Here is a 144,179-nt window from a genome sequence, read left to right on the forward strand (position 1 = left end):
TACGACGTCAAGTTTTTCAGTAGTGTTCCATCTAAAATACTTTTTTCCATTATTTACAGTAAAATAATTGTTGAGCTGCAACATTGGCGCATACCAAACTTGGAAAGCTTTTTTGACCATAAGTTGTATGAATGTTATTATACTAATTGTTCCTCCAAAAAAATTGCATTCAAACATTGTAGGTCGAATCCCCACTCACCATGCATAGGGATAGTAATTAGACGTGTTAGGTGATTTAGGTCTTGCAACACGTACTACTATTTTTAAACGTTGTTTACAGCGTTCTGCATGCAGAATTTGGCTAACTCTGAATTGAAAACACAAACTAGTTAATTTTATTTGTCCTTAAATTTTATTCGGATTTTTCCTTTTGGTCCCAATACTGAATGTAAAATTAATTCTTTAATTTTTTTATCTGTTCATTATTTACGTTTGTTTATGCTCTAAAGTATTTCATTATTGGTCAAGTTCATTACGCGATACCTTGCATTACAGATGAATTTATAAAGGAGATCTATGACGTCGTGGAAGTTGGTCCATGATAACAATTATTTAAATATATTGCGATGAGTGTACCAATCACGAGAGAAAGAACATCGTGTTTCTACACATTGGATTAATTCAATGGGACCGTGTAGAGATTGACGGTATGAATGGGAAGGGAAGGTTTGTGATTCGGGATATAGAATTAAATGAATGGTGGATTGGCACAATTTTTGACGCAATTTTAATATAGATGATAGTAATATTGACAGTACACAATTATTGTCACAAAGCTAAGAAAGATATAAGTTTTATAGTTTTCCTTGTTTTAGTTTTATGTAGTAGTATTTTATGTAAATTTTGTTTGCTGTGTTAGGTGATAGGGGTGTTGTGTTTGTTTCATTTGCGATTTTAGTTGAAATATTTATTTTATTTTGTAAGTAAATCATAAAATTGATAAGGTAGTGTTATAACTACACTCGAAATTATAACAACAATGCGAAGGGTATAATGAAGTCGTCAAAAAGGTTGTTCTAAAGTAATTAAAATACGACCTGTACGTTCTTACGGAAAAATTTCGGGAATATAATGTTAAGGACGGGAGAGATTCATATACTTTTTTGCACAAGTTATTTTTATTGAGTAAATGACATTATGGTACGAAAATTAACACATCTTCGGTATCTATTCGATATTAGAATAGGTAGGACTGAATTATGAATACTTTACGGCATGAGCCACAGAATAAAAAATACCATCTTTGAGGGGGCAAGCCAGCACTTGCAAAATCTAACTGTGAAACGGGAATGATACACGTTATCCCGTGCCACCCCCCCCCCCCCCCGGGAATCCTACAGATATTTACAGATTGTAGGATAGAATACGTTACCATAGATTAGTGATGGTAAGGTGTTCCACACTAGAATAGGTAAGGCTTATACCTAGTATAATTTAGGATTCCCGGGACTTTAATATCATTTGAAAATGAAAAATTAATTTATAAAAATTCTTATCGCAAAACATGCTAAACAAGTCGGGATTCTAGTAAATAATACGATACCGAGGGTAATATATTTTCAGTATCTTGTCCAATAGTAGAATAAGTAGGGCTGTAGTACATAATACGATACTGAAAGTAAAAGTTAATTTTAAAAAGAAACATATATTTGTGTAATACAGGCGTGTGAAATTTCCGCGCCAAAACCCCTCATATTCCCACACTCGACCCGTAAGAACATAAGGGTGAAAAATGACGGCAGCGCTGACATTACGCCATCAATATTGTTATGGTATTGCGTTGTAGATATCTGTGTTTGAGTTATTTTTGGATTGATAAATATTATTTTTGCTTAGTAGGCCTGAAAGATGTAATAAAAGTTTTAAATTTTTAATTTACCATAAATAAAATTATATGTCCGTTTTGTTGACCATTCTCTGATCTTTTTTTTTTTTTCAGTGTATTGCTGGACTTCACGTGGTTTCATCTGAACGTGAACCAAACAACTCGCGTTGAGAACTTCGCATACACATTTATTTGTTTTCATGTCCACGTTCATAAATATGTCACGTCTTTAGGTAGAAGTAGAGTGGCGATACAAAAACGAACAAATATGACATATTAAATATTACTACAAAACCTGATAGATTCGTTACACAAATACTATTCTAGGTGAGTATAACAGAACTATGTGTTCTTGATTACGACTTATAAATATAACTTATTTTGTACTCACAGTAATGTCATATAGGGTAATATGTATTTCCATTTAAGGAAGACAATGAATATTTAAGCATTTTTACTACCACAGAAAACTTAAAACTAAAAATCTACATCATTAATTTTTTTTGTGAAAAATTTAATATTTTTTTTAAGACAGAAATAGAACTTTATCCGAAAGTTAAAAAAAAAAATATTTATATTTCGGATTTTGGAACTCACCCTTTAACTTCACAATAGGCCTAATTACTAACCGCAGATGAGATTTGCTATTATGTCTTCAACTTTCCTCCAAGTAGCAAATTGCAGATATTTGACCAAAACACTTGAAGAAAAAAAGTAACAAAAATATATGGTCCAATTTTAAAAGTTATTTCCTAGGAGTAAACGTTATAAAAGTTTTTGAATTATTGGGAAGAATATAATAATATATTTCCAGCAGCATTTTCTTGTTTAATGAATTAAATGCCCAGTGCAAGGAACCACCCCCGTTTTTCTTTTTCGTGTATATTTTGTTCATTACCACGCAAAGTTTTATTCTCCAGGGTGGCTTGAAATTTGATAATACGATTTGAGTTTTCCATTCCTTTTTTAATAAAATCTTTTTCCCCCATTAGGTAACCTCATTTTCTCTTTCAGTGAATCGAGGTCTGAGAGAAGTGCCCAGTTTTTAAAAGTTGGTATTTGATCGCATCTCTTTTTCTTCTTCTTTGCATTACACTTAGAAAAGAAAGTTAATATTAAAACACTGCTCTTCAATTCATTCTTTCTTTATAATCTTGCCTGTTTGACTTGAGTAAGAGCCTGAAAGAACGTTTTGTGAGAGACTTTATTCCCTCCAATACCTTCAGCATACTTATTATAAACTTGTGACAGAGTTGTGTCAGTACATTAAATTAAACTATATGTACTAAGTACACAGGTTAAAACAAATAGTTTTTAAAAAATTTATTTCGTATGTATTAAAATATCAAGAAAAAACGGTTTTGTGGCTTTTCATGACATTTGTAACAAATGTAGCCCATATAATAGATAAGTACACACCCTATAAATATTTGTGAGATTACGTCCCATAGATGGTGAAATTGGAGTAAGTTTAGATTTTAAAAAAATATCTCGCAAGATACCTCTCATTTTGATAAGTTACAAAATTACCAAAGGCATCACTTTTATCTAAGAATACAATACGTTATTTGTTATGAGTTTAATCAATGTTATTTAAGCATACTGATGAATGACGTTTTTATTATAAAAGCATAAACGTCAAATACAATTATTGTGTTCTTGTAAAATCTTTCTTTCTTAGAATTACTTACGAAATTCATGATAATCTTTTTGCTATTGAGCATATTTATCATCTTGGTTTAAGTTTGAAATTACCTATTTTCTACAATTACGGTCTTATTTTGTTTTTTGATTTGAATGTTAATGCTGTCATTTAGCAAGTATACTTGACGATCATATGCGAACCAACGCTAACGAAGTAGCAGGCACGCCTATTTTTATGAAAAAGCTTATATGAAATATATTTTCTTGTATGCCATTCTATACGTCATCATAAATGCATACACATACGCTCAGTGGATATTTTATTGACTAAATTTAAAAATACTTAGGCCTACTGACAGTTAAGTAGTACAAATAATAACAATACCTAAATGTTATTGTTACTCTATTTTCAAGTATAAGTATTAAAATTAATGTGATCTTCAGCATGAATAACTTTCAAGAATTGATTCAAAAGGCTGTGATTATCTGATATATTTTTCTAATTGAAAAAAAGAAGTAATCTAGACTATACTTAAGTTAAGGCTCAGTTTACGTTAACTTGTGCAGTCGAGAACAGAGATAACCATCAGAGGTTGACTTATAATGTTCAGATTGGCTGTGGAACACTAACGCTAACACTATCAAGTTGGAGAATTCCGCCAACAGACTGAAAAAAGAAAAGAAGAAATGAGCTAATAAATGGCTACAAAACAGTCAGATAGTATACTTTTGTGGTAGAAGTAATCAAACTTCATACTAATAATGAAATGATATATAATTTATAACAGTTTTAAGTGATGGCCTAGCCGTGTCGAGGGAAGAGAGGGGCTGATGTAGAGACATGCCCCCCCCCCCTCTCTCTCTCTCTTTACCACCTTCCCCCTTCTACCTTCCCCACACCGTGGGAATAATTTATTCTTAAGTTTTGTAGTCACCTTATAAAGTACGTGTTTTTTCAATTGGTTCTTACCAGATTATAGGTTTACGTAAAATAGAACTTCATATAATATTAAGTGCTTATTAGATCCTTTTGCCAGACAAGGAAAGTATATCGTCTCCCTATTCTAAAAAAAAAAAAAAAAAATCCTGGTTACACTCTTGGTTCTGTGCATGTTGCACAAATAGCTTGAGGTAAGACATCTGCATTCCTATTCATTAATGTGTAAATATTAAATTTTGAAGTTAAAAATTAAGAGACGTGGTGTGTGATATATTTTCCATGTGGTTAACAAAAGAAAAAAAAGGAGAACAATACATTCCCCCAGTAAAAACAGTATTTTTTTTTTGTTATAATGAAGTTCAACGCTGATTTCTTGCAGATGAGTTGACATCATAATAATTATTGCGTAACAGTACTCACTTAATAATGGCATTTTTACGATTCTTCCTAGCGAGTTTGCTTCCACGCTATTAAAAAGTACTAAACAATCAGCCTTTATTCAGTTACGAACTGTTTTGCTATCCACTTGCTAATCAGTTGACATCAATATCAGAACACACGCCGTCTCCATAGCAGTGGTTATCAAAGCGTGCGCCCTGTAAAAAAAAAAAAGCCTCGAGTTGACTATTAGGATGTATCAGTGAGGCGTTAATTACTATAGCATAATTTTTCAGAAATGTGTGTATATACATGGCGCACCTACAGTTATTCGTATGATCCTAATGCCACCCCGGCCTAAGAACATTGCAAAAGTTGGAGGCAAGTTAACCTTCTCACGAGTGCAGGGTCTTCGAAAGCCGCGTGTTCCTTCCTGGTCGCCGCATTGTCTCGCGCCGCGCGGGAGAGAAAGCGACGGGGCAAAGACACGGGGGAACACGTCGCCGGTGCGTGCAGAATGTTGACGGATGCGTCCTCGGGAGGGCCGCTAGGGAGACCGTGTAGTTCGTCGACCCCTGCAGGACCCGCCGACGCGCCCTGTGAGATATACGCGGCCCGCGGGGGCGGAAGGGGCTGAGGAATGGTCTGTGAAGGGAGTGTTGGAGTGGTGAGGGGTGGAGGGGAGGAGGTGTTCACCATCCATCACGGCGCGACTGCTCGTTACCGAGCGCCGGGGCTTGACCGCTTTCCGCGGCGACGTCACGCGCTGTCGTTATTCCTCAATTGATTTATCGCCCGGCGCGAACGGGCTGCCGCGGCGCTTGTCAGGTTCACGACGTTCCCCGGGTTCGAGTCCCGGGTAACGCACGAGCGTCGCAGATTGGTTCCAAGTCAATGAAACGACCAGAACTGACAATGACGACTAGGCTCGTTGCGCGGGGGGCAGCTACTGGAATAAAGCTCCGCCCTCTCCCCCCTTCTGTAGTACCTGTTCCCAACAGCAGTAACAGTACTAGGTAAAAGTTGTTCTGCATTCGAGTATGTTATGTGTACAATTAATTACGAAATTGTTGAGCTTATTTTGTCCCAGCTCGAGATCTCTTCCCGATATCAGCTCCTGAGTAATTTTTTTCCCCCTGATTTTCTGGTAATAATAAAATCAATTTAAAAATCGTATGGAATACTGAGTAGCAGTGTCAGTGACGCACACGTGGCACAATGATGTTAGGGTTTGATGCCCTAAATCAGAGCAGTCTACCACTACACTGTCTGGCCTGAGCCTGCTTCTAACTCTCTCCCTCTACTCTCGAAGGTAGCTCCTCCCTCTCTCCCCCTCTCCCCCCTCTCCCCCCTCTCCCACATTCCTTTATCCTCCAGGCCTGCACGCCGCGCCGACACTATACTGAGTAAATGGAAACATGCTAAATGGTGATGAGCACTTTGTGGTACCTACCCTCTGCACCTGGTAGGTAACAAAAACTCAACACCCTACTGGTTTTATTGCAATAAAATTTTTACAAAAAACTCCAACACAATACCAAAAGTACGCGCATGAACCCAGCCCGAGTGATAAGAAAAATAATATAAAAAGTACATCCTTAAAGCAGAGCAAACACGTTACGTTGCCGAAATGGGCATTTTATGGAATCAAAAACAATTTTAATCATAATAGCTCTGTTTTATTTGACGCAATATTTTACGAAACGTCTTGGTTTTCATACAAACATTAATTAAAATATAGAGTCTAAAATCTTTCATTGTAACCCGCAAACATTGGTTACTAGAAAAAGCGCAAAAGGTTATAGCACTAAAATATTTTTTTAAAATATTTTTTATCTAAAATTTAATTTTATCAAAAATATATAATTACGTAACAATATTTGTATAAACATCGTATAAAATGATTATTCATAAACTGCCAGCAGTTACTAAAAGATATCAAAATATATTGCTGCATTTATATTAAAAGATATAATTAACAAAATTACTATTAAAAATTATGCCAATTTAAATATACTAAAAAAGTTCATCTACCAAAGTCCTATTCAAAGCGCTGGGGAGTGAGCAAATATTTCGATATAAAATCAATACTCGTACTTCTTGAAATATGAACTTGAAAAAGAAAATATATCTTGCAAACCAAGTTTATGTTCGCCCGCTGAGGTGCACGCAATACTGCCACGGAGATTCTGTCACACCACAAAGTCACGTGGCAAAACATTATAATTTATCCAGACCAACACCATCTACAATCAGATCAGCTGTACTCACAGTTTATCTCGTCGCTGCAGCACAAACACTCGTAGCTAATCTGAAACAAGGCATTAAAATTTCTTCGTGTCTTTTAATAAATGGGTACTTAAAATAAGAAAGGTCGTAAGTGCCACTTTGCTCAATATCGTGATTTTTAGCTAGAATGGTTCTATGGGTCATACTCGATTATCCATGAACAGCGCTATGTGCCAGCACCACCCGAAGGAGTATGAAAAACTGCTACAAGATGGCAGGAGTGTTAAGTATATAAGTGCCACTTTCATTTTCCATGAAAGGGCATATGTGCCTCTACAAAACTGCTGTTCTCTCGTTTTTTGATAAATTGAAAGTGTTTTATCTTGTTATAACCTATGTTTTATGCAACATATTTACATAATGTAATTTAGATAATGGCGGACGTCAGTGGCAATGCAGAGAAACCACGACAAAATAAGGTCACATTCAAGGAAAAACAAAATATGATGAAAATTAGAGGACTAGCATATAAAACCTACAAAAATATTGACATGTGTGCCAAGTTTTCATTACAACAGGTAAGAGATTTACTACACTTATTCACATTATATTTACGTACAGTATTTATATTAAACAACGACATGTCGTACTATTAATATCTAGCAACATCAGGGTAACATTATCTCTACATGGTAAATAGTCATTTTAATGGTGTATGCCACAGAATATTATTAGTAGAAAAATATGTCACACAAACTGGTACATATACAGAGTTTTAATTAAATAATTCATTCGCACTGCTTACTACCGAGTGGGGTGATGCAACAGTAACACGTTGCAGTCGGATTTTGCAGGACGTGGGTTCAAATATACAATCCTAATTTTAATTTTCCATTATAGCCTAAAATAATTTGCAGGTAAATGCTAGAATAATTAATAAATTACTTAACATAGGCGATGGTAAAGTCCCCCCCCCCCGAACTCTTCCTAGTTAATCACTTGTCTGAAGGAGAACTTAGGTCAGCTCTTAACAATCTCTGTTCTTGTATGCCGTTGAGGGTTATCATGAGGCAAATGTGGAGAAGCATAATGGATGAAGGGTGGGAGTAGTGGGAGATCCCCGAGAAAACTCTCTGGCTTGTAAAAACATCCGGGAACTATTCACAGATGTTAAAATCTGGGTGACTCCTGGCAAGTATTGAACTTGGTTTGCCTTGGTGGAAGTTGAGTGCTCTAACCACTCGACCACTGCAACCCCCACAAATACAGTAGTTGTTTGCAACCATCTCTAATGACCTTTCTGTCAGTGAGACACAAATCCTAATGTAAAAATTACTACTTACCATTTAAATAGGTATTCCTGCGTAGTAGTTCTATACACAGATGCTTAGGGAAGAATGATACCCAATCTTACCCTAAAACACTTATGAAGTAATATCTCACAGTCTTACATTGTTGTCTCATTTCGTTGCAAACTGAAGTGCCGAGAACTTACTGCCTAACACAAGAAAATGCTCTTTCAAAAATTCTACAAGCAGGATTACGCAGCTCAAGGAACATACATCATGGATCTAATTCATGTTACACCAGTTAATCGTCGCCGTCACGGATCGTATGACAACCCTACTTCAAGTCGTCGCCAGGGAACAGTTTGGTACACTGTAGCAAATGGTAAAGGTGATCTGGTAAATGTTTGTAAAGCAACATTTGCAGGAATTTTTGCACTTGGTTTTAAGCGACTGCAAATACTTATTGACAAAAAGAAGTCCGCAGATATTATGTTTTCTGACAATCGTACAAGACATTACCCTGGAAAGTTTTCAGATGAAGATCAATCTATTATCAGGGACCACATGAACACATTTCCTCGTGTAAACAGCCATTATAGTAGAGCTCGGTCCAGTAATGAGTATTTAAGTCCTGACCTAAATGTTGCCAGAATGCATTCACATTACAAAATGATGTACCCGCAGTCAACTGTAAGTTATATGTGTTATCGGAAAGTTTTCATCAAAGATTTCCCTCATATATAATAACGGAGACCTAGGAAAGATACCTGTAAAGTGTGTGATCGCTTGAACATTGAGGTGAAAGGTGGTGGTACCCCAGAATCTATACGGGCCAAAACAACACAGAAGCTTCACCACAGGAAAGCAGAGAAAGCACAGACACTTTTAAAGAGCGATATATCTTCATCACAGCTGCCTGACAGTAATACATGCTGCATTTCAATAAATTTAGAGTAGGTTATATTTGTGCCCACACTAACCCATGCCGAAATGTTTTATCGCCGTCAGTTGTCTTGCTACAACTTCGGCATATCTGTAGGTGACACCAACGATTCCTTCATGTGTATGTGGGCTGAAACAATTTCAGGGAGGGGAGGCAACAAGATTGCTTAATGTATTTTAAAAGTTTTAAATAACAGCAATGTCACAAACAAAAAAAGACTTATAGTTTGGAGTGACAACTGCGTGGGACAAAATAAGAACTGTATGATAGTATTTCTGTTACTTTTTCTGGTGGCTGTTGGACTATTTGAGCATATCGAGCAGTGATTTCTTGTTAGTGGGCACAGATTTCTCCCATGTGATTCGAATTTTGCTATCATTGAAAGGAGAAAGCGAGTCACTAAAGCCATTATTCCAAGTGATCTACACCAAATAGTGTGAGATGCTAGAGTAAAAAAACCATTTCACGTAGTTCCCATGAATCATTATGACTTTCTTGACTTTCAGATAACAGCTGACAGTGTAATATATACAAATAATCTAAACATTTCTAGAGCTGTCTCATCACCTATGATTCTGCTGACTTAAGTACTGTTGGTATAAAAGACTCTCATTCCGATTTGGAAACATGCAGGAAGATCAAGATATTAAGGAAAGGGAAAACTGTGTTGGACATAGTAATGCAACTTTAGAAGCAACTTTTAAAAAACTTAGCATTACAGAAGGAAAAAAGAATGATTTGAGAGCCATGATCCCATTTTTAGAAAAAGAAGAGCATAGAGCTTCCTACAAGAATCTGTGTGGTGACTAGTAATAAAAAGTAATATGTTTGTTTTAACCAAACCACAAAAAATGCTTACTTAAAATATATATTAATATAATACAACATAGACATTATTATAAGATAGTGAAGCATTTTTCATACTTAATAGCATTTGTACATACGTCTTTAAAAAAAAATGCAAGTGGCACATAGCACCCTTTCATGGTTTTTATTATAAGGACATATATCTTTTCACAATTTGTCAATTACTTTATTTTATTTCTTCTTTGCAGTGATTATTTCCAAGTTGCATTTACGATTTTTCTGTTTACAGTTGCACTTAAAAACAGAGAAATTATTATTAAAGCATGTGTTCATAAAAACATAATATGTGTGTAGTTTTTTCATTATAACTCTGTTCCACATTTTTGGCACTTATGACCTTTCTTATTTTAAGTATCCAAATATGTCTGGCCTGTCCCCGAAAGCCGAGGCTCATCGTATGAAATTCAAAGTCTCGTGAAAAGTTCTGCACCGCGTCCGGGCATGACCTGTACACTCCAACAGGCGGCGAACTCCGAATGTCTCGTCACTTCGCAACACACACCGGCCAACGTCTTTTTTACAGGGCAGCCAACTGACACTTCGTATTGCAAACTGTCGCGTAAACTCTCTACAGGAGGAAACTGATTCCGCACTCCCGCGCAACTCCCCAGCGATACAATTGAATTAAAAACAAGTAGTAATTAAATAGGCTAAGATAAATAACTTTTAATTGAATAACTAAACAAACAATTTAAATATAAAAAACATTTATATATTTAAAAATATATTTTCAAAAAATGATTAAACAAAGACAAACACTTTTTTTATATAAAAAACAAGTTTCAAAAGGCAGATTCTTATTTTGGCCAGAGACTTGGCCACAACTTAATAATAAAATATTGGGAGATATTGAATTGTTATTTTTCTATTAGGCTTTTGATCCACTATTTTATAGTAATACAGCGTCTGATTGTGCTGAGGTCACTCTGTCGTGTAACACGATGTAGGTGACAGTGAGCTGAGATATTACTAGAGGTACGAAAATTTTGCTGAATCATTTGGTCGGACGCAAGAAAAAGACGAGAAAAAAGTTAGCTTTTTATTACATTCGACTATAGCACTAAACAATATCTGAGTATGCTGATAAAGCTAGGCAAGACAAAGCTTTAACTTAATATTCTAAGGTATCTTTAAAAAATTGTTGGAACAAAAATGAAAACTACTTAATTTTCGAAACAAAAAATAGTTTAAGGGGATATTTTAACTTACAAAACGTTATACATTGTGGTTACGTCATGACTAGAGACCCGTGAAATTCGCGGGTTCATTTCGTGTTATGCTAAAATTCAAATAATTATACCTTAGTGCTGCTTCTGTCATTGGTTCTCTGTTAATCTGGAGGACTGAGGGCCAATTAGAGACCCTCACCCATAGAAGTGTCGAATCACAGGCCACCCAGTCGAGACGACTCACAAGTCAGCAGCCAATTAACAGTTGGCATTTGCCCGAGTGTGTAGAGGATATATGAGTCTATCCTGGAGGTCATTGAACCCGCGAATTTCACGGGTCTCTAGTCATGACCTAACCCACTCTGCCACTGAGACAACCACAGAGAATTACTCGGCCGTTTCCTAGGCATTTTTATTCGTAAATATAATGAAATTAATATGTAATAAGTAGGCACTCAAATCACAACGCAAACTCAATCAATTTATTTTTTTTCTAGCAAAGAAGTTAAATATAAAGATAACCTATCGAAAGCACCAAAGCAATTTCGTTAAGTTTTTAATGTCCAAATCACAAAACGAAATCAGTAAATCCGCATATCTTAGCGTAGTAAATTTAATGTTAGTTTGTATTCGTAAATATAAGACTGACGATCATAATTCTGTCACTGAGGTAAAAATACTAATAGCGCCATCTATTGGTTCATTTCTGTACTACGCCGTGATGATCGTGTCACTGAAGTAAACATCCCAAAACTTCGGTGAGTGCTTTTTAAAAAGCAATGAAGCACTATATTTTGATTTTTCTACGTACTGTACTAAGATGAGCAGAATCCTAAAACTTTAAATTAAAGATTTTTTTCCCTTGAACCGATTTAGATGATATTATGTTTATATGTTGCCCCAAGCTACGCTCAAGTTACCTGTGAAAACCCCACGAAAATTCGTAAAGTAGTATTGGAGATTAGTGTGTTCAATAAGACAAACAGACAAAGATTTTTTTAAAAAAATAGTCTTATTGAACTCTGTTAAACCCCCTACATCACCCGCAATCAGATTTTGGCAAGTTTTTTGAATGCACAAACACGACGGTTCTACAGTTCTGTTATGGTGTGAATTTTGCAGCACGTATCTTGAACACCTGCTTGCAAGCACAGCAGGGACCGGCGCATGGCGAGCGGTCAAACGGTTAGTTGCACGCGAAGTCGTATGTTCGGGAGTCACTGGAAGGCGAGCGTTTGGGGCGCGATGGGAAGTGACTCGTGCGTGGCGGGGCACGGAGCGTGTACGGACGCGTCGCCCACGCGGCCTGGACGCCGTCTCGCGCCCCCCGTGACAAATGGAGGGCCGCTGCTTGACGGGCCGGGCGCCGCTCCTGACAGCCAATTACCTGGTGGAGACGGTGCGTCCAAGCCTGGGACTCCCTCCCGGCGCGATGCCCCCCTCCAACCCGATCAGAGATCGCAGCCGTCACCGCGTCCGTCATCTCTCCCGATGAAGCGGTGACACCGCCCCATCAATAACTCCCGACGTTAAACGGCTCGGAGTTTCCCCGACTTGTTTTGATGGGGATCAAAATGCATCGCTCATCCTTTAACTTATCGATCCGGGCCTTCACAGCGGTGTGCCAGATAAATGGATTCACGAATTAATTTCTATTTTTCGAATTGCTCTTCGGTACACTAAAGACTTTTGCCAGTTACGCAGAGCGGCTTTCCGATCATGAAAAACGACGTGTAGGGCAAACGCCGTGCTCCCAATGCGTCTCGTCACGAACGAAGATAATTAGTAGGGGTGGAGAATTTTTTCGCGATTAAATCTCCAACGGTTACTTCCTTGTAATTGTTGGTCGTCTGCAAGAGAACAACGTTGCGCTGTGTGTCGGGGGCCATAGCAGTAGCCGTGCATCTGAAAGAAACTTAACCAATAACGAAAAAAACCGACGATGCTACAGCGTTTTGACAAAGAAATATCCCGTGATAAAGTACAAGCTGCTAGTTGTCAGAGGCGTATATTTCTGGGAACCGAATGTGAAATCAAAATCATGTAAGCTGGAACGGTATCCGAATTTCGGTCCTTCTTGGTACGAGTCCGACATGTAACGTCTCTCGGTGTCATTGATTGTATTTTTCAGTATACTTACAACAACCAGCGGTTTGCTCTGCTAAGACATATATATTGTACACCCGAGGCATATGAAAAGAGAACTAAGGTCTCGTAAATATATGGTTTTACGCCGCACAGCTATACAGATGGTTTAAGCGATGGCAGCTCCAAGAGCATAGTGGGCTCCGAATCGGCGCACCTAATCGGTGCTCATAAATTATATATCTCATGGGGCCTCATGTTAAAATCATACCGCAAAACAAAAGCCCAAAATGTCAGCTTTTGTGGCCACGGAGAAATAGAAGGAAAGGAGATGCTGATTAATTCCCATGCAGACAGGTTTTCCCAACAGACGTCTGTAATTAGTTTCGTTCCCGTAAGTTTCGTTTCGTCGGGAACTAGTTCCTAACCTCAACACCACTTCCGTTCTTACGTATACCCAAGTGTCGTTGCAACGAAATGGCAAAACTTTCGCTGACTTTCCTTCAGGAGATCTAGAGCGTGTGGAGCAGAGAAGGACTACTTCGGGCCGACTCATGCACCATTCACGGACCCAGGTCTCGGTGCTATAGTGAAAAGTAGGGGGGGGGGGGGGGTCGCTGCATTGGATTGCACTTCATTAACAGAGCAGACTCCGTCGAGTGCGAGCGACGGTTCTCAAAGAAGAATATACCAGTTGCACACTTTCCCAGCTGCCACTTGCAAAGCGTCACAAAATATTTTTTATCAACACAGACAACCAAATTAAGTTATTTGCAAGGTCTGTGACAGAAGTATACGTAGACTATTGATACTATATTTCATAACTGTTAAATTTTAGACAAGTTATATTAGACAGACTATATTATAGTCGTAAATGCCGAACATTTTCAAGATCGAGATTTCTAAAAAAGTTTTTTATTTACTTTGAGTTTTTTAAGCGGTGTGCATAAAAATAATTAACAATTCGTCGCCTGTTCTATGTCCATTGAAGTCGGAACTGAGATAGAAGCATTTGAAAGTTCAAACAACTATGAATATCATGACATAGAACAAAAAAAATATTGGTCTTAAATTAAGAACAAACATTGTTATGTGCGTAGACGTGTGTGGATATAGTACAAATGAATACTAATATTAATTTCGTGTCCATAGCATAAAAAACCTAAAAAGTGGACATAGAACACTCCAATACTCAGGCGGCGAATTATCGCTTAAAGTTCTCTCTCAGCCTTCCGAATTATTTTAGAGTACAGTTCCTTACCTTTATTTGATATGTTTAAGGGAAAAAACAATATATTATAGAAACAAAATTGGGTATTATTAGGGAATATTATTCAATTTTTTTTGTGAACACATGTTCGAGTAGACTAAAAATAATATTGAAGAACTTAAGAAATTATGGTTTGTAGTTTTACATTATAGTATGTCTTTCGTTCTGTTACAAGACTATTTATTATTGCCGTATCCAACAAAAAATAAACCAACTTAATTTTACGTAAAGAAGATTATTTAAAAAAAAAGTGTGCTATGACTGAATGACATTTTCATTACTAAAGCAACGTTCAGTTTTGCTTAAAAAGTAATAAGATACTGTGAATACAAAACTTACAGGATCATGTCATAAATTTAGGTATGTAGGCTTTATAAACACAGATAATTCCTGTAGTGATAACATTTTCCTCGCAAGCTTTTGTTTGCGTAGAACCCTAACATTTCTCATTAGTGCTAACCATATATTATCTTGTTAAATTATAGAAATATTTTTTGTGAGTGCAGTATCATATCGCATTAGAAAACAAGATACGTTTTGTTTATGTTCACTCAACATTATTTTATCTTCGTTTGAATTTATTTTAAAATTCAGTAACCTCATTTGAGTCGGAAGGATATAAATAATTTTATTCACCGTAAGTGTTGTTATAAAACCTTTTTCTCTTTCATAGGCTTACAATTTTTTTGACAATTTTTTTAAATTTAAGTAAATTAATTTTATTATTAATTTATCACTTAAATTAAATTTGAAGGAACGAAGAAATATCTTAGTCGAAGGCCTAAATCATGATGCAAGTTAAACAATGCTGTATGCCATTTTGTTACAGTAGAATGATTAACCGTAAGGAAGCGAATACCTTAAGTTTTATAGCTATTCGCTCGCGACTGAATTTCTATTTGTACAGTCACTCAGTGTACCTAGTACCTAAGTTGACCCTTTGTTCCAATCACTTTCCTTGCCTCGCAATTGAGATCGCTGCATTTTGGGAAATCTTAAATTCACGCATCTTGAGTTACTCGTAGAAGCAGAGCGAGTGGCGAATTAACGAGTCAGTGTGACTTCGTTTGTAAGTTTGTTCTCAACAAGCGAATTCGCAGATGAGTAGCTAGCAAACCCGCTCAATATAAATGAACCTTTACGCCGAAAACGTTTCCTTCCCTTTAACTAAGAAATGTACCAGTCTTATGTTCTGTGTAACCAGCTCTATTTCCTACCACCACTATTGCCGTGCTCTGTTGTGCGAGGTTTAAATAACGCGACAGTCACTGCAGAATTTTGAACTAATTAGAAGTGGAATGATTACAGGTTTGCTGAAAACGCAAAACATGTTCCCGACCTGACAGTATTTTAGAATAGAAAAAAAATATATGCTTGTTCGTTTCACGGATGCGACAAACCAAAACAAAAAGTCTACAAAGAAATCAACATTTAAAGACTTTGCAAAACTGGACGCTCGATAGCAAAATTTATATTATTATGCTACCTTATAATTTTTTGAGTACGAAAAACCATCCGTGTAAATGTTTCTTACGTGTAGTTCAATTTATTACATCGGTATAAAATATAAAATTTACGCCAATGACTTTATAACATCACCGCTCAAAGAAAATAGGTTTCCATTGGTCAAAAGTAACACTCCTGGACAAAAAAAAATCCTTTTTGGCAGAGCCTACAAGCGTAAGTAGATTTTAAAGTACCTAATTTTCTTCTGGAAATGTTTTGGAAACTTCTATAAACTCCTGGAAAATTTTAAGAACTGAATGTACATAACAACCTATATGTTAGCCAACATGCAATAACGATCTATTTAACATTTTGTTATATTCCATAATAATAATTCGATAACATTTTTATATTATTTTGAAATTTTTTAACTAATGCATCCAGCATTGAATGTCAACAATTTCTAAGGTAGTTACTATTAAGGTAGTTATGCAATTATTTTTGTCATTCAAACACAATTTTTTCCTCTTGCACTACTGATACATGTTAGTATAATTTTTTTTGACAAAGTTTTAAGGTAATATTAAGATGGTTTGTAACAAATTCTGACGAATTTGATACTAAGGAAGTTATATTTTTTTTTAAATTTTAAATACCTGTTTTACGGTAACAGTTTCATTAAAATTGCTTGAGCCTTAAGATTCAGATAAAGTTTAGGAGTTTTACAAAAAATGATAATTAATTTGCTCTATTAAAAAAGTAATGAATTTTTTGTCTTTCTACGCTAGTTATTTCCACCCTTTACAGTAATAATTTGTTAAAATAAAATTTATTTCAGATAAATTAATTCAACAATATTTAAAAAGTAAAAAAAAATCAACATTAATTCAATAGAGTACATGGTAGGGAATTTTTTTTTATTTTCTTATTTCAAGTCCAGGTTTTTTCAACCCCTTGCAGTAATGGTATGTGTTATCAAAAATTGTTTCAAACAATAGTTTTAGATAAAAATTCTAATATTTAGAAACAATTTGAACGAATTTAATGGTGCACCTACGTAGGGAGTTATGGATATTTTTTTTTGTCATTCAACCCTTGTTTATTCCACCCCTTGCGTAATGGTTGGTGGTATAAGAAATTTTTTAATACTAATGTTACAGATAATAATGTTAGATTTAACAATAAAACAGAACGGATTTAATAGTGTTCATGATACAAATATTATAAATTTTTTTTGAAAATTTTACCCCTTTATTATTGAAACCATTTGCAAAAATTGTTTTCGAGAGAAGTTTCAGATAAAACTGATAATATTTACAAACAGTTTGAACGGATTTGATAGTGTACCTACTAAGGAAGTAACAACTTTTTTTTTATTCTACCACTTATTTTTTAACCCCTTGTAGCAGTTACTTGTCTAATCAAAATTATTTTAGACAAAAGTTTTCGTGACTAATCATAAGAAAAATTTTTAACTAATTGTTGGCGTGCCTACGAATGGCTTATGATTTTTTTGTTCTACACCTCTTGTTTACTCCACGCCTTGCAGTAATGGTTCGTCGTATAAAAATTTGTTTCAGACGAAAGTTGTTCGTAATAATTTAAGGTTCTGCAATAAAAAAGAGCTGACTTAATAGTGTAAATGGTACGTAAATTATGATTTTGTTAAAATTCTACCCCTTTATTATTTTAATGTCCTGCAACAATGGTTCATGTTATCAAAAATTGTTTTAGACAAAAAATTCAGATAAAATTTTATGTTATTAATACATAAATTGTACGAATTAGATGTTGTACCTACGATGAAATATATGATTTTATTTGTCCTCCAACCGTTGTTTTTTTTCAACCCCTTGCAGTTATGGATTGTCTTATCAAAAACTTCTTCAGACAAAGAATTTTGTCTGTACTCCTACAAGTTATAATACTTTTAAACGGATGTGATAGTTTCCATATCATTGCAGTTACAGCGATTTTTCTGTTTTTCAAAAAACCATCCTCATTTCTACCCCTTTGGTTGCATATTGCCCATTAACAAACTTGACTGAGATTTTCCACTACTAGATTTTATATATCAGTTTGGAAGTGATTTGTGAATAATTGCGGCAGTTATCGGGTTCACAAAATTGTAACAATTGTGACAAATATGTGTATATATATACACACATACATACATACAAACTGACATAATTTTGAGTTGACTATAGTTTTTGGATCTATGGACCATATAAAGATTTTTTTTTGTTATCGCATCCTGGTAACGGCAAACGTAAAATATATCATGCACGCAGTGGTGGATTAATCAGAACACCATTCCAATACATAATTAAATAAGCGTTTCTCTTTTTACTAATGGTCAAGTTTTGGGGCTAGTTCATTCTCACTTTTTAGAATTTATTTTTCTCTCTACACTAAATTGGTCTTTTAATTTGTGTAGGATATTTTTAATTTGAGGGCCTACTCCAAACATTTAAAATAAAAGTATAAATAAATATATTTTTTTACATATGAGTTTATTGATGTGTTGTTTTATTCCTTATTAATTTTTTAGTGTAACATCATGACGTGAATGTTATGATTAAAATTATTCGTTTTTAGACTCTTTAATCTGATGCATTTAAATTAAATAGCCTACTGACATTTGGAAATACGAAGCTTATGACCAGTACAGGAAATATTTTATTTTAATCTATGGCGAGGAATCCTTAGTATACGATTCACCCTTGCACTGGTCTGGGTTTTTTTTTTATTGGGCTGTAATAACCTTGTACTGGCTACAAACATGTTTGACTTACTGTAAATGCATTTAGTTGCTAGAGTATTCCAGCTTTAGCTGTAACATCAAATAAATGAATTTTCACAAATGGCTTTAATAAAAATATTTAAACATATTTACACCTAACAAGCAATATGTAACAGTATGATTATTTAATTACAATATGGAAATGTTTGATACATTTTACAACTTGAATCTAAGAACGTGGCAGATTTATTTGAATCGTTATCATCCCACTTGCCTTATCTTTAAATGTAAACACGCGTTTCAGGAACACGACTACGTGAGTCAAGCAGCATCTGTTCGCGACTACATGTGTTCTGCCGCTGGCCAGTAGCCCGGACAACTTCTTCATCCTCCCCTCCAGCTGTCCGGGTTGAACCGGTTTGCACTTACAACTTCCAGACCGAGTGGGAACGAGATTCGCAAGAGCGCTTGCAACCATTCACGGACGAAACCTACGATACGCCTTGAATACAAATTTAGGGTTCTTAAGTTGTTGAGTATGGATAATGCCTTTTTGTGATTAGGTGATACATGAGTCCCTCCCAAATGGCATTTTATACTGCCAATTCTCAGGATAAAATTAATGGGTGGGTAGCTGCCACACGCGTTAGGAGTGTAACTTACTTGAACGGTAAAACGCAAAATATTCCTCAGTTTTCTTGTACGAAAAAAAAAAAAAAAAAAAAAAAAACTAAAAAATTAAGTACGCAATGGAAGTTCACTCAACAATTGGACAGCTGTTTCAAACATGGTGACGGAAAGATGGCAATAAGTCTTACAGTTATGGCCGTAACGCGGCATGCCTCAACGTTGGGCAACCCATAATACAATAAATATTTAGTGTCTCTGATCACGAAAGCACATGTTTTTAGATGTTTCTGCGGTTTTCTGGGCTCGGTTGGTCACCTCGCTTCAGGATCAGTGGTTCTTCGTCGACGTTAACGCTGCAAAGGTAAATATTTAAACTGGTTCAAAATCCCAGATTCCTTTCGCACCGTACCCTCACTCGACTCCGTTTGAAACGACCGTGACAGGTTCGGTAGTGCGGTGGATATTTATTCGTTATTTCCCCGACGTGTCGGCCCACGGGGCTGTTGAAATAGTTCCAAGATATACTACTGAACGGAAGGGGGGAGTAGTATATATATTATGGTTTGGGTCCTCGGACTGCTGACTGTGATTTACGGGCGAGCGTGTGTGTGTGTACTCTCCCCTCCAGGACAGCTGCCACCGGAGGCTAGCACCGACCCCCCTCCCACTCCCCTTCACCCCTGTCCTGATTAGCGCGGCGGTGTTTTGTCGGCGAGGGGCGGCGCATCAAAGGGAGGGGATAGCCACCCCCTGCACCCCGTGACAGCGCTGCAGCCCGCATGCCGCGCGCCGACTGCCGTGTGAAGCTGCGGGTGTGTCGTTGACTTGCCGACAGTGGCTGGGTTCACGTCCTATGTCGTCTCTCCGGCAGGCCAAGTGAAGCATCGGGCGTGTGCACGTGCGTTTGTAAATATGTGAAAACATTACGTAGGCCCATTTAGTTTTGAATGTACAGCATGTAAAATTAATAATTTGACAGTACTTTGATATAAAAATAAATATATAACTACCTTTAAAATTTAAATATTTTGAAAATTGTTTCATAATTCTTTCCTTGTACTCGTCACTCTTGCACCACACATTACTTTGATAACACAAAACCGGATACCTTCGAACATCATCAATAATTTGGTAATTTGTTTTACGTCTATGTTATATATTATTACAACAATGTGCAGTCAACTAGAGAGTACTAAATGATGGCAGTGTCGAATTCACACAGAGCGACTGATAAAATGTAGGTAGATTGTGAGTTTGCTGAGACCGAAAACTCTACGTGAAAGTGTTGCTTCCTCTCGCTGTGAAATCTTCCCAGGGACTGACAAGGGCCACGGCCGAGTGAAGGAAGCTCCTGACCATGGCCCGCACAAGGGTCGAGGGCCCGAGACCAGCTCCGTTTATTTTGAAATTTTCAACTACTATAATTTTTTATAAACCAAAAAGTAATAATATTTTTATCCAATGCAATTTTGGAAGATTTTACACACCTATAGCTAATTTTATTTTTCTTTAACTATATTAAATGTTATCTTAGTGTGTGAAATAAAAATATAAATACTTGCTGTGATTATTTTACAGTAAAACAAATTTTATGAAAAAAAAACCTAACTTGTTTGGACTTATAAAATAGTAACCATAATTATATACCCTGTATTTTCAGGTTAATTAACATTCAAAAATGAGTGTAGGTAAGAAATAACCATGCAATTATCACGTAGCGCGTGGCTGTAAAATTGAGTGTATATGGGGGGGGGGGGGGGGCGTCTCCGATCCTAGGTCCAGGGCCCGTAATCGAATGTGGGGGTCATGCTCCTAACACGGTTCTGACGCGTCACGGTCACGCGGATTCAGTTCCGTTGCACAAGTCGTTTGCCGGCCCTACCCGGCATGGACACGTGTGGCCAGACCTTAAATGTATCAATCAGAATCAGGGAGGGGAATTTATGCCCAAAATTTTCCATTATTGCACATTATAACGTAACATTCAGTAAACGTGCATGACATTATATGTCGTAGTAGGTTTCTTCTGTATAATAGTCAAAACTAATTATAAAGAAATTTCTTTTCGACGTGACGTCTAATAGATCGATGAACGCCGACTGCACGCACGAAAAAGTGTCCCGTTACGCACATAGTCCCGTTACGCACATAGTCCCGTTACGATGTGTCCCGTTACGCTCATTGTACGCTTGCGCCGCATCTATCTCTCTTCCACTCGATTGGAACAACCATCGATTTGACTTTTTCGAGGCACATTAAACTTGAAACACTCCCATTCGTTTCCTACTTTTCCCATCATCGTCCTATCCTTAACAGAATAACACAGATTGGAAGAAGTTAAATAGCAAACATGTATAAAAGTTATAGTTAAAATATTCTCTTAGTTAAAGTAATAATGAGTGCAAATAAAAGTAAATTTATCAATTAAATTGTAGATATCATTTCACTCCTTTGTATCCATACAAAATAGTGATAATTCAATAAAAATTATACAATTTTATTCATAAAAGTATGCAATCATTTCATCAATGTTTTGTTATGACGTTGTCACGTTAAACTATCGTCCGTAAACCGACTTTACAGACAACCAATTTTGTTTGTATGATTTTTTTTCTTTTGTATGATTCATGTTGGAGAAATTATTATATCAATTTGCCGTATATATGTAGTGTTCCTTAAATTGTAATTTCAGAAGTGCTTACAGCATCTGACCGTCACCAATTCGTTCGAGTTTGCGTATAGTCCAGGAAGCTGGCATTGTATCCGATCGCACACCTGGCTGTAACTCGGGAAGCAGGGAGGATCTCACGTAGCAGGGGGAAACAGGAGCGAAGACGAAAGAAGGCGAACTGAGAGTCCAACAAGAAGAAGCTCTTCCAGGCGATAAGCAGCCACACTTAGGGCCGAAGTGAAGGAGAATTGTTATACTCCTGCCCTCTTGACAAAGGAATGTTAGCAGCCTGATATCAACTGGAATATTACTTAACTTTCACGCTCTGTTAGAGAGAACAATGAAAAACTTTTCAAGGCTTCACCATAGTTTAAACCTTGGGTGAAGATAGGTATTTTTATTATTATTTTTGTTCCATAAACTGTATTTTTGTTTTTTTGTAAATGGAACAGAAATATTGAAATTTGTAAATTTGTACACTTACAAGAAAACAACTGTATCAATATAAAACAGTTTTCGCAGTTATACGCGGGCACTTATGCTTTGTGTTGTTCCAGTACCTCCAATAGTTAAAGTTATTTGTAAACCGTTTCCTGGATAGCTTTCCAATATTAACTGCGCATATAATAACCGTAATAAAAAAATGAATATTCGATTATCTTTTCCATGGTTTAGAAAAATTATGACTTGAATAAAACATCAATTAAAATATAAAATTATGCCCCAATTTTCGTAAGAAATAATAGAAAAATATTTAATATAGCTATGCAAAAAAAACCATAGCCATGTGTTGTACAAAGGTACAATATCTTTCTTATATTCTTATAAACTATTTATTGGCAACTGGCCTTCAAATTAATTTTTTGTAAAAGTACAGCAATTTTTGAAATAAAACTTTTTTGGCGCGATGGGAGTAATATTTCAAGTCCGAACTTTAAGGCAACATTTTCGTGGAACATAAAAAAAAAGTATTTTTAAAGTTGCTATTATATTTTTAATGGTTATTCAAGTTTAAAAAATGTATTCCAGGATAGTTTCACTGCCACAAAGAATACTTCTTTGGCACACCAATACGCTTAGTAGCCTACATCCCCGGTGGTCTCGAAAGTTGATATATGCGAGTGCCTGTTGCCACACGTGGGTCCGCCATCTTGACTTCTGCTCGTGGCTATAGCAGTTTATGCATGCATGCGCAATGGACTTTCAACCTATTAATGTGTAATGCGCGCTTTATTTCATTGCATTTCTGGCGCATACTAAAATTTTACCCTCAACGCGTCTAAACAAGTATAATCTCAAAAACGCAGGCAATAATTTCCGGTCTAGGGGAAAATATCACATGTTCAGCGTTGAGAAATTTACATGCGTCGCGTTTTGTACTCCTGTTGATCTTATATTCCTGAGAAATCATTAGTAGGTTTAAGAGAATTATATTTAAGTTTTAAAAAGGGAAATATTTACATTGTATCCCTAAAATTATAATTTTCGTATATTTATTGCACTCAGCTTTATTTTAAAGAATTCTGCGTTAAATTTCGTGTCTGAGATTCGTATTATAAGTTTATTTGCAACATGAAAAACATAAGAACACATGAATTTGCTCGTTACCGAGGTTATATGTTTATACATCGCTGGCAAGTACTAAAAGATTCTCGCTTACACAATTTATTTTTAAAGGATATAGTCCATATTTGCATTGGAGTGATGTCGAGAAACCTTTCGAACTTAGGATTGCAACGGGATTCGAAGTCGGGATGTCCTCCGCAAAGTCTAAAACCACGCCATGTCGTTCTGTTGGAATGGTAAGAATGGCATCTAATACAAAAGGTTTTTAAATGACACAAAATTTTTCCCTTGATTCCATAATTTTTACGTCGTAAACTTACCATTATCGGTTTTACTTATCTAGTTCAAATCATCATTGAATGTTGTATGTTACTATAGCTGAAATTTTTAGATAAGTTGATAGTTGAAATTGAGGCAGCATGTCAGAAGAATGTGGACAGACGACCCTTTAGGTCTTCTTATCGACGTCACAGCTCGAAACAAGTTTGCCGAGCGAAACTTGTTTTGACACGTAATCTGTTCTTTTTTTATCGTATTCCCGTGTTCTTTGTTATCACAAAAAAAAGTTATAAAATAAAGGGAGTTCTCAAAGTTGCAACATACAACTCCTCGATACCATCTGCAAAATAAAGTATTTTGTCATTGAAACTTGGGAGATGTTTTCTTCCCCTACAACAATCACGCATTCTTATTTTAAAAGTTAAAATTATTACTGTGTGTGAAAAGTGAAGAAAATCCTTTGTGTTTGACAGTGGCACCTTATAGTTTCTAGAAACACTTAAAAATTAAGCATTGCAGAAAAAATGTATGACTGTACAAAAAGATAACATGTCATGTGAAAGATTAAGAGACCGGTGACAGTTGAACTATATTTTTGACTAGCTGATGTACTAGTGCTTCTCTTCGGAAGTCTGCAGGCAAAAAACTCTCGCACTTCTAGTTAAATATAAAATTTAACTGACAATACACTAACCCACTCCCGGTTCAAACCCTTGGGAGTTGATTTCCAATAAAATAAATTATTAGTAAATGTCCATTCAGCTTAAAGGCCCCACACACGTTCCGGAAATTCTCAGAGTTAAAACTACGCACACGGTAAAAATTGTCTGTACTTTATAAAAGATTCCTTTGTAAACCAGTTGCCAATAAATATTTTGAAATAATAAAAGAAAGACATTTTAACTTTGTACAACACATGTCTATGGTTATGTTTGTATACGATTTTTTTTTTCCTTCGGGGGTTTATAAAAGATCGTGTCTACGTTCCGCAGCTGCCGAATGATTTTCCAGAGTTTACATACAGACGTGTTAACCGAAATGTGGGAAGAATCGGACTTAAAGGTTGGACGTGTGCCGTATAACTAAAGGCGCACATATTGAACATTTTTGTAAGAAAACCTACACGTTAGTTAATCTTCGATTCGACTTATGATCTGTTGCAAATAGCCTAAATGAAACTGGGACATTATTCTACGGGGGAAACTCGAGGCGGGCGCGTGACGCGGGCCATAAAGGTGCCATTATCTGGCCTCGCCGCTGTTTGCCCTGCTCCGCCCCGGCTCGCAGCGCTCCACGCCCCGCGCTATCTCTGCTCGCGCACACCGCAGCCACCCGCCTCGCCACCTCCGAGTACTGCCGCGCTCTCCGCGGTCGCTGTTCTGCCGGGTTCGCATTTAAACTAACTTCTACTTTAAAAAAACGCCGTTGTCGTTGAATGAACTAAAGATGAGTCCGCAATAGAAAAAAAAGTTCATTTTCCTCCCATTCACCCCACTTCTCTCCCTTACACACGACCGTCTCTATGCGGAATCATGGCGGTCAATCTTGTGTTGTTATTTTTTTTTTTCAATTGTGCACCCAGCTTAAGGCCCGTTCTACAATGCCACGGAAACTGAAACAATCGCGTCTGCTGCTTCCACAATGCACGACGGACACGTAAAAAAATGGCACCCGATGAGATGACATTTCAAGGTTACGAAATAATAATTTAATTTTAAAAATATCATTCTTCGAGAATTTGCATGTGTTAGAAATTTAAAGGACGAAGAAATAATTACCTCCCTCCCCCCTTTTTAGATATTCTTAAACGTGAAACAAATTGTAACATATTTAGAAATATAAACAAACATGGCTACCACCACATCCAAATACTCGGCTTTTATTGGTCGCATGGAGCAACGTAAACGGAAAAAACTCAGCATTGCCGAGCTAATCCGTAAGAGCCCTTCTCCGTCTGCGTACCATCGGAGAAACTCTGTTCCGTTTACTTTTATCCGTCTCCGTTTACGTGATCCGTATCCGTTTCCGTGTCATTGCAGAACGGACCTAAGAAAACGCCATATTGCGAGGGTTGGCAATTTCCAAGATTTCAGAGTATAGCCTATTTTAGTAACGATAGCCTGGACGTGTGAAAACTTACCTTCCTTGAAATAGAGAAAAATTCTAAAATCGTTATCTAAATAATATTTATGTAACACTTATAAACTAACATATAAGTACCTTTTATTTTGCAACAAGGAAAGAATGAGTGCCTGGTCGCCACGCGCGTTCGAAGCGAAACTTCGCACTTCAATGATTCACTTGAACTATAAAAACTAAAGAATTGAGTACACACTGGAGGTTCATAATGAATTATCACAGCTATAACGGGCATGTCGATGTAAAGCTTGCAAAGAGTCATAACTGTCTAGCTACCTACTCTTCCAATCTCCGCCATCTGTATCACACCATTCCTCAAAGTTGCACTTTTAGTTGTGCTGTGAAGAGTCATTGCCTCGTCTGTGACCCTACCGATTATCAAGATGTTCCATTTCCAAGACATTCACGAACATGGAATATTTGGTCGTCTGACTCAGAGTTAGTGAATGTTAATTTTCTCTCGCGTGATCCTTAAACCACGTCCACGAATCCCCCCCCCTAGTCGAGCTTCGTGAAATCCCGCCTGTGGTTTCGCCGAACACGACGGCGGCGCGCCCTTTTTCGCGATTATCTTATCGTACTGTCGGATTATTCGCACATGCGGTTCAAGTTTGCAGTCAGATTAAAGGCAGGATGGAGGAAAGTCTGAAGGTACACAACAAAAACGAAAAACTAAACACAGCGCAGAATGCGTCACAAGCGGGGTTATCTTTTGCCGGCTTTGGGAGAGCTCCTACGTACGAGTAGGGGCTGGTATTTTTCGCAAAATATCTGAACGTACATTAGACTGCAATATTGTATGCCTGCGCCAGCAGTTTCTTCTTTGTAACTGGCGGATGTCTGCGAGAGAATCCATTGCCTTATTTGACCGAAGCCATTCTAGGACATTTTTTGCTTCCGCGCTGAATGACTGTGATTGGTGTCAATTACGAAACACGTGCGATGCTACAGTGTTTTAACTCCAGGTTATCTCGAAATCTTTTCTTGCCCCAACGTACGAGTAAGTTTTATTATCTGGAAGGCATTAAGTGGGGGGAGTGTAGTGTCTAGCGGCCACCCTTTACGATATTATCCCCAGCTGCCAAACCACGGGACAGCATTTTAATTTTAATGTCTTTATTCACTAAGTAAATAAATTTAATTGCTTTTAATTAAACGTGTTAAAAACATATTGTCAGAGTTCTATAAACCATAACTCAGTCGTAACTCCCCGAACTAGCGGCCAGAAAGAAAACTTATTTTCAAGACGGATGCATTAGAATCTCGGCTTTAAAATCGGTTTTTAAGTCTGTTTTTACTCTCAGAACAATTTCCAAAAAATAAAAGAAAAATTTGTAAATTTGAAAACGTAATTTTTAGTGTTGAAATTGTAGTCGGATTAATGTATTACAAGTAGGATATTTTATAATCCGACTGGCATGGTCAGGTAAGGAAAATCTTATCAAAAACTTTGCAGGTTTATTACCAGGTGTAATATTTTTGTACTTTCCTTTGCTCCAGCCCAAGATCATGCACGCAGACATAAGTCCCTCAGTTTGAAGCCTGCAAAGGAATTTTCCTACATGTCCTGAAAAGTTTCCCCTCGCATTCTTACGAAACTTAGATGTATACCTGAAAGCGTAACCTTTAAAAAAAAAAAAAGGAGAGAGACGATGTCTGGCGAAGTGAAATATTACATGCGAGATTTCACGCCGCTGAGGCTGAAAGAAATATAATCGGAGACGATATAAATCCGGAATCTGTTTCCGAGACGGTTTCGATATTTTATTCATCGGCACCGTTTAAAGCACGCGGATACAAGGAAGAGAACATGAAGCAAACACACTCCTCGGGGAAGAGGGGGGAGGGGAGTTGGTTTCGAAGAGAGAGGGCAGAGAACACGAAGTGCTCGGCTGGAATGCGAATGGGGCGGCCCTCATTCGACATGCAGCCGGGGCGCCGGGCGATACCGATTGATGAAAACCCGGAGGAGAAGCAGGAGACGAAGGAAGGAGAAGGAGACGTCGAACTCGGGAACTCCAGATATGGTGGGTCGACCCTCAGCGGACCCTGAGAGGTCGCCGCGACGTATCGCCGGAGAGGAGGACCTCGCATTCCCGACCACGTCGTGTCGCCACCGCGGCTTTCCCACGCGCCGGCTCGACCCCGGGCGGCGTGTTTCACGCCCGCCACTGCGACGTGAAACACCTCCCAGTCACCTCTCGCGACTGGGACACCTCACCAACTAGCGGGAAAAACAGGCGAGAATCCAAGTGCGTTTGTCTTTTTTGCTGCTTCAGTCATGTATAGAGACCAGCAAAATTCGCGGATTCATTTCGTGATATGCTACAATTCAAATAATTATACCACCTTAGCGCTGCTTCTACCACTGGTTTCACTGTTAATCTGGATAAATGAGGGCCAATTAGAGACCCTCGCTCAAAGAAGTGTCGAATCACAGACACTCGGTCGAGACGACTCACAAGTCAGCAGCCAATGAACAGGTGGCATTTGCCCGAGTGTGTAGAGTGTAGTAGAGTCTATCCTGGAGGTCATGGAACCCGCGAATTTTTTCGGTCTCTAGTAATTTGTCCACAGTTTATTTGAAGGACTCTCTGAGTCAATTTAAAAAAAAAACCTTCAACAAAGAAAGTATCGAATCACGAGCATCCCAGTTAACAGGTGTCACGAGGCAGTAGCCTCGTAATTTGCCCGAGCATAATAGAGTATCATAGGGTCTATCCTATAGGTAGAGACCTGTAAAATTCGCGATTTCAAATCCCTAAAGTATAGACTCCATGATCCTCTATGCACTCGTGCAAATTACATCTGCTGATTGGTTACCGACTCGTAACACCTGTTGACTAGAATGATCGTGATTCGCTAATTCTTCTGTTAAAGATTTTCCATTAGCCCAGAGTCCTTCAGATAAACTGTGGCCCAATCACTGAAGCAAAATAATGTCAAAAGTATTTTGACTCTATCCTATCACGAAATTAATCCGCGAATTTTACAGGTCTCTACCTATAGGTGATTGAAATCGGGAATTTACCGTTCTACTCACGACTCCGCTGTAATTTTGTTTTGTAAACGGAACAGATATATTTATGTAAAATTACAGATATTTGTAAATTTGAACATTTACGTGAAAACAACTGTATCATTACAAAAAAAAAGTGTTCGCTGTAATATTGGGAACGGATTCTTACCCAGGCGTTTATACTTTGTGTTATTTATGAACCTTCAATATTAACAGTTTATATGGGTTTTCGCCACCGAAATTTGGTTTTTAAAACAGGCATTTTCCGTACGTACTGGATCAGATTTTTGGCCATTAAGGTGTGTGTAGTGATCACAGGAAACGCCACGGTGATAACAGCAGTGACGTACCTATGCTTACCAAGGCAGGATGATTCTGCAGTGGTTTACCTTCAGCTAGATGAAGGTGAAAATTACATCATAAACAACACCCAGTCCCGAACACACGGAGAAGGTTTAAAAAATCCCTTCCTAGGCGAGAAATCTAAACCGGGCCTCTTGGCCCACCACCTAGACTCGCTAGCCGCTAGACCAAGTGGGTGGACCGCGAGAAAAAATAAATTGGATAAATTATTTTGACAATTGTGCCATGACACTTTTTATAAGGAAGCCTGCCATTATTTGCGTAATAGCAACGAATTAGCGCCGGGGAAGTACATTGGACTTGAAATCGGAAGGGCTAAGTTCAAAACACGGTTCATACATGCAGATGTAGCCCCTGGGGTTTTCAAATTAAAACAATACACTCTGAAAGGGCCAAAATTACCAACAAATTCAAACTATGTCTAGAGGTTGTAAAAGTAAAAGCATCAAACCTAGTGGCTGGGCAGAAAATCTTTTCATTAATATAGATTCCCCCAAAATCACATAGTTTAAGTCGGGCCCAGAAAAATAACGAGTATTTAAAACGAAAACGGTAATACAAATAAGTTGCGCGCAAAGGATTATTAAGCAGCAGGCCTACACATACGAGAAAAGCAAAATAAAAAAATACAGGTCTTAATCTTGTGTTGGTACGATATTTACTAAATCAAAAAAGATACATGACGTCATATAAAAGGAACATTCATTGTTTTCCAAACAAAACCATGTCAACATTATTAAATTTCGTTCAGTTTAAAATGCTTATTGGTAAGTATCGTGTGAGACTCCAATTAAATTGCAATTTTGTCGATCAAACCAATGATAACCAACCCTACGAAATACTCTCAACATTTTTTGCGTTTTGAGATTACGGTCATGAGCGTACATCGCCACGTTTTGTCATCAAGCACAGACCACCAGTGCGACAGATTACAGAGTGCCCATAAAAGAATGTTCCATTTTCAATATTATATTATAACAGATTTATTTAGAAAATTGACAACAAAGCATACATCAAATTAAAGTAAGCTATCCTGGTTTTTCTTACAAATGTTCAATATGTGAACCTTTAGTTATACGGCATACATCTAATCTAAAGTCCAAATCTTCCCACACTTTGGTTAACACGTCCGGAGTAATGGGAGCAATGGTCTCTTCAGTTCTGTGTCTCAACTCTGGCGGATCATTAGGTAGCGGCGGAACATAAACACGATCTTTTATAAAGCCCCAAAGGAAAAAAAAAATCGCATATCTTTGTCACGTGAACGTGGAGGCCAGCGAAAAAACAGCTCTGTCGTCTCGACGATTACAACCAATCCAACGGTCAGGGACTTCGACCTTCAACCACTCTCGAACAAACGAAACGCTCGCTGAACTGAAATTACAGATTCACTCTTAACCAATTGCAGAACGCAAAAAGTTTTACGCACAGGAGTCGCCGTTTTGCGTGAGTGGCGCTACAAGCGGGAAAACAACAAAGCAGTACCTATACTCGCGCACGCGCGTATCTGAAACTGTTTAAGTTACCCTTTAATTGTGACCTTGGACCAAAATTCTACAACGCCCACAGTTGATACTATTAAAATTTATAGCTGGGACATTCTTTTATGGACATAGTGTATAAATTCCACGAGTTAATGTTTGTACTCCAGCCCATGATGCATGGTACAAACGATTTCATTTTTCAAACGGCACATCACAAGCGCTTTTAAAAATTGATGATTAACTTCTTTTTTTTTTTTCATTCCACTGCGCGCACCTTGTTTGCACTCGCAGAGCGGAGAGGATCAGGCTACGCCATTACTCCCGAACTAGCAAATTAAGCCCGACCCGGCCTGTGATCAGACAATAGCAGGCGCTGCCGCCCCGCGAAGCAGTTTAATCAAGTTAATTGCCCGCCACTCTTTAATTATATTCGCCGGGCAGGTAGTGCAAACAAAAACCCGTCTCGCGTCCCTCTCTCTCTTTGTCCGCGGTGCGCGAGCCGGCGCTGTGCGCCTCCCTTCGCGCTGCGCCCGTCCCTTCGCGCCTAGGTGCGCCGGGAAAACGCGCAAGAATTCTTTTAGAGCCACTGCGGACGCACCACTCCACCACATACACCACACAGTAAACTAATAACTTACAAACTAGCCCACTTGACTAGTATACACCCTATTGCTAGAGACATGCAAAATTCGCAGATTCATTTCGTGATAGACTAGCATCAAAACTACTATACCTTCAAACCGCTTCTGCGATTGGCCCACATTTTATCCGGGGAACAGTGAGCCAATGGGAAACACTAAACCAAGAAAGTGCCGAATTACGGACAGCCTAGTTGAGACGTCTCACGCGTCAGTAGCCAATGGACAGGTGTCATTTCCGCGAGTATTTAAAGGACTGTGGAGTCTATCCTAGAGGTCACTGAATCCGCGAATTTTGCAGGTCTCTACCTATTGCATAGTGTAACGTATAGGTAGAGACCTGAAAAATTCACGGGTTCATTTCGTGTTATCCTAAAATTCAAATAATTGTACCTTAGTGCTGCTTCTGCCATTGGTTCACTGTTAATCCGGAGGACTGAGGGCCAATTAGAGACCCTCACTCATAGAAGTGTCGAATCACAGGCCACCCAGTCGAGACGACTCACAAGTCAACAGCCAATAAACAGTTGGCATTTTCCAGAGTGTAGAGGATATTGGAGTCCATCCTGGAGGTCATTGAACCCGCGAATTTTTCCGGTCTCTACGTATAGGTAGGGACCGGAAAAATTCGCGGGTTCAATGACCTGTAGAATGAAATCCATAGTTATATGTACACTTTGTCAAATGTCACCCATTCATTGGCTGCTATCTTGTAAGGTGTCCCAACGTAGCAGCCTGTGATTCGATACAGCTTTGGTTGAGTGTTTCTCATTGGCCCAGAGTCAACCAGGTGAGTTGTGAGCCAATAGCAGAGGCAGCACTGAGGTATAACTATTTGTATTTTAGCCTATCGCGAAATGAATTCTCGAATTTTCAGTCTCTACGTATAGGTATTAATCAAGTGCATACTCTATATTTAAGTTACTGATTTGTGACTTCTTTCCTTAGACTGAAGGCCGGATGGGCAGTGAGTGCAGCCACCCATCACCAGAGGCGCCTCCGACCACCTGGTTATAACATCCAAGTGCCCAATTCCCACGTGCCCCCAACTCTCTATCCGGACCATCCTCTGTATCATAAGCATGTCTGTGCCCGGGTTTATTCCATGTGGTTACGCAGGTTTAACCGGGTCCCGACTTAAACGTAGAGCTTATCCAGGTTCCTGATAGCGGAGTCAGTCATGGCTTTCAGTCGCCGCCGTGGCTGGCCAATCCCTGAACAGAGCACACGGTGCATGCGACCCTTCCCTGCCTGGCTAATACGACTAGGCCTATAGGCTTCGGCCTGAGGTGCACCTTGGTCCCTCCCTAAGCCGGATGCTCCTACAAAATAAAGTTATATCTAACTAGGTTAGGGGAAAAAAATTACCAGGCATCAATTGTAACTCGTCGTAGATATAATGGCCGCAATAAGGCACTCCGATAAGTCGGGTACATCATGGACGTGACCACCTCACAGTAGTTTGTGACTGGCCACAAAGGCCTGGATCCAGGATCTATTTGTATTGTTTCAAAGTAATTATTTTTATATTTTCAATTTTTTTTAAATTTATAATTATTTAGGTGCATTATGAAAAAATGATGAGAGTGATTATTTACTATAACTCGGCTAAGATAACAATGTATCTCGAAATAATGCGGTCGCGCGCGAGAGAGACAGAGTAAGTAGCTGACCTGGCCAATCGGTGACGAGCAGCAGGTGACGAGCCGGCTATCGCCAAGTACAGTCAGCGATGCGTGACAAGTGAACACGTCAGTTCATCCGGCGTGGTTAACGTGTGAGTTCGCGAATTGGAACGTAAGGTTGCTGCTTGCGTTATCAACTATCGAGTGGAATATATGCATTAATAAAGTTATACAATAATGGCATCATCTAGGATAACGCGTCCGACTATTCATAGTCAAGCACGTGAAATTATAGGAAATGTTATTTCATATTTTGATGCAGAGAAGCTTGCTGGAAAACACGCACATCCCATCGAAAATGCTACAAAACGAGCTGCAGCTGCGACTGGAAAATCTGTGGGAACAATATGCAAAATACGTAAGGAAATAAGCATATCAAAACTAACAGATACACGAGTATGTACACCGGTCAAACAACGGAAGACAAGCCGTAAAAAAATTGTTCTGGATGATTTTGATTTGTGTGTTGTTCGACGTACAGTTCAAAACTTTTATGCCTATCGAAAGGAAGTACCAACATTGAAGAAATTACTGTATGTATTGCGGAAAGAAATCGATTTTTCTGGAAGTAGAGAAAAGTTGTGGAAAATATTAAAACAGATTGGCTTCCGATTTAAGAAATGCAAAGACAAGAGACTAGTATTGATGGAAAGGACAGATATTGTCGCTTGGAGGGGAAGGTATTTGTGACGAATGAGGGAAAATGACAGTTTAGGTGAGAATAAATTACCAGTTGTATATGTTGATGAAACATGGATACATGCAGCATACACTGTGAGCAAATGCTGGCAAGATCCAGATACGCAGGGTGTACTTAAGAACGACAGAGCAGCACACAGATGGATTATTGTGCACGCTGGTTCGGTTTCGGGTTTTGTTCCTGGCGCATTCTTCATCTTCAAATCCAAATGTAAAAGCGGAGATTATCACGATGAGATGAATTATGATAACTTTTCCAAGTGGGTACTTGAACGGCTTATACCTAATCTTCCCACACTTTGCATTGTTGTAATGGATAATGCATCCTACCATTCAGTGCAGATTAATAAAGCCCCGACTGTGGCATTGCGCAAGGCGCAAATTCAAGAGTGGCTGAATAGCAACAACATTGCTTATGAAGAAGACATGACAAAGTCAGAATTACTTAACATCGTCAAGTGCCAACGCCCGTCTCCGAAATATCGTGTGGACGACATCCTTGAAAGAGATGGTCACGAAGTAGTCAGGTTGCCACCGTATCATTGTAATTTAAATGCAATTGATAGGGACCGGAAAAATTCGCGGGTTCAATGACCTGCAGGATGAACTTCATAGTTCTACATACACTCGGTCAAATGTCACCCACTCATTGGCTGCCGTATTGTGAGACGTCCCAACGTAGCAGCCTGTGATTCGGTAAAGCTTTGGTTGCGTGTTTCTAATTGGCCCAGAGTCATCCAGGTGAGTTGTGAGCCAATAGCAGAGGCAGCACTGAGGTATAACTATTTGTATTTTAGCCTATCGCGAAATGAATTCGCGAATTTTTCCGGTCTCTAGCAATTGAATATGTCTGGAACATTGTGAAATCTCGTGTGTCGGACAAAAACGTTTCACAAAAAGCCGACCATATACAAATGTTGACAGAAGAAGCCATTAACAGCATTTGTGAAAACGACTGGACGGCAGCTGTGTCACACGTTAAACGAGAAGAAGAGGAGTACTGGAAAAACGACCACTGCATTGAAGAGGAAATGGAAAAATTTATAATACGTCTAAACGGTGACAGTGAAAGTGAAAGCGATGTTTGTGAAGATACTGACAGTTCCAGTGATGACAGTGGTGGAAGATCCTCGGATGGAGCACTTTAAGGCTTCGAGTGTCTGAACTAGGCAGTTGTAAGTACAAGTGTATTAATTAAACATCTTTGTTGTGCTATGAGTGCGTTAGATGTAATTGGTAGGCCAGATGCCATTCCATTTGTATTTATATGTTCAACAAACAGCAATTGTCTACTTGTTATGTTTGTGGACCAGTTGCTGTTTGCATGTAACCTGAAGGTACCTATATTCTAATTCTGCGGATGTGTATGCTATAACAAACGTATTTCACTTGAATATGTAGGAAATAGGTGGAACGAAACGTGAAATCAGCTAATATAGTGGCTGTGTTATTGACGTAGGTCCACAACAGTTTTCACTGAGTGTACCGCTCCCGCCTGTAGTGTGTTACTCAGGGAGGGGACTGGAAGAGGTGTCACGACACTTCCCCTCACGGGATACATTGTTAGCTTGGGGGCGTTATATTCGTGTGCACCATGAAACGATATTTTTTCGCATGACGGAAAAAAGGCTACATACAAAAAAAGCTTAATACAAATAAAAATAATATATATGCTTTTAAATCATATACTTTTTAGGTTAATGTACACAGGTCCATATAGTAAAAACCATTTATCTATTGTGAATATTAGTGATAGAAATTGTGTTTATAAACTTTTCCATATGTATTTTAAAGTGTATTTATATAAATGAGTGCAAGTTTCCAAATGTATAATTAATTTGCATTATAAATGATGAATGTGTACAATTTTTTCATAAATAATAAAATTAATACATTAGACTAAACATTCATCATATATATATGTCATTATTAAAAAATTTTATCTATTATTTTACTAAATTAAGTAAAGAATCTCATACATGTGTTCATATTAATATTGAATACTTAGTATTTATTTTTAAAAAATATATACAGAATTATATTATTTGATATCTATTAATTATTTGCATGCAGAATTAAAGTTTGGTTTTTATTACGTCAAGTAAGTGTAACTTCACGCGCGTAGAAAAGTAAAAACACTATTTTTTTTTTTTTTAAATTTTTGTTTATTGTAAACAATTTTTTAAAGAATTAATATTCATTTTTTACCACATACCACACATTCTGTTTACTTACTGACCACTAGACAGAACTTAATGACATAATAATAATTTTTATACAAAATTTTATCTAAACGCGTGTTTTTCACGCCTCTCGGATAAGTTTCAAAAATATCTGACCCTCGAAAAAAAAAGAAGAGAAATATGCGAACAATCAGGGTCGACCTCAGGGACCAATCACAGCTTTTAGGACGGTCTCGCACGCCGTGTTTTGTTTTTTTCATCCCGTGTCACGTCTTTACTTTTATTTTAGGGATTTTTTGCTTTAAATTTATTTCGATAGGGCTCTTGCGTTTTGTGTTTCGTCTCAAATTCATTTAACTTTTCTTTGAAACATAGTATGTGATATAATAGTGATAAATTGGCACACAAGTGTTTATATATATGATAATTGCGTGACCTTTTTACAGATTAGTAAAAATCCGATGAGAAATTTGTTTTTGTGACCTAACAACGAATGCAAGAGTGCTAGTGGAATAAAATTACACGAAGAAGACATCAAATAAAAGTAACGACCAGAAAATTGAAAAAAATAAATAAAATATAAACCAATTCCGCGCGTGTGGCCGAGCCTTAAGCAATCCGATCAGGTAAGCTTAAGCAAACCTATACTTACCTGCAAACGGCGCCTTTCCAAACAATCCTCCGTGTGACCAACTGACAGAGTGATTCTCTGGTTCTTGTAGAAACGTCACTTGTGCATGCTCCTGCCTTGAATCACGCCCGGAGGCAGAATTATCCCAGCACAGAGCGGAGTACGCGCCATTTTCTCTTTCGTCAGGGACTCCCGAATGGGCTTCGTTGATAGGCTAATTGTTCCGGGCGGACGCGGACGGTGTTGTGAGTTCACACGCCTCCCCCCACCCTCCCCTCCGTATTCCTTCTCCGCCACTTTTAGGCAACAGTTCGCGAACAATCCCAGTCGCCAGGACGAGAAATGTGAAAATGAGTGCCTGGTGAGATCACTGCGAGACTGGGAACACACGTACACAGTAAAAAAAAAAAATACTCATACGTTTTGCAAAAAAAAAAATAATAATTTTGTGAAATTGTTTCCCTTTTATTTTTGGCAAAATATGGTACAAGTTATAGTTTTGTTTTCTTCTGTTATTTCGCAAAGCGTTCTAGTGCACTCAGCTCCGCATTTAATTATATATCGCTATGACAATAACTGATACTCGAAGTATCTTAACAATTAAGTAGTATAAAAAAACTATTTAAAAAAACTCTTTTAAAATTTACCCATAAATTACCACTTTTCAAACCCTGAGGGATATAATTTTTAATGATATGTTGCCTAAGTGTTGATACAGTATCTGTACCAAATCCTTATTGAGCAACAAACATCCAATCTTTCAGATAGATAAATTAGTAGAATACGATTAGTAATTCCAGTAATTCAGTAGTATATTCGTAATGGAGCTAAAAAAAAAAACACATCTCACAAACTTTCACAATTATATCTATGAATTCGGCAAGTCCGTGCTTATTATAAGTTGATAATCTGCAGCTTTCTTTAGACAAAGCATTAGTTGTATACGGTCCATGGAAATGTATAGTAAAATTTACATTGTCACGATTGTAGACTCACAAGGAATTAAATTAAGTAAATGATTTCCAAATAATTTATTTGCAACCAAGCAAATAGTAACGGATGAACACTAAGCTGTCGTTCGGAGAGTATCCGGGTGTGAATCCGAATCCGGATTTCCGTCATCCGCAATTTCCGCTTCCGGCGTTACGACCCAGCTTCCTGGGCACACACAACCTCCGGTGTGCAGAGCTACAGAAGAAATCATGCAATTTTAAAACTGCTAGAGATATCCGAGTGGGGTCTGTTTACGGAAATCATTTAATATTACTCAGGGCGGATGAGTAGTTCTGTTTCTGAAAATGTTTTAAATGTATTTTTAGAAATGTGAAAATGGCTGAAAGGCGTGTTTTCAGAATAATTTTTAGGAATGAAAAAAAAAAAACGGATCAGATTCTTGAAATCTCTAAAGGAACTTGCGTTGCATCTTTACCTTTATTTCTCCGCCATATGTTATATTGACCCTAAAATCCGATGGTTGCCCTATGCACGACGAGATGACTGTGCACCAGTTCAGAGGAGATAACGGAGCTAGAAGCACCAGCGAGCGTCGTACTTATCATATATATCATCGGTAGAGTCCCGGAAATTTCGCGGATTCCTCTGGCCTCAGGATAGAATTCAAAGTTATAGGTGTGCTCGACCCATGTTTACTTTCCCATTGGTTGATTTCTTAGCGAGAACATTTTTATCCTTGTTATTTGGCACTACCTGATTCGCTTACTTCTCTCCTAGCTGGGCATTGTTGGCTCACGGTCGTAGAGGGGCGTGTCCAGATAACTGCGGTCCAATCATGAACACAGTGCGACAAAGTGGAGGTTTGCATTCTAGCTTGCGATTAAATGAATGCGCGAAAATTCCGTGGCTCTAATTATCGGATGTAGCCCTGACTAGGAGGGCCCTTCAGAACTTAAGAACTGGGTGCTTTGTGTTGGCTTTCACCCGTGTTTCGGTAGGCAATGGTGAACATTCGCCCGATCGCCTGGTCAGGCACCACGTCACAGCGATGCCGCGGTTCCCGGACCGAGGCGATCCGGGTTCGATTGCCGGATGGATGGAATCCGGAGTTTTTCGTAAGTCGTAAACGTATCGGACGCGGTCTTGAGCCGGTGGGTTTTTCTCGGCGTGCTTCCGTTTCCCTCCGCCAGATCATTCCGCCACTACTCCGTCCACATCACTTCATCCTACGTCATCTCCAATTACCTCACTATCGTCGAGAAGTTAAGGGGGGTTAGGCCTTGCCATCTTACATTTTAAAATATTTTGATACCGCTTGGAATTAAGCTTCCATGATAATTATTTTTGTGTTGACATGGCATAGGACTTAGCTTTGGCTACTTGTTGAAGTAAACACTTGAAAATTTGTGTTATTATCATGATAGTTAAAGTCACCAGTGTGAAATAATAGTTGTTTCCTCGCGGCGCTTAGTAAATATGAGGTTGCAACAAGGTACAGAAGGCCTGGGAGATATGGTTTGTGTCTTGACATGCCAAAACTTGGGATAACTAGTTAAAATTTGGAATTATAGCAAAAAGATGAAAAAATCCAAGATGTCGGGTTCTAAATCCCCTTAAGCCTTCTTTAGGTTACTCATATGTTCAAAATAGTTCCTTTCGAAAAGGTACCAAGTCCATATTTGTAGTAAAAAATGGTTTATAGGTATACGGAACAAGTATCAAAGATTAATGTGCAAACCGAGAGCTTGAAAATATCTTTGCTTTACAAAGTTTTTTTTTTTTCAATTTTCATTTTTTTTAATAACGTGTCTTTTTATAGTTCCAAACAATTGGCCATTGCTGTCACATGACTGGTGACTTTGTGTCCATCTCTAAAGACCACGTCAACGAGACATTGAACCAAAGTTAAAAGATTAATTAGTTTCACTGTGAAACAAGGAAGGTTTTTTTTTTTACGGTGTGCTGCAAGGCGCAGCCCCGCGCGCGGAAACAATGTCGCGCACAGAGCGAGGCGAAGCGCGCGACAATGGCGGGTTAATAACAGTTCCGGGGGCCGGCTAATTCCGCGCTCCGGCCGTCTGGTTTAATATCGCTCCCGGAGTCCCGGAGTCCCGGAGTGCCGGAGTGCCAGAGTCGCTCCGGGCAGAGCAACACGCGCCGGCCGCCGCCGTGATGCGCGGACACGCCCCCTTCCCCTTCCCAACCCTAGACTGCTTCGCCAACGCCCGACTCCCGCCACTAAGGAAAAGGAAACGACGCAGGTGCACTCTTCGTTTGAAGTTACGGAAACTGTTCCTCAGCATAGCGGGACGTTGTCGGGAACCTTTCGGATTTCGCCCACTCGAAACTTTCATTCCCGCAATATTATATCGAAGAGCCTAAAAGTTCACTAATACAGGGTGAGTCAGAACTCGACAGCGCAAACTTCGGCTGCAGGTTCATTACGAGAAAATTGAGTTGAAAACATAATCGTACGAATCACAGTTCAAAGAGCTTTCCAATGCTGGTAAACAGCTTCGAAATTGGAACCGAGCAGCATTTTTGTTCTTATTAAGAGAGCAAGTAACTGAGATAGAACTTCGAGATTATGGATGTTTAGTTAAACAGGTCCATACATTCTAAAAACTTAACGCTTTCGTTAAATGATTTATGTACAAAAATTGAGGATAGCAATAACTCAGGACAAAAAATATAGAAAACTAGCTAATGCCCGGCATGCGTTGCAATGCCTCTTCATAATTTTTTTGTAATTTTTTTTTAAAGTTTGTACAAACATACGAAGCATCATGTCTATGTCGTGTGTCGCATAAAGCTCCTTGTATGTTCTCGTAAATGCCTCTAGGAGTGTTGTTGAGTCGGTTAATACTGCACCATTCTCATTCGCTATCGAGCTGATGTGTGTTTTGGTTCTCATTTTTCACTCCCGCACGAGGGAGTTGTTGCTAATCCGTTCTTGTTGGAGCGCTCTCTGCGTGTTGTTGAAGCCGAGTCGACTTTCCATGTTAGCTCGGTGGTGGGCCATTATTTTGTCTTTCAGTCGACAGGATTTCTCCCTCACGTTGGTATCCAGCACCGATTGTGCGCTTAATTCTCTTAGTGCCCTTTCTTTCAAATAGAGAATGGAGTCATGTTCCTGTCTATATATTGCGATGTGGTACTTAAATAGTTTAGCGACGCCTGGTTGGACGCAACTTTTACAACTACCTGCTACGTCCGGGTACCTTTGCTGCTGTCTCAACCATTGTGGCCAGTGCCTACGAAGATCATCGTCCACTTCTGTTTCCCCTAGCAATCATGTCTGCAATCTTCAATAATTTCTTCCTGAAGTTGGCGATACTTTCGGGGCTGCCACTGTGCATACTACCATGGCATGATCTGAAACAGCCACCGGTATCACATCATAGGTTCTAGCATTGTTACGCTGCGTTCGTGACAAACAAAACCCATCCAAAAATGAACTAGATGCGTATGCGTGAAATGTGTAATGTCTTCTACCTCTATGGCTGTAACAAGCTGTTGCAGTGCAGTGTTAATAGGATAGTGGCCACATACGTTATCGATGGGTTTAATACAATTAACACAATTGAAATCCTCACCCAGAATGAGAACCGTGCCAACATTTGAGTATAAAAGGAATAATTTCCATCTTAAATAATTCCTGCCGCTCCAATCTGTGTTGGGTACCTGTCGGAGCGTACACATTGATGCACTGTCCGATAACGCTTCGTCCGGACGCACTTGAAGGGTTTAGTGCTACGAGCTTGCCAGCGATTATTCTTCCAGAAGTATGTTCCCTGATGTGTGTGAGCTTTAAATGTTTATTTGTGACAATAATAGATCCTCTATAATGGGTGCCGATGTTGGGGTAGATATTGTTTTGATCAAAATATGGTAACTGAGATATGGCACACTCTTCTAGAAACAGTATACATATAAATATGGTTTGGATTGTACAATGCCATATAGTGCATGGACTTCGTATGAAGCTTCAATTGCGCAGATGTTAACAGTCACAATCGTTAGAACTTTGGTCATCCACAATGGCCTCGCTATGATATGCTATTCCACCACTTCCGCACTGACTCCTTGCGCTGTTATTGGCTTCTTTGCACTGCTCTATCACCAGTTTGGCGATTTGAAGTGAATGTTCACGTTGTGAACGCGGGCTGTCTGGTATGGTGTTTTCACGTCCTGTTGGGCTGCGACTAGCATGGCGGTTTTTATTGTCCTTGCGCTCGCTGGAATGACTGTCTCTATCACCTGTATTTTTCCGTGTGTTATTCTTGTTTGCGCGTGTCTGTTGGGAGCATTCGGACATTTCTTCATCCTCTAAGTCGGTGTGTTTGTCTGGTTGTGGTTCAGGGGCAGCCATTTCCTGTCGTGTTTGTCCAGGGGGGGGGGTGGTGGTGGTGTTGAGTTCGCGGCCATCAAATTGTTACTGGTGGCCGTCTTATGGGTTCTTTCCATCCTATCGTCCAAAGTCGGTGTTTGTACCTGCGTATTTAGTGACACGCCAGACGTGGCGGGCCTGTCTCGCGTGACTGCTCTGTGCACCCCTGCAGTGTCTGCGCCCACGTGCGCGGCACAGTGGCGCAGGACGGCACGGTGGCGGTCCACCTGCGAACAGTTGCTGCGCGCGTCTGTGTCTGGCCGGCGCAGACCACAAAGCCTCGGTGACCGTCGATTGTCAGCAGTGAAGGGATATATGTTTGTCGAGTTCCATTTCCATTGTCTTGGCTTTGAACTTTATGTAAACCCTCCACATTTCTTTTCGTTAACGAGTGCATTTTCCCGTATGGCGTAAGGGAGTATACAATCTGTTCACCAGCTGCTTCAAACGGACTGTCGACCACGCGGACAGTTTTCAAGTTGTCCAGAGCTATTTAGATGTCTACACTTATAGAATCACCGTTAGCTGTACGGATCCGGGACGTCACGCCGGCAGCTCTGATGATTCGTTCATAGTGCGGCATTGACGTTAACTTCATGACGCCCGTTCACCTGGACAGCAATCATCATGAAGGCCGGGTGTATCGTCCAGACAGCGGAGCAGATCCACAGCGACTGGCTTGGTGAGACACTTCACTCGGAGTGTGTTGATACGCGACGTTGGTTCGCGCGTTTCTACGGCGTTACGTTGAATAACCGTGACGCTACGTGTATGGCCCGCGACACTTAACCCGCTCTCGCACTCACTTTACGAGCAACAACGCACTAGACCCGTCGCGTATCACACTACCGCTCATTGCGCGAGCTCGGGGCGGACTCTTCCCCGCGTTCGTAACAGTATAGTAGTTTACTAAAGAAATTGTTGGTTTTGATCAAACTCAAGTCAGTTATGTAAATAATCACTTTCTTAGCGATAAAACATTTCTGTTGATAAATTCTAAACCTAGAATAGCAAGAAAATCTACACTGTAATTTGTTATTGTAAATTAAACAGGTTTACTCTTGCAGATATTTGTTAATTTGTACATTTACATGAAAATAACTGTACAACTAGAAAATAGCGTCTGGGTTCGGATTCTTACCCGGGTATTTTTGTTTTACCTTGTCCAAGTACCTCCAATGGGCAAAGTTAATTGTAAAACGTTCCCTGAATAGCTTTCCAGGATTAAATTCGTTTGTCTATAAATACGGTTAAACAAATTAAAGTCAAATTGTTGAATATTCGATTATATTTTCAAAGTATTAAAAATATCACACTTGAATGAAACATTAATTAAAATATATAAATTATTCGCCAGTTTTCGTAATAAATAATCAGTATTATCTTGAAGAACGTATTTCATATATGCAAAAATAACCACAGAATTGTTTTGCACAATGTTACAGTATTTATTGTAGTATTAAAAAACTATTACTTGGCAACTGGTTTCCAAAGCAATCTTCTGTAAAAGTACAGAATTTTTTTTTCTTCTGTGTAAGTGGATTCCCCCCCCCCCTGGTAATGTGTTATTAAACACAGTTCCAGGGTGCGGGCACAACAATTTAAACGGAAAAGCCTTTTTAGTTTGAAATCACGGTGGCTGCTGCTGACCGCCGAGAGGACATTGTTTACGACTCCTTGATCCCACGCGGCGGGCTGCGCCGTCTCTCCGGAAGACTTTACCCGCGGCGCAATTAGCCGCTCCGGTTTTAATGGGGAGGGGGGGGAGTGTGCTTAGGGGCCTGGCAGTCATCCCCCCCCCCCCCCATTCCACCGAGGCGCTAAAGGTCGTAGCCACGGGGGCAGCTACTCTGCTTGGTATGCATTGCCGCCGGCCCCCATTCGACCGCGCCCCGCGATTGCCGACAGTCTAATTGGCCCCGGGGCGAGGCAATGGGGGCGGTAATCGCGACCTTCCAGAAGCCCCCGCGACAACCTCCCCGACGCTCGCCGCCGACTGGATTGCCGCGTGCCCTGTTTGCTGGAAGCCCATGCCATTCCGCCGCACACTTCGCAGTCCAGCACGCGCCCGGTAGATGGTCTGCTGTTGATTGGCCGCCGCCAAAGCCGGACGCCAGCTCTCTCTCTCTCTCTCTCTCTCTCTCTCTCTCTCTCTGTGTGTGTGTGTGACTTGAACATTTTCGGAACGTGAGCACTCAAGGCCTAAATGCTAGCCATTGGCTATGAGTAGGGGCATGCATGTTTCGCGAATAAATCGGAACGCATATTAGACTGCAACAAGGTATGTCCGCACCAGCGGTTTCTTCCTTGTGATAGGCGGCCGTCTGCGAGAGAAGTCGTGGCCTTATTTTACCAAGCCACTCAGGACGCGTTTGCTTCCGCACTGAATTACTGTGATTGGTGTTTTAACAATCGACATGTTCCTGAAAGGAACTTGCCCAATCACGAAACACAGACGATGATACAGTGTTTAAACTTTCAGCTGGTCTCGGAATCTTTTCGCGAAATATGCATGGCCCTAGCTATGAGGCATTCTAGAACAGGTAAGTTCAACGTTAGTCTAATAGTTACTTGGGTCAGGAGAGCTTTTCAGACTGCAATAAGAAGAGGCAGGTATTTTGCGTGAATAAATCTGATCGCACCATAGACTGCGATGACGTATTTACGCGCTAGCGATTGTTCTATTGAAATTGGTGGCCGTATGCTAGAGAAGCAATTTCTAGGGACTGGAAGAATTCACGGTTTCAATTACCTCTAGGATAGACTCCACGATTCTCTAAGTAGGTACTTGTGCAAATTACAACTTCTGATTGGCTACTAATCCGTGACACTCTGTCCGTGAGTAGGCAAACTCCTTTAAGTTGTATATCTTTTAAAATTCCTAGACCGAGCATTTGAATACTCATAGAAAAATGCACTGTAAGACTTAGATAATAAATGTATTTATATCTGATTACTGTGTTTTGGATCACTAAATTAGCTACAATTTTTTAAGTTTATTCAGCACAGAATTTTTCTTTTCTTGAGAATATATTTTATCTTCGAAAACTCACTTCATTGGACTCTAATAAAAAGTATAAGAAATGAACATAATTACGTGATAAAATAATACACACGAAAATACATGTGTTTGTACTACAAAAAAAAGAGCAAAATAATTCTACATTACATCAATAATTAATCTATATATAAAAGAAAGTCGTGTTAGTTACACTATTTATAACTCAAGAACGGCTGAACCGATTTGGCTGAAAATTTGTAGGAAGGTAGCTTATAACCAGGAGACGGACATAGGATACATTTTATCCTGTTCCCGGGGAAAAATAAATATTGTTAAAAAAACTAAAAAACACGCCTTATATAGAAAACCAAACTAAACAATAGAAAATCAAGAAAGTATATTGTTCACAATAATCATAACCCACTCTCACTTTTCAATTAATTAAATGTCACTTTTCATTTAAATAAATGTCACAATAGTTAGTAGACTTTGTTTATATCGCGCCAAAGACAAACAGAAAGAAAAGAGTTCGCACATGAGCGAAATGGTTTTATTTACAATGTGCGAACTCTTTTCTTTCAGTTTGTTTTTGGCGCGATATAAACTAAGCCTACTTAAATATTGTGAAATTATATAAATTGACGAAAATCTTATTTTGCAAATTTAATAATGGAATAATCTTATCAAATTAGTGAATTGTCATCGGTATTCGATAAATCTACAAAGTTTGAATGAAATCTGGCCGTTTAAAGTGGGTCAAAATCGCACCCAAAGGAGTCGGTTACAAACATAAAAACAAACAAACATACGGTGAAGCTAATATAAAGCGTGTAAAAAAAGTGGTATAACAAAACGCAACTGAAAGCAAAACGAAAAATTTATCAGTCAAAATATCAGTCTAGCCGTTCATTTGTTCAAAATGGTATAGCAAAACGCAACTGACATGGAATAACAAAAGACAACTGACAGCTAAACGTAATGTTATCTATGGTTAAGTATGGTTGAAAATTTGACAATTAAAAAAACACAACTGACAGCTCAACGTAATGTTGTGTATGGTTAAGTATGGTTGAAAATTTGACAGTGTAAAATTTTAAAGTTGACCTGTTGATGTGTTTTTTTCGACTTTCTATTGGCTTATCGTGCCGATATTATCATTAACAATACCATGCCGCGACCAAGACGATCAAATCTTTCCCGACAAGGCCGTAATGCAACTAGGATTCGAAACATTGTGAATGAAAGGACTGAGGAAGAACAAGAAATTGCTCGTGGAGAGTGCCGCGTTAGTATGGCTCGACTTCATTCTCAATCACAAGAGCAAAGCGAGGCAGCCCGTGAAACGGCTCGGTTGGCAATGCGAAATTGTAGAGCAAACCTCAGAGATCAACAACTAGATAATTTTCGACGCACAATAAATTTATCCATAAACCAACCAAAACTGTGCAACGGAACGCGTTTGGTGGTAAGTAAATTGATGAACCATGTGATTTACGCGAAGATACTCAAAGGAAAATTTGAAGGTGAGGAAGTTCTCATTCCGAGGATTCCGATGATCCCAACCGATATGCCGTTTGAGTTTAAATGACTTCAATTTTCGATCCGTCTAGCATTTGCCATGACCATTAACAAATCACAAGGCCAATCCTTGAAAGTTTGTGGTCTGAATCTAGAAAATCCATTTTTCTCCGATGGTCAATTATATGTTGCATGTTCACGGGTCGGAAGACCATCTGCGTTATTTGTTCTTGCGCCTGATAATAAACAAAAAATGTCGTCTATCACAAGTTATACTTCTTTGGCATCATTAAAAAATTGGTTGTCTGTAAAGTCGGTTTACGGACGATAGTTTAACGTGACGTCATAACAAAACATTGATGAAATGATTGATCCAGAAGAAAAGGAAATATCATATTCGGCCTGAGACTGAGCCGTAATAGGTTTTTGCAACCAAACCATTTAGGCATTAAAAATATTATATTCTTTGAGGAATAATTTTTTTTTAATTTTTCTATCTTTTGCATGATAAAATCTACCTCTGCATACTTTTATGAATAAAATTGAATCATTTTTATTGAATTATCACTATTTTGTATGGATACAAAGGAGTGAAATGAAATGTGCAATTGAATTAATAAATTTACTTTTATTTGCATTCATTAATTCAAATATATTTATTACTTTTGAAATGTTGCGTGTGCCATATTTATTTTTACAAGTACAAAAAAAATTTCGCTGCTGCCTGTTTTCAAACCGACAACCTTTAGTTTAAGAGTTAGGTACGCTAACCACACGCCCACGAGGCCATACTAAGGTAATGTAGTTTCAAATGTTATATATATATATATATAAACTTTGTTCACGGTAGGGGTATAATATTAACACGATTTTATAACAAATACGCATCCCAAATACACCAAACTTATTTATAATGTGATACAATATTTTTTAAAACGTGCAAAAGATCCCGGGTGTAATTTGAATTATTATGTGTAACTGTAAAACACCATTGTTGGTTCAAAACGTATTTGAATTTTCAACATTACTTTTAAATAACCGTACCGATTGTGCTGAAAATCGATGGACAATCGTTAAATTACATAATATTAATAATTCAAACGACGAAAATATAATTGAAAAGTCAAATCGATGGTTGTTCCAATCGAGTGGAAGAGAGATGCCACGCATGCGTACAATGAGCATGAAGAGAGATTCCACGCATGCGTACAATGAACGAACAGAACACATCCGTAGTGGGACATCCGTAGTGGGACACTTTTTCGTGCGTGCAGCCGGCGTTCATAGATTTATTAGACGTTGTCACGTCAAAAATAGTTTTTAATTGCATGCAAAAATATTGCGTGGAGTCCCTCCGCGTGGAAGAAGTGAAACTTCGTAATGTGGAAATGAAAATAGCAAGGGGTAGAAATTGATTTTTAGTGAAATCATATTGTATCAAATCATACTAAAAAAAAATAAAGGAAATAAATTTGTAACTATTCATAGATTGATCTTCAGAGAGAGAGAGACACCTATTGAATGTCTATAAAACTAACTAATTTATGAGAGCAGTTTTTCATGAAATAAATCATGAAATCATTCAACGATAAAGCTGTTTATTTAATTAAGCGGCGAGACCTCGTGGACATAGAGAAATGACACACACTCACTATATATGTGTCTATGAAACATGATTTTTTTCTGCAATTTAAATTGTAATATACAAAAACGGTATTGAAAATTGAAACAAATATGGCGACACTACAAACTGTCAAGATCTTTATTTTTTTCTTACTCTCTCCTTAGTTCCTTACAATAGCAAAACGTAACGTAATGGCTTGAAAGCTATTGCTCGGCAGACATAGAGGAATGACACTAACAGTTTGTATATCTATGACACACATTACATAAAATTAAGATATATTTTTTAACCCGTTTAAAATTTTTTTTTAGATAAAAGATAGCATATGTCCATCCCCAGGATATAATCCATCTCCTTGCCAAATTTAATTACGATCCGTTCAGCCGTTCAGCCGGGAAAAGGTAACAAACAAACAGACAAACAGACAGACTGACAGACAGACAGAGTTACTTTCGCATTTATAATATTAGTAAGGATACCTATAGAAATCGCCAAGCCATTAGAAATGTATTTTTATTTTACACTAGAACGCTAGTAGAGCTTCCCGACACGAGATGGCATTGCAATCGCCTCGTCAAGCTGGTGGCGCCGTTGTGCTGTGAGCAGAGGAAGTAGTCATCTATTCACAATTCAGTCGTTTCATTTTTGTCTTAAAAATTACTTTTGCTGGTTTCAATAATGATCTTGGAGAAAAGAAACCATGTCCCCTTGGGACATATATGTTTTCCATTTTGATATTTATTTTATACTTACAACTGGAACCCAGCAATCACTAATGTGGCTTGTGTCCTGCTAATTTCGGTTTGCTGGTTTTTTAACCCATCATTAATATAACAGAACTTAACTATGAACTTGGCAATTAAAATTTTGTATATTTGTTTGTATAAGTATATTTATATTAAATACTTCAACTCCGACACATCAGGCCATAGTATTACCTGACCGATAGACCGTTTCTCACTGAGAATATATAAAATCGAGCTCTCAGGTCATGACGTGTTTGCTCTTGGTATTGCGTGTATCTGTCGACGTTAGACATCGAGAATAATTCTTAGAGGCATGTATTATTTGCTAACAAAAAATCTGATTGCTCGTTAGACTGAATGCATTAAGGCATGCCTGCGTTAGGGATTGTTCCCTTGTAATTGGAGGCCGTCTGCAAGAGAGGTGATCCCCCTATTTTGCCGGGCCGTTGACGCGTACGTTTCATTTCGCACTGGAGAGCTATGATTGGTGTGCCGACAGTAGACATGTACCTGAAATAAACCAAATAGACTACGAAACAGACAATGACAAATTTTGAACGCACGTCTGGCCTAAAAAAATATTTTAGCGAAAAATATATGGTCCTAACATTTCTGTACCTGGGCACCAAATGAGCCTAAATCAATATAGTTATTGCTGATTATGTCTTAAGGTTTTTTTTCGTGTTGAACCATAACATTTAAACTCATTCAAAAACTTCTGTAAATAATTTAACTAAAGTTATAAGAGGCTAAGTCCAAAGTTTTAGTTGACCCAGATAAACGTAAGTACCTGTGGTTGCCCCCATTTGAAATAAATTATAAGTAACTTCTTTCTGGTCAAGCACATATGGAGGTCAATGGAAAACTCACTCCAATCTCTTGCAAAGTAGCCTAAAAGTGATTTAGGCTTGTTCGGGTCTGAGGTGCAGAACTAACAGCTGGATTGTCGAAGCGCAAAACGTGCAACGTTGCCTTTACTGAAACGTCAGCCTCCGGGGAAGAGCAGGGCAAGAGCACAGAGTGCTGCCGGGCTCCGTCAGAGATCTCGTCTTAAATAACCTAGAACGTCTGCGGATCTAACCGAATGTATCATCTGTCTAGAAAGTTTCCCCGAAGAGAATTCTTCTGAACTTAGCGCTGGAGTTAATTTCCATTTCTGCGAATTTCTCCACGAAGCTTTTTTTTTTTCTTCCCCCTCATTCACTCTTAACCCCCAGACATCTTGGACGTCTGCTGCAGAAATGGAAGGAAGTTCAACGCTAAGAGATTTTTTTGGGGAGAAGGGGGTGGACGAGACGAGGAAAGGAAGTAACGAAGTTTGAACCGCGAGAAGCTAATTTTCGCCAAGTAGCTGTCAGTAGTCCCGACGTCTTCAGAGAGACGCGCGGGCATCTGAGGATAGACTTCCTTGCATCCCCCGCGAACGCAGAACCACGTCTTAGGGTGCTTGCTGATTTTCCGGGACAGTTATTGTGAAGCATACTCACAATTAAATATATATCAACATATAGTCATGATTTTGCTATAGCAAATTAAAAAAAAAACTCTATGTTATTAGACCAATTTCACGATGGGTATTCTGCACATGTCATGAGGGTTGCAAGTTCGTATAAGAATTCCAAAAACGTCTATATTTGTGAGCACCAAGTTTATGTTACCAGGTGGTTCAGAGCCCACAAAAATCTTCCACCGCCATGGACATCTTTGCAATAGCGTGTGACGTAGGACCACCTCTTTTTCTCCCACTGGAGACGTATCTGCCACAAACGCACAGGAATGAGCGACACTACCATTGTCTACAACATCGCCGATTTACTTTTAGTTCCATCAGATTCAAACACTTCTATTAGAAGAAATGTTGCTTGTAACTGGTGGCAGAATGTTTGGTGGATATTTGTTTTCCCCAATGGAATGACACTGGCTACCTGCATATATTTTTAGTGAAAAGATCCTTTAGTGTTTAAGTTAATATTAACTTTAATTTTTACTGTGGTTTCGTATACAATTTTGATACAACACAAGTATATAATGTTATTTAAGCACTAACTCCGGTATTAGTAGAAAAATGTATTATTTTTAGTAATGGTTAACAAACTAATTTTTGACACAAGTTTTAGCTAGTTTCAGATGATTTTGTAACCACATTTAGTTTACTTCCAGTTCAGGAATTGGCATCACTGGACAGTTTTCTGGAGGGCCAGGCAGGCAGCTGACAACTGCTAGCTCAGACATCTGACAACTGCTAGTTCATCCAGATGCGTTGAAGAGTTCCCACTGTAGGCTAGTCCTCACGACTACATAGTGAAGGTTTGTTTTATAATGGGTGGTTTGACATGAACATCAGCATAGACTATTACTTACTGTGAGAAATGTCATCAATGAAAGATTTTTAAAAATTTAATAAGTAAACTTAAATAATAATTCGGGGGAAGAAACGTGTCACGAGACATAAAAGTATGTGTACAATATGTTCGGAAAATGCGGGGCATAAATTAAATGGGCGATAGAAAATGTGAAAACACGATACTAATATTACAGAACATTTTTATCGGAAGTGAAAAGCCCGCAAATTTGCAGGGGAAAACAGTAGTCTGCGAATTTGAATTTCGCGCGGAACTAGGCGCCACTGCATTGGCTTGAGAGAACGCGCTATCGGAACGCAGTGATTTCTAGGGCAATATTACAAGACGTTCGGGTAAGGTAACTAATAAGCACTGCCTATCCACTGGGATACAACTGTGATCCAACCAGCGAGCCGAATCCCAGTAAGAAAACAAATCAGAACCGTTATCATAAACGGCGCCCTGCGCTGGGCTATGGAAACTTGTTCCAACGCATTCTAGCGGACGTTTCACAACCATCTATACAATTGTCCCGGCAAAAATAGTAGAGACAGCAGTACAATGACACAAAAATAGAACAGCTTTTCTTATTCTTTCAAGTACTTTTTAAGTTGCGATGGCCATTAAAGTGTACAGAATGTATTCCAGGATAGTTTCGCTATCATAAATATTCATTTGGCATACTAACACGCTTGGTATCCCCCCCTCTCCACGAATGGTTACGAAAATGATCATATACGAGTTAGTGACGGCAGACGCGAGTCCGCCACCTGGACGATATCAACGAAAGAATGAGCTCTCGGAATTTGTGCAACAGGTCGGCAAAGGATCGAACACCAAAATCCGTTACTTAAGAATGAGGGACTGTCCGAACCATATCGTGCACTAGGAATAAGGTTAGGGAACAGGTGCAACATATTCAACACCTAAAACCTAATTTCTATGTCTTGGAATACTGGCCTTAAACGCATCGCCGAGCACAAACGTCTTAGAGTCAGTTAAGCGCACTAGCAAACAGCAGTCTGCTGCATATATAGCCTACGTTGAATGGTTGGTTGCGGTACATTTACACGTTTGTCTCGGCGCTACCAGCGTTGACGCAGATACGGTGCTGCGATTACATAATTTACTTACAACAACGGCACGGCAGACTTAACGTTTGCGGGGGATGACTGATATGAAAATTGTATACGGGGAGGTAAACTGAAAAGTAGCTAAACATGTGCACAACAGAAGTGTGTCGAATAGAAAGATCTTTACACGTCTTAACCAGTGAAACTGCGAGTTGGATACCATACGAAGCACACTGTACGCCAGACTGCTGGCTGCTATAGAGAGAGAGGAAAAAAAAATCTGTACTTTCACAAAATATTTTTTGTAAACCAGTTGCCACAGAATTGATTTGTAATACTACAAGTGTTTCCAAGGATCACTGTTTGACGTGTCTTCAGGGCCGTTCTATAAACCTTGCTCTTGTGTCGGTCGCAATACCTCGGCTCAAGAGCGTTGACTAGTACGGCATAGTCTTCCTCCTCTGGAACTAGTATGATCTGAAGCAGCTCGAGCGGAGACAGGACAAGTTCTGTAACCTTCTTTTCCTCGCCCCAGCCTTTCACTTCAGCAACTGCCTCGAACTGTCACATGTAGACAGCCCACGACGATTGCCCATCAAAGGTGAGTGGCTTGCATCTTGGATGGCCATTTGCAGCGCCTTCCACCTTTTTTTTCCGCCCCGCAAGAACTCCGTTTTGTAGCAGATGTAGCTTCTTTGATCATTCGTTATGGCTGTTACTCGCTGTTCGGTAGCCTGCTCGAGTTGACCTAACTGCTGCACAATCAGTTTTTCCATCTTCTGCTAGATGTTGCTCCTGTTGGCCAGATGCGGTTCCAAACAATGCTAAAATATTCTGCTTTAAATTTCGTGTCCGATTTTTGTATCATAAGTTTATTTGCAACATGACCAACATGAGAACACATGAGTTTACTCTTACCTATGTTAGATGTTTACACAGCACCGGCGAGTACTGAAAGACACGATCACATTTTTTATACTGATATTGTTTTATGTTTTTAACACAATTACAGCGAGGTTAATTATTTAAAATAAATTTTTTCGTGATCCAGAAATGTTATTTTTCAAATTAACAAAAGGAATGCGTTTACAATCGTAACATTAATATTCTTATATTATGCTTATATATATTCTTATATTATTGTGTATTCTTATATTATTTATGTTATACTCGAGAAAAGTGTTATTAATATAATTGTTTTTAGTTTTGATAAACAAAAAGTTCAAAATTGGATTATGATTCAATCATAGACGAATAACGAAAGGAAATAGTGGATAGTTTCCAGAAACTGTCTTCTGCTTGCACACGAAATATGTAAACAAAACTTTTAGGACACTTTGACCACATTTGATGCAATCCAAGTACAACACAGAGAACGGATCTTAATCACAGCCTTATTAACTAAAAATAATCATATGCTAAATTCATACTTAAAAAGGAAGGTAGTAATGAATAGTAGGTATACAATTATACCGAAAACTCCCAATAACATGATTTTAAAACAAGTTGTGTCGACTACCAACGCCATTAGTTCGCAAGCCACCACGAGCTTCACTAATGGGCCACACTGAGGAAAATAATAGCAGGCTTTCAGGCTAACTTTCATGGAGCTAACTATATGACCGAGGTGTAAGATAAAGTTAAAACAATATCTAAACCATGCCGTTATCAGTTTATAGCGTTTATATCTGTTCTAAAGTTTTAATCAGTCTTGTAAGCTAAACAAGTCGTAGTTGTGCGAATACAAAATGCTAATGCTAAAAGTTCGTTTAAAAGCTTGAAAGGAACTCGCTAGGAATAATTATTAATAATGATAATTCCATCATGCATTTAGTATTGTTAGATACAGATGTTAAAACTTCAGAAAAACATTAAAATTAAACTTTTTTGACCAAAAAATGGTTTATCTGTTCACATTACATTTTTTTTTGTAAATGAACATTAATATTTATGTAAAATTACAGATGTTAGTAAAATTGTACATGTACATGAAAGCAACTGTATCACTACAAAAAAGTGTTCTCAGTATCACTGCATAGCCTACAGATTATTATCCGGACATTTATGCTTTATATTGTCCCAGTACCTCCAATAGTTAAAGTTATTTGTAAACCGTTCCCTGAGTAGCTTTCCAGTATAAACTGCACACGTTAATATACATAAAAAACAAAATAATATCTAATTATTGAAAGTTCAATTATGTTTTCTATTGTTTAAAAATTTTTGCTTGAATAAAACATCAATTAAAATATTTCAATTTGCGCCAATTTTCGTAAGAAATACTCAGTATTATTTTTAAAAAATCTTACTTCATATATGCAAAATAAATATAGCCATTTGTTGGCCGAAGTTGCAATTATCTTTCTTGTTAGAATTACAAAATCTCTCTTGGAAACTAGATTCGAAAGATATTATTTGTAAAACTGCCGAAACTTTTATATTATCAACATTGCAGAGATTCCACGAACTGCTTGCCTCCGCGAATGAAGGCGAGTGAAGACTTCACCCCATTGTAACCAGCACCCGCTAACCCCTGCCACCCCCGAGCAGGGGGTTGATGAGGTGCGGCGGCGGGGGTTGTGAGCGAGGCGCTAATTTAACGGCGCGGTCGCGCGCCCGCATGCAAACGAACCTTAATGTGTTTGTTAGTCTGCTTAGGGAGAGGGGGGAGGGGCAGGGATGAGCGCAGATAACCACCCCGCTTAACCACGTTGCTGTCGGACGATCTCTGCACGTTACACACGCGGCCGTCAAAAGAAACCAAGGCAACCGGAGGCAAAATAAAAAATGTGTTTGGCTCGCTACCCATTAGTTTAAGAACAACTTTTTAAATTTTTAATTTTTGAATATCTTAAGACATGAATTTTTATAACGGAAACCTTCTCTATATCTATCTCGACTCGCGTGCTACCACAGAAAATAGGAACTGACATAAAATAGCCTACTTACTGGTAATCATCCGATACTACTCAAGCGACATATTTAATTGCCATGGATACGCAGAAGTCATCAACAATGAAAAAGCCCGATGCCATGCAGAAGGATAAAGTGTCACCAATAAAATGACGAAATTTCATCAAAAAATAATTAAATTCTGCTTTGAGAGTTGGTTTTATCGAAATATCACCTTGACAGAGACATTCCCCTTGGTTCGAAGGTCAAGTGTGCAAAGTTTCAACTCAATTGGATGAACGATGAGTGAGCGCATAGAATACGAACAAACAAACAAACATTGATCACACTAATATTATAAATGTTAAAGTTTGTATGGATGGATGTTTGTTACTCAATCACGCCAGAACGGCTGAACGGATCTGTATGAAATTTAGCCTACAGCGAGCTCATAACCTGGATTAACACGTAGACCACATATTAATATGAAATTCCATCCCTAAGGGAGTGAAAAAGTGATAATTTCATTTTATTAGAGAAAAAATCATAGGTCATAGACATACAAATAGTGAGTGAGTGTCATTTCTCTATATCTGCCACACGATCATGCACATAGCAAGGTCTGGCAAATTCATATTTTTCTCCTTGGTGTGACCAGCCCGCTTAGTGGAGCTCGCAGCGGCTAGCAAAATAAAGGTGCTAATAACAGTTTTGTTCTTAACTTCGTCAATAGATAGAGTTGCCTAGAATTTTAAACGCACCATCGTTTGATTTCTTTAATTTTCGGTTGTTTGTGCTGTATGCGTTCCTATACCATTCATTCGATTGCGATGATATTTTGGTGAGTTGTTATGAGCATGCCCGTGAAGGTTTCAGAGACGGTATAACTATTTTGCAATAGTTTGAGCACGAATCGTTTCAAAAAATGTGTATTTCATGTTATAAGCGGCACTTCGTCTGTTTTTGTTGTATAAGTGCGCACGCATGACACAATTTATTTAAATATAAAAGAGAGACAGAGATAGTGATATATATAAATATATATATAGTGAGATAGAGAGACAGAGAGATAAGTTGAGATAAAGCGAGGTATAGAGAATGAAATGGTTTAGATAAATATATATGTATAGAGCTATATAGAGATTTATATATAGAAGAGAGACAGGTAGTGGGAGGTATATATGTATATATAAAGAGATAAATATAGAGAGATACATAGATATATATTATATAGATGTAGATAGAGATAAATATATATTTAGAGAGATGGATATATGATTTGTATATGTGTAACTACTTTAAACATATTACAAAACAAAACTGAATGAGGCATTGCAATGCATGCCGAGCATTAGCTAGATAATGGAATCTTTTCAATATTAGTAATCTCTTATTTTTTTTAGCTTTTTTCTATAGTGCTTTATAGATTATAGATTATATACAGACCACCAATTTTTATATGTATACAGGTAAATAATTTTACACTGGCATAACAACGTCTGTCGGGATCTGAAAATGATATAAATTATTTTGCACACTTGACATTTAAATTAAGAAGACAATTACTAACTACATGTGATTTCGAAAAAGGTCCCCTTCACCCTGTTTTCAGCCCGGGCAACGCGGGGTACTGCAGCTAGTTTTTATATATTACTTAAGGTTTATTTATTTATATATATATATATATATATATATATATACACACACACACACAAACAGATTTTGGCCTGACACTGCATTTTTAGGTCGTTTATTTTTGGCATTTGGGGTTAAGGGACAGTATTAAAATTTTAAATACTAGGTAACTATATTAGTAATAGAATTTTGACCTTTGTCTTAAGGCTCGGTCTCACACGCCGTGTTAATTTTCTCTTCTACGTCATCACTTTTATTTAAGGGCTTTTTCTAAAATTTTAACACGATACTTCCCTTGAATGTTGTTCCGCCACAAATATTTTTACTGATACTAAGTATCATCAATTGCGCGACTTCTTACAGACATTATGGTACAGCTCACGAAATTGAGGGCATATCTCGTAGCACAAACGATATTGCTCTAAATTCTATAATGCATATGCTTTAATAGTGAATCACAGGATTAACATATATTCTAAATTCAAAGATCGCGAAAATTATATCATTAAAGTATCATTAAAGTACAAAGATAAATAATGGACAAAAAAAATAATGTGTAAGTAGAGACCGAAAAAATTCGCGTATATATTTCACGATAGGTTAAAATTCAAATACATATATCTCAATTTTCATCACTGTTCACCTATACGACTGTGAGCCGATGAGAACCCCTCAACCAAAGAAGTATCGAATAGCAGGTTAACCAGTAGAGACGTCTCACAAGTCAGCTACCAATGAACTGGCATTGTTAGCCCGAGTATACAGAGGACTGTGTAGTCTGTAATGAATGGCACTTAACCGACGAATTTCGCCAGTCTCTATGTAAAAATTTTACATTCATGCACATATTTATTTGGGATACGAGTTCAGGAACCCCGCAACTAAAACATGACCCCTCGGTGTTCAATACCACCGAGGAACCTTCAAATCGTAGACATGTTGGAGAGGGAGGACAATTTCGGTCGTGATTGTATACAGGAAGATATCGATATAGTCTACAACTTCGCGCACGTACACTGTTATAAATTACAGTAAATTTACGGATTTTTCGACGAAGAATGCAGCTAAAAAAAAAGAGTGGGCCTACTTCGTAATTTGAAAGAACCTGTTCTTCGAAGAAACTACGATGAATTACAATTGTATTCAGGATAAATAGACACGTGAAATGAAAAACAAAAACGTGTTATAGATGTAGCCTTAACAAGTTTTCGAATGTTCTTGTGGATTCATGTTCAAAAAAAGTAACCTAAGTACTCGAAGATTAACGAAGATATCCGTAAATTCACGAAGATCCTGGGATGATTTGTAACCAGTATTATTCGTAAATTTAAGGTGAAAACTTGTAACAGAGAACTCATCGTAGAGTTTCATGATTTTCTTTGCGCTAACTGCTAATGAATGGTTAAGGCTACTGCCGCTGTCCTCACGAGCAAGCATTGCAATGGTAGAGAGAATGTTAAGTATTGTGCAAACAATTTAAGACACTAAACTAAAGGTAGTAATTAATATACTAACCTTAAGAAGCCCAACTTGTAAATGCTGAGCCGTAGCACGTTACCCAAACCTTCAACATCAACCTACCCTGATGATTCATAGAGGATTCGAAACCAATAAACTTCACTCAGAGACTCCGAGAGAAAAATAAAAATAAATAAATAAACGTGAGCCGTTCACTCAGAAATTAAATTAACTGCGTTCTTTGAAATTAAAAAAAAAAAGCAGCTTCAATTTCCATACACTTTGCGTACGCTTTTGACGAGCAACATGTTTCATGTCGAGAGAGAGTTTATTATTATTATTATAATTATTTCATGTTATCGTGGTTCGTGGTACCGCGGCCGGGACGTCTGCATTAACATAGACGCGAAGCGAAGGCAGGGCTCGTCGTAATTCATCGATCGCTCCGAAGCAGAACATGTCCCGCGCATTTCCCCCAGCTTCCGACGTTGTGTTCGATTTGTTTACACGCTTCGAACCCTCCCCCCACCTCCCCTTTAACCTGCACGTAACAAGCCCTCGCGTCCGATGTTAAAACAAAACGCCGATGGTTGAGGAAGGAAGGGGTGGAGGGGGGGTGGAAGAGAAGAGGGCGAAGAAAGGAAATGCAGGCAGGCATCCCCAGCTGTACGAGGCGGATGATTTGTATTCGTTAATATTCGCCTCGCATAATGAGGCGGCTCTCGTGGCAGAGGGGAGGGGGGGGGGGGAAGCGATGTGCAGCTGTCAACGCAGAGTGATCTCGTGCCGGGTGATGGATCGTCAGCGGTCCCGCCAGGGATCACGCACCGCCTCTCAGCGGCGTATTCCCAGCGAGGGCCGTCGGCGCTCGCGGCGCATCCACGTTCGTCTCAATACCCGTGAGATCAGGCACCGAAGAATCCATCGGGCAGCAGAAGCAGACTTGAAACACACGTCTGCATCTGCTTCGCGTTCATGATTGGACTGTGCTGCTCTTGAAGCACGCTTTACGACCCTAAGGGCGGTGTTCCTTGACGTCCCGGTAAGTTACTGAATAAGCACTGCCTTGGGATGCAACCGTAACCTTTCTCGCGGGCAGTATTCCAAAACGTCTCCAAAACCAAATCCAGATAAGGAAACAAAAAATGGTAACTGTTTTAATAAATGGTGCCATGCGCAAGGAAGGCTAGAAACCGTTTCCAACCATTCTAGCGGACGTTTCGCATCCATCGATACAATTGTTACGGCAAAAATCCTAATATAGTAACACCGTCGCACAAAAGTGAAACCGGCATTCTAATTTTCTCAAGTACTGTTAAAGATGCGATTATTTCTTGTCATGATCATTAAAGTGTACAAAATGTATTCTAGGATAGGATAGCTGACATAAAGTTTCATTTGACACAACAACGTGCTTGATACGTCCCCTCGAAGTTCACGAAAGTGACTATATACCTATGAGTTAATCGCGCCAGACGCTAGTCCGCAATCTGGACAAAATCACTGAAAAAGAGAGCGCTGCGCATGCGCGGAAGTTTGGGTAACAGATAGGTCACGGATATGATACCAAAATCCGTTCCCTAAAAATAAGAGACTGGTAGTGTCCTATCTCAGGGTTTTTGAGCGGTTGTGTGCACTTGGAATACGGTTAGGGAAAACTGTAACTTATTCAACACCTAAGCCCTTATTTTTGTGTCTTGGAATACCAGCCTAAGAAAATATAAGGATAAGAAGTGGCTACTTAATCATGTGCAGCCTAAGGATATGGCATGGTAATCGACCAATGAGCACTTTAAAAATACTAGAACGTACATAGGAAATTTGAGTCTAACCTGGAGTGAAAAAATTTCCGTGAAATACTAGTGGCTAAAATTATTTCATATTTGTGTCCATAGTAGTGACATCTGTATTTTTCTGGAATTATTTTATCGTTTGTTAGACTTCGACGCACTGTGGTAATGTGTCACACAATATGTTTTATTTTTGTTCTGGACTTGAAAAATTCGCGCGTTTAATGACTCTTCCGCTAGACTTCGCAGTCCTACGTACTGGTTCAATATTTAGTCACATAAACTGGGATCACTATTACAGAAAAAACGTGTTCGAATTCTAGACTATCATATTTCAATTCAACAGGCCCCAAAGAGGTCAATCTTTCAAAATATTATTACGGTTTTAAAAACAAAAATCTTTTTAATTGATTTTTAAAAAAGGGTTTAAACTTGCTCATATGTGTGTGTGTGTGTGTGTATAAGATACAGTTTTACTGTCAAGATTTACCTGAGGAAGTAAAACCAAATAAAATTAGTGTGTTCCCGTCAACGTCTAAAAGTAATGTATTAAGAGGTCACTAACTTTCTCGTTGCAAGTTTATTGAAACATTCCGTTCCCAGGTTAATTTATTAAATAGAAGAGAACCATATCGGTAAGGTTTATTTAGGAGAACTTGTTTTACAATATTAGTGTTAAAACAAATTTTTAAGGTATAAATCATCAGAAGGTTTTAATTTCTCGTTTTTAGGGGGTTTTGTGAAGAAACAAAACATAATTAACAATTGGCTCTTAAAACGACGCCATACTTCCTTACTTCATCGCGATGACAATACGCACCGTCAGTTCCATTGTCACAGATCGAGTTCGAAAGTGATCGCCGATACCTGCGGCACTGCGCACGCAAGCCATTAGGGACAAGAAGCGCTTGGTGGAAGCGCGTTGGTCAACCTTGTGGTCATCGTCGCCAGTACACAGTCGCACAGGACTTCCGCTGTAAGTACCCGCCTACCTGGGCACACATACAGCATGCAGAGCTTCAGAAAAAAAAACACGCTATTTGAAAATATCGCTCAATATATCCGATTGGTGTCTGTTTACGAAATGCACTGTGGGTGGATTAATAGTTCTGCTTACGTATTTAGTATTTTTAATTAGATCTTTAGGAGACGGCAAGGGCTGAAACGCGTTTTTTTTTCTTCAGAAATTTTTTTTAGACATGAATCGCCCGGTAAAGATTCTTGAAAGCACCCAAGAACCTTACCGTACACCTTTATCTTCATTTCTCCGCCAAATAATGTTATGGTTACCTCTAAAATTTCATAGTTGTCCTATGTACGACGATAAGACTGAGCGCCAATTGACAGCCTTGCGCTTAGAGATACAGTGCTAGAAACACCAGGGGTGTATTTGTGTTAGTGAGGCGGGATGATAAGTGCGACGGTCGCTGGTGCTTCTAACGCGGTATCGCCTCTAAGCGCAAGGCTCTGAACTGTCGCGCAGTTTTCTCGACGTGCGTAGGATTTGAGCAGTAACCATAAAATTATACGTCGGAGAAATGAATATAAAGATGTAGTGCAATACCCTTGGGAGCTTTCACGAATCAGTATCCGATGATCCACGTTAAAAAATTATTCTGAAAACTCGCAATGTAGTTCTTTTCACTCTCCTAAATATATTCAGCTTAGAAACGAAATACGGAAACATAAATACTCATTCGCCCCCTAACGCATTCTTAAATTCTTTTCGTAAACAGACACAAACGGGATATCTTGAGTAGTTTTCTATTCCCGTTGTTTCTTCTGAAACTCGGATCTCTGTATGTGTGCCCGGGCAGGCGGAGTTCTTATGGCTCTGTATCACGTGCCGAGTTGGCTATTTTTTTTTGTTGTTACAAAAAATTTTGTAAAATCCCAGGGAGTTACCATTTCTGCATGATTACATGCTGTGTGTGTGAAACCGTTTTTATTTTCAGTTAATTGTTGCGACATACTGGTCATACTGCCAAAAATTGACCGAAGTGTAGTGTTTACATTGTGTAAACAGTTTTAAATAACTATTTTTTTTTTATGAAAATGATTGTTTTTAATGACTGAGAATATAACTCATACTTACTAAACATAGTCTGACGTTATCAAGCACCATTACCGCAAGGTTTTTGGCCGAATAATATGACGATGGTGAGGTTAAAACGTGACTTCAACTACGTCACAGCACGCCCTCTACTGTCAACTCCTAACTCCATGGATTTTCCCGAAAATATATCGCGATTACTTTCTTGTACGTATTCGTTGTTGGGTCACCAGATACTTAGATATTAAATGTAAATCTTGAACTGTTTACGAACACTTGCGAGAATATTTTTACGCTGTTCTGTCGTTTTTATTAAATGTCTGTTGGGAAAAGGTGGTGGCAAAACACAAAATGCAAGAGCTATCGTTATAAATTTACAGGAAAAGCCCTCACATAACACTAACGAAAAAAAAAATGAAATAACCGACCAGACGTATGAGAAAGAAGAGCCTTAAACCTGAAAAAACTACACGTATCCGCTTCCTCCCTTTGTCTACCCCATTCGTTCCTTCGCTCTCTCTCTCTCTCTCTCTCTCGTTCTCTCGTTCTCTCTTCCGAGGCCTTGCATCGACACGGTAACGAGCGAACGTGAGGTTGAATGCGAGATGCCTCGATGGGAAACATGACTTGTAATCAATTAAAAAAATGAAGGAGAAAAAATTCATCGACATGGAAAGTAGCCGGGAGGAATTATGGGCGTGCCGGCGAGGGTAGGGGAGCGGAGACCTATTAGACCGTGGGTTATCGTGATCCTTCATTTCCCGGGAAACGCTCTTGTTACCCGCATGGTTGCGATTAAATATAAATTTTTTTTTTATCCCGTTCGTCTGAATATTCACGGTGGAGTGAGTGGTCTAGCACACGTCGCTAAACTCCAGGCTCGGATCTGACCTCGATCTCGGCGCACGCGCTCCGGCACTTGCTACGAAAATAACCGTCAGTATCGAGTGCCAACCCTAACCTCAAAACTCTCATCAACCCGGGATGCCTACCCAATTGTAGCTGCTTCGCGCTTAGGTGGACATTTTTGGAAGTAATTCTTGTGATCTACTTTCTGTATCATCCCGCCACATGCATTAATTAGCGCTGTGATGAGCCTGGTGACCTGTAGGCGTGCATCTAGCAAGGCAAAGATATGGAGTTGTTGAAAAAAATTGTAATAGCATGCTTACTTGATTCTATTATATTACAAATAAACGAAAAATAAATCTTATTTACGCAGACAAGTGTGTAGATCACTTGGGAAGAGGACAGGGGGACCACTCTGAAATGTTAAACCCCTCCCTGTGGAGGCGTCAAAATTGTGAAACAGGGATGATTTAATACAGTTTAATAAAGTTTTCTCTAATTTTTTAGCCTAGATAAAAATATGCAGGAAGTAAGGCGGCCTGACTCTGAGTGTGTGGCCTCAATGCAAAGGGAGTAAAAGTGGGCCTTCTGAGGTCCCAACTGAGTCCTGCTCTGTCAGCCCGTATTGCAACCTTAGATACTTATTGATGATAAAAAAAATTGTAATTCACTTTTATTAATATTAATTATTAATATCAATTTATGAAATATTACGAGTATATGCATTTCGACTGCGAATTTAATAGTGAATTCCTTGGTGTTAAATATTTCAGTAGTACTTTTTTCTTTTCTTTTGACTGTATTCGCTTTTCAATATGTTGTGTATTATTGGATATCCTCGTCTACAATTATATTTTCATTTTAATTTTTTCTCTGATTTAGTTTCTATATTTATGTCTTTATATTTGTATTTTTTTATGCTTGTATAGTGCTAGCCTAAATTGTACTTTGTTGGTGGGCGCTTAGAAAATTAAAATAAATAAATAAGAATAAAAAGTAATAAAAACGCCAACACTAATTTTTAATATGTGCTTTCCAGTGAATTAGTCATGGCTGCACCAACACCCCTGGTCAGTATTGTGGGTAACCGTCTGTATTGACCCGGCTGTCGACGACACACGAGCTCTATAATCGCGTGGTCGCTAAGGGCGACACTTGCTCGCGTATAGCATGCCTTACAGCCTCTACACTGTTAAAAGTTACTGTAAATTTACGGACTTTTCCTCGAAGAATAAGCGAAGAGTTCTTCGTCATTTCAGATAACTGTTTTCTTCGTAGAAACTACGCCGTACTTCAACTACCGAGAGCTGTTCGGCATTAACAAGGTGAACGCAAACGTGTAAGAAATAAGTTTTTTTTTGTATGAGTCTTAAAAAGTTTTGGAATTTTTTCTTATAAAACAAAATTATTCTTGTGGGTTCGTATTCAAAGTATATGAACTTTTTACCCGTAAATTGGCGAATTCGTTTATGATGATCCTTGGATAATTTGTAACCTTTGTTCTTCGTAAATTTAAGGTGAACACTTTTAACAGTGTACTACTAGGCACCGAACTGCAGGGCAGGCTTCTCATCGGTAACGCACATCGATGGGACTTTAAGCATCAGTGACCCTATAATTGCAACCTAAAATATACAATACCGACTGTGTTGGGAATTTTTCATACCTAAAAAAATACGTGAAAACACCCGGTTTAGCCTTCACGTTAAATACTAAACCTCAAACGTAACTTTTATAGACAAGTGCAATTACTCTTAAATGCTATTCGTAATCAGACAATATAAAAAAATCTTTAATTGTTTGTTTACAAGCCATTTAACCTATATCTAAGGTGTCTGGTTACGAGAATAACATTTGCGAGCCATTGCAGTTGTCTATACAAGCCTTATTCCATGTTTTCGTCTTTGACGTGTATTTTTTGGACAGTGAAAAAAGAGTGTTTTCACGGACGTTTTTTGGTATGAAAAATTTTATACACAGTACTGTAAATGCACCGTAAGTATTTCTTTGTACATGGAACAGAAATGTTCATTTTAAATTTCAGATAGTTGTAAATGTGTACATTTACCTGAAAATAAACGTATCACTACAAAAAGTATTCGCAGTAATACTGGTTTTGTATTCATTACCAGGGAATTTATGCTTTGTGTTGTCCCATTACCTCAAAAGGTCAAAGTAATTTGTAAACCGTTCTCTGAATAGCTTTCTAGTTTTAACTGTGTACATCAATAAGCATTATAAAGTAAAATAACAAATTGCCGAATATTTGATTATCTTCTCCATGGTTTAAAACAATTATGCTTGGATGAAACATAAAATAAAATTTAAGATTATGCGCCAAATTTTTGTAATATGTTCTCAGTATTATGTAACTTGAAAAAAAAATTATTTCATATATGCAAAAATAACCATATTACAAAGCTTCAATATCCTTCTGGTAGTGCTACAAACAACTTCTTGGCAACTGGTTTCCGGGGAATTATTTTGTAAAAAGTACAGGATTTTTTTTTTGACGTGACAACGTCTAATAAATCGATGAACGCCGGCTGCACGCACGAAAAAGGATGACTCATTGTCCCGTTTCGCTTTGTCCCGTTACGCTCATTGTACGCTTGCGCCGCATATATTTCTCTTCCACTCGATTGGAACAACCATCGATTTGACTTTTTCGAGGCACATTAAGAGGCCACTCCAGTGTTTCAGGGGCACTATGCAACCCGCGTTAACCTCATAAGATTCAATGCTATTTTCATTTTGCTTATAACTTATTAACTAATATAGATTTAGAAATGATGCTTGCTTGATATGTAAGACAACGATGCTCTTAGCAAAGCCCCTTTCTTAAAAAACGTGCATAAATTATGGTTTTATACTAATCTTTACTAATATCTATAAGTGTATTGTCATGGTTTGAACCATAATCTATGCACATTTTTGAAGAAAGGGGCTTTGATAAGAGCATTGTTGTCTTACATATCATGCAAGCATCATTTCTAAATCTATATTAGTTAATAAGTTATAAGCAAAATGAAAATAGCATTGAATCTTATGAGGTTAACGCGGGTTGCGTAGTGCCCCTGAAACACTGGAGTGGCCTCTTAAACTTGAAACACTCCCATTCGTTTCCTCCTTTTCTATCATCGTCCTATCCTTAACAGAATAACACAGATTAGAAGAAGTTAAATAGCAAACATGTATAAAAGTTATAGTTAAAATAAAATCTTCGTTAAAGTAATAAACATATTTGAATTAATGAGTGCAAATAAAAGCAAATTTATCAATTAAATTGTAGATTTCATTTCACTCCTTCTTTGTATCCATTCAAAATAGTGATAATTCAATAAAAATGATTCAATTTTATTCATAAAAGTATGCAATCATTTCATCAATGTTTTGTTACGACGTTGTCACGTTAAACTATCGTCCGTAAACCGACTTTACAGACAACCAATTTTTTTTTTGTGTGTGTTGTAAGGGAATGTTCCACCATAAGACCGTAGAGTGAAGGCTTGAAGTGTCGACGCTAGGACCACGCCGGCTCGGGGAAGAGTCAGTCTCGCCCGGCCTAGCGGACGCCTCAAGCCCCGGCTGGGCGCTCCGCGGGGATGTGACACGGCGCATGCGCAGTTACCCGGCCGAGGGCTGATCGCCGCGGCTGCAGCAGCATTTCGCCCCGAGCCCACGCCGTCGACCAAACAAGATAGTGATTGTGTGGGGACGGGGCGGGGGAGGGTAGAGACCATTTAATTAGTGTGTGTAAGAACCTCTCAATTCTTTTGTTTTTCCCCCGGCTCGACAACAATACCACCGTTTAATTATTCCTCTCTTTCTCCGTCTCTCGCTCACTTGCTCTACACTGTTCTTTTTTTGTTTTTTTTTATTCGTCTGTTTCGTTTATTGACCTCCACGCACCCGTGTACCCGGCCGTCCGCAGTTTCCCGCGCAATTAAAGACATCCCAGGATCAAAAGGCAAACATTGCCAGGAGGGGAAAAGGGGGGGAAAAAAAAGAAGGGGTGTGGTGGGGAGATAGCCGTTTTATGTGTTTATTGAAGGGCAACCATCCTTTTACGTGCTTTCCTTTTACCTCACTCGCGATTTCCATGTTTACAATAGTGCTGAGGGTCGAAATCATGGTTGTAAAAAAGGGGAAGTAGAGGGGGAGTAGTTACGTGCACGTCGACGGGCCGCTTTGATTGGTCGGTCGCCAGGGGCGTCGCGCGCTGCCGAGTGGGCCTTGGACGAAGGAGTGGGGCGGTGGTTGTGGTGTAAGGGGGGGGGGTTTAGTGGGGAAAAGGGGGGAGAGTTTGTTCGTGCGTTAGTTCCCCCTTCCACTATCCAACCAATACTCCACCACCACACCTCTTCCCCTGCACGAATGTACGGAAGAGAAACGCAACAGCGAAAAGCGTTTTCGGTACACCCGTCTTTGAAACACCACTCCGGCAAACAAAAGAATGTATCTGCTGTACGCGAGTCCTTTATTATTATTTTTTTTGTGTTGTCGGATAAGGAGGGCGGGCAGGCTAGCAACCGTGTACTCGACGGTAAGAGTGGGGTTGGAAGGGGTGGAAGGGGGGTAGGAGGCGTGCTCGAATCCGACGGCGGAAGTGACGCAGGCGGACTTTTCACGTCCCGCGTAGCAGTTTAACGACGCAGTTCCGGCCTGCCCCTGCCCTGCGCTGTGCTCCCATTGGCTCCCGGCGAACTGCGGGCTTTGTTGTGTTGTGTGTAATGGTGGCCCGTCGCCCAGGAAGGACCGTTTAAAAAAAAAAAAAAAAGAAGAAAGAAAATAAAAAAATAAAAAAAATGAAACCAAACAGGCAGGCGTGTTTGTAATCGCGGGTTCAGCATCTCACCTGCCAGCAGGGTCAGCCCGGGTGCTGCCTGCCGTAACTACCTCGTGAAGTTATCGTACCAGCCGACTGGAATTTTCGTGTGGTATACCACAGTAAAAGAACACTGGGGTCATTGCATTAAAAATAAACTAATAAAATTTTTTATCACTTATTGTAATCCATTCCGAGTAGACTCCACTGCTGGTCAAAAAAAATTATAACCCCTAGAGAAATAAAGGTTTAAAAAAAACTGTCCTTCCATTAAATATACGGAGGTCTTGACAAATTAAATTTTTACTTAATTTTATTCTGTAATTTGAAGGAAGCGAAAATTCTTATTTTACACTATCATAACAAGAAAAAGGCTACACGATTATATTTACATATTGCCCAAGGAAATACAGAGTAACCTGCTCCGGGTATGCTGATGTCTGTCCTCCACTGCTTCCTCAGGTCAGACAACAGGCAAGTGCTGTGGTGGTTCCTTACTGCAGGGCCTTAGGTCTTGGACGGTTTCTTCCCTTGCAACCCTGCATCAGGCCTGTCGCGCCTCCAAGGTGTTAGGCCGGTAATAATTAAAGATCGTTCGGCATACCACAAAACATTTTTCACGGCAGTGATCTGGAGTTCGTGGATCAGCAAATCAGCCTCTCTTTTTGCAACGCGACGCACTTGTGTCTTCGATTTGCAAGCGTGTGGTGTCACCAACGACTGTTCACGAATGTCGTGGTCTTAGCTATCGCCACCTCCGTGTCTTTGGAGCGGGTTTCTGATCTAAATTTGACTTCACCGAGGTTACCAATCGATAAGAAAAAAAAACGCATAAATGCTAATCCAGGAAGTTTGTTTAATACACCGTTACGTCAGTAAGAAATTAGTTTAAAACTTTATTTTTTAAAAAAAATATTATGTCCAAATTATAATGTGACATGGTTGTTCGTTTTAATTTTGACTCCAATTATTAAATAATGGCAACAAACTCCTAACCTCCTTAACAAGTTATCATTTTTAAAAAAACATATTTCATAAATAGATCAAGACATGAAAAATGTTTTTAAAACTAGCACATGTATGAAGTATAAAGTTAAAATTTATAAATATAACTGCACACAAGTTTACACACAAAGTTTAGTTTAAATACAAGAGGTAAAATTATGTAGCCTACATGGAAAAATGTGAAAATCATATTTCTTTCGCCTCCTAGAAGCGTACAACAGACTTAGAGCACCTACTGACAAAGCGTATGGTTCTGATGGTGGGTGAGAAATTATAACAATAAAGTGATTCCAAAAAAAAATTCTTCGCTGTATTTAAAATATTTAATTTTCATTCTTTCATATTATATTTGTCATAATATCGTATGTTAAGAAATTTCTTAACTTATTTCTAAAGGCAGGCATTTTTCGCGAATAGATCTGAACACTTATTAGACTGCAACAAGGTATACCCACACCAGAGGTTTCTTCCTTGTGATAGGCAGCCGTCTGCGAGAGAAGTAGTTGCCTTATTTGACCGAGCCATTCAAGACGCGTTAATTCCACACTGAATCACAGTGATTGGTGTTGTTACAATCGATATGTACCTGGGAGAAACTCACCCAATCACGAAACATAGACGATGTTATAGTGTTTTAACTTACATCTAGTCTCGAAATTTTTGCGCGAAATTTGCATGCCCCTACTTATTTCATACGCTCTTTAAATGTAATTCTACTGTTGTAACTCATATTTCGTGTTACTATTTTGTAGAGTAATACAGAATCATTTTACTCGTGTTCAGTTTCAAGTAATGTAATTTTCAGTGACGAGCACTGCATTAAAGGCGCGACAGTAAAGGTCAAATATCATAATTATCTCTGGCTGAGAAGAACCCTCGTGTTATCCTGAGAAAATAAATAAATAAAGATTGGCTGTATGTACCTACGCAGGAGCCAGATATTCGCACGCTATCGCGCGATGGTCGACGTACCCTTGCGCGACGCGCGACAATGCGATTACTATCGCGCGACGCGAGTTTAGTTGGGTGGGGGGAAGCGGGTGGAAGGGGTGTTGGGAAGGGGGGGAGAGCGACGCAGTAACACGCACGTAATACCCCTCCTCCAGCTGCAGTTCCCCCCCCCCCCCCACCTCCTTGGCCGCACTGCGACGACGTCATGTCCGGCCCGCGGACGGATCCAAAATGGCTGGCGGGACGCCAGCGGGATAATGAGGGCGGCTAATTACCGCGGTAAGTTTTTCGGTGGCCCCTGTTCCAGAGAAGTGCATGGTTGTTGGGTTGGTTTGGGAGGGGAGGGAGGAGCGTGCGGGAGTTTAGACGGAGGGAGGTGGGGAAACAGTCTGCCCGGCGGCCGTGCACGTGATTAAGTGGCGAGCCTGATCTCCGGGACCTGCAATAATTGAAAGTATCCCGTCCCCCCTCCGCCCCTCCCACCAGCTCCGCGGGTGGTCCGGGGCGAGGCGGCCACGCGACGGCGCCCGGGGCCGCTCCATAGACTAATTATGATGTAGAGAGATTCTCGTCTCCTGCGCATGGCTCCGGCATTGGCTCACGATTACAAAGATGGATCTGTCGATACGGGCTCTCTCGCCCAGCGTTTCATCTGCCGGTCGCACGAACACTCCCAAATATGAAGACGACGGCAATAGTTGACAACATTTTGTTGTCAAGGTTGTGGAGAAGTATTTCGTATTAAATACAAATCTAACTACAAAGATCACAAATCGAATTTTACAATAAGCCAAAGTGAGTAACACTATAATTGCAGAACCCTTTTCGCCTTGACACTTATTTTCTGCGTTATAACTTCACCATTCCCAAAATATAATCCTGCCTGCAGTCTGCAGTAGGCCTACTGGTCAAAAATCAGCTCAAGTGAGCAATGATGCTTGGAGCGGGAACGCGTAGCCACGGTGCTGCCATCTATGGCAGATAGTACGAATCAAAGTTCTGAAAACCAAAGAAAAACTTAATAGTATTAACTGTTTATTTAATTTTAACAAGACGGGCAGTATTTAAATAAAATTCCTTGAAAATCATGTACAAAGCTTGGATTTAGAATATTTTTACGCTTTTATCGGACACGTTTCATTATATAGTTTAAATTTCATGTCTATAAATTGAATGATTCGATAGTCGTCGTAGCTGCTCCAGCAGCGAATTCTAGCGTCGGGTGCGGAAACTGCGTGTGATTATCGATGATAAATATAGTTTAAAATACAATTTTGCGTATATTTATCACGCTCGGCATTATTTTAAAGAATTCTATGTAACAATTTCGTGTCCGAAGTTTGCGTTATTAGTGTTTTTGCAACATGAGAACTCATGAATTTGCTCGTTGCCTATGTTAAATGTTACATATCTCTGGTGAGTACTGAAAGATTCCCTCGCATTTTTCCACCGCTATAAAATTATAGTTAGTAAAATTATGTTGAGAAAGTTTGAGACAAATCATAATGTGTAGGGACTGGAAAAATTAGCAGTTTTAATGACCTCTAGTTTAGACGGCAGGATACTTTGCATTCTCGGGAAAACGTCATATGTTTATTGGCTGCTGGATTGTGAGACGTCTCAACTGGGTAACTGGTGATTAATTGATTTAGTGTCTCTAATTGTCCTAGAGTCCTCCAGATTAACAGTGAATTAAAAGCCGAAGCAACACAAAGGTATAATTACTTGAATCTTAACATATCTCCAAATATATCCGCGAAATTGTCCTGTCTATAATAATGTGCAAAGAGCGCATACGTGATTAGTAGGGACCGGAAGAATTCGTGGATTCGTTTCGCGATAGGGTAAAATTAAAATACATTTGCATTTAAGTTTCTTTTGCTATTGCCTCGTTGTTCATCTGGGCGACTCTGGGCCAGTGAGAACCTCTCAAATAAAGAAGTATCGAATCATGGAAAACCAGTTGAGGCATCTTACAAGTCAGCAGTCACTGAACTTGCGTGATTTGCCTGAGTATACAGAGGACTGTGTAGTCTAACCTGAAGGTCATTGAACCCCCGTATTTATTCCAGTCCCTAGTGACAAGTAGAGGAAGGTAAAATTTGCGGGTTTAATGACCTCTATTACCCTCTGCTTTTCAAAAGCAAACCCACGTGTTCATTGGGTGCTAACTTGTGATAAGTCTCGACTGGATAGCTTGTGATTCGATGCTTTTACCTTGATGGTCTCTCATTGGTAGAGACCTGCAAAATTCGCGGTTTCGATGGCCTTCAGGATAGACTGCACATACCCCTGTACACTCGGGCAAATAACGCAAGTTCATTGGCTGCCGACTTGTAAGTCGTCTCAGCTGGTTTGTCTGTGATTCGATCCTTCTTTGGTTGAGGGTTTATAACTGGTTGAGATTCGTCCAGATGAACAGTAAGCCAATAGCAAAATTATCTAAGAGGTATATGTGTTTGAATTATAGCCTATCACCGAATGAATCCGCGAATTTTGCAGGTATCTACTCATTGGTCCAGAGTACTAAAACATTTACAGGATGTTCATAAAAAAAGTTCCAGTTTAAAAGGTATATTATAACAGTTTAATTTAGACTATTTAAAACAAATCATAACATCAAATTGAACGTAAAATAAACTAGTTTTCCTTACAAATGTCCAATATGTTCACCTTAGTTGTACGGCCCACTTCCAACTTAAAGTGCAATTCTTCCTGCATTTTGGTTAGCACGTCCGGAATAATGGAAGTAATAGCCTCTTCAATTCTGTGACTCAACTCTGGAAAGTCATTAAATGGCGGCGGAACGTATACGCGTTCTTTTATATAGCCCCCAAATGAAAAAAAAAAATCACATTGTTTTAATATGTCAGGTGAACGAGGAGGCCAGCGAAAAGGAGCTCAGTCGTCGCGACCATTTCAACCAATCCAACGGTCAGGGACTTCGACATTCAACTACTCTCGTAAAAAGAGATACCAATTGGGAGGGCTGAAATTACTGATTTATTCTTAGAAAATTGCAGAACACATAACGCTTTTCGCTCAGGAGTCGCCATTTTGCGTAGCGGCGCTGCAAGAGAAAACAACAAGCAGTATTCGCGCATGCACTTATCTAAAACTGTTTGAGTTACTCTTTAATTGTGACCATGAACTATAACTTTACAACACTTACAGTTGTTACTATTAAAATTAAAAAAAAAAACATTGTAGCATCGTTTGTGTTTAGTGATTAATTTTTTTTTTTTTCAAGTACATGTCTTCTGTCAGCACACCAATCATAATAATTCAGCGGGAGCTAACGTGTGCTAGAGTGATTCGGTCTAATAAGGCAGTGTCTTCTCTTGCAGTCGGCCGCCAATTGCAAGGAAGGAACCTGTGCCGCAGGTATATCATGTTGCAGTCTAATCGACGTTCAATTATTTTTCCACGCGAAATTTTCCTGCGCAAGTTTATCGTCCTTCAGGGTGTGTCAAGGAAACACATGAGCCTTACAGGGAGTATCAAAATGTATGATACTTTGCATCCAGGTCTGTTCATAAATTTAATAATACCGTGAATTTGGCAGATGTATACATATTAGCTTACATTGAAGAAAGAAATTTGTTTGTAGCAAAAAATATATTTTTATTTTTATTGTTGAATAAATGTAGTCATTTGATTCATACAAACGTAATGGTTTCTTCGGCTTAATTGAACATGTTGTTAGATGTTTATCTTACACATAAGATTTATTTTCATCGAGTAAATATTTGGTTCGCCTTGCAAAAAAATAATAATAGTTTAAATCGAAGAGAAATTTCTAAAGAAACAGCAAAGCCGTTTTTAGACTTTCGACTTTTTGTTCATAAAGAGCGATTATTAACGTGTCCCAGCTTTATGTTTGCAGATGTATGGCTTACGTACGTATTACGTTATTCTCGTTATTCTCGTTATGCTCGTTATGCCCGTTATGCCCTCCAAGAATGTGACTGAAAGTAAGCTACTAAAATATCGGGCTCCAGCGGGGAACTGAACCCACGACCGCTGTTGTGTTAGCGCGTTAGCTGGCGCATCGAAAATGCCTACATTTTTTTTTACGCTCGGCGGAGTGATTTAGACTAAATAAATGAACTGAATTACAAAACCCATGTCTATGCGTAAAAAAAGTTAGAAAACATATTTTTCTTTGTTATAAACCAGGTCTCCAAGTATTTGAGAAGTTATTTTATCTATAAATATAACAATAATGGAATTTTTTATTTAACTTAGAGTTAAAAATGTATTTAAAAATTTTATGATAACTAATTTTTATTTTTATTTTTTAGTTCTAGGTTTTTAGTACTAACACGTACGATCACCTCCGAGTCCTACAGTTCCTCGATGGCAAAACGTCTGGCGCGGCGTATCTGGAACTTAATCTTTACAAGCGATACCGCACCATTTCTCCTCGCCACGACTCGCTACTAGACAGCTTCTGTAGCACAATATTTAGTTTACAAAAAGTGTTCATGCGTGAAATGCATTGTCAGTTCTTTGCCAATTAAATAACGTTTAGAGAAATTATTTTTAAAGTGAATCTTCTTTGGACGCGATGAGAGTAAAATTTCAAGGCCTAGTTTAAACGCAACGTTTTCTGACGCGAAAAGGACATAGGATAGATATAAAGAAAGCACTATTCTATATACTCGTACGTAGCTGGGCTCGTTTTAGTTTTCCTCTTTGTGTGATGATTCGTCCCCTACCCAAATAAAGACTATAGAACAGAGAGATATAGATGGACGAAGGAATAACACAGAGAGTGTGTGCATTCGCTTGTTTCACAAAATAAATATAGATATCCTATACAGTCAGCTGTGAATGCCTTGAATTTTATATTTGCTTCCAGCGCGCTCGCGTTCCTCCTTGTTCAACCAGCAGCGTAGAGAGCACTTTTGAGACAGTTCATGCATTACCCGCACAGATAGCGCTACTTGTTATTAATATCATATTTCGTTTAGAGTTTTGGCGTGTTCCAAATTGAATTGTTCGAAGAAATAGTAACACGCACAGTTTTTCTTTATAGTGTGAGTATTTCAACAGAGGGTAATATTTATTGTTAATTAATCATTACTCAAAAATCTTCTTTCTCTCTCACACATTCTGCCGTTTTACCCCGTACGATATACTTACGAGTCGAGCTTTGAATTGCCAAACAAGTTTCATTTCTATCGCATATACTGAGTTACACCGGCTCTTTTTTATTCAATAAATATTATTGTATGCATTCTATATAAAAGAATCTTCGTGGGGAGAATATGCAATATTATATTACTTCACGCCCATACGGTAAAGAGGTGAACGCGACTGATGGGGCGAGACCCTCACATCCAGACTCATTAATTGAACACAGAGCCGACACCCGAACGTTAATTAACGAGAGTCAGGCGGGCGTGTTATAATATTAACTCTGGGCCACTGGCAAAAATAACAAAATAAAACGCACCACTGTTTGATGCTGAGCATTTTTACGGAAATCGCAAAAAACAAATTTAAAACAATTCTGTGAAATTGATAATTAAGTATTCTTCAGGGGCCTCTGTGAAACTCCGATAATTTACTATCACACATAGTTGATTTTACTATAAATTTATAGACGTAAATTGTAAAATGCACCTCTAATAAACAAAGCGTTATTTGTATTCCAGATAGGTGCAGATATTCGTATTAACCGCGCTGTATTTCCATTTTTAAATGGTGTTCCGTTGTAAACGGAATAATCATGCACTCGAAAGAAGAACAATGTTATCGCTAATCAAGTTTATTTTAAGTATTATTTACTATACCACGATGACTCTTTGTGAGTTTTGAGTCACAAGGAAGTACATTCATTACCCGTAAATTTACACATAATCCTTGTATAATATGTAAGAAGTCTTCGTTATTAAATTTAAGCTGAAAAATATACCTAATAGGCATTGACAAAGTTTCTGTTAGTTTCGCATAATTTTATGTGAGTTACCAAACTTTCTAACACTTTGGCTTGTGATAATTGAAATACTTAAAAATTTAAAAAAAAAAAAACTTTTTCCTTGTTAAATCTTGTGCATCAAGAGGCCACTCCAGTGTTTCAGGGGCACTACGCAACCCGCGTTAACCTCATAAGATTCAATGCTATTTTCATTTTGCTTATAACTTATTAACTAATATAGATTTCGAAATGATGCTTGCTTGATATGTAAGACAACGATGCTCTTATCAAAGCCCCTTTCTTCAAAAACGTGCATAAATTATGGTTCAAACCTAGACAATACACTAATGCATATTAGTAAAGATTAGTATAAAACCCTCGCTTGCTGTTTCTCCCTTGTTATCGGCGGCCGTCTGCGAGAGAAGTCGTTGCCTTATTTTACCGAGCTACTCAGAGCGCATTTGGTTCCGCAATGAGTAGAGACCTGTAAAATTCGCGGATTCATTTCGCGATAGGATAGAGTCCAAATACTTTTGACATTATTTTGCTTCAGTGATTGGGCCACAGTTTATCTGAAGGACTCCGGGCCAATGAAAAATCTTTAACAGAAGAATTAGCGAATCACGATCATTTTAGTCAACAGGTGTTACGAGTCGGTAACCAATCAGCAGATGTAATTTGGACGAGTGCATAGAGGATCATGGAGTCTATCCTTTAGGGATTTGAAATCGCGAATTTTACAGGTATCTAGCAATGAGTTACTGTGATAGGTGTTGTAAAAATCGACACGTACCTGAAAGAAACTCACCCAATCACGAAACACAGACGATGCTACAGTGCTTTAACTTTCATCTCGTCTCGGAATCTTTTCGCGAAATATGCATGCCCCTATATATAAACATAGATACTAACCAGTAGGTAATATTTTGATCTAATTCTATTTTCAAAATAGCCTAACTACAGTTAAAACTGTTGATAAAAATATAAAAAAAGGCCGCCATATTGTTACTTAAAAATAAGAAATGGGTAGAGACCTGCAAAATTCGCGGTTTCAATGGCCTTCAGGATAGACTGCACATACCCCTGTACACTCGGGCAAATAACGCAAGTTCATTGGCTGCCGACTTGTAAGTCGTCTCAGCTGGTTTGTCTCTGATTCGATCCTTCTTTGGTTGAGGGTTTATAACCGGTTAAGATTCGTCCAGATGAACAGTAAGCCAATGGCAAAATTATCTAAGAGGTATATGTGTTTGAATTCTAGCCTATCACCGAATGAATCCGCGAATTTTGCAGGTCTCTAGAAATGGGGTGAAGAACGGCTTCACGTGTGACGGCTAATGTCCTGATTCTGTGGTCGGGCCAGGCCTGGTGAAGCGGCGACAGGAGCCGGTTGCGAGCTACGAGCTCGCTGCGACAAACTCCTTTGTCAGCCACTCTCTCCCCCCCTTACTTCGGGCGCGACCCGTGGAGCTGAGATGAGTTGCCGCGCGGAGACGCGCCGCCCCAGGTATACCAACCCCGCATTCCTCCCGGCGCGGCGCGCGGAATCACTCAACTTCCCACCGACTGTCTGTCCGTCCGTCTCATTATGCGTTTCTATAAATATGGAAATGGGGCGTCGGCAGAGCCGGGATTACACGTCCTGCCTCCGTGACAGCAACGCAACAAAAATCGGGACCGAAACCCTCCACGCCCCTCTTCACCCCTCTTCCAACCCGCGCGGTACACACGCTTCACGGACGCAACTGGGCGGTACAGTCGGGTCGGACACGAACAACAGGCGGAGCTGCTATTGTACTTATTGTCAGAAACACACCCGGGATCCTATTCTGTGTAATGTGGTTCTAACTTGTAATAGCTCTAAGTTGTGATATTTTTAAGTGCTGTGTTTATAAGTTATGATAAATTTAAGACATTAATCTTTTAGTTATCGATTTTTTTTAAGATATTATATTGGCCATGTGTAACGTTATCTTAAGTTTCGGCATTTATAGGTCGTGTTTTTCCAAGTTATGGTCGCTCTAGCTTAATAAAGTTCTAAATTCTGTGAATTTTTTTTTGTTGGAATTATAAGTTATGGATGCTCTAAGTTGTTGTTCTACGCGTGTATTCTGCACAATAACTGACAAACGCAGGTCTAGCAGACATTTATGAACCATTGTTATAATCTGTTAAAAGGCACCCTTAGCAAGTGGTGAATTTGATGCGGTCTACAATAGTTGGCGTGTTTTTTTTTTTCCTTTCAATTTTCGGCCATGTGTCTCAGCGACAAAAAAACATAACTTCTTTGACCATTCATTTAGAGTGGCAAACAATATATTTAATACAATCTGTGAAGCTCATTTCTCGCAGTGAGTATTCATGACGATCATCGTGCTGAAAATACTTGATTTTGACGTTCTCCTTTTGCTCAAAATGTAACTTACACAATTTTAATTTGGCATGCGGGTTCACAAATAGAATGATTTTTAAAATGTTATTTATTTTCTCTTCTGTGTGTGGGTGTCAAAAATCAAAGAAAAAAGAAGAAACATATTTATTAGATTATAATAAAATATTCATTACATTACTATTTTACTAATTAAAAATCGTTTCGGGTAAAATATCTGCACATTGCATGAAAAAGTAAAAATAAATCTATGCGAAATATTATTTAGAACGGAAATGCACGTATATGGTTTATAAAATTTTGGTCTGTTTTTTTTTCCATCATCACTCAACAACATTTGTAAGGATTTTAATGAAACTTTTTTATTTGTGTGGTATTTCACAAACTTAAACACTAGACTGTACATTATTACGAAATTTTCAACCCTATATGGGTGAAAGGAAGTCAATATTGTTTAAAGAAACTACACATCTACAAAGTAAATCAAATGGAAGTTTATATATGTATTAGTTTTAAGTTGTAAACAAACCAAAACAAAAAAATTATTTTAATTACTCTACCCCTGAATGGTGTGAAGGATTTTTTTTCCTATATGAAGAAAAGTGTATATCTTCCAATCTACAAGAGCTTGAGGTACAAAATTTAACATAATTAACATTTAAAAAATATAGTGTGTGTGATAATTTTTTTTCAAAGTTTTGAAATTCGACTGCCAAGAGGATGTAAAGGGTGTAGGTTCGGATTATAGTAAAATACATACTTATAAAGCAAATAAAAACAGAGGTATGAATCTAAGTTAAAACAAATATTTATATACACAGTCCCAGATAAAGTTTCGTTGATCAATTTGCCAAAATTCGACTGCTAAGGAGTTTAAATTAGGGTAGTTAGGCTAAATAGTAAATATATTGTCTCCGAAGTTAATTAAGTGGATTGTAATAAACTGAGCGAAACTAACATTGTGAAGGTCATTGATAGCTCGTTAGACTGCAATTAGGTATGCCTGGGCTGGCGATTGTTCCCTTGTAATTGGCGGCCGTCTGCGAGAGAATCCATTACTCATTTTGACCAGGCCATTTAGGACACATTTGTTTCCTCTGACAGTAGTAGACATGTACCTGAAATAAACCCAGCCAACCAAGAAACACAAGCAGTGGTATACAGTTTTAACACACAGTTGGTATGGAAAAATTTCCACGAAAGTGCATGACCCTAAAAGTAGTTAACTGAATGAGAATGGAAAAATCTGAGCATAAATAACCTAGTTTCAGAAAGAGTAATTTAGGATGTTTTTATTTTATTTTATGTCTGTAATGGGGTAAGTTTGGTTTCACAATAAAACTATCATATCTCTGAAGATAATAAAGCTGATTTTAAGATATTGGGTTTGAATAGAAAACACACCTAAACGACCATCTTATCAACTCTTCTCAAATTTTCACCCTTAAGGAGGGAAACATAGCCTAAGTCTAGTTCTATAACAAAAAGCAATGAGCATATCAAGCAGGATGTATTAATTTGAAGAAAATTAACATACGCAAGACTAAAGTAAAGTAATTTAATTTTCATTTTTTGATAATCGTTTTCTGCATGGATTAAAAGTTGAAAATGAGATATTTATAATTTTGCTATAAAATATCATATATCTGAAGAAAACGATGCTTATTTCAAATTGTTGGGAACAAACAAAGAATATACTAAAATTACCTTTCATTAATTCCTCTCCCCTAAAAATATGGAAATGGAGTGAGTTTAATATCACAAAGATAAGTGATATCACCGAATCTACTGACAAGGAAGGAAAGTAATTGAACATGCATTAAAAGTATAAATTTATTAATGTATAGTGAATATTTTAAATTTTGTTTTTTAAATTTCGTTGTCTTAGTGCGTTAAAAGGGCGAATGCTTGGTTTTATAGTAAAACAAAATAATACCTCTAAAGCTAAACAAGTAGAAGTTAAATTTTCTATTACGAATAATAAACATACAAAAAATTCAAGTTTTCAATTTCCCGAAGTTTCACTTTTAAGATATCTAAAGAGGTTTATTTTAATTATATGAAGAAAGGTTCTTATATCAGAACTCAGCAAAGTGAGAGGTATGAAATAATGGACATGCTCATCATAAATAAATAATTACTTATTTTAATTTTAAGAAAGTTTTATTTTCTTATAATGAGGTGAAAATGTTTGTGTTTGGTTTTATACAAACTATGCATTTATCGGTATCCATTAAAGTAGGAGTTGGCAAAAAATTTCGTTATAATAGCCTAAAAATTAGAAACAATTGAAAATTATCACATATGTTTCTGGCAATGTTACGATATATGTATGAACAAAGCCGTTGGTGATAAGCCAGTATAACTGTAAAATAGTTAAAAATAATACTGTAACAATAAGGTGTGAGTTATTAGGTATATTCTGGGAAAAATAAATCATATTAAACAATAAAGATACTTACTTAGCATATTTGCTTCATATTTAATATAATATAGAGTTTATTACTAACAAATTTAATTCAGCACATTCAAGGTAATTTAAATCATAACTTCAAAACATTTAACTTTAAATTTTATTTCCGTGCCCACTTAACTTTCCAATCAATTAAATGTAAACAATTTTTAACGCCGCCAAAAACATTGAAAACAACTTACTATTGGCTGCAAATGCGTGATATAATAGCACTTGAAAATAGGAGTGTCCTGATTATCGCATGTAGTAAAGTGTTAATAATCTTTAAATGTTGATTGTCTCTGAATCTTAGACCAAAGAAAACTTTAGTAATAAATATACTTAATGTAAATACACAATAAATTTAATTAAAAATATATATTTTTTTGTTTACTTTAATATAAAAATATTACTTATTGATTATTGGTGAATGTTCGTGTTAATATTATTGTGCTGACTCACATAGCATATTATTTTTTTATTATTTAGCAACGCACATACTTAAAAAAATCAAACAATACACTAGTAAGTCAGTTATGCTATCTGCAAATCGTGATGATTTCAGGACTATCAAACTATTTCTGAATTATTAGTAGCCTATATGTTTTACGTGGATTCTATTAATGATAATTAAAAACTGCAGATTTGAGCATTACCTTTCTTTGATATTCCTTAAATGTAGTGCTCCATTATGTAATTCGTAATGGTAAATCTTTATTTATTTCGGGTACTGTCCGGCAGAATTTATCGATAATTAGCAGGTCCATTTTATAGAAAGGAATCGATTCCCATAACAACAACAATCTGCTTTTGCTACTCCCAAATCCAAAACTCATTCATTTGTATTCCACAATCATTTCCGCAACCCGCAACCGTCATTGAACAGTAACTTACCGCACACCAGGGATGGAGACTTTGTCGCGGCGACAGCCATGTCGCGTGTCGCGGTCGCGACTCGTAACGGCAAATGAACTAATACCACAGAGAACAGACTGCGTCTAATATTTGAACACATCGAGTGGAAGACGAGCAAAGCCATGAGTAGGTGTGCTACTTGCCTCAATTTGAGACTCATGAATGGTGACTATGTGATTTTATCTTCGGAAAAAAAGTGTTACATAGGCTATAGCTCAGTTCACACCACACTCCTCGAGAAGTCTCCTAGGTATCCAGTTGAAAGAACCGAGGCTTATTTTTGTGTGGAAACACATTCAGTAAAAACGTGTGTTCAGAATACTTAACTGAAGAATATTGCTTTTGATAGGCGGGCCACGAAGGCAGTAGAGTTGTAGAGTAGAGTTGAATCACATATATATCTGCTTCACGTTGATGATTGGACTACAGCTCTATTGACACGCATTTTACGACTATGAGCCTGTTTCAAATAGAGACAGGAAAACTTCGGGATTTCATTTCACGATAGGCTAAAATTCAAATACATATACCTTTAAAACTGCTTTTGTTATTGCCTCACTATTCATCTGGACGACTCTGAGCCAATAAGAACAACTCAACCAAGTAAGTATCGAATCACAAGCAAACCAGTTAAGGCGTCTCACAATTCAGCAGCCAATGAATTGGATTTTTTTTTACCCGCGTGTACAGACGACTGTTTAGTCTATCCTGATGGTCACTGTACCCGCGAATTTTTCCATTACCTAGTTGTAAACAACGAGAAGAAGTGGTTACTAAATCACGACAAACCCGCCAAAGTATGCTATTTTAGTATTGACCCAGGAGAGCTCTGAAATTTCTTGATTACGTATAGGCGATTTAAGTCTAGCATGTGAGTGAAATTAATCCGCGAAATAATCGTGGCTCTGCTATAAGTAAGTTGTCGGTTTTTAGAGACCGACCAAGGCACGCAGTTTGTCAACGCGCGAATCGCACGAATCGGATTTATTTAATGTATATATTACGCACACTGCATTCGGAGCATCGGGGATTTGAGAGTGGGTGCATCATTCTCCGTGTGCAATAAATGTACCAGTACGCAAGTATCACCCTCTCTACGATTCCCATTTGTAAGGGCAGGCATTTTCCCTAGAAAAGTCTGAACGCCCATTAGACTGCAATACGATATGCCTGCGCCAGCGATTTCTTCCTTGTAATTGGCGGCTGTCTGCGAGGCCAGCCTTCACCATATTTGACCGAGCCACTCAGAATGCATTTGCTTCTGCAATTGACTTATTGTTAGAGACCGGAAATATTCGCGAATTCATTTCGCGATAGGCTAAAATACCAATAGTTATACCTCAATGCTGCCTCTGCTAATGGTTCACAACTCACCTGGATGTCTCTGGGCAAATGAGAAACGCCTGACCAATGCTTTATCGAATCACAGGCTGCTACGTTGGGACGTCTCACAAGACAGCAACCGATGAGTGGGTGACATTTGACCGAGTGTACGTAGAACTATGGAGTTCATCCTGTAGGTCATTGAACGCGCGAATTTTTCCGGTCTCTACTTATTGTTAGAGACCCGTGAATTTCGCGGATTCAATGACCTACAGGATAGACTCCAATATCCTCTACACACTCGGGCAAATACCAACTGTTCGTTGGCTGTTGACTTGTGAGTCGTCTCGACTGGGTGGCCTGTGATTCGACATATCTACGAGTGAGGGTCTCTAATTGGCCCTCAGTCCTCCAGATTAACAGAGAACCAATGACAGAAGCAGCACTAAGGTATAATTATTTGAATTTTAGCATAACACGAAATGAATCCGCGAAATTCACGGGTCTCTACTTATTGTTATTGGTTTTCAACAGTAGACATATACTTGGAAGAAACTCTCCCAATCACGAAACAGCAGACAGAGGCTCTCATCGGCTAGTGTGGAATACTTTTCGCGGAAAAGTGCATGCCTCTAAACCGCTTGGCGTTGCCGACCACGGATACGTGAGCGCAGCCTTGTTTGATGTGACGCAGAGAGTTCCTAAGTAAGATCCGTGTGATCCGGGGCCGTGCGCGCGTGGACGACCAAGTGAGCGTCTGCCTTTCGAACTGCCGGCTAGTTCCGGCGGGTTGCAGTTGGCACGCGGAGGGGTGGCAGTTCGCACCTGTGGCTTCACGCCGTGTATCGACTTCTGCAACAAGTGTTCGTCTTCAGCTCTCCCCCTCCTCCTCCCCCCAACCCTTTTCAAAACCTTCATAATTCATTGTGCATGCCTACATCCCCGGAAACAACAATAACGTTTAGAATGTCTGCTAGCTATGGCGACAGGTAACATCCTCTTTATCGATGACCTGTAGGCATGGGCGTAGTAGATCCCAGGAGGCCGGGGGAAGGGGGGCGACCACCCCGCCTGAAATTAATAAGCCCCTGAAATGAGGGGGTCTGCTTACGTTTGGAAAAAAAGGTGACTGTAAAACGGGGTTGATAAACGTAAATGTCAAAACTATGTTTATTACGTGCATATGTATAGGCCATCATATGAGAGCAGTGTACAACATATGAACACCACCGTATTCAGAGTTGACTTGTGTAAACTCACGCCCAAAACTCTCGGGCTGCTACCCCCCCCCTCCCCCCCCCCCTCCCCCCCCCCCCGCCAACCCTTCTTGTGATTGGCTTAAGAAATCGCCCACATAAACCGTGGGAAAATCGCAGAAGCAGGCAAGAGAAACAATTATATTTTTTATGTATAGTTTCGCGAAGATGAACTTTGAATATTTTCTATTTTCCCGGTCTCTGCTTGTAGTACATCACAACCAAAAAAAAAAATGAGGTAAAGAATTTTTTTTATTCAAGCATTACACAAACATCCTCTAACACAAACACAAACCATGACACATGACTAGAGACCTGTAAAATTCGCGTATTCATTTCGCGATAGGATAGAGTCCAAATACTTTTGACATTATTTTGCTTCAGTGATTGGGCCACAGTTTATCTGAAGGACTCTGGGCCAATGAAAAATCTTTAACAGAAGAATTAGATAATCACGATCATTCCAGTCAACAGGTGTTACGAGTCGGTAACCAATCAGCAGATGTAATTTGCACGAGTGCGTAGAGGATCATGGAGTCTAGCCTTTAGGGATTTGAAATCGTGAATTTTACAGGTCTCTACACATGACGTTTTTGGACTTGTTACCGGCAATTTGTAAAACATTCAGAAAGGTATTCATAATTAATATATTTGTTTGGCTAAATGAGTCATGATCGCTCACTGTAGGTTAATTTTATGTGTTTCTAAAACACAACTTAACAAATCCATCATTTATTTATTTTCTCGTACTTAATGCCCAAGATTTAAAACGGAAAATTTTTTTTTTTTTTTTTAAGTATTTCGTATATCACAAACCAAAGTGCTAGAAAGTTTGGTAAATTGACATAAAATTATGCGAAACTAACAGAAACTTTGTTACTGCCTATTATATTTTTCGGCTTAAATTTACTAACGAAGACTTGTTACATATTATATAAGGATTATGTGTAAATTTACGGGTAATGATTGTACTTCCTTTTGACTCAAAACTCACAAAGAGTCATCGTGGTATAGTAAATAATTCTTAAAATAAACTATTTTAGAGATAACAATGTTCTTCTTTCCAGTGTATAGTTATTCCATTTACAAAGGAAAACCATTTAAAAATGGGAATACAGCGCAGTTAATACGAATATCTACACCTATGTGGAATGCAAATAACGCTTCGTTTAATTGAGGTGCATTTTACAATTTACGTCTATAAATTTATAGTAAAATCAACTATGTGTGATAATAAATTATCGGAGTTTCACAGAGGCCCCTGCGGAATGCTTCATTATCAATTTCACAGAATTGTTTTAAATTTATTTTTGCGAATTACGTAAAAATGCTCAGCATCAAACAGTGGTGCGTTTTATTTTGTTATTTTTGCCAGTGGCCCAGAGTTAATTTGACAACACGGCCGCCGGACTCTCGTTAATTAACGTTCGGGTGTCGGCTCTGTGTTCAATTAATGAGTCTGGATGTGAGGGTCTCGCCCCATCAGTCGCGTTCACCTCTTTTCCGTATGGGCGTGAATTGAGTAACATAACATTGCATATTCTCCCCACGCAGATTCTCTTATGTAGAATGCATACATTAATATTTATTGAATAAAATAGAGCCGGTGTAACTCAGTATACTTATGCGATAGAAATGAAACTTCTTTGACAATTCAAACCTCGACTCGTAAGTATATCGTTAGGGGTAATACAGCAGAAGGTGTGTGGGAGAGAGAGAGAAAGAAGAAGATTTTTGAATAATGATTAATTAACAATAAATATTACTTACTCACTGTTGAAATACTCACAATATAAAGAAAAACTGTGCATGTTACTGTTTCTTCGAACAATTCAATTTGAAACACGCCAAATCTCTGGACGAAATATTATATTAATAACAAGTAGCGCTATCTGTGTGGGTAATGCATGTACTGTCTCAAAAGTGCTCTCTACGCTGCTGGTTGAACAAGGAGGAACGCGAGCGCGCTGGAAGCAAATATAAAATTCAAGGCATTCACAGCTGACTGTATAGGATATCTATATTTCTTTTCTGAAACAAGCGAATGGGCACACTCTCTGTGTTATTCTTTCGTTCATCTATCTCTCTCTGTTCTATTTTCTTTATTTGGGTAGGGGACGAATCATCACACAAGAGGATAACGAAGACGAGCCCAGCAACGTACGAGTACCTATATAGAATAGTGCTTTCTCTATACATATCTTGTGTCCTTTTCGCGTACTAAAAACTTAGAACTAAAAAATCAAAATTTGTTATCATTAAATTTTGAAATACCATTTTTAACTATAAGGTAAATAAACAATTCCAATATTGTTATATTTATAAATTATAAATAAAATAACTACTCATCTACTTGGAGACCTGGTTTATAACAAAAAAAAACTCTTTTCTAACTTTTCTTACGCAAAAACTTAGGTTTTTGTAATTGAATTCATTTAATTAGTCTAAATACATCCGCCGAGTGTTAAAAAAAAAAATAGGCATCTTCCATGCGCCAGCTAACTCGCTAACACAACAGCGGTCGTGGGTTCAGAACCCCGCTGGAGCTCGATATTTTAGTAGCTTGCTTTCAGTCACATTCTTGGAGGGCATACCGAGCATAACGAGCATAACGTAGTACGTACGTAAGCCATACATCTGCAAACATGAAGCTCGGACAAGTTAATAAGCTCTCTTTATGAACAAAACATTAAAAATTTCAACGCGCCTTTGCTTTTTCTTTAGAAATTACTCTTCAATTTAAAATATTATTGGTTTTTGTAAGGCGAACCTAATATTTACTCCGTGTAAATAAATCTAATGTGTAAGATAAACATCTGAAAAAATATTCAATTCAACTGAAGAAACCATCGAGACAACATTTATTTTACAATAAAAACAAAAATTTATTTTTGCCACAAACATATCTCTTCCTTCAATGTAAGCTAATATGTATACATCATTAAATGCACGGTATCATTAAATTTATGAACATACCACGATGCAAAGTATTATAAATTTTGATACTCCCTGCAGGCTCATGTGTTTATTTGCCACCCCCTGAAGGACGATAAATAGGCGCAGATAAATATCCCGTGGAAAAGAAATTGAACGTTCATTAGACTGCAACATGATATGCTTAAGCCAGCGATTTCTTCCTTGTGATTGTCGGCCGACTGCAAGAGAAGCTACTGCCTTATTTGACCGAGCCACTCACTCTAGGACATGCTTCCATCTGTTCAATTATTGTGATTTCTATGCTGACATCAGACGTGAACTAGAAAAATAAACTCACTCAATCACGAAACACAAACGATGCTAGAGTACTTTTATTTTCTCTCAGCTAGCACCAAAATCTTTAAGCGAAAAATACCTAGCTCTAACGATCAATCATTCAAAACTTGCAAAAATCTCGTCTGACCCGGTCTCGAGAACCGCAGGTCGCAGGTCACGTGACAGCAGCCAATCAGCAGACGACACCGCTCTGACTATGTGTGAACACACGGAAATTTAGCTTATTCTTTAGGTCACAAGACAGACGGCAAACTTGTTTACCTTTAAATAACTTTGATAATTCTCTGGTAATTCTCCTGTACGACTGAGAGCCACACAAATACCAGCCAGCGGAGGAGCGGCCGACTCACATCCACCCAATCAAACAAGAAAGGGGGGGTGGGGGTTTGTATAGTAAGAAATCAGCCAATAGAAAAGCGCATGTTGGTAGTCTGTACGTAAGACAGTGAATGTGTATACATAATTAGGGCCAAGCATAATTCGCGAAAAAATTCCGTTAAAGTTAAAACAGCATTGTCTGTGTTTCGTGATTAAGTTAGTTTCGTCCAGGTACATGTATATTGTTCCAAAACACCAATCAAAGTAATTCAGTGTGGAAGGTTAGGTTAGGTTATGTTAGGTAAGATTAGGTTAGGTTAAGTTAGGGTAGGTTAGGGTAGGTTAGGTATAGTTAAGTTAGGTTAGGTTAGGTTAGAATAGGTTAGGTTAGGTTGAATTTGGTTTGGTTAGGTTAGGTTAGGTTATGTTAGGTCAGGTCTGATCAGATCAAGTCATGACTTAGAAAAAAAATTGAAAAAAGGACCTTGAAAAAAGTACTTAGAAAAAAACTTAAAATATAGGACTTTGAAAAAGAGCATTATAAAAAAGGAACTATTAAATAAATGACTGTTGAAAAGGGGTATATAAAAAATAACATAAAAGGACTACGAATTTTTTTGGAAAATAAGGACTTTATAAAAAGAGGACTTTGAAAAAAATGACTTTAAAAAAATGAGTTCGAAATAATGACCGTAAAAAAGGACATTAAAAAAACTTTGAATAAACGGTCTTAAAAAAACGATCTTTGAAAAAAGGACTTTAAAAATAACTTAAAAAAATACTTTGAAAAAAAGACTTAGAAAATAAAAGGACTTTGATTAAAAGGACTTTTAAATAACGATTTTGAAAAAAAAGGTATTCGAAAAAAATAGGAAGAGGAGAAAAAAGAAGGGCAAGTAGATTGACAAGGACAAGATCAAGACCAGAAAGAAGATCAAGGTTAATTTAGGTTTGGTTAGGTATGGTTATGTTTAGTTATGTTTGATTAGGTTTGGTTAGGTAGGTTAGGTTAGGTTAAATTAGATAAGGTTTGGTTAGGTTTGGTCAGGTCAGGTCAGGACTTTGAAAAAAGGACTTTAAAAAATGACTTTGAAAAAGAGGACTTAAAAAGACTTTGAAAAAAGGACATTTGAAAGAAAATTACTTTTAAAAAAAGTGCTTTAAGAAAGGACTTAGTAAAAGGAAATTTTAAAAAATTAAAAAAGGACTTTGAAAAAAAGACCTTTGAAAAAAGACTTTGAAAAAATGACTTAGAAAAAAAAATATTTTGAAAAAAACTATTAAAAAAGGATTTTAAAAAACATATAGAAAAAAGGATTAAGAAAAAAGGAATTAAAAAACATGTTAACGAATAAAAATAACTTCGAAAAAAAGTATTTTGATATAAAGGACTTCGTAAAAAAGAGGCCATTGAAGAAAAAATTACTTTGAAAAAAAAAGGATTTTGAAAAAAAATATGTTTTTGAAAAAAGGGACCCTGAAAATAAGGACTGAGAAAAGAACTTTGTAATACAGGAGTTTGAAAAAAAAAAACTAAAAAAAAGGAATTGATAACAGGATTTTGAAAAAAGACTAAAAAAAGACTTTCGAAGAAAAGAACTTCGAAAAAGAGTACTTTAAAAAAGGATTAAAAAAGGACATAAAAATAGGAAGAGGAGGAAAAAGAAGGGCAAGAAGATTGATAAGGGCAAGATCAAGACCAGAAAGAAGAGCAAGGTTAAGTTAGGTAAGGTTAGGTTAGGTTATTTTAGGTTTGGTTAGGTTAGGTTAAGTTAGGTTAGGTTAGGTTAGGTCAGGACAGGTCAGCCAGATCATATCAGGACTTTAAAAAAATTACTTAGAAAAAATTTAAAAAAAAAGACTTTGTAAAAAGGAAATTGAATAAATGGACTTAAAAAATAAAAAAAGGACTTTAAAATAAAAGATGTTGAAAAAATTGACTTTGAAATGATGTCTATGAAAAAGAGGGTTTAGAAAAAAGGACTTTGAATGAAATAACTTTTAAAAAGGTTTTAAAAAGACTTAAAAAGAGAGTTCGAAAAAAAGGACTTCGAAAAAAAAGGTATTTGAAAAAAGAGGACTTTAAAAAAAGTTTTGACAAAGGAGGACTTTAAAACAAAAGGATTTGGAAAAAGGACTTAAAAAGGAATTTAAAAAAAATCACTTAAAAAATAATAAGAGGTGAAAAATTAAGGGCAAGAAGATTGACAAGGGTAAGATCAAGACCAGAAAGAAGAGCAAGGTTAGGTTAGTTTAGGTTAGGTAAGGTTAGGTTAGAGGTTAGGTTAGATTGGGTTAGGTTAGGTTAGGTTAGATTAGGTTAGGTTAGATTGGGTTAGGTTAGGTTAGGTTAGGTTACGTTATGTTAGGCTAGGTTAGGTCAGGTCAGCACAGGTCAGGTCAGGCCAGGTCAGTACTTTGAAAAAACGGATATTGAAAAAAGGACTTAAAAAGGACTTTTAAATAAAGGACTTTGAATAAAAGGACTTTTAAAAATAAGGTTTTTGAAAAAAGGACAATTGAAAAAAGGACTAAAAAAGAACTATGAAATAAAATGATTTTGAAAAAAGAACTAAAAAATTGTAAATTAACTTTTAAAAACGGACTAAAAAAACCTAAAAAACTTAAAAAAGGACTTTAAAAAAGGATTAAAAAGGACTTAAAAATAAGAGGAGGAAAAACAAATGAAAGAAGAATGACAAGTTAAGATTAATACCAGAAAGAAGAGCAAGGTTAGGTAAGGTTAGGTTAGGTAAGGTTGGGTTGGGTTGGGTTGGGTTGGGGTTAGATTAAGTTAGGTTTGGTCAGGTCAGGTCAGATAAGGACTTAAAAGAATGACTTGTAAAAAAAGAACTTTGAAAAAGGAATTTGATAAAGGACTATAAAAAAGAACTTTCTAAAAAAGGACTTTGAAATAAAAGGAATTTTAAAAAAAACTTTGAAAAAAGTACTTTGAAAAAAGGATTAAAAAAATTTGAAAAAAAAATTGATAAAGTAAGGATTTAAAAAAAGGATCTTAAAAAATAGGACTAAACAAATGCCCTTGAAAAAGGACTAATAAAAAGGACTTTGAAAACAAACTAAAAAATTGAAAATATTACTTAAAAAAAGACCAGAAAAAACTTTGAAAAAAGAGGACTTTAAAATAGGAATAAAAAATAACTTAAAAATATGAAGAGGAGAAAAAAGACTGGGCATGAAGATTGACAAGGGTAAGATCAAGACCATAAAGAAGAGCAAGGTTAGGTTAGGTAAGGTTAGGTTAGGTTAGTTTAGGTTAGGTTAGATTCGGTTAGGTTAGGTTATGTTATGTTAGGTTATGTTATGTTAGGTTATGTTAGGCTAGGTTAGGTCAGGACAGGTGAGGTCAGATCAGGTCAGTACTTTGAAAAAACGGATATTGAAAAAAAGAACTTAAAAAACAAAAAAGGACTTTGAATTAAAGGACTTTGAAAAAAAGGACAGTGAAAAAAGTGGACTTTGAAAAAGAGGACGTCGATATAGGACTTCGCTAAAAGAAATTCGAAGGAAAAAAGGTTCTAAAAAAGAGGACATTGAAGAAAATAGGACTTTGAAAAAATAGGTTTTTGAAAAAAAGGACGTTTAAAAAAGGAATATAAAAAGAACATTAAAATTTGACTTTGAAAAAAAACTCTAATAAAAGTTAAAAGAACTTTCAAAAACGGACTTAAAAAAGACAAAAAAACCTTAAAAATGACTTAAAAAAGGATTAAAAAGGACTTAAAAATAAGAGGAGGAAAAACAAATGAAAGAAGAATGACAAGGGTAAGATCAAGACCAGAAAGAAGAGCAAGATTATGTAAGGTTAGGTTGGGTTGGGTTGAGTTGGGTTAGATTAGGTTATGTTGGGTTGGGGTTAGGTAAGGTTAGGTTTGGTCAGCTCAGGTCAGATAAGGACTTTGAAAAAAAGACTTGTAAAAAAAGTACTTTGAAAAAGTAATATGAAAAAGGATTTTAATAAAGAACTTTATAAAAAGGACAATGAAATAAAAGGAATTTGAAAAAAGGACTTTGAAAAAAAGTACTTTGAAAAAAGGACAAAATAATGTAATTGAAAAAAAACTTCAATAAAAAATATTTTAAAAAGAACCTTGAAAAATAGAACTAAACAAAAAAAATGAATCGAAAAAAATTACTTAAAAAAAAGGACTTTGAAAAAAAAAGTACTTTGAAGAAAAATGACTAAGAATAAAGAGGACTTGGAAAAAAGAGGGTTTTGAAAAAAAGGACCTTGAAATAAAGGACTTAAAAAGGACTTTGAAAAAAAAATACTCTGAAAACAAACTAAAAAAATTGAAAATATGACTTAAAAAAGGACATTAAAACTTTGAAAAAAAAAACATTGAAAAAAGAGGACTTTAAAATAAGAATAAAAAAGGACTTAAAAATAGGAAGAGGAGAAAAAAAGACTGGGCAAGACGATTGACAAGGGTAAGATCAAGACCATAAAGAAGAGCAAGGTTAAGTTAGGTTAGGTTAGGTTAGGTAAGGTTGGGTTAGGGTAGGTTACATTTGGTTAGGTTAAGTTAAGTTAGGCTAGGTTAGGTTAGGTTAGGCTAGGTTAGATTAGGTTAGGTTAGGTTGGGTTGGATTGGATTGGGTTAGGTCAGGTGAATTAAGGTCAAGTCAGGTTAGGTTAGGTTAGTTAATGTTATGTTAAGTCAGGTCAGGTCAGGTCAAGTAAGGTAGGTCAGGTTAGGTAAGGTCAGGTTATTTTAGGTTAGGTTAGGTCAGTTTAGGTTAGGTCAGGTCAGGTTAGGTCAGGTTGGATTAGTTTAGGTTATGTTAGGTGAGGTTAGGTCAGGTCAGGTTAGGTACGGTTAGGTTAGTTCAGGTCAGGTAAGGTCAGGTCAGGTTATTTTTCTATTTAGTAAAAATTCTACTCGGGAGTAAGATTGGGTAACATACTTTCCTATCCTTTCCAAAATTTTACGTTTTCTCTTCTTGCGCTATTGCAGTAGCGGTTGGCGTATTTCAAATTGTCATTAGTTCCTCACTTGCTAATTTTTTTTTGTTATTTGGCATCAGTCTAGAATGCAATTATATTTTTCCTCCCAAAGTCCCTTTTACATTGGATCACAGATTATTTGACACGCGAGAACTATAGACCAATTACAAACACCTATAAATCATCTCACCGAATCATATAGCTACGACCCGGAGGAAAGCTGAAATAGCTTGACCTGGTGATAGGCAGAGAGTCGATTCATGTAAATTTTTTTTTTGTAAATGACAATGAATAAGACATGCAAACTGACTGATATATGTAAATTTTTACATTTAAATGACAACAACAATATCGCTACAAAATGGTGTTTGAAGTAATACTGGGTTTGTATTTTTACCCGGGAATTGATGCTTTGTTTTGTCATAGCACCTCCACTAATAATAGTTATTTGTAAACCGTTCTCTTAATAGTATTCCAGTGTTGTCTGCGCACGTAATAATCATAACTTAACAAAATAAAGTCTAATATTTTTGGTTATTTTTTAATTTTTTCTATGGTTTAAAAAATATTATGCTTGAATGAAAATAAATAAAATACAAAATTATGCTGGAATGTTCGTAAGAAATACTCAGTATTAACTCTAAGAACGTATTTCACATTAGCATAAGTAGTTATAATTCTGTTTTGTACAAAGTTACAATACATTTCTTGTAGTAAGATTACAAACTATATCTTGCCAGTTGGTTTCCAAAGGAATCGTTTTTAAAAGTAAAGAAAATTATTTTCTGTGTATAGGCCTAGCTAGTTGTGTTACTAGCGATTTCAAAATTAATTAATGTACCTATACCTACATTTGCCAGAAACGAGATATATAACATTGTGATCGATTATCACTGTTCAAGCCAAAATATGTCAGAAAAGAAGTTTCATGACCTCCTTGAGGGTAAACCTTACATCTGTACCTCACAACCAGATAAGCCTGTTAAAATTGGGCAACTTTACATGAAAGAAAAAAATATATATTTCACTGATATTGTATTTTCAATCAACCGTCAAATGCCGGAGGCCGGCAGGAAGGAACTTGTAATTAATTTATTCCGCGTGGGGGACTGTTTCTAACAGTCACAGGCCTTACATTGTAACTGTAAATACGTTTGTCTAGCTCAACTAAAGCTTTGGCTAATAAATATCGCTAAAGTGTTCAGATGGAAACATTTCTGAGTTGATTGAATTTTTTGGTTCAATAGAAAACGAGTTTTTAAAAGACACAATATGCAATAAAACAAAAACTGCCAAATTTGGACAAAAGATTGGAAGCTTGGAATTCATCCCACCATTACCAAAATAAATCATCTCCAGAAAAATTATATTTCTAAAGTTCGTAATAAGGAATCATTTATTATAACGTAATTTTTCCGCATAGTCGGACTTGTGTAATATTAGGACGGCAAAGTACGCACATGCACTGCACATGCACGTACTGCAACGGGCAAACCTTTTTTTTTTTAATTGGCTTCCACGGATATTCATTTGACCCTTTTCACTTTATGGCCATTTAATGCCAAATTCATTCAACGTTGCCCAAATAATTTATAGATATATATATATAACATCCATGTCCAAATATTAACTGGTAATAGGTTAACTTCCTGTAAAAGGAATAATGAATATTGTGGGATATAGAACGTATTTTGCCCATTAAAAGCGCTATTCAAAGATGTTTCCAACGCCATAGAATTTTATAGTGAAAACATGGCCTGTTAAAGTAATTAATAACTAAAAAAATTACATTTGGAAGAGGTCCATAACTGTGTATTCTTGATTGAAGTGAATTATCACACTAATTTTAAAAAATAAGAAAAAATATTTTCATTACAGAACAGGTAATAATACAAATTAGAATTATATATATTATAATATAGACATAAATCCTAAAACCTTTAACTTTGTTTCTTGCTACAATACTATAATAATTTAAAAGTATTTCCAGTTTTTTTATAAAAAAGACTTGAATTCAAACTATGAGATAGTGTAACATATTTTCAAACGTGATTGAGTTTTAATTTTAAATTTAGTTTTAGGACAGAGTACCTATTTTTTTCAATTAGTGATACCGGAAACCTTTTTAGGGAAAGGTCCTATTCACGAGGCGTGTGCTTTTTGAGTCAAAGACATATGATTACCAAATTTAAAAAGTTGATCGATTACTTGCGCTTTTTCCCCTCTTAAAGCACCGACCGATATTTTCAGCGCTGATAATACAAAGCGAAACGGCGTGGCGACCTTGAAACAGGCTTGAGTGTTTACACAATTCAAACACTACCCAATATTTCGAATGTTCGGCAAACATGTACCAGAAAAAAGCTGAACATAAAGCATCTTCACGCTTTATCCCTGTCGTAATGCATACATGGTAAACCTTTGTATTCCTATCCTATGGTGTGATATTGGTTCTTCCATGTTCACGATCATGTAATTCGTTCCGGTAAATTTATATTATACGTATATGATACTTATATAATTATTATATTCTTATGTAATTATAGGTATGTTAAGAAAAATTATCAAAAATATTTACAATCGAAGTACCTCGAGATACTCAAAGGCTAAAAGACACGTCGGCCACATTTCCCACGTGTGAACAATCCCTTTCACCTCTGTGGGAGGCAAGTAGTCTTACCACTAATACGCGTTGCAGTTCATTGTATGCAAATTTGTACATGCTTGCTTTCCGTAATTACCGGCGAAAAACATGTTCAACATCTTTTGAAGTAAACACTCTTTTCGCATGCCAACAGCACAGACCTACCGCATTGCAAGTTATTCAGGTTAGTAAACTGCGCTGTACTGGGTACCGAATTAACATCCATAATTTTCCTACATTTTTGTATACTTAAAAATAAGAAATTGTTGGGAACTGAAACCACTCCTCTGTTGGTTTTCCTTACTTTTATTAAGCACGCCCAGCTTATCAAGTACTCTGTTTAGTCTAATCATTGACTACCTCCTCCTTCCCTTAATGCCAACCACACTTCTGTTTCAGTACCGTGGATCGTGTTCTGATGACGTGGTCGTTCCTGTATAAAAGCGGCCGTACACTATAAAAGTTAATAAAAAATCATTACTCGCTTATCTTTGGCTGAGGACGCCGATACGTTAAAGACAACCTCAAAAAATTAACAAGCGAAATATACACAATTTAATTTAATCCAAAATACGACAAAGTGCTTAAAAAACTAATATAAAGTTATGTATTGTACTTATTATCACAAAACCTATCCAGTTATTAATAGGTAAAGGCCATTTGGGCTTTATTTAAATGTGTATACTCTCGCAAATAAGGTTATAGGACTCGAATTTATTTCATTTTATGCTCCTCAAAAAACAAAACTTTAAACAAAAATTTATTCTGCCCGTATGATCGCTGCTACGACTAAATACAACTTCTCAAGTAAGGTAAATACTAAACGTACTTCACTCTCTACTATATGGTGCTACAACCTCTCGCCATAACTACTCGTTTCCACACTTACTTGTATCATGGCGATTCCTTTACCGCCGTGTACGTGGCCCAAGCAGTCGGCCGCCTCGAGAACGTCGCTCGCCCGAGGTGATTCACTACGCTGTTCCTCGTTTTGACCGTTGCACTCCGCGCTCACGCATTCCAACTCGACCAGGCGCCGGCGCGATCCCACGATCCCACGGCACTGAACCCGACATGTCTGCACCGTCCACTGCGCGGCTCCGAAACCCGCACGACAGCGCACTGTTTCAATTCGCTTGGAGATTTAAAAACAGCATTCACGCGGTCCGCTTCCGCGAGGCTTCCCTCGATTTCTCCCACGTTCGGCCCAACCCGCCATCGGTGTTCACACTCCCAACTTCCGCCCCGCGGCCCGGCCGCACTCCCCTCCAGGGTGACCAACATGCAAACATACCCACCACCAACTTCGCCAGGAAAAATGTACCACATCTGAAGAAAAAGTACTCGATTGCAATTTTATACCGGTTAAAACTATCTATACATTATGGCGACATGGATACGCTCTTGTAAATGAACTCAAATGTGTAAAGCCACTGAACTAACAACAAAAAATAACTGTAAAAAGGGCGAAACTCTATTTAAGTGTTGTAAATGATTATTATTATGAGGTCTCCGCTTGCAGTCTCGAATGCAAAGAATGTCGGAATTCTTACACATGACACGTTTAATGATTTTCAAAATTATGTTTGCTATTCAAAATAACACTTTTATAGTTATTAAAATACCAATATTTTGATTATTTAATATTATAATTACACTTTCATAGGGTTATAAATCAAAGAAACAACAGAAAGTACTCATTTATTGACGTGATAACGTCTTATAAATAGATGAACCCCGCGCCGGATGCACGCACGAAAAAGCATGACTCATTGTCACGTTCCACCTGAGCCGAGCGTGCAAGAACCGGCCAACCACCGTGCGAGATAATCTTCTATAATATCAAACAGGTTAAGGCGGGTTTTTTAACTAATTGTTCGGGATTATATTTAAACAAATTATTTAAATTAAATTTGAAAAAATTGTAAATATTATTTGAAAATCAAAAAGTATACAATTTTTCATCAATGTTTTCTTATGACGTTATAACGTAAAATTGTCGTCCGTAAACCGACTTTACATACAAACCCCCTTTTTTTCATAACTTGCTCAATTAATGTGCTTTTTTAAACACTAAAATGTGTAGCTGATGATTTTTTTCGTTAAAAGTATATATATATATATAACCGTTTTTAATAACGTTGTTTAAAGAGGAAACTTATTTTCTCATACTGGGTTTTAAATTCAAAAAGCCCTAGACGTGTGCGTAAAATATTAAAACACATCAAATCTATGAAAAGGACTAGCTCTAGCACGAGAGTACTAGCAGTGCAGACCCTGCTCGCAACGTGATGTCGTCGCTCGATTCACAACCCTGCAGTCACTGACGTCATCCTCCATGGAACACGTACACGTAAGAGTTCGTTCCGGTACTTCCTCAACACTCGACTGTCTAATAGCCGACGTTTACCTTGAGCCCAGATATTCAATTAAAAATCAAGTTCTTAATTTAAAAATAAATAAATATAAAATACCGAACAAATTCAATATTAAAATGTATTAACCCATAGCGTATAATCCTGAACATTGTTTACGATTATTTCGTGGATTCACTGGTTAGCAAAGTAGACTTGAAGCACGTAAACATCCGCCTCACGTTGATGGTTGTAAGGAGCGTGTATTTTTCGCGAAAAGATTTCGGTACTAGCTGAGAGGTAAAACACTGTAGCATCGTCTGTGTTTCGTGATTGGATGATCTTCTTTTAAGTACATGTCTACTGTCAGCACACAAATATCAGTCATTCAGTGCGGATACAAGCGCGCCCTGAGTGGCTCGGTCAAAAAAGGCAATGACTCTTCTTGCAGACGGTCGCCAATTGCAAGCAATAAATCGCTGGCGAGGGCATATCGTATTGCGAAAATGCCTGCCCAGTGCTCTCGATACATCCTTGAGAACCCTGAGCCAGTTATTAACCTGGAGAATAAGTGTAACCCAAATATATGACGTTTATATCGACTGATGAGTAGCGACAGGCATCTGAACTCACATTAGACTACAATATTGTATGCATAGGCTAGCAGCGGCCGTCTGCGAGACAAGCCGTTGCCTCATTTGACCAGGCCGTTCAGGATGCGTTCGCTTCCGCGCTGAATTATTGTAATTCGTGTGCTGACAGTAGACAAGTGTCTGAAAGAAACTCGACCAGTCATGAAACACAGACGATGCTAATATGTTTTTAACCCTCAGAAAGTCTCAAAATCTTCTCACGAAATATATGTACATGTCCCTACCGATGAGCAGTTTCAAAATGTTTTATTGTGTATAGGCAAGTTGAGTATAGCCTGGAGTGAAATGAACCCGCGCCCTAATCGTGGCTCTGGGGAATGAAAGTAGTCTCAACCCTGCTTCAAACGTGCACAGGCACTAGTGCAACATACATCGGGGAATCGAAGAGTGAGAAAGAGGGCGAGTGAGTGAGAAGGGGAAGTTGGAGAAGGGGAGATAGGCAGTACAGCTGCATTAGCGCTGTGGGGTTGGGTCGGACAGTATTGACCTGTCTGCACGACTGACCACACAGAACTGACCCCAAGCTTCCCCCCACCCCTTTTTCCGTTCATTGTTCCCCCCCCCCCCACCCTCCTCGGGCACTTGCTCGAGGTGACCTCTCCTAGCGGGGGTTTCCGGTGACAGAACTAACAACTCCTAAATTGACCTGATTCTTACGGGTGCAAGGCAAGGGTCAGATCGTTCGCTATAATTCCTGTCACACACTCTGGAGGTTTTGTAACGATACCTGAAACGTCAGTAGCGCAGCAAAGTTTTCTTGAAAATGTTGATGACTGTAAATATTTCATACGAGGACGTATCAGTAAGTAACGCAAATAATGTAAAAAAGAAAAAAAAGAATAATTACTGACAATATGAAACAGAAATGAAATATTATTAGAGACTGGAAAAATTCGCGATTTCAATGACCTCTAGGATAGACTCCAAGATCCTCTATGTACTAGGACAAATTGCACCTGCCCATTGGATAATGACTCGTGACGCGTGTTCCCTGGGATGCTTGTAATTTGATACTTCCTTTGCTGAAGGTTTTTTTACTGGCTTAGAGTCCTTCAGGAAAACCGTGGTCCAATCACTGACTCAGAATGAAGGTGAACGAGTTTGGAGTCTAGCCTACCGCGAAATGAATCCGCGAATTTTTCCGGTCTCTAAATACCTATTATCAATTTATTAATTCCCCACGGCGCTTCCACGCATGTTGAGGTGTTTGTCCCAACGATGGGTCGGTTTGAATATCCCGGCCTCAGAGCTCCGTCGGCCGAGGGCAGAGCCACATTCGACCTGCCCGCTCGGGTTCGTCGTCAGTCGCACTTCTCCGTGGTCCAGACAGAGGCCCGGGCTGTGCGGTGGCTGGCGCCAAACTCCACAGCCCTGTCCCAGCAATTTTTCCCCACATTGGTACAGTCAAAACATATGTATTTTGCGTAATATCAACCGTCCAACTTTCTTTCATTTTTGTAAACAAAATCTTATCACAGTTCGTTGCTCCTCCACAGTCCACAGTTGACGTTGCAATCACTAGCGCCATTTTACCGGTGACTGTCTAACGCTATCGGTACGTGGAATCACGAGATCTTGCATTGCGCCCGGCCAGTAGCGCCTTCTAATTCCCATTTTGGTAAATAATTTATTTTTTTTTATAATTATTTTCCTACTTAAAAATTGACGTGTGCGTTCAAAAATTGAATCGACCTAGTATAAAGAACTTGTAAAAATAAATGCTGTATGTTTGATGGAAACAGCCACCAGAAGCGTGACTGCTCAGACCAGCCGCTTGTCAGACGACACCGCGACAGGGTGCGCCGCAAACTGTGTCCTCGCCACGGCAGTTGCGGGCCTCGTGGTCCGACCGCCAACACCGGGCATCGAACCACGAGCCCTCGGGTAACTCCAGGAGATGGAATGCCGCCCATCCTACATATAGTTACGCTCATCACAGACTCTCTGACTCTGTAACACCAAAGAGATACGTATACCTTGGAGACAAGCACAAATATTAACCAATTCCATAGTGATGTGTATAAAATAGAAAGAACAAAAAATAAACGTAACGACATTGTAACATTTTAAATACAAGTACACAAGTGGTACTCCCTTATTTATTAAATTAAATTGATTATCATATTCATTTTAGGCACTTACGAACAACTATGTTTATCTATACTAATATTATAAAGCTGAAGAGTTAGTTAGTTAGTTTGTTTGAACGCGCTAATCTCAGGAACCACTGGTCCGAATATGAAAAATTCGTTCAGTGTTGGATAGTACATTTATCGAGGAAGGCTATAGGCTATATTATATTATCAATAACATTAGGGATCCTTACTAAAAGTCCAATTTAGAATCAAATGCGTTGGAGGGGGTTAGATACAACATGCAGTACACGTACGAAGTGTGTGTTGACAATGCCGCAGGCGCTAGAAGTTTATTTCCTATTGCCTATCAACATTGTTGCCACGCACTAGATGCCTTATCATTCTTAATTTTCCCATACAAGTAAAAAACAGCCGTGTGATATTAACAACGAAGAAATCAGTACCCTCATAAGAGTTCAATTAGTATTTAAATACTTTTTATCACTTTAAATTGCAAACCTAAACTATTGTTTTTTCCCTCTCTCTGTGTTTAATTTGTTTTTTATTGCCCTTTTTTTCAAGTATATATATTTTACATACTTGAAACTTCACAGTAATGTTCCTTATGTTACGCAGGATGACATTTTCCGAAAATTAGATCCCATGGGCGGTTAAAACCAGGCAACAGTGGGTACTTTGTTTGCATGAGAACAGGATTTTGCATTGTTCATGCCTTCTGCGTCTCCATGGCAACAGGCATCGCGCGGCAGTGGCGTACCCACAAGGAGGGGCATGTATAATTAACGGCGCAAGAGTGATCTTCTTGTAGACTGCCGTAGCGAAGTACGGGTACATCAGTTGTACGTTGCGTGCACGAGTCGGGAAACCATCGTTGCTATTCATTTTCTCTCCGGTACATTATACAGCATTGAAATAAATTTTCATTGAATTTTTTTTTATTTACCATTACTGTAAATGGGATATGTGGCTTAATTGTTTTCCATTAGTATAGCCGTGCGAAGTCGGGTCGGGCAGCTAGTAATTACTAAAAAGGCTCATATCTCAGAAAGTTTACCTCTAAACGAAAAACGGTGAAAATTTTCCCCCTTTTTGAAAATATAAGTTTGCATCACTGGGAACCTTTGGATTAAATTTTTGAATTTTGTACTCATGCTCTTTTGAAAATCTTTGTTTTTTATATTTAATTTTTGTTTTTTATGTAGGTATATAACATATGATTGTATGCCCCAAAGAGTTCTAGCAGATATGCTTTTTCTTTTCGGAATTACGCGTTTTAGATCATAACCTAAGATCTGTACATCATAAATATGGGTAACTAGACGGTTGTAAGTCGCCCATTGAAAAATTATGAATATGACAAACACTTAAATGTGATATTAACCTATGATTTTGGCAGCAATAGATTAAGTGACCTCAAAATAAGATAATAATATAAAAAATTTAAAAAGGCTACAGATGCCGGGTAGCCTCAGCCAATCACGAAGCACCGTCCGAGTAATCAAAAGGAAACGTAATTTAAAGACGAAAATGTTCATAAAAATAATTTAAATAAAATTTTTAGTGTCGACGTCTTTCAAAAGTTACTAAATACTGTTTAAAAACAAAACACAGTTTGTTAACAAACATTCCGGGACGGTAAATAAAGCACTTACGACGTTGTTGTCGCTAGGCGACGGTAATGGAAAAGTAAACAAACTAAATCAGCACAGTTTCAGTATTCTGTAGTTATGTGATATTACAAAATCTATAAAATATTTTGAAAAAGATTCAATTTGGAAAATAAAAATGCAAATTTAAGTTATGCGCATTAAAATTTACCTTTTTTCTCGTATTATAATAATGAAAAAAAGTCAGAAAATATGTACATAACATGGTGCTTATAATTTAAATTAGAATATAAAATTTTAAGTTAAATATAACATTTCAAGTAGCTTTCTAAGAAATTTCGATGACGTACATTTAGTTACTATGAAAACAATATAAATTTTGATCTCCCTAATAGTTAACATTTTCCATAAGCATATGTTAATTAAAATGCTCTAAATTTTTACTGCCAATAAATACCGAATTTCTCATCGACCTCTTAGCATTTCACCAACTTCTGGGTGGAAATCTAAAAATTGTACAAACACTTCTTTGTTATTAATGTATGGCTGTTAAAATGCCAAGATTCTTATAGCTTAAGCGATATGCTTAACCTTAAAATAAATCAAACCTTTTGCCTTTTCACCTTTTAGAGTAGATTTTTTAATCATAGGTATATTATTTTTTTCAACTACAACTTTACATTATTCTGGCCTTATATTTTTACCTCCCACTTTAGTGACGTCGGGTGGACCTATTGTTATGTTTGTATGTGTCTCTGTGTTATAGCTTCTGGCATTTTTCATTTTATGAATATTTCCTTCCCGGGTATAGGACTGGTTGCGTTGCTATCCATTCACCTCCATATCCCAGAAGGCAATGGTGAACCGCCGTGGAATCTAATCGTATCTCCTGCTCTGGTCACGCCCTGGCTATGTCTCCAATGGCTCCGGATCAAGTATTATAATAACTGCACAAGCTTGGCCTTCGTAAAATAACACTCGCCTCTCTTTTCCCCTCAGTAGGTGAAATTTAATAAAAAAAACAGTTAAAACTCACTCTTCTCCATGTTTGTAGATTTCGAACACAGAATTTCACATTATTTGCTTCCGTCGATTTGGAGATACATACATATAACTTCAATAAAGTGAAATTCATCCCCTCTCTTTAACTATGTTAATATTAAAATTTTTGTTACTAATTCATTCATCATTTTATGAGTGAAACAGAAACAAACGTTGGGAACCGAAATGATCTAATCAATGTAATTGAGTTCAGGATATTTAAAAACTAGTTTTACAATTTTTTCTCAGAATTTTTGCTGATTTTATACATTTTACTTATATCACCGTGAACGATATTATACGTCTGAGTATGATTTACCTTAGTTGTTAGACTAGGGCTAGTAAAAATAAATACGAGAAATATAATTGAAATATATTGATTCGGATGATTTATAAAAATAATTTTTCGCTCCTTAGCTGATCACAATGTAATTAGGAAAGTTCTCTTATCCGACTGTTAATATTTAACTTTCAATATTAAAGATAGTTTGTTTTTAGAAAAACAACAAAAAATAATTATATATTTGTCAAATTTTGGTTTCAAATTTTAAAGTAAACTATTTTGACATTCTTTATTAACAAGAAATTTTCTCTCTCAACTTACGGCCGTTACTGCCAGTTGCCTGGTTGTTGATTCAGGAAGAACACATTTCCAGCCTCCTGCTTTAGGCTGATAACTCTATTACTCCGCTGTAGCTGGTAAGTACAGGTGATTGTGGCGTAGTCTGCTCGCTGTCATTATTATAATTAGACGCTCTTAGCTCTTCTAGGGCCATGCCGCAGCGACATCTGCTCGTTCGAGAATAAGAACGGGCGTCTCCCGATAGAAATAACCTTCTTCAAAAATGCTGCCCCGTCGTTTTCTTTGAAGTCTGTTTAATTAGGAGACGACACAAAGAACGTATTTTCTCCCCTACGCGACGCGGCTTTATAATTATAGCCACAATCCTCCAGCGAATAGCGTCGCTTCAAAGCGGGCTGGGCGGAGCCCTGAAGGACTTCTACCGACGATTAGCTGCGTCTATTTTAAGTTTGTTGGCACTTGGTTTTTGTTCTTTTTACGAGAACTTTGCCGAAATAGTTGCCAATAATATTTTATTGTAATGCCACAAGAATAATATTATAAAGTTTTCTGATACATTGTGTTCAGACGTACAAAATATGCACTGTTTATTTTAATTTGAAAGGCTAAACTCACAGATTAAGAAAAGAAAGACATAGAAGCCACTTCCATGTTGGCAGAATTTCCTTATTGTATAGTTTCTTTTAGGGGTGGGTATGATTTAAGAAAAGAAGCATTTTAATATGTAGCTAATAAATAACCGGTAGTGTTTATATTATGCATATTAATGCCAATAACCAAAATATTCGTGTTAAATATTTAGTAATGGCCTTTTTTCAATTTTTATATCTATATTGTAAACGAGTAAGTAGCTTATTTATCCTGAATTCATACTAAAGTGACTTTAAATATTATCGCTGCAGTACACCCCTAACAGTCGAGCAGGCTGGCCCGCTAATCAAGTTTCAATAAAAAAATTCAAGTTTACAACGATCCAAAAAAGCCAATAATCACCGGCCAGAAGAAATACTTAGCAAGTGTTTATGATTCAGGGAATGGTGGTGAAAAAATAAAACTAGTCCGAGGTGGGCACGTCAAAAAAAAGAAAAGTTCAACACAACTCAAGTCTCACTGCGGATACAATGAAGGCGTGGGAACAAATGTAAACACTGACGTAAGAGACAGGAAACGGAAACAGCTCGTTAGAAGAAAAGGCACGTTTCTGAGAATTATCTGGAGTCAGTTCCGTAAAACGTAGAAATTGGCCTCGTCGCAGACCACGTTACATAGGCAGTTGATATGCGCCAAAACACTCGCGCGGTTTTCATGACATGTGCTGAGTGTAAGAACTAAAAACACCTGAAAAATATGTTCTACTGAAGCAGTTCTACACACTCTTAATCGAATGAAAACGTATTTTGATGTGTTAACATTTTACCCCTTGGTATTTTTGTGAAAATCGAACGAAAGTCGATAGAAAGGGAACATGTAAACAACTTGGCGAACCTACGTGTAGCAACATAAACCCGTATACATATATATACCCTTTCATAAATATTTATTAGGGGAGGGACATACCAAGTGTAACTTCATGATAGGGAAATTGCGCTGGAATATTTTTGGTAAATAAAACCATCATAGTAAAAAAGTAATTTCACATTTTAAAATACGTAATACAACTGGCATTCAAATGTTTCACGTCCAGAAATTTTGTTATTTGAAAAACGTATATTTTAATTAGCAGTATATTTACAACTCTATGCAGTATATTAAAGAATTCGAAGTTAAATTTCGTGTCCGACTTTAGTATTATAAGTTTATTTGCAGCTTGAACAACCTGAGAACACATGAATTTGCTCGTTGCCGAAGTTGCATGTTTACGCATCACTGGCGAGTACTGAAACACTCGCTCACATTTGTTTTATACATAAATTATGTATTACTGCATAGTGCTAATTTGCGTATTTCTCAGTCATGCAGGTAAGCCTACATTCCAAACAACTTAATCTGAAATGAAGGGTTTTTGGTGAAAGGTGGGTGGGGTGAGAAATAAGTTTTCAGTCGTAAAAAAAAGTTTTCACAATGGATAACATTTTGAGAAAAATGAGCTGAGGAATAAGTAGCTGCAAACACATTTAATTTCAGTGCAATGTGTTTCAGGGAAATAGTATGTCATGTAACTTTATAAAATTTTATAGTACACAAAGTAGTACCAATACATATACATGTTCTAAATGTATACATATAATATATATTTCTGTCACTATTTTTCTCTCAACATCACCATATGGTTGTCATTTTTCGTAAACAAATATTACATGTTAATTGCAAGTGACAAAAAATGGTACATAGCATAGACCTTTCCTCCAACCTATCTTATTGATGTCCTTCAGTATTAACAGTCTGGAAGGGCTGCAGATACAAAATCTTGTTTTTCTTAAATAATATAGGTATATTTCTCAAAGCATTTTAAAAATCCAAAATTAGTGGGATTGAATATATCTTGGCAACGGGAAAATACAACTCACTTGCGTTATCATAAAGAAGTCGTCTACAACCAACCAATGGAGTATCGTAACATTTCCAGACAGAAGCTACACGTTAACTGCACCGAAGATGCTACTGCAATTACTGTATGTATCCATCCTTTAAGCTTTTGAAGACACTTTGGCTGTGAAAATGATCAAAAAGCATTATTTTCCGAGCCTATGCCTGACGAGAAAATTCCTTCCCGGCTGTCCGCGGACAGCGCTACAGAAGGGGCAGCAGAGGCCATTGCTCCCTTCTCCTTCTCCAATTGATCTGTGTGCGGGGCTTTCTCCAAACCATTGTATGGATTTCGGAAATATACTTTTCAAAAGCGCAGAGCATCAAGATCACTTTGCGCTTCACAGACACATATTTTGAATCTAAAATTATCATTATCTATTTTATTTTTAAAATTTGAATTCAACGCGATAAAAAATATGTTACCTGAGCAATTTTAAAATTTTATGTAGTTATCGTAATGTAACTCTCATTTAAGTAAAATCATAGAGAAAGGACAGCAGAAGGTTGAGTCTGCGAAAGTACTTAAGTCCCCACAGCAGTGGTCCGTGTATATATAAGGTTCTATTTCATAGATAATAATTCCAAGTGTTCTAGGTACAGTTTCATGGTAACAACCGACCTTCAGATAAAAACTCCATCTGTATTTATAATCTACATGGGTTGTGTGAACTGAAATTTTTCTCTTGCAAACTTACTTTTTTCCCTACGTATTTTTCGAGTATTAATAGACATTACTTAGGTAGTAAAACTAACAATTTTCTGGCAGTATAGATATATGAATACGGTAATTTAATCGATAGAGAAAGTTTAAACCGTTAGTGCTCGGCTTCACACGTTTTTTTTCTCGTAATTATTGTTATTTAAATGTTGTTTCTGAAATTTTAGCACGATATTTCCCTTGCATTTGTTTTTCTGTCACTAATATTTTCAACGGATGTTCACTAAGTGTTATATAATGACTATAAAATGTAGCGCGACTGATGATAATTACTTAAATTTATTTGACTTTTTACACCCATTAAAATACAATTAGTAAATAGCCGTTGAAAACATTATCTAATGACAGAACAGTAAATGCAACCTTACGCTTCAAACCCGTTGATCATTTCTGCAAAATTCTTCTCCTTACTGGCTGTTTCCACTGAAAGAAGCTTGCACGGCTCTTGAATGGCCCAATGGGAACACAGCATTTGCATTATGGATCGTCTCTACGATTCGCCTGAAAATAACTACATACGTTATGTTCTTCTAATCTTAAACACGAAGCACGAGGAAGACTATCTGAACTTCAAAAAAGTTTAGCGATGAATCATCATTGCTAACGGCCCTATCTCGCTGTGAAACTTTCGCTTCAAACACCGTGTATGTAGAATGTTTGGTAAAATACAGTCGGGGGTTTGTGACGTCACCGAAAAAGTCTCTAGCGCAGCCATGTTTGTTTGACAAGTTGGATGACTTGAGTTTCCGAAATATTTTGTAAAAGGACGAGTCAAAAAATATTTTGGATGTTGGATGCAACCAGCTAATCAAAATCGTGCGTGGTAAAAACGAAAATGACGTCCGTTCCCATCACAACAAAATATTTAAAATGGCTAAGAATACATATACGTGAAGAAAAGGTATTAAAGGTTGAATAACTTAGATAATTTTTTTAAAATATGAATATGCGAAACAATTATATACAAAAAGCAAATTATGTGTTTGTAACTATTAAAAATCTCTTCAATATTATTTAATAGTGTAATGAATATAAATGTGAATTAAATGTATGTGCTTTAAAAGTTAAAAAAAAAAATTAAACAAAAAAAAGCATAACAATTTCGAAAACTCCGTCCAGTATTGTGATGCATTAATTAATTTTATAATGAGATTAAAATTAAAAATGTTAGAGGTTGCTCAGACCACCAATTACCTTTGATAGTGTAACAAGTTTTAAAACACATTTGAGGTTGTCTGGCCAAGTTGATTTTACGGAGAAAACTGGAAACGATTTTCCGTACAATATTATCTACTGTTGTCAAAAACATTATTAACTCAATTTTCAAATACAGAATGTCCATGGAAGAATTTCCCAGTTATAAATTATTGTAATGGTATCAACTGTAAGGCTTACAAAGTTTTGGTTCAAGGTCACAATTAAAGAGTAACTCTGAAAGTTTTAGATAGCTTCGTTGTTTTATTGCTTGCAGTGCCACCTACGCAAAATGGAGCGTAAAGCCATTTGTTTTCTACAATTTTCTAAGAGTGGACCTGTAATTTCAGCCCTACCCATTTGAATTTCTATTTAAGAGAGTGGTTGAACATCGAAGTCCCTGAACTTTTGATTCGTCGTAATGGTCAAGACGACAGAGCTCTTTTTCGCTGGCCTACACGTTCACCTGTCATAACGCTATGCGATTTTTTCCCCCTGTGCGACTTAATAAAAGATCGTGTCTACGTTCCGCCGCTACCTAATGATTTGCCAGAGTTGGGACACGGGGTTGAAGAAGCTATTGCTTCCATTACTCCGGACGTGTTAACAAAAAGCGTGGTAAGAACCGGACGTTATGTTGTATGCGTGCCGTATAACTAAAGGTGCACACATTGAAAATCTGTAAGAAAAAAAAATAGATTAGTTAACTTAAAATTTGATGTATGATTTGTTGTAAATTGTCTAAATTTAACTGTTTTAATATACCATTGAAGCTGGAACATTATTTTGTGGACGCGCTGTATAGAAGGAGTGACCGTGCCTTAACCTCCTCAGTGGGAATGTACACTATACTGTACATTCCAATCTGGTACGCTTTAATGCCAAGAAAGCACTTGTAAAAAATAAATTGTCAGATAGTGGTTTTATGACTAACTAGTAATTTTGGAAGAGGTTCCAGCAAAGAAACCTTAAATATTATTATTATTATAATAATTATAGCATGTACAGTACATTGTACATTTTCTCAGAGTACAAAAATATTTTTCTGATAAATTGGTACTGAGGAGGTTAAGCACACTTTAGGGAGGGAAGGAGAGACTGTGTTTCTCGCCCCAGTATCTCCGCGCGCGCCCCAACAACCCTGTTGCCCTCGGCGGGGCAAGGCGGCCCCGCTAATATAGCGCCGACATCCACGGCCCATGCTGCCGGCGACGCGATGCCGCAAGACGTATCGGCTCTTCTAAATTGAGCTCGGGGAAGAAGAAACTCTCATAAGAGGACTTTGCCCCCGCAAGCCGATACCAATACGTGCTCGGCCGCACGGGGAGTGAGTGAGAGAGAGAGAGAGAGAGAGAGAGAGAGAGAGAGAGAGAAAGGAAGGAAGGGCGTTAGAGGGTAGGACGCCAGAGCTCCGACGGCAAAGTTTTTTTTTTTTTTTCCTGAGAGTCTGAGCCCTTTGGCTGAAGGCCGGGACATCGAGAGATTGGCAACAAGTTTGATTAAAAATGGCGGCGCCTGTTTGGGGCGCCCAGAGAGAGAGGGGGTTATTCGCCCTTATTAAGTTAAAGTCTTTGTTGGGGAGGGGGAAGAGGGGGAATTGGGGGAAGCAGAGTTCTGTTCGACGCGTGCTTCACAGGGGAGAACGTTGTTGCGTTATAGTTTTCTCCCGCGAGTTCTATATTGAACACCTAACCCTTACTTTTTCAATCCCCTCCGTGCTGGTTCTTTTTTATACGTTTAACTCGTCCAGAGGCTGCAATCGGCTGGATTGCGGGCACAGATTTCTCACAAACGTAACAGTCAGTGTGATTAAAAGACGTTTGCTCTCGATTCATACTCAACTGACTTATTGATAACGTCATTAGCTTTAACAATACACTGTAATTTGTTTTGTAAATGTAAAATGTAGAATGTAAAATTACATATATTTGTAAATAAGTACGTTTACATGAAAAAACTGTATCATTAAAAAACACCTTCGCAGTAATACTGGCTTCAGATTCTTACCCGGGAATTAATACTTTGTGTTGTCACGGTACCTCCAACAGTTAAAGTTGGCTGAATAGATTTCCAGTATTAACTGCGCACATTAATAAGTATAATAAAACAAAATAAAGTAAAATTATTAAATATCAGATTAACTTTTCCATGGTTTTAAAAAAATTATGCTTGAATGAAACACTAATTAAAGTATAAAATTATTCGTCAATTTTAGTAATAAATATTCAGTACGTATTATCTTGAAACATGTATTTCAAATATGCAAAGAACCATATTCCTGAATTGTAAAAAGTGCACTATATGTCTTGTAAATAACACAACCTATTTCTTTGCAACTGGTTTCCAAAGGAATCTTTTGGAAAGTAACAGAATTTTTTTTTTGTGTAGAAACCAATTAATGATAGTTTCATAATGTGTGTGTGACAAATCTGCTGTTGTCACACCAGTCCAATGAATGTCAAGTAACTATATGTCCAATATTAACATTAAATTTGCTTAAAATTAAAGATATCAACATTTTAGCAGTAAAAATAAACTTTCCGTTCTCCTAACAAAGCTTTTGTATTTAATTTGTATAAAAAGTTACTGAAAAAATAAACCTCTAGTGTTTAGAATTTCCTAATAGAAGTGGAAAAAAAAATCCCTTTCAGCACAGCCTACAGGCGTAGGTAGATTTCAAAGTACCTATTCCTTCTGGAAACTTCTATAAACATTTAGAACTTTTTAAGAAATTAATGTAGCCTACAAAACAGCCTATATATTCGCCAATATTCAACAAAAATCGATTTAACATTTTCTCATATTCCAAGCAATGAAAATATTTTGAATGTTTTCAACTTAATGCATCCAGCATTGAATGTCTTAACGAACTTCATATTTGGCTTACTAAGGTAGTAATGCAATTATTTTTACCTTCAAACACTATTTTTCAAATCTTGCACTAATACATTGTAAAATAAATTTATTTGGACAATTTTTAAGGTAACGTTAAGATGGTTACTATACATTCCAACGATTTTGGAACTAAGAATTTATTTTTATTTTTAAATGTCAACCCCTGTTTTACGGTAATAGTTCGTTTCATCAAATATTGTTTCAACCAAATGTTTTAGATAAAGTTTAGGCTTTTTACAATAAATTATAATGGATTTGATTGTATATATATTAAAGAAAGTAATGGCTTTGTCTTAATATCCTTGTTATTTCAATCCTTTGCAGTAATGTTTTGTATTATCAAAAATTGTTTCAGATTAAAGTCTTAGGTAAAAATTATAAGATATACAAACCATTTGAATGGATTTGATGGTGTGCTTACAAAGGGAGTTATGAATTTATTTTCGTAGTTTAATCTCTTTTTACTTTTTATCCAACCTTTGCAGTGGTTGGTTGCATAAGAAATTATTCCAAACAAATGTTTTAGGTAATATTTGTAGGAGGACAAAAATCTCATAACTCCGTTCGTAGGCACAACATCGAATTCGTATAAATATGTATTAATCTTATCATTTTCATCTAAAATTTTGTCTGAAACAATTTTGGACTAGAAGAACCATGGTTGCAAGGGGTTGAAAAAATTATGGGTAGAATTATTAATTATGCGTGTCTGGTCATGCGTGAGTGTGTGGTAATTTTTATGATTTATTATTAGAAAATAAAATATATTTGTACTTTTATAATTGCTTTGTTTTGGTTAGTTTTTATAAACTATTATGTCAAAATATTTAATATCGTAAAAATTAGTAAATAAAATAAAACTTTTTGAATTCCATTTTTAATATTTTGTGCGTTAAATCATGTCTATCTTAAGTCCTAAAATTTTATTTTTATATTTGCAAATTTTTTTTTCAATCCTACTAATATTATAAACGCGAAACTTAGTGGAGCTCGCAGCGGCTAGCAAAATAAAGGCGCTAATAACAGTTTTGTTCTTAACTTCGTCAATAGATAGAGTTGCCTTGAATTTTAAACGCACCATCGTTTGATAAGTTATAATTTTATTTTATTCGTAGGCTAAGTAATTTTTGTTTTGCTTGGCTAAGGTTTTAATATTTTTTAAACTTATCTCACGTGTATCTACTTTGTAAATATTTATGTGGTTATTAAAATAGGTTAATTAAATAAAAATAAAATGTAATAACTCCAAGGGCGCGCACGCACGCGACGTGCTATTAAGTTCACGTGCCGAACGTTTGGGCGCATTTAAGCGAGGCTAACCGTTGCGGTTTTATAATTCCGCCCGCGACCACCAACGTCGGTTCGCAAGGCGAGTGCGATCTGACGCAGCGATAGTGTTTTTGATTGGTCGTCTCGGGAAAACCTGGGATCGTCAGGTGTGAGTCGAGACTGCTACGTGAGCGATGTCTGTCGGTGGGAAATCTTCTTGGTGGTGGTTAGCAGGGCATCACGCGATATGGTTATTAATTTAATATATATATATATATATATAAAATAAATACAGACCGGGTGAAGAGTGAGTTATTCGAGACGTGAACGCCTGACATTAATTACATTATCGTTTGTAAATATCCTGCGAGCAATCCTCCCACCCTACCGTGTAATTTGATTAAAGACAATAAAACCACAAGATAAACCCTTTTTCGAATATGTGGTATCATTCTCTATACATAAAGAATTTCCGCTTTTCTTTTTAATTTTTTCGTATACGAATTTTCAGTTTTCCTCCAATATCAGTTAAAATTTTGCACACTTAACCTCGGAAATAAGAGAAACGTCACTGTCTACGTCGTGAAATTTCGCAAAATTACCTCCCACCTTCCCCGAAACGCTTAAAGTATAACTTCGGTATTTCTTGATGAAATTTACGCTGTTTAATTTTTGATGCTCTGTTCACCTTCTGGCAATGGTATCCATCCGACTTGCGAATGCAACAAGGAACAGGGGCAAGTATCGGTTTGGAAACGCCATGCCTTTTTCACATGGGGCAGCTCTGCATGGTTCTCTCAACAATCGGCACTCCGGACAGTTTGTTTGTTTATGCTCCGGATGGCCAAACCTCAATAATACAAACATGAAAATACCATTATTTGTCTTTTTGTAAAAACACGGTTTGTACTAACCAAACTATTACAAAATTTAGTCACAATTTTTATAAAAATCTAAATCAAACTCAAATAAAGAAAAAAAAATATTTTTTTCGCTTTTAGTGCATGCATAAACACAACTTAAAATTCAGACTATTTTCCAAGAAAACTAGCACACAGTTTTTACACCAAATGTATTTTTTTAGAGACAGTAAAATACAATATTAGAATGTCTACATCTGTGGCTAAAAAATCTGTATTATACTTTTAAAAGGATTTAAGACAGAATAATAAAGCAAATGTGATGAAAATACCTACAAATAAACGAATAATATGTATTTTCCTAGCTGTTTTCCCCCAACCTACACTTAACCAAACAATGGCATCAGTTTTATTTTTATTGATTATCTTTGTGAACTTTGGTTCGCGCCATTCGCCACAGATGGCAGCATTGTGGTTACAGATTTCCGTTCCATGTGACTTCCGGTCCATTCGCGCAATTACTTCTACCAAACGCCATAATACCGAGAGCTAAGGAGTTAAAATGTTATAAAATCAAAAACTATAATTTAAAAAAGTTTTCCTTAACTCGCATTCATTTTACTGTAGTTTGTATAAACAGATGGAGTGATTTTTGACGAAACAATCTGTCCACTACTAGACTGCATCACGGTATTTCTACCTCAATAATTTCTGCTTTGTAACTGGCGGCCGTTTTGCAAGCGATGCCATTGCCTTAATTGGCCAGAACGCGCTTACTTCCGCACAGAATTGCTGTGATCTGTCTGCCGACAGTATGGGCATGCGCCTGAAAGAAACTTAAACCGATCACGAAAAACTCGCTACAGTGTTTTAACACACAGATTGTCTTGAAATTTTTCCTCGGAAAAAAAAAATACATGCCACTCATCAATGTAGAATCATTCGCTTGCATCATGAAGTTACTTATTTCTCCAGGCGTTGTTTAATGCAAGTGTTCGCATCGCAGCTTGTGCACTGCATCAGGACCCGCAACTGTAACGACCCCTCCCCCCCCCCCCCCCGCCAACACCCCCTCTGACGGCAAGAGCAGCTGCCGGCTCCCACGCGCCAGCCCACTGGGACGAGCCAATCAGGAGGCAGGAGGGTGGTGACGGGCCCGCCGCATTTGCATGCTAACGACCGGCATGCATCTTGTTTCGCCAGCGCGGGAACACGGGGAAAACCACTATTAACCGACCCCGAGTCTGACGCCTGAATAATTTGCGTTCATGCATCTTAGAAATATATATTTTTTCCCCTGGCGTTTAAGTAAAACGTACTTAGGTAAAAAGGTTAAGTACACTTTATTTTTTTTTTGTTAACTGAATATAAATATACATATAAAATTATAGATATTTCTAATTAGTACATTTTAGCAGTAATACTGGGTTCGAATTATTACCCAGTAATTTTTTTTTTTGTTGACCCAGTACCTCCAATAGTAAAATTTATTCGTAAAACGTTTTCCTGAATAACCTCCATAACTTTATTATTTAATTACCCGGAACAAAGAAGTCCCATCACTAAGAGGGCCCGCATGCGCTTGCAAAATCGTAATTGAGGAACGGGGTTGATAAACGTAAACGTCGAAACAATGTATGTTGTATGTAAAACTTTCTATTTGTTTTAAAGTGTTCTGTCTACTGCATGCATATAGGCCCACATATGGGCAGTATATAAAATACGACACCCTATCCAGAGATAACTTGTGTCAATTACAATCCAATCCATAAGGGCGCCGTCTGCCCGGGCACACACACGGTGCGCAGAGCTTCAGGAGAAACAACGCGATTTATAAACTACTCATGATATCCGGGTGAGGTCTGCTTACGAAAACCATTTTAAAATTCGCTGAGAGCCGATAAGTACTTTAGATTTCGGATTAAGTTTTCAAACTGTATTTTTTTATAAAAGTTAAAATGGCCTAAACGCGTGTTTTCAGAGTAATTTTTAGAAGTAAAACAACTGGTACAGATCCTTGAAAACACTTTAGAGCCTTGCATTACACCTATATTTTCATTTCTCCGCTATATAATGTTACTTTCACCGCTCAAATTTCACAGTTATCCTGTGACGACGAGAAGACTGCGCGCTTGTTCAGAGCCTTGCGCTTATAGACTATACCGCGCTATAAATAACAGCGAGCGTCACGCTTATCATCCCGCCTCACTAACACCTACGCTCTGACCAAACCGGCGGGTCGCGCGGGACGTCCCCCCCCCCCCTCCTCGAATTACCGTTGGGCCGTCCTTGGGAATCCTACAGATTTGCGCTCCTGCCCTACTCGGACGAATTCCACCTGCTCATTGGCTACTGACTTGTGAAACCTGTCAACTGAGATTCCTGCTATTCGATACTTCTTTGGTTGAAGGTTTTTCATTGTCTCAGAGTTCTGTGAGCCAACCACAGTAGCAATAAGAAGGTACATGCGTTTGGATTCTAGCTTAACGCGAAATGAATCCACATATTTTTTTTCCGGTCTCTGCCGATAGGTAGAGACCGGAAAAATTCACGAGTTCATTTCGAGATAGGCTAAAATACAATTAGTTATACCTCAGCGCTGCCTCTGTTATTGGCTCACAACTCACCTGGATGACTCTGAGCCAATGAGAAACACCCAACCAAAGCTGTATCGAATCACAGGCTGCTACGTTGGGACGTCTCACAGGACAGCAACCAATGAGTGGGTGACATTTGACCGAGTGTACGTAGAACTATGGAGTTCATCCTACAGGTCATTGAACCCGCGAATTTTTCCGGTCCCTACCGATAGGTTGCCTCGCGATATTCGCGATGGTTCGCGGGCAGACCTGATCCCAGGAAGACCCTTGCGTCGTGGCTGGCAGAGGCTATCCTGGGCGCGCTGTGCCCTGGATCACGGAGGCTGGGCCGACCAGGCTGCGCATGGCTCAGGTGGAACCACCGACCGCAACACAAATTATTATGATGATGATGAGGAGCGCGGCGAGATGGCAGGCCACTCTGCGTGCCCGGGGGTGCGTGTCCCGGGCCGAGCGCGGGCCCAGAGCTGCCAACACTGCGCCTTGAATTGTCGTGCCGTCCACTCGACGTTGTCGTACACTTACAATATTTGGAGCAGTTTTGTATTATCAGACACAGGTCGATAAAGTAATATGTAGGTATTGTTACGAGTGGTGAAACATGTTCGTAAGGATAGCCCAAATAAATTTATACAGATTTATTTGCCACTAATATTTACATTACTAATCAAATCACCACACTTAGGTCTGTTCATTAATCACTAAATCATCTGTCCAGTCCACAGTTCACACTCCACACTGTAGCTAGGCTCAACAGTGGTTAGCCCCTTACCTCGTACCTGTCCACACAAATAGTCGCGCGCCACTCGGTCGCACTCGCAAAAGGGAAGGGGGGAGGGGGTCTCTTGCTCTCTTCGTTGGACTCGCACTTCACTCAACTCCACCTTTACTCTTTCTCTTTCTCTTCGACTAACACAGACTCCACAATGCTCTACATATTCGGGCAAATGACACCTACTCATTGGTTACTGAATTGTGAGACGTGTTTGCTAGTACGATTGTGATTCGATCATTTTTTTTGTTACAGATTATTCATTGACTCAGAGTCATTGATATTTACTGTGGTCTAATGACATAAGTAGAGACCGGAAAAATTCGCGGATACCTTTCGAGACAGGCTGGAATCCAAACTCGTTTAGCTCAATGCTGCGTCAGTGATTGGACCGCAATTTTCCTGAAGGACTCTGAGCCAATGGCAAACACTCAACAAAAGAAGTATCGAATCAAAAGAATCGCAGTAAACAGGTGTCCCGAGTCGGTAGCCAATGACCAGGTGATAGTTGCCCGAGTACATAGAGAATCGTGGAGTCTATCCTAGTGGTCATTGAAACCGCGAATTTTTTCAGTCCCTACACATAAGTAACAAGAAGGTAAACGTTTTTGGATTCTAGCCTAATGCAAAATTAATCCGCGAATCTTTTCAGACTCTATTGATAACCATTTATTTTCTTTTGTGTAATTCGGCACTGCCCGATTCGTTTACTTTTCTCCTAGTTGGCAGAGGAGTATGTCCGACCAGTCATAAACACTGTGTAAGAGTATGGATAATTGCATTCTAGCTTGCGATCAAAATTAACCCGCGAAATTTCCGTTCCTTTAAAATTCGCAGGTGTTCATTGGACAGCTGTCGCATTTTACTTTCTCTCTTGGTCGCACATGATTTGGTGAGATAACTTGTTATGTATTCGTCACTGGCTTCTAGCCCTTCAAGACATGTTTAATAACCTGATCTAAAATATAATGGGTCAGTTAGTGTACAAACATTTTCTGTCTAGACTATCTTCAAAAAATTACATAAAATTTTCGCTGTTCTGAGATGAGAATGGAACATCGAGGACTGAATGGTTGGGAGGAACGGGAGTAGGTCGAGAAACCTCGCCGGTTCACCGCAACGTCCGCCACAATTCCCACTTCGTCAGGAAAATAAAATCCTGGTTTGTCCCTGCACAAAAAAATTGTACGTTTACAAAATACTAGCTGCAGTACGCTAAACACAGGGTGATATATTGTATAAGAGTTAAAGCAAAATGGTCAGCGCTATATGACAGCGTAGTGGACATGGAGAAATGACACACAATTGCTGTTTGTATGTCTATGACCTATGATTTTCTGTTTACCTATGGCGATCGGTTGAACTATTTAGAATTTGATGCACTAAGCGCCATATAGCGGCGAGTTACAAAAAGAATGGATATCAAAAAACCTCTCTGAAAAAACACTTCGATGTGCCACCTTTCATGGCGATCGGTCAAACGGTGTTGGAGTTTATCAAAGTCATACACACATAGCCTACATACCAAAATACTATTATATATACATTATATTTGGAAACACTTGCCAAGAAATAGTTTGTAATACTTCAAGAAAGTTATTGTAACTTTGTACAACTCATAGCTATAGTAATTTATGCATGTAAGAAATAGTTTTTCGAGATAATAGTGAGTATTTCTTACAAAAATCGGCGCATAATTTTATATTTTAATTTATGCTTCATTAAATCATAATTGTTTTAACCATGCAAGAGATAATCGATTATTCAATGGTCTGACTTTATTTTGTTTCATTGTGCTTATCAATGTACGACGCAATTAATACCGTAAAGCGATTCAGGGAACGGTATACAAATAGTAACTTTAACTACTACGGGTACTGGGACAACACAAGAAATAAATTCCCGGTTAATTGTTGTTTTCGTGTAAATTAAAAAAAAAAATTTGGTTGTCTGTAAAGTCGGTTTACGGACGATAGTTTAACGTGACAACGTCATCACAAAACATTAATGAAATGATTGCATACTTTTATGAATAATTTTTATTTTCATTTTTAATTTCATTATTATTTTAATAAAAAAATAATAAATACTTGAAATTATACTAGTAATCAGATTTTTAAAATGCAAGAATAATTAACCTTTATTGCCGAAATTGTCGTAATAAGCAATGTAAACCACATTAACTTTTCACTTCACTTCATAAACAGTCGACGAAACAGTTCACGTGTAGATTACTTGTAATTAATTTTAAAAACTGGCGTTTAGCTATAAAGTTTTAATATAATTATGAACAAATTTTCATATAAATAAACTGTAATCAAATATCTATCATCAATTATATGAATCACCATTATTTTATAGTCAATTTTAACATAACCTATTATTACTGCACTCGCCGACAGCGTAACGCAACACAGTGTAACGGAACCATGAGCGTAACGGGACACAGCATAACGGAACAATGAGCTTAACGGGACACAGCGAAACGGAATAATTTGCGTAACGGGACACTTTTTCGTGCGTGCAGCCGGCGTTCATAGATTTATTAGACGTTGTCACGTCAAAAATAAAAAAATATTTGTTAATGTACCGTGGTAGGAGGTGTGTCACGTGACCGCTCGCCCGGCGGGGAACATCTACCCTGGCGGAGCGATAGCCTCGAGAGGGGAGGGGGTCGTGGCGGTCGAAGGGGAGAAGTTTTTATTTCCCCCGGACGTAAAGCGCGAGCGCCGTGAAATAAAAGTATGCAATGTGCCGTTTAACAGGGTCGTCCTCCACCCAGGTTCCTAGTGCTTTGTGTACGGCAGGGGGGAGGCAGCTTCCTTGTCGCGGGGTAAACATGCGCGCACAGTTGGAGCGGAGGCGGGCGCGCATCAGGTGCCGGAGCAGGATCGAATGGAGTCCCGGAAACGACCCTGCGGCAGTCGATACGGCACCGCGTCCGCAGTCGATACGGGGGGGGAAGTCGATAGATACTGCGTCAAATCGCGAACGCACTCGCCGCTGAATAAATGAAGCGTTCAGCTGCCAGAGGGAATGCAGTCGTTATGTAGGTAGGCTCCAAACGTTGTTTTTTTTTTTGCGCCTTGTTAACTCTCTTCATCGTCAAGATTGTGAAGCTAAATAACTATATTTCAATTGTACGCGTAGTCTTTAAGATGAAATAAAAAGTTTGAGGTAAAAACAAATGTAGTTATGTATACGCACGCTAGAAGTTAGGTATATTTACTTGGTGTGATAAAAAAGTAACTTTAATTTTGCATACAAATAATTCATTGAAATAAAATAATATTATGACTGACGTGATAATATAAATACGGATGGTAAAGTATAAATTCAATCAATTTTTAAAAAAATAATAAATATTCAGTATCCAATATTTATATAAACACACGTAGACAATTATTTTTTTTATTTTAGTAAATTAATGCGAATAAATTTTTATTATTAATGAAAATCAATAAATTCGCTATAGTTTATTCTAATTTATTAATTTTAATTATTTGTCAAATAATAATGTAATTTATAATTTATATTACAAATAAATTCTATCTAACCTCATGTAAATAAATAAACTTTAAAATACACTTTAAAACGTTTACAAACAAAAATTATATCACTAATAGGTATTCCCAAATAATAAATGTTTTAATGATATATGATCCAATCTTTAAAATATATGATTTAAACTCACATAAAACTTTTATTTGTATGTAGCACTTTTTTTAATACTGTGAAATTTTCGTTGCATGGTACGCGCGGAAAAAAAAAGTGGTACCAAATCACGACAGAATTTCTACTTTTTGAAACCAATTTAACCTTGAAATTTTTTTAACTAGTGATCTGAAAATTTCACGCTGTTTTCTGGTGCCATATTAGAATCTACCAAACGTATGCGTAGTCAAATCAATCTAAGTGTTCATTGGACTGCTGCTGCAGAAGACTGTTTCTCGTAGTCGCACATGATTCGGTAGAATGATTCATGAATATTTGTTATTTTGCTTCTAGTCCTTCAAGGAGCGTCAAATATCTGGTGCTCCTTTGACAAGGGTCATTCATTGCACAAATGTTTTCATTTATAATTACAACAGTCTTGATTTGATATAAAAAAAAATGAAAAATGAGGTACCCAAATGTTTTTGGTATCTTAATCTCGTCATGGCAGCGCGTCTTACAAATAAAGACTGCAGGTCTTTAGTGATAAATTTACTAGTAAACCTTTAGTGTGTCCAATTGCGTTAACATGCTTGTGCACGCCAGTCATACTCGTTCGTGCGCAGCAATGCACTTTAAGTGCATACTGAAGGTCTGCTGGTAGAGAAGACGAAACGCATGCACGCTTTCGCTAAAGACGTTAAAGACGATGGGACCTCCGTTATTACCGCAACATTTGCAAGGCAGCGTAATTTCTTAGGAATTCATTTTAATTTTTTAAATTTTATTTTAATTACAAAATATTTCGATATTTTGTGTAGGAATGTTCTTAAGATATAATTTTAATATCGACAGAACTATTATATTCTATTACATACAACGATATAACATTTTTTTCCCCCATAGACATAAAGTATGATGTCGACTAGAATGTACACAATTACTCACACATTCGAAGTTTGGAAAACTTTTGGGTAATTGAGGGATAAAATTGTCCACTTAAGTGGAAGAATAGACTGAGAGGATTTTAAAAAATCATATCTTTCACACGCAGGCATAGGGAAAAAAAATCATGACTTAGAAACACAGTACCACAATCAATGTATACTGTCAATATAGGGAACAAGTGAAACTTGTTAAATAAAGATATCACGATTTATCGCGAAATTGTTTTGCACAAGAATTTTAGTTGGCAATTCACTGCAACTTCTTCATACGTTTATAAAGTGGCAAAGACAGAAATTTTGGTCAGGGATGGGAGGGGGGATGAATAAATATACATTTGGTAAAAAAAAAAAATTCAACGCATGTATTATTAGACACAACACTAAAACGCTGACATATAAGCCTACAGAAGTATTCGTAGGCCACGCGGCTACTTACACAGTTAAAATAACACACTGACTTTACTGATATTTTGCACATTTATTCCCGTTTTCGGAGGAGGAGGGTGAGTATACATTTATCGTGCGTATCGCAATCACAAGACAAAGACAAAGAATATGGTGGCTGCCAATTTTTTATGTGAAGGAGGCGTAAACGTTTACTTGCTGGTAGGAATTTTCAAGAAGTCAGTAGAGACTAGAGAGCATCCAACTGCAAGCGCAGTCTCAGTACAGGCCATGCACGATGACCGCTTCGGACGAACGCAAGAAAGAAGCGAAAACAGACGAACGACGCTCGACTTGAATGCAAGTCCAGACTTGTAACCGCAAACTGCAGCTCTCTTTGATGTGACGGCGGATCACCACGTGGCGGGACTCTGCGTCTCGACACGCGAGTCGTAAACGTCACCGACATGTATGCGATGTGGTTGCAGACCCGTCGGGATATTCAAAAAATAAATTGACCGACAAACAAAGGTGTTATTAATAACGTACGAAAACTCGAAAACAATATTTAAATAAATACTACAATGAAATTTAAAAAAAAAATAGATGAATTATTTATAATCGCTTAACTTACATGGACGTCAAAAATTAAATCTTTGCAAGGTAATTTTTCTCAAAAAATGTTAAGGCTTCTAGTCAGTTGGCAGCATCCAAGTGGAACAATACCGCGACAAGCGCGCGGGCTCGTTGCGAATTGCTAGGCTCGGTGACGTACCGCCGGATGGCGGACTGACCCGACGAATCTTTGAGAGTCCACCTTAAGGTACGTCACGCCGGTTACACGCTGCAACGGTCAAACTTTCCCACTGTAAATCATCATCTGCGGCCGTAGTACCTACCTATATGGTTTTGTAATGTAATGCATACAGATCATTACGTCGCTGGTACCGGAGCTCGGTAACCGCTACTTTGTGAACCTATTACGGGATTATTGTTATGTTTGTGCTCCGTGTGGTTGATTTTTCCCTCGGTGCGCATCTCGGGCCCCGTTGCGATGCGGGCCCTCACGACGCTCTTGCCCTTCCCCCTCCCCCTTCCTCCCCGGCAAGAAGGCCCGCTGGTATCCCCTATCATCACATCCTTCTCCAGTTCCACCGCCCACCAAATTGCCGGTGCCTCCCCTGCGCTGCGCTGTCTGATCGAGGCGAGGCACGGGGTCCCCCGCCGTCTCCTGGGCCTTTGTTCCCGCTCGCCTGCCCCCACCCCGCCCCCAGTCCTTGTTTACCCGCCGCTGGAAACTCTAGCCGCGGTAATTTACCAGGAGCATCCCGGGCGCCCCTGCGCGCTACGAGGAGGTGCCGCGGTCCCGGCGCGCCAACACGCCCCCCCCCCCCCTTTCCCTTTTGCGAAGGGCGCACACAACAAGTAGTTTTTGACGTGAATACGTCTTTAAAACTGCTACCATGGTGGGAGGCAATTAAAAAAAAAAAGAATGATAAAAAAATCAGGGGGGATAGTAGTTTGATGTTGCAGCTACATATCTAGCATCTCCATCCAAAAATTTAATTACACTACTGGATAGCTAAAGGATCAAAGAATACGTTGCGCTAAGTGAGAACTGTCACGCATCGCGCGCGGTGGAGGGGGTAAACGCCGCCATTTTGAGGTCATTTTGCTGCGTTTCGAGATTTCCATTTAGTATAACTTTTTAACTCGGAGAAGCTACGACGTTCGTTTGAGTTTCAATTGTCAGCTCTCGTAAAAATCTATCGATTGCATAAATAAAACATCAGTGTAAAATAGTTTCAGTGAATATATATGGTGTTAAAATAAAAAATAGTGTATTTTTTGTATAGAAAATATTACCTATTTCGTACACGTATTCACGTACAACACACGGCCGTGTCCATGACACAGCCATACCCCAATTTTTTTCAGGATTAAGTTTTTAAACTGTGTGTTTAGAATAGTTGAAATAGCTTAAAGGCGTTTTATTTTTCAGAGCAAAATTCAGGCATAAAACAACCGGTACAGATTCTTGAAAGCACGTAAGGGCCTCGCATACACCTTTATCTTATTTTCTCCGTCATGTAATGTCACGCATCAGCGAGCGTCGCGCTTACAATCCCGGCTCGCTAACAAAAATTACACTCCTGTCTAGGCGGAGTCCTTAATGCTGAGGTTCACACTTCACAAGCCATGTTGGTTACTTCATTCTCTGGTCTATATTGTTACATGATAGGGCTTTCCTTATAAAACCATCACGTAAGCTGTTTCCTCTCAAATATTCTCAACAGATTTTGACTAACTATTATATATGAGCATTGTATTGCAAATAACGTTTAGTTTATATCAGGTGGGAAAATTTACAACGTAACAACAAATGCAGAGAGAGTTTCTTGAATTAATGGTGCAGGTAAAACTCTTAATTATTAATAGCAATTACAGGATAATGCAGGAACAAATTTACCCGGACAGTGTTATCGAGACTAAAGAACTGGCTTCATTAGAAATGTTTTGTTAGTGCGTTGTGGAATTTGTTTTGTGTCTACAACTACATTTATGGAAGTCCCATTATAAAGCATTGAATTTTGTTGCCAGAGTTTTGTTACTTATGATGTTCTATTAGTTAAAAGCCAAACAAATGTTCGTAATTAAAATATCTACCTGACAAATGACATTGTGGTCGTTCACTATCAGTTCATTATCTGGGTTTACAACGCTGGTTAACTCATACATGATTTCTTCTTTAATCTCGTTTCCGAAATAGTATTTCTCCATCAGAACCCACAAATAGGGACAAACCTAACACGGCTTAAGGGAGGCGGGAGGGCGACTCTTCCTGGCGACCCAGCCTGATGTTGTGATCCGGATCACTTTTACAGCATCACGTTCAAGCAAATATATCATCGTTTACTGTCTGCAATACTGGTGTACGTGACAATACAGGAACCAAAATTTTATAAAAGGTCATCAGAATTATCAGAACGCGAAGTTGCAACTGTTCCGAAACAAGAAGTAATAGTTGAAAAGCCATAGTTGAGAAGTGATAATTGATAAGTCATAGCGTATAATTCGTAGTCGAGAAGTAATAGTTGTGGGATAATAGTGCATAAGTAATAGTTCAGAAGTGGTAATTGAAAAGTCGTAGTGAGAAGTTCATAGATGAGAATAGTTGTGATGTCATAGTGGAGAAGTCATAGGCCTATTTCAGAAGTGGTAATTGAGAAGTCGTAGTGGAGAGTTCATCGTTTAGAAGAGATAGGTGTGATGTCATAGTGGAGAAGTCATAGATAAGAAGTGATAATCGAGAAGTCGTAGTGAATAATTCATAGATGAGTAGTAATAGTTGTGATGTCGTAGTGGAGATGTCATAGTTGAGAAGTGATAATTGAGAAGTCATGGTGGAGTGTTCATAGTTGAGAAGTAATAGTTGTGAGATGTAGTGGAGAAGTCATAGTTGAGGAGTGATAATTGAGACTGCGCAGGGCAGAGCCCAGCCACGCGGCGGAGGTGTCGAGAAAGTGACGTCACAGAGAGCGACTGCGCAATCACGAGATAGCTCGTGGGCAGCGCTGTTCTAATAACATGCCATATCCTGTTGGCGCGGAACTAAATAAAAAAAACTCGCGCTTGTGGACGGCTTGCTTTTAATTTAATAACATTGCTGATGGATGGCTGTTTTTATTCTCTTTTTTCGCCCTCCCCCCCCCCCCCTTTCCCGTCACTTTTTCCTTGCCAGGACGCGCTGCAAGAAGCTGGAAGGTCTTCAAAGCGTCTTCTGTGTTCAAGTCCGCGAGCGCCGGCCTCGAAGCAACGCTGCAGTGCGCACTGCGGGACATTGTGCGAGCCTGTTGCTAGGTGCTGTTGCTAAGTGCCGCTAAGTGCTGCTAAGTGTTTTCTAGATATCAGATGGTCTGTTTGTGCACTTGGAATTTTTTATTTATTTATTTTTTTGTAAATGGTACCTAAGTAGCCATGTTAAATTTAAGATATTTGTACATTTGTACATTTCCATGAACACAACTACAAAATTACAAAATAGTGTTCGCAGTAATACTGCCTTCGGATTCTTACCCGGGCAATTATTATATATTTTTTTTTTACCTCCAGTAAACCCGTTCCCTGAACAGCATCCCAGTTTTAACTGCACACATAATAGGCATGATACAACAAAATAAAGTCAAACTGTGGGTTCGTCTATCATTCGCTGTTTTGTATACACTGTAAAAAAAATTTTGTACTCTTCACAAGGAAAATCCTTGGGAACCCTGTTGCTAACGATAGCACTTGTAAAACTGCAAAATATATTTGTAAAATTACGAATGGTACAAAGCTCTGCCTTGTAGTTTTACAATTGGTAGCCTTGGTATCCAAGGGCTATCCTTGTAAAAATAATTTTAAAAAATCACAGTTTATCGTCTTTTTTGTCTTTGTTTACTCTTCCTGTTACGCAACTGTCTCGTCATTTTCCAGCTCATTGTGTCCATCTGCGCTGTTATATATTTCTGCATTTTTTTTGTGTTGCCTATGTTTTTAACCTTTGACATCGGCATTTTTGTTGTCCGTTATCGAGGTTTCTTATAAAACACGGTTTAACCAGTAATGGCATAGATAGTCTACTGTTCATCCGTTCTGTCATCGTTGTTTTTTACGTTATGCAGAAGTGTCAGCAGTGCCAGATAAACAGTTGGACACATCAGTACGTGTAAATACAACAGTATAGACTAACACATCAACATTCGCCTGTTATTCGCCTAAAGACTACATTGTAAATATATATTGTAAATTGAACGGAAATATCCACGGAAAATTACAGATATTTGTAAATTTGTACATTTACATGAAAACTAATGCATCACTACAAACTAGTGTTCGCAGTATCCTGGGTTTGGATTCTTTCCCGGGAATAAACGCTTTGTGTTGTCACAGTACCTCCAATAGATAAATTTGGCTGAATAGATTTCCAGTATTAACTGCGCACATAGATAAGCATAATAAAACAAAAGAAAGTCAAATTATTATAAATTAGTTTATCTTTTCCATGGTTTAAAAATTATTCTTGAACGAAACACTAATTAAAATATGAAATTATGGACCAATTTCTGTAATAAATTATCCGTTTTATATCGAAAAAGTATTGCATATATGTAAATATAACTATAGTCCTGTGTTGTACAACGTTACAATGTCTTTCTTGTAGTATTACAAACTATTCCTTGGCAACTGGTTTCAAAAGGAATCTTTTGTAAATGTAAATGCTTGTACAGAGTAACAGCGCGGGTTATTTAACACACCTTGAATGACTGTAATCCAGTTTTCAAAACACTCATAAGAAATCTTGCCGTATCATGTGAAACCAGGAAAGAATGTGAAATGTGGCACTAGCCAATCGACATCTGATATTTATCGCGTTTGTGGATTCTTAACTTGAACCCTGAAAATGAAGTGAATTTTGAAAGTCTTTGCAGCAATAAAGGATATGTTTGGTTTGAGCTGTGTAAAAAGAATCCGAATATCGTTAAATAAAAACATTACTGCATATAATACAGAACATATTACGTTGAAAACACAGGCTGTATGCCTGATGCTTCTGCACCTTTAATCAGTCGCCGTTTACTTGCCGTAATGTATTGTGTCTCCTGTAGATTATGAACAGGTATTCTCAGTGTGAGTCTGCGCACTGCGCAAAGCACCCAACTACGAATATAGGGGCTTCAAACCACCTTCAAAATTGATGTAGAATCAAATGCTTTCTGCTGCTTGGGTAGAATATGTCGGTGTATTTTTTTCCCTCCAGGTATGTACCTATATAATTTACATAATCACACGCCTAATAAGTCCACTCAGGCTCCCGAACACCTGTCTCAAATCTCCATACCTCCGCGGGGAACAGTTCTGAGGATGTCTAGTGACGCAAATGACTCACTTCCTCTTAACTGCTACGTTTCTATCTCACTATTGTTCGGTACAAACACATCGCAAGTAACATGCTGTCGACAGTTTGTTTCCTTCTGTAATTCGTAGTTACAGAACAAGTCTCGTATTTTTCTGTCATATACAATAACTAATCGAGTAACAGAAGTGGAATAAAACGAACTATAAGTGGAATACTAATAAAATAAAATTATTTATATTTTCAAAATATTTAGGAAAATTTTTATAAATAAATAAAAAAATATATAGAATTAATACTAACGAGTCATTTTAAAACACGTAAAGTCCATATCATCATGATAATGCACATGTCCTGATGCATTACTGCCACTTGTTTTCAATACCAATGTTTTATTTGGAGAAATTAATTTTTGGCAAGAGGTCAGTGAATGACTTTAAATCGTACAGTCATGCATAAAGGCTGAAGACAACGGTACCTTCAAGACTTTTGTGGACTCCGAGCCACTCGACTTGGACTCGGTGCTCGTACGTTTGTGACGTGGCAGAGCTGTTGGGAACGAACCAGCGACCTTCGCCACATGACGCTTTAGCTATAGTTAACCCGTAATGCCATTAGAGCCGTTTCCATGACGAAGTTGAGTCAAAAGAAATATACTCTGCTTACGTATCTTGCATAGCTCAATGACCAGATTAGGTGCTAAGATATTTCTCAGTGTACATCACATTTTTTTCTAATGCATTTAAAGATTTTACGTAATTTTCCGTGTTATTTAAAATGTAAAAAAATATATATGTCGTCATTGTTCACGGTGTCCTGTACATACTGCAATCTCGTTCTATTGTCGGCCACATCTCATATTTTTAACACTGATGTTTATTTTTTATTTATTTTTTCTTATCACCTTTACAGTTGGTTTTTTTTCTATATCCATAATTTAAATAACCTTAGTTATTCTTGGAAATTATCAGTACGCTTTAGCTTTAATTTACATTTTATTGCCATGGCTATTATTTGAGGGCTATTGTTTTAATTCATCCCGATAGCTGTCTTAAATTTTGTTTTTGGCTTACAAATATATCACCAAATATTTACTTCATAAGCGAGCTTAAAATACTTAAGCAAGTATGATTACTTGCGTGACGTTTTACCGCTATTGGATAATATTCAGTTCAAAAACATTGGGTCAAAAATTGAAATACAAGAGAGCTATCCTGACAAATTTACATGAAAAGCATTCAAAAGCTACTAGTAAGGACAAGAAAAAAATTATGAGCAAGACATTCATTAATCGCCAGTGATGTGTAACATCTAACCCCGCTAAAGAGAAAATTCACTGGATATCCTGTTGCAAATACACGTATAACACATATCTCGGACACTTAATAATGCTGAGCATAATAAACGTAAGCAACCTGAGATTTAAACTACATTCCTTGAAGCAAATCACAAGTAGTTTCCGCACCCGACACTAGAATATTTGTTGCCGGAGCAGCTACGTCGACTATCGAATCATTTTATTAGCAGACCTAAATTTTAAACAATATAAAAAACGGCTCCGATAAAAGCGAAAAAAGACTTGGAAAAAAAATGCTTAACCCCGGCTTTGAGCCTGATTTTCACAACAAAATTTTATTAAATATACTGGTCATCTTGTCAAAAATATATTGAACCTAAAAAGTTTCCCTTTGGCTTTGTGAACTTTGGTTCGCGCCATCCACCACAGATGGCAGCACCGTGGTTACTCATTTCCGTTCCATTCAACGTAATGACTCCTACCAAATGCCGTATACCTAGATACCGGAAAAATTCGCGGGTTCAATGACCTACAGGATGAACTCCATAGTTCTACGCACACTCGGTCAAATGTCACCCACTCATTGGCTGCTGTCTTGTGAGACGTCCCAACGTAGCAGCCTGTGATTCGACAAAGCTATGGTTGGGTGTTTCTCATTGGCCCAGAGTCATCGAGGTGAGTTGTGAACCAATAGCAGAGGCAGCATTGAGGTAAAACTATTTGTATTTTAGTCTATCGCGAAATTAATTCGCGAATTTTTCCGGTCTCTACGTATTACCTACCGAGAGCTGAGATGTAACGCATCAAAAGTGAAATGGAGCATGTGTCCGAGCCGTAGGGCCCATGCCTACAACAAAGCACACACCAACACCTGTAACAAGCAGCTGCAGGCTAGTAAAGGACCCTGACAGAGCTACACTAGCGCTTCCAGTATCACTTAAGTGCGCCGAGAGCGCTCTGAACTCTACGAGATATTACGTCACGGCAATTAAGCGGCTCAGCTGCGTGATGTTGGGTGAGTAGTCGAAAAGGGGGAGGTCATTAATTCCACGTAATGAGCGATGATGGGCGAGAATTGACAGGGTCCGCGCAGCGTTCAAGGAACCGGTTCACGAGAGAAACTGTCGTGCTCTTAATAATATCAATCATGAGTGATTCTTTTATAATGACGACAATATTTTATACAGGAATTTTCAGCTAAATTGCCTCAAATACGTCATTTCTTTTCAGGCGAGGGAAATTACCTGAGCAAACAACACAAGGAAATGTAAAGCGCAGACTTCGGCATTAACATACGAGGGAGGGGAAAAAAATGTAGATATAACCAGTTCATGTGAAAGTTGTGCTTATGAAATTAAAATTCGTTTATGAAAACATGATCGTAAAGTATTCAGGCCGAAGGCACTCTTCCACAACTCACCAGATGATAATATACGAAGAAGTAAGACAGAGTCGATAATCAAACACCCACGGAATACCTGAGCTAAACCGTAGGAAATTTTACTTTGAGCTGTAAGAACACACATTTCACATTGCTAGAGGTACGGACAAACATAATCCCTAAGGACGGACGGTGCCATGCAAATTCCGAGCCATGTGTTAGGAACCAGTCATGACATTCACCTTGGGGTGATTTCGAGAATCCCAGAAACAAAATCCCAGAATTCATTGACCGGGATTCGAACATGGATGCTCAATATTGCAAGGCCCATCATTGAACAGTTTTAATTTTTTTTTATGTTTGGCACGTTGGTAATTTTTTATTTTTCCAACATGTCAACGATCTGCCACTTTCCGGAGGGAAGTTACATTGGTCAATTTTACAGTGTTATCAACATAAGCGTACAGGTTTCACCAGTCACGCATAACTTCCTCCAATCAAATCACTTCTACTTTGGTTGAACCCGCAAACACTTCGGCTGATATGGAGACTTACTTCAGCGTGGAGAGGCTGTTGTCTAAATAATAATAATAATAATAATAATAATAATTCCAAGAACCTCGGTAGGTAAATGCTGTCCTGGTATCTCCGCCTCCGACGCCCCGCTCCCAGCCGTTGCAATTTCAGTTACGCTGTGACGAGACATCGTCTGGATCTACCAAAGCGGCTGCGCAAAGAAGTCTCGCGCCAGAGAGGTGTGGTGCACAGTGGCGAGCAGCGCTGCCAGACACCCGGCCGTCGCATGCCACGCGGACCTTCGTGCGCTCGTGCGTTCCGTCGCTCGAGTGGCTCGCGTGCCTCGTGTGGCTCGTGTGGCTCGCGTGCCTCGTGTGGCTCGTGTGGCTCGCGTGCCTCGTGTGGCTCGTGTGGCTCGCGTGCCTCGTGTGGCTCGTGTGGCTCGTGTGGCTCGTGTGGCTCGCGTGCCTCGTGTGGCTCGTGTGGCTCGCGTGCCTCGTGTGGCTCGTGTGGCTCGCGTGCCTCGTGTGGCTCGTGTGGCTCGCGTGCCTCGTGTGGCTCGTGTGGCTCGCGTGCCTCGTGTGGCTCGTGTGGCTCGTGTGGCTCGTGTGGCTCGCGTGCCTCGTGTGGCTCGTGTGGCTCGCGTGAGTCGTGTGGCTCGTGTGGCTCGTGTGGCTCGTGTGGCTCGTGTGGCTCGTGTGGCTCGCGTGCCTCGTGTGGCTCGTGTGGCTCGTGTGGCTCGTGTGGCTCGCGTGCCTCGTGTGGCTCGTGTGGCTCGCGTGCCTCGTGTGGCTCGTGTGGCTCGCGTGCCTCGTGTGGCTCGTGTGGCTCGCGTGCCTCGTGTGGCTCGTGTGGCTCGCGTGCCTCGTGTGGCTCGTGTGGCTCGTGTGGCTCGTGTGGCTCGCGTGCCTCGTGTGGCTCGTGTGGCTCGCGTGAGTCGTGTGGCTCGCGTGCCTCGTGTGGCTCGTGTGGCTCGCGTGCCTCGTGTGGCTCGTGTGGCTCGTGTGGCTCGTGTGGCTCGCGTGGCTCGCGTGCCTCGTGTGGCTCGTGTGGCTCGCGTGCCTCGTGTGGCTCGTGTGGCTCGTGTGGCTCGTGTGGCTCGCGTGCCTCGTGTGGCTCGTGTGGCTCGCGTGAGTCGTGTGGCTCGCGTGCCTCGTGTGGCTCGTGTGGCTCGCGTGCCTCGTGTGGCTCGTGTGGATCGTGTGGCTCGTGTGGCTCGCGTGGCTCGCGTGCCTCGTGTGGCTCGTGTGGCTCGCGTGCCTCGTGTGGCTCGTGTGGCTCGTGTGGCTCGTGTGGCTCGCGTGCCTCGTGTGGCTCGTGTGGCTCGCGTGCCTCGTGTGGCTCGTGTGGCTCGCGTGCCTCGTGTGGCTCGTGTGGCTCGCGTGCCTCGTGTGGCTCGTGTGGCTCGCGTGCCTCGTGTGGCTCGTGTGGCTCGTGTGGCTCGTGTGGCTCGCGTGCCTCGTGTGGCTCGTGTGGCTCGCGTGCCTCGTGTGGCTCGTGTGGCTCGCGTGCCTCGTGTGGCTCGTGTGGCTCGCGTGCCTCGTGTGGCTCGTGTGGCTCGTGTGGCTCGTGTGGCTCGCGTGCCTCGTGTGGCTCGTGTGGCTCGCGTGAGTCGTGTGGCTCGCGTGCCTCGTGTGGCTCGTGTGGCTCGTGTGGCTCGTGTGGCTCGCGTGCCTCGTGTGGCTCGTGTGGCTCGCGTGAGTCGCGCGGCGCCGGCCGCCCGAGCCAGAGAAACTAGTCCGGAAGGATAGCTAATACAATTAGTTCAATATTGATTTTTTTGACGTGACAACGTCTAATAAATCGAAGAACGCCGGCTGCACGCACGAAAAAGTGTCCCGTTACGCATATTGTCCCATATCGCTCATTGTACGCTTGCGCCGCATCTATCTTTCTTCCACTCGATTGGAACAACCATCGATTTGACTTTTTCGAGGCGCATTAAACTTGAAACACTCCCATTCGTTTCCTACTTTTCCCATCATCGTCCCATCCTTGACAGAATAACACAGATTGGAAGAAGTTAAATAGAAAACATGTATAAAAGTTATAGTTAAAATAATCTCTTCGTTAAAGGAATAAACATATTTGAATTAATGAGTGCAAATAAAAGTAAATTTATCAATTAAATTGTAGATTTCATTTCACTCCTTCTTTGTACCCATACAAAATGGTGATAATTCGATAAAAATGATTCAATTTTATTCATAAAAGTATGCAATCATTTCATCAATGTTTTGTAATGACGTTGTCACGTTAAACTATCGTCCGTGAACCGACTTTACAGACAACCAATTTTTTAATTGAAACTTCTTTGGGTGCGATGGGAGTACAATTTCAAGGCCGAATTTCAATGCATTTGTTCTCGTGAAACATTGTTGTGAAACAATTTCTGACGCGAAACGGTTACAGACGCTGGCAGGGAACTTGTCGGGCCGTGTTCCCTTGAGCGGGCTCCACGTGGTGGTGTGCGGCTCAGGTTGAACCCTGCCATGCTGCAGGGATAGGCGGGTCGCGGCGGTAGGGACCCGCCTGCGCCTGACTCCACGCCGACTCGCTGGCTTCTAGTAAGGGTGTGTTTGGGCAGAGGGCAACACAGCGGGGTTTGAGCTTATTTATGAAATGAGTAATAATTTTGTTAATTCGTGGTTATTTAGACAAATCTCTGGTTTCTCGCTTTCTCTCCATGCCATTTTACCCCTTACGATATACTTACAAGTCGAGGTTTGAATTGCCAAAGAAGTTTCGTTCACTTCTATCACCAGTAGGTACTGAGTTACATGCACTCTTTTTATTTAAAGAAATACTGCACTTTAACTCTAATTCCCACAACCTAAATGTCTGTCCACAAATCAAACAAACACCTTCGTAAATCCACTTTTTTTTTACTCCCCCGACAGGAGCTCGGACTCGACAATGGCTCTCTCCACTGCTCGTCTCTTACCGCACACCTCTGTCCCAACACACTGCCTTGCGCTACTCATTCGTCCCAGATTCTCCCATCTTCGCACACGAAGGCCATCATTATCGCTCGCCAAGTAGTCACTTGCCCTCTTCACTTCACTGCTTTCACAGGTCGCCTCCACCACTCCCACCCAGGAGAACGGCGACGTCTCGTACACCTGCCAAATTCCACCCCTGGAAAGTTCTCGTGGCCCTCGGAAGTGTCGCGTCATCAGAAGCTGCGAGAACAGTGGCGTCCTTGTTGCGCCACTTCGCGACGGTGCTCTGGGGACCCTCGGAATCCTCCACACGAGGCAAGAAGAGGCGCCCCTGACTATTTCAGAAGCCGCTAATAGGATTTACGTGTAGCGGTAGTGGAGGGGCGACCCCTCCCGCAGGTCGGCGAGCTGGCTGGCCAGTGGTATTTCGCTTCATACAACCTTACCTCACCTTTCAACCCTTTTAGGAATAGAATTTCAAAAAAATCCCTCCTTAGTGCCCACCTTCCCTCACCCCCCCCCCCCCTCCCCAAAGGTACTCAAGTTACCTTGTGTTGTAGTGTTAGAGTTTTATTAAGTAGATTTCTTGGGTCTGGGTTGGGGCCACGTCTGTGTTAATAATAGTGTGTCAGACGTTTTAGTGTACCTTGATGCAGCCATCTTGAAAATTGTATTAAAAAACTATTGAAAATGCCTGTAACAAAGCATGCCGAAACATAGTATCTGGCCTCAATCCAGAAATCAAGAAGTAATCACTGACTCTGGTCGGCCTACGATCTATACCTACAGTATGTCCATAAAATAATGTCCCAGTTATTAATTCTAATAGTATCAACTGTAAGCGTTGTAGTGTGTTGGTTTCAAGGTCACAATTAAAGATAAGCGCATGCACGAGTACTGCTTTGTTGTTTTCTCGCTTGCAGCGCCACCTACGCAAAATGGCGACTCCTGAATGTAAAGCGTTTTGTGTCCTGCAATTTGCTAAGAGTGAATCCGTAAGTTCAATCCAACGTGCGTTTCGTTTAAAATTTAATTCGATCCCCCATGTGACAAAAATATCCGCCGATGGTCGCTGGCCTCCACGTTCACCTGACATTAGCCCATGCGGTTTTTTTTTCTTTGATGCTTTATAAAAGATCGCGTGTCTACGTTCCGCCGCTACCCAATGATTTGCCACATTAGAGACATATAATTAAAGAGGCTATTGCTTCCATTACTCCGGACATGTTAACCATAGTGTGGGAAGAATTAAACTTATATTTGAATGGGATTCGTATAGCTTAAGGTGTACTAATTGGACATTTGTAAGAAAAACTAGTTTAAGTAGTTTACATTTATTTTAATGTATGATATGTTGTAAATAGTCTCAATTTAACTGGTTTAATATACCATTGAATCTGGGACATTATTTTATGGACATCCTGTATTATATTCATTAAAATGTAATTAAATCACTCCCTAGTACAGTTCACACATATTAAGACTCAGTCCGAATTCGACCGACGCCTACTTCAGTTGCAGGTTCATCGCAGCAAAAAAAGTTGAAAACATATACGACTTATGGTCTAAAATGCTTCTGGTACACGTATTTGAAGTTGCAGCTGAACAACATGTTTATTGTAAATAATATAGAAGTTGTCAGATGTCACACTGAGCGTCTGTGTTCAGTTTTATTGAATTAATTTCTACAACCACCGCGAATTTTTGTTGCTGTAGCAGAAGTATTTCATTGATACATTTTGGGGTAACAGCTTTATTTTGCACACATTTTTGTGGAGTTTTACACTAGCAATTATTTCAATGAAATAATTACTATACAACGATAAAATTCGTGGTGGTTGTAGAACTTCGTTTAATTAAACATAAATCAGACGCTCAGTGTTTTATCCATAGGCGTGCCTACAGGGGGGGCCAGGTGGGCCATGGCCCCCCCCCTAATGTAATCACTCAGATCGGCATTTTCTCTAATACGTTCGTTAATATTCGATATTCCTGGCACTGTGACACTCAAACTGTTTTTCAGTGTTGCAGCGTGCTAATTAACAATATGTTTAAACATTTTATCGTTCTGGAAATACAGCCGCCTTAGTTTATTTAAAACACAATGTCCCTTAAAATGACCAAGCAAAAAAAAATTTTTTTAAGAGGTTTGTTAAAGTTCTGTTGTCTGAATTGCCGTGTTTGCATTCACTAAAAAGAAGTTCATTTCATCAAAGTAGATCTGGACCAAGCTATTGGAATATTCGAGGAGAAAAAATTTGTAAGTACCATTTAAACATTGTCTATGGAAAAAAAACATATTTTCAAGATTGTTAAAATTATACGGATATAAATATTAACTAGTAAACATATCTTGTTGATAGTGCACAAAAATATAAACACGGCAATGAGTGAATTTATTTAGGCTATTTAACATTCTAAATTCAGCTTCTGATAAAAATTTAGCAGGGCCCCCCCTAATGGAAATGTCTGGGCACGCCTATGGTTTTATCTCAGATTCTTTATCTATTTTTTTACAATAAAAATTTTTTTCGTCAGCCCCAACTTCAAAGACGTATACCACCCTTTGAAAGCACTTTAGACGTTAAGTAGTATCGAATTTTTAAACTTGTTTTGTAGTGATGAACCGGAGCAGAAGGTTTAGGTCGAATTTCAGACTTAATCCTATATATTATAAAGAACATTATAAACGAAATGGAATCCAAGATGCCAATGTGCGGCGCAATGTTAATAAATGCTGCTGCATTGAGATGTAAGACAGCGCTTTCAGCGTATAAAACCGGTTTGTTGACCATTTATGGACGACGACTGCGGTCTTGTTACACGCGAAAGACATTTACGTTCGCTCTGGACATCCACGTCATGGCGTTTATTACCTGTTGCTATGGTTACTAACCAGTTGTCGGTAATAGGCCCATTTCGAGAACCCCCTCTCTCACAAAACGAATCTCTAACAAATGTTCAGCTTTGACTTAGCTAAGTGTTAAAACACGGGGTTTTTGATAATATGATACAGCGTATTTTTATAAATTATTTTTTGTTGTAATTTGTAAGTAGTATATAATAGTAGATCCTGTGGCAGGTTGCAATGGGAGAAGTCGAGGACCCGGCCGCCATCTTCGATTGTTACGTCACCTTTATCTTCATTTCCCTGCCATATAATGTTACGGTTACCACTCAGATCTCATAGTTGTGCTATGCACGACGAGAAGACTGCGCGCCAGTCCAGAGGCGACACCGCGCTAGAAGCACCAACGAGCGTCGCGCTTATCGTCCCGCCTCACCAACACACATACACGCCTGATTAGGCGGGCCCCTAATGGTAGGAGATGCAAAACAATTTTCTAACGTAAGAGCACCTTTACTCGGCATAGTTAAACTATTTTAACAAGAAAAAAAATATTAACGTAGCCATCATTGAGAAAATTTACTATCTTGAGAAGAACGTACTTGTCTGGTTACACGGGAATCGGTTGTTTACAGTTCGAATCAGTCACAATGTTAATGTTTATATTTCGGTGTTTATTAGGATGGACATTTAATTGCATTCTTAAAGCTATCGTATCAAATAATTATTCAGTTTTGTCATTACACAAAACCATTCACTTTGGGTATTGCATTTAGACTACTTGTTAATATTTTTTTGCAGCTGCACGACTTGCTTCTGCTATATTCTTATCTACGGTTGGTTGACATTAAACAAGCCAATCACAATGAAGATACGTCGTTCTCAAGTACTCGAAAAAACCTGGATAGTCTTAAAGGGAAATAACTTTCATTGAAACATGTTCGAATTAATGTCATCAATTGCTGGGTCAAAAATATCCCATTGAAATAGTTCAATTTGCCGTGTAACAGTGGCAGAAGAACCCAGATGACACTGAAGGCTAAGTGAATTACGTGAAACTGAAGTAAGTTAAGAATGTCTGTGAGTTAAAAATGCAAATCTATTTTGAATGGTAGATGTTAAAAGTAGAATGTTCGTATCCATATCAACGGGCCTGTCGCCATGGCAGCATTTCATCTAATATCAGCTTCTTTTAGTAGTGAGTTCATAATGGTGAATTTTTCCGTTTCATATTGAGATTTAATGTGTTTATTCTTTTTGTTTTAAATATAAGGATTATTTCTTATAAACTTGTCATATTTGTCTGCAATTAATTTTGTCCCATCTATTATCGGTATAATTATACTTTTTTTTATTTCGCATGAAAAAATAATGGTTGTAATTCAATCCATACCGCATATACCGTGATGAGCTTTGAATTTTTAGTATTTTATCTATAATATATTTTACAAAACTCCACATAAATATCAAATATGAGGGTAACTATCGTCTCAATAGACGGTCGCACGCAACAACGCAAACCAAGGAAACTGGGGGAGCAATTATCGATGGTCTTTGTTTAGGAATCATCCCAGAATTGGCCTGAAATAAATCCATGAAAACATAAATCAGATCTACCGGACCGGAATTCTCCCAAATCTGCACTACGTGTCTTGCCACGATTATCAATCTGATGCCACAGATAGTTCCTGTCAAATATAAAAATTATACCTGTGAGTATTGTTTTTATTTCTGTTTGTAATGAACAACGTAAGATATTATAGAGGATTTTTTTGACGTGTCAGCAATATATATATATATATATATATATATATATATATATATATATATATGCAGTGTCTGCATAGTAAAAAAAAATAGGTCAAATGACTGTGTGTACAGCGTCTTAAAAGTCCTGTATATATTTGGCAGTTTATATCATATTTATAAAAAAATGGTTTTAAAAACATTATCTAAGGTATATAAAACTTCTTTACTGTCTAAAATAATGGCGAATAAACACAAATTTCATTAGGTGTTATTTTAAGGTTTAACATACGTATTTTAATTTAAACGAGTTCTAAAAGAAAAAGGTAAAAACACTACGCATAAATAATTTAATAAGGAACATGTTTCTGTTCTTAAGAAACAAACGAGTCAGTCTCAATTGGGAAAATTTACAAGGGAGTAACAAAACAGTTCCGTCAATGATACTTTTTTCCATCAATCTCAACATTCATGCGGCCAGCAAGAAGGAACTAATGATTAATTTCTTTCAGATGGGGCACTTTTTCCACCAGACACAGTCACAGAATTTACGTTTTTCTAGCTAAACTAAAGCTTTGGCCATACGCTCTTAAAATATTACCTGTAGATGTTTCAGGGGGGAAAAAAAATATTTTTTGAGTGAGTTACAATGTAATGGTTTGATGTAAAAATGAACTTTTAAGACATATATCTCGCATTGAAACCAGAAGAAAAGTATGATGTGGACTTGGTATTGTTTGGCTCTTAGTTGCAGATGTGCTTCCTCACGCTGGATATATTTACCGGAGTGTACTCTTCTGCAGGCACAGGCTCGAGGCAACAAAAAAAAAAAACGCGTCTGGCCATTGCTTGCCTCGAGAGACAGAACGGAGTCCACATCTCACCGGTGCGGTGCCCAAACGCAGGTAAAGCATTTCATTTATTTTTTCTCATCCCCCCCCCCCTCCCCCGTTCGCCCTCACCACCCAAACTTAGGTCCCGGCAAACAGCGTTTCATCGCCGGGCCAGGAATATAATTAACTAAACGGCTCCCCGGCGGTGCCTTTAACGAGGCGCGCTGAACTCACGAGTGGTGGGGGGGGGGAAGGGGGAGCGATGGCCCTTCCTCTCTGTCTCCGGGGACCGCAGCCTTGACGCCACCGGATGGATACCTCACGGATCTGACTTAAGGGGGGTGGTGTCCCAAATTATTTTTTCCTCTAGTATGTCCAGGGTTTTTGCACTTAATGTTTTAATGAATCCAAAATATAACTAAAGGCTTTTTGAGCTCTACTGAACAAGAGCATATTTAATGGTTTTATATTAACTTAAAGGCATAATTTATATTTCAGACCTAGCATGTACTGACATCACTTTGTTCGAATGTAGCCTTGGCCTTAAGATTCTCTGTAGTTAGTAGATCTTTAATTAAATCAATAAAAATTTAAGTTTTACCAAAACCGCAGAAACCTGGGTGTTCCAAATTTTTTTGGAAAAAATAATTTTTATTGGTTTGTGAATGTTATTAGTTCATAAAAACAGTTAAAAAGGAGCATTTTTAGTAAAAAAAATAAAGTTTCTTTTATGTTATTATTTAAAATCTTGTGTAAAAACACGAAATATTATGAAGCAAAATAATTAAGTAAAATACCCGGCAGGGAAACGAAGACGGATCACATACACAGTGACGGAATACCAGGAACATTTCACTATCGCGTGTCTGCTGTTTTATACAATGCATAGACACGTAAAAATGGCAACCAATGTGATTGTACTTCAAAGGCTGGGAAATATTAATTTAATGTAAATATATGCTTCGAGACGGTAGCACGGGCAGAATTTACGTACATAGTAAAAATAAACCACACAGTTAAAATAAAACACGAGAGATGTATGTAGTTGAAACATTTTTTTTGACGTGTGACGTGTGACGAAAAGTGTCCCGTTACGCACATTGTCCCGTTACGTTTTGTCCCGTTACGCTCATTATACGCTTGCGCCGCATCTATCTCTCTTCCACTCGATTGGAACAACCATCGATTTGACTTTTTCGAGGCACATTAAACTTGAAACACTCCCATTCGTTTCCTACTTTTCCTATCATCGTCCTATCCTTAACAGAATAAATAACACAGATTGGAAGAAGATAAATGGCAAACATGTATAAAAGTTATAGTTAAAATAATCTCTTCGTTAAAGTAATAAACATATTTGAATTAATGAGTGCAAATAAAAGTAAATTTATCAATTAAATTGTAGATTTCATTTCACTCCTTCTTTGTATCCATACAAAATAGTGATAATTCGATAAAAATGATTCAATTTTATTCATAAAAGTATGCAATCATTTCATCAGTGTTTTGTTATGACGTTTCATGTTAAACTATCGTCCGTAAACCGACTTTACAGACAACCAATTATTTTTTTTTTTAAACATGGCCACAACCGCAGACACATATTCGTGTTCTATTGGTATTGGAGCAAGGTAAACGGAAGGGATCGGAACTGCCGTCTCCGTGTGCGTGCTGCTGTGGGAACTGTGTTCCGTGAGATCCGTCACCGTGCCACCGTGGAACGAGGCGCTGAGCGCGGGACGACGGCGGAAGATGCGTGTCACGTGGGTGGTCGGCGACTAGGAGCTCCCCTCGTCAGCGCCCGGCGAGTAGTACACTCGTCGCCCGACCCGCGAGCCGTCGTGCGCCCGCCGCGCGGATATCAATAAACCATCCGCCGGATCAGCCGAGGAGAAGGAGGAGGGGGGGGGGGAGGGGGTTCCGTGTTTACGACCTATAATTATATTGTATTGCCTCTCCGCGGTGGACACTGTAATCATGGACCAGTCGGAGAAACCATATCCTCTTATATGCGGGCCCCCCAACCCTAACTCCTTCCCCTCCCCCCCCCCACCCTTTTCCGTACATCTGGACCTATGCCACACACGAGGCCCTGAGGCTGGCAACGCAATTACCCCCTTCTCCCCTAACCCTAAGTCACGGCGAGCAGAAATCGATGCCCTCCTCCTCCTCCCCCCCTCCCTCCTGCTAGACTCTCCACCTCCACGTCTCTCGGCGCTGGCTCTCGGCGACTCGGGACAGCGGGGGAAGTCTTCGGACGACGACGCGTCACGCTTCGAGGCGCCGTCCTCCAGTTCGTTCAACCCCGAGGGCACCTGGAGGGGGGGGAGAGAAGGGGGGGGGACAGCAGCTGTCTTCCTCGCTCGTCATGAAGGTCTCTGCCAGGCACGCACTCGGTGCGTCGCCGACCACTCAATAGTTTCCCTAAATACACCTAACCAAATATATATGCTGGTGTTTTTTGTTTCCTTCAGTTATCACTAGAGACCTGCAAAATTCGCGGTTTCGATGGCCTTCTGGATAGACTGCACATACCCCTGTAGGCTACATTCGCGCAAATAACGCAAGTTCATTGGCTGCCGACTTGTAAGTCGTCTCAGCTGGTTTGTCTGTGATTCGATCCTTCTTTGGTTGAGGGTTTATAACTGGTTGAGATTCGTCCAGATGAACAGTAAGCCAATAGAAAAATTTTCTAAGAGGTATATGTGTTTGAATTCTAGCCTATCACCGAATTAATCCGCGAATTTTACAGGTCTCTAGTTATAACATCATGCAATAAATTAAGTTATCATCAATCGTTAAATAGTTACTGATTGTGATGGAATTAACTTAATAATACTAAGTATGTGGTACCATGGCCCCTACAAGGGTGTGGCTGGGTGGACCCCTGGGTCGAGGGCCCGGGTCCAGCCCTGTTTATTTTTAAATGATTAACTATTATAAATTTTTCACAAAATAGAAAAAAACATATTGAATATTTTATAAATAAAGTTTAGTTTTCACTTATCAAATAGTAACCATAATTATAACTTGTACTTTCAGGTTAAATAACATTCTAAATAGTGTAAGTCAGAAATAACCATTCAATTATGTGGCACGTGACAGTAACATTGGGGGGGGGGGGGCGTCTCCGATCCTGGGCCCAGGGCTCGTAATCGAATGTGGGGGCCATGTGTGTTACATAGTAGTATTGGTAGAAGTGGATGTTTGTATAAATGGGAGCTTACCTATAGGCTATTGGCTGCACTTGGTTGTGAAAGATGTGATTTTATTGTTATATCTTGGTCTACCGTCATCGTAGCGACATAAAATATACCTAAACCACACATATTTGTAAATGTTAATCATAAGCCTTTAAAAAAAAATTTTTTATAAAAATAGTTTCGGTAGTTTTTTGCGCGATACTCGAATAGACAAATATTGATTTATAATATAGAAATTCAATTAAAAAAAATCAATAATAAACTAATTTGATTCAATTTTTTTCTCAATAATATAAAATTTGAATTTTTTTATTTTATTTATCTACATTATGATTTTGTATTCTCAAAAATACACATGTGTTAATGTTTGCTTGAGTTGAGCTTTCACGTCGCACGATCATCCACGGAGACTCAAGACGAAGGAGCCTCCAAGCGTACAATGAGTGCCACCACTTGGCTATCTGCCCGATGCTCTTAAATATTAGTCATGCCGACGTGTTGGGATCAAACCCACTTTCCTTTGCCACAAGAGCCCGTTATTTAAGAGCAACATTTTACCGCGACCGAAAAAAAACTTTTCTCGGAAAGAAAAAAATTAATTTGTCAGCATTAAAAACAATTTGTTAAAAAAAATTATATTTAATTTACGAATAAATCTGAATACAAATCATCCAGAGGTCTTCGTAAATCTACCGTTATCTTAGTCAATTTATTGGAAAGAACACGAATTCACAAGAATAATATTGGTATATAAGCAAAACATTCATGAATTGGTCCATACTGCTACAAAAACACCGATATTGCCTCTACCTGTGTGTTTATCCGGTTTATACTGAATAAACAAAATGCGGACAAAGAACAACTTATCTGAAATCACGAAATACTTTATCTTTATTCACGATGAATCCTTCATTGAAAAGTCCATAAATATGCTGTAATTTCTAACAGTGTAATGACAAAATCTTTTGTGTTAGATATTAAACTTTTTAATCTGCTCTCTTAATACGTATAAAACAGTTACTTAAAAAAAAATTAGTGATAATAACTGGCAATTCAGTTAAGGGTTTTTTCATTGATTTGTAAATCAGGACGTACTGCCATGTTCAAGTAATATCTAGGTTATAGACTCCGCAATCTGGCACGTGCTCGGACAAATGTTGCCTGCCTATTGGCTATTGAATTGCGAGTCCTGTTAACTGTATGGGCAGTATAAAGCATACAAGCACCTTGGATCTAGAGATGACTTGTGTCGCGTAAAACCTGCGCGCAAAAGTCGCGTACCATCCCCCCCCCCTTTTTTTAGCATATTTTCGCCCCTTCTTACAGTAGAAATGCACCACAATAAGCTTGACCAATCACGAAACCCAGACAATGCTAGTGTTATATTTTTAACTGTAGCTAGTCTGGAAATACATTCGCGAAAAAAATATATATTTTCTCTAATTAGTAGGGGCAGGCATTTTTCGCGAAAATATCTGAACACTTATTAGACTGCAACAAGGTATAGGCTACCCGCACCTGTGGTTTCTTCCTTGTGATTGGCGGCCGTCTGTGAGAGAAGTCGTTGCCTTATTTGGCCGAGTCACTCAGGACGCGTTTACTTTCGCAATGAATCACTGTGATTGGTGTTGTTACAATCGAAAAGTACCTGGGAGAAACTCACCCAATCACGAAACACATACGATGCTATACAGTGTTCAAACTTTCATCTTGTCTCGAAATCTTTTTGCGAAATCTGCATGCCCCTACTAAATAGTAGAGACCTGCAAAATTCGCGGATTCATTTCGTGATATGCTACAATTCAAATAATTATACCTTCGCGCTGCTTCTACCATTGGTTCACTGTTAATCTGGATTAATGAGGGCCAATTAGAGACCCTCACTCATTGAAGTGTCGAATCACAGACACTCAGTCGAGACGACTCACAAGTCAGCAGCCAACGATCAGGTGGCATTTTCCAGAGTGTGTAG

The sequence above is a fragment of the Bacillus rossius genome (genome assembly GCF_032445375.1).
Source record: "Bacillus rossius redtenbacheri isolate Brsri chromosome 4 unlocalized genomic scaffold, Brsri_v3 Brsri_v3_scf4_2, whole genome shotgun sequence".
NCBI lineage: Eukaryota > Metazoa > Arthropoda > Insecta > Phasmatodea > Bacillidae > Bacillus > Bacillus rossius.